This window comes from Asterias rubens, chromosome 1, assembly GCF_902459465.1.
Source record: "Asterias rubens chromosome 1, eAstRub1.3, whole genome shotgun sequence".
Classification (NCBI taxonomy): Eukaryota; Metazoa; Echinodermata; class Asteroidea; order Forcipulatida; family Asteriidae; genus Asterias; species Asterias rubens.
Genome location: NC_047062.1, coordinates 30672067 through 30808133, shown reverse-complemented (window position 1 = coordinate 30808133; position 136067 = coordinate 30672067). Strand labels below are relative to the sequence as shown.

Genomic DNA, 136067 nt, shown 5'->3' with positions numbered 1-136067 from the left:
GAAATTTCTACCTCCATGAGTTGACTAAGTTGTGTTAACAGAGCTATTGGTCTGCGTTCAGACCACCACATATATTTAACAGAACTTTGTCACACCCTGCAATCTCTGTAACCGCAAAACCACAACAAACATTTACCGCCAATACGATCGCGCGCGCGTTTCCATGCATTTTTCATGTTATAGTCCACATAGGGCCTACTGATATATGAATAAAAGTTTTCCTTTTTACGGCAGCATTTTATGCAGCCTTAAACGATTTATATATTAGGCCTATAAGAATATACTTTTCTCTGATTTCATATGGGGGGGGGCAAGAGGGGGGGGGCAAGGGTTCTGAGCGGGGGGGGGGGGGGGGGGGCGCCGGCCCCCCTGCCTCCCCTCTGGTTACGCCACTGCTTGGTGCCCTTGTAGAAATTTACAATTTCCTCATAGGGTGCCTTTCACCAAGGAGAAAATATGCCTTGGTGCCCTTGCCCTTTCAAAAACGAAGCACACAGGCCTGCTCAATTTTGTACTTTTTGAAATGATGTAGTGATAAGATTCAAAATCACTGCATTGAAAATTTTTAAACTCTAAACACATTGTCTTTAAACAAACAAAACCACAAAAAAGATGGTTTTAACTCTAAAATGCTGAAAGGGAACCTAATATCAATTCTTGTTTGTGTTTTATAGTAAACTTGCTTTTGTAAAAGCAGTAATTGTTGTTTTTAAATAATAGCTTGCCCTTTAGATTTATGTAATTGGTTAGTGTTTTTTCTTTCCTTGTTACCTCGCAACTCCGATAACCGATTGAGCTCAAATTTTCACAGCTTTGTTATTTCGATACAGCTAGTGAGAAGACTGGTCTTTGACAATTACCAATAGTGTCCACTGTCTTTAAAACCCCTAAAATGATGCAGACAGAAGAACGCTGGTATACCAGCATTTAGTCTATCTGTTTCACACTGGAGAAAGAACATTGATCGTATAGATATGGGTATGGGTTGAAATGAATACGCTTTTATACTGATATATGCTCAACTCTGTGTCAAGGGTCAGCTTCTCACACTGATAATGGAAACGTAGATTAGCAAAAGAATGTTTGATAACCTTGTTGGCAGTATTTGAACCTCTGGTGGATTGTTCTCTGTGTACTATTAATGATAATTTCCCTTTGATGCATGTAAACATATATTTCTATATAATATAACTATTGGATTGAATGTATAAGAGTTACATTTAAAATTGCAGGAATAAATATTCTATTTAAGCTATGTACATAACTTGTTGATGTTTACAGTATTTGAACCTCTGTCTTATGGACCCTACCGAGTATCCAAGTAGAAGTAGAAGTACAATTATGTACTGTCTTCTATGTATCACCAATTCACGGAGAGTGGATTAACAACTCCTTCAACATCTTGCCCCCCCCCCCTCCGACAAATTTAAAGAGATCCAAGAAGTTCTCAAATGAATGGTTAGGAGATGTGAAGTAGCCCCTTAATTTGAATTTTATTAAGTCATAAGCTGCCCTTACCAACCTTGGCAGCTGCCAATTCAGACATGTCATAGCAAATCGTTTACTCAGCCAGCACGGAAATTAATAACAAGTCTTAAAATGTTTGTCACGGTTGTTCTGATCAGCATGCGATCGACTCTTTCCAGACACTCTTACTCATGACTTGTTAAACCAGTTGGGGAGCAAGCAGATTCACAAGCGCGGCACAGTTATACGAAAGCTGTTAACGCATTTTTTTTTTTTTATTAAAACAACTTTATACCTGCCGACACTGATCCTCAAATTGTGCAAGTAATGCTTATTACATGTTATACAGACAAATTATTTCAGTAAAACAAAATCATTGTATCCCGCAACAAAAACATATCTACTGCCGCCTTTTCTGCCAGAATTAATTTTTTCATATTTTTCCAATTAAATTCCAATTCAATTTGATTAGTTGGCAGGCATCTGACTAGTCTACAAGACCTGCAGTAACCCACGTAATGGATGACTTTGCGGGTTCAATTTTTATGAATCTTGGAAGCACCACAACTTGCTTAACAACAACATTTTTTCCAGCCGAAATGCCGTTGAAATGTTTGCATTGTCACGACTTTTTTGCTTAAATGAGAAAGTTACTGAGCAGTATTTTCTGCTAAACAGCTTTATAAAATTGGACCAAAGTAAAGAACCAGGTTCACCCTGCTCCACTGATTATTCAGACATCATTGGGAAGAAAAGGAAATTATATTTTAAAGTTTTAAGATCTTCAAAAAACGGATAAACAACATTTATTCAAAAAGGAGTAGGCCCTATAGTTTGAAAAATATCCCTAGAAAAGAAACCTAGTATGAATCCAGAAGAATTGCCATTTTTACGAAAGACCTTTTGCAATTACAGCATCCTTAAAATATGTAAGTCAATTGATAAACTTCTAAATCTCCTTACACTTTTCCAAAACAATGCTCTCTATTTCTCAGTCGCGCGGAAGATATATTAACCATTGGATGGGTGTATAAATAACCTTCTAAATTCTCAATACCCTTCAGACGCACTTCTTTGATCTGTCCTTTTGAGTTTTCTATTCAATTATACACTTTATTCGGGAAAAGAAAACACTATATTTATTTGAAACCAAAGCGCCAGAATCATTTTAGGAGCAGAAATCTTTGACCTACCCTCGAATACAAATAACTATTCATATCTTGAGAATCAGTCCATTTTATTTTCAAATATGGATTAGGGAGGCAAAATTAGCCTAACACATGCGAAAGTTGCTTTGATATGCAAATGAACGAAGCTTGATAGCACATCCGTAACGACCCTGGACAAAGCACTTAGCATGCCTGTGTGGGGCCCGGGGGCGCACTGTCGAGCTCCTCTGAAGAAAATGGTTGCCTGCTGTGTCCGTTGAGCTGTGTCCTGCTCCAACAAAACGGAATTTTTCACCGGAGTTGCGAGGAAAATCTACATGAAAAGTGCAAATGGTGAGTGGAGAACATCCTCGTCATGAGAATTGAAGTGTTGGAATGGATTTATTGCCCATGTTTTGAAGGAATTTCGAGTGTTTTTCGGTGCATGCAAGGCGCGGGTTTTAAAATGAATTGCCTATCCAAACGTGTTGCCTTGCTTTTGATGTTCAGTCGATGCCATTGTTGATCATTGGGTCGGAGATTTGTTGCTAAACAAATTTCTCTCAATAACTTGAGTGCCTCTGGAAGTTACTGAAATTGTATTAAAGCATAGCCAAGAAGAGATTGCTGCAAGTTGTAGTATGCAAACCATTGCGTGCGTGCTGCCACACCAATGAATTTGTTCTTCCAACTTTGGGGTCATCATTTGATGTTGTCAACGTAATGCTCTTCTTTAGGAATAATTTATCAAGATTAAGATAAAAGTGTCCACAAAACATATTGTCACTTAGGTTTTTTATTTAATACTTTCGGACAATCCATGTTTAGCAAGATGACAGCGCCGGGGTATCCAACCGTCTATTGAATAGACACAAACCGCCTGAGGTCTGAAACAAGATTCTTGTATAATTTAATTTATTTTTTAGCTTTAATAATAATAACAATAACATAAAATTTATAAGGCGCGCAGTATCTGGAATAGATCCATTCAAAGGCGCCGGAAGCTAGTCAGCTGACTAATTAAACAGATGAGACTTGAGGTTGTGTTTGAAAGTAGAAAGATTAGGTGTGTCCCTCAGCTCGTCTGGCAAGGGATTCCAGAGACGCGGTGCGCATCTGGAAAAGGCACGGTCTCCGTAACTTGCCAGACGAGTTTTGGGAACATAGAGTATGTGTGATGTTGATGATGATCTGAGGCCTGGTCTGATGTTACGTTGTTGTAAAAGATGTGTAATGTAGCAAGGTGCTACTCCATGGAGGGCCTTGAATGTGAGAAGCAAGATTTTGAATTGGATTCTATGTTAGCTTTACCGTCGACTGTTAAAGTTAATATAACAGAATTTATTTGACAAATCCTTAAAGTGTAGTTTTCTTATTGTTATTTCTACTCTTTGTTTCCACCTGAATCTCCATAGCGTTTTTATAAGTTTTGTTTCTTATTTAAGTCTTAAACAATTAAATTATTAAAATGGAATTGAAGCTTAATACTTGAGCTTAAAAACGTGAAATTCTCAAGTTATAAATCACAGCATGGCTAGCTTGCTAATTATGCCATGAACTTGGTTTAAATTCTTAGTTTGTTAATTAAAATCACGTGATCTTCATTTGAATATCAATATTTGCAGCACCATATCTCAAGAACTACACAACCGATTTGTAATTTCTTTTCAGTTATATAGATCCTTTGAGCATTGGAAAGTGAACTTAGGTTACCGTGACCCCATCTTGACCCCTACTTTAAGGCCAACCGGAAGTGGGACCAAAATCAAAACCATCACTGATTTGCAATTTTGTTTTCAGTTATATACCTTGTGAGCAATGAAGATTGAACTTGGCTTGACCTCATACCTGAAATTCTGATTCAACCGGAAGTAGGACCATTTCTGAGGGATTGCACAACATTTCTTGAAGACCCTTTGAGCACTTAGGGTTAAACCTTATTAACTGTGAACTCATGTTAATGTTAACTTGAAGTCTCAAACGTTTTATTGAGAAATCACTGAATAGACCTAATCATCACCATTCCTCAACATTCCTCACAATTTTTTAAATAACTCTTGCTTATTTTGATTGCAACAATCAAAATAAATCTTATTTGAATGTGACTTCCTCTGAAGTGAGGTGGTTTTGGTTTGTGCACTTTTTGCAAGCAATCTACTGGATTGGTTTCATTGTGAGAGCTCAGTGATAACTAGCTCACATCGGCACCAATCCTTGAAAGCTTCTAGGCATCTAATGTCATAGAAATTCACTGTTGTGTGGTGTGTTTTTTGGGGTGTTTTTTTGCAATCATGCTATGCACATGTGTACCCAACACTTTTTTCTTTACGTCTTTTGTGTTGAAAGTAAACAAAATCCTTTTGTATGAGTTTAGTTAAAAATGTCTGTCTTATGAATGGTTAACTACCAAATTATGCGCACTGTTTATGTTGCAGTAAGAGCTGTTATATTTATCTTTCACAGCACGAGGGAGCCGATGACGTACAACCCAAGTGTGCAAGTAACAATGTTGAAGGCTTAGAGCATTTCTTCAAGACGTTCTACACATCAAAGAATCAATGATGAACAACCAAGCAACTTGACTGTAACCTGCTGTTGGTAAGTTCCTACAATCAGTCTGGTAAATAAACTGCTCACTCCTTCATAAAAGTGAAACGAAACTCCTGAACATTGAGACGTTTGTTCATTCATTGATCTAGTGCAGTTTCCTTTAATATAAAAATGTTTCATCACTTTCTCTTAGTTGTTCAAGTTGTTGACAGCGGAGAAGCCAAACTTAAAATGGATTAGGCAATTTCATTGTTACAAAAACATTTACAGTAGAGGATTTTTGTCCAGTAAACTTCATTCTAGTTTAGTGCCCTTTTTTTTGAGGGGGGGGGGGGTATGTGAAGCATAGTTGTAAGTTCTTTTGTGGAAAAAAATGTATCTTACAGTTCGACACACTAACCTCAAGTTTATGCAGAATGACATTGGTTAATATGTTTACATGTAATTGTAATGTTTCATTTGAACACTTAGTAAAAGGAAACATTTCAAATATCATATTCTTATAGCAAAAGGAACGTTACAGAATTGGTAAGAAACAAAAATTGTGAAGATCACAGATTTACATAAAACTTACACAGTCTAATGATGATGATAGTGGAAAACATCCCTTGAAATATTTCTGTCTGAAATTTCATATTTGATGAGAAATAAATAATCTAGTTTAGATGCAATGCAACATTTGTTATCGGTTTGTCACTATTCTCTCGTGACCCAAATGGCCGATCGATCTCAAACTTCTACAGGTTTGTCAGTTTATGTATATATGGTGGATTACATAAAGTGCTACACTGCCAGCAAAACAAATTCTGCAATGTTCCTTTAAAAAAAAATTTGCTTTTCCTGAATAGAATTGATTATAGATTGTTTGTAACTTTGAGGGCGTGTAATCTAGCCGTAGATAATATCTACCTGTAGCTTAAATTCTGAAGACTACATGCGGTCGCTAGCCTAACTCAGATGTGTGGTTTTTCCCTTCAGATTGATTACAGGTAATAACAAATTAAAACAACCGATATTCAATTTGTTTTCAGTTATAGATTGATTAAACATAAGGAATATTGAACTTGGGTAACTGTGACCCCATGTTGACTTGAACTTGACCATAACTCAAGACCTACACAGCCAACTCCACAATTTATTTCCGTTATATACCCTATGCCCCAATTTGCCGTTACTTTCGGGTCAAGAACTGGTTGGAAAACGATGAACAAAATAATTTATATGAAAGGCCTACTGTTTTCTAATAAAACTTTACTCTTTTTACAGCAGGATTCCCATCAAAAGCTGTTCCTCTAAAATGTAACTGTATCTTAGCTTCATTTAAATTCAACTAACTTTTTTATTCTGCAGACAAAAAGGTGAGCCAACCTCCAAAGATGTTGGTACATAAACATCATCCAAGTGACTGTCACGGGGCACTGAGATGCACACCTTCATCCCATGTCAACCCAATGAACATGTACACCCAGATAGAAAGAGTAAGTAGTTAACAGATTTTCCCCAGGTCTTTTTGTACATTCGGCTGTTTTTACAGCACAGTGTCATCATATATTTATGCCACCACATCTTGGAACTGCATTCAGCCCATGTTGTTAAGAAGGGCAGTTGGTGCCCAGATGACTGGCAATGGTTGCTCAGATGTAAGGTATTAGTTGCCCTGATGGCAGTTGCCCAGATTTAAGGCAATGGTTGCCCAGACCATTGGCATAGGTGCTCGGGTGTTTGGCAATGGTTGCCCAGATGTACAATAATGGTTGCCCAAATGACTGGCAATGGTTGCCCGGTCTGTTGGGCAACGATTGCTAAGATAAATGGCAATGGTTGCCCAGTTGTAGGGCAACCGTTGGGTGCCCCGCTGTATAATGCTTACCCCAGATGTAGGGGGTGGTTGTAAAAAGATGGGCAATGGTTGCCCTGATGAATGAGCAATGGTTTCCCAGTAAAGCGACAATGGCTGCATATATGACTGGCAATGATTGCCCAGTCTATGGGGCAATGGTTGCCCAGTTGTAGGGCAATCAATGCACTGGCTTTGGTTGAACCATTGTATGGCAACGGTTGCCCAGATGACTTGCATTTGTTGCCCAGATGATTTGTTATGGTTGCCCAAATGACTGGCAATGGTTGCCCAGGTATCAAAACTGGTTGCCTAGATCTTTTTCATCGGTTGTTCGTTTTGCAATGAATGCCTAGAAGATGGCATTGGTTGCCAAGAGAAGCTAGCTAAAGTTTCAAAACTGAATTAAATGTTAAACCAAGTTATACATGATTTAGACATTTTTGTTTGTGCACTTTCTAGAAATGTGTGCCATTCTTCGATGAGTACCCATCCAAAGTGTTGTGTCAGAGACCTGCAAGTGCCTACCATCTACCCAATCATCCATCGTCCATCTACACAACTTAGGTATGTAAACTCCCTTGTATGGCTTAGTTGCCCAGATAATTAGCAAAGGTTGCCTTGATGAATGACAATGGTTGCCTTCATAAATGGCAATTAGTTGCCCAGATGACTAGCAAAAATTACCAAGATGTTTGGCAATTGGTGCCCAGATGTATGGTAATGGGTGCCCAGATGACGTACATTGGTTGCCTAGATGTATGGCAATAGTTGCCCAGATGGCAGTTTATGCCTAGATGTAGGGTAATGGTTGCGCAGATAATGCAAAATATATGGTTATTACTGTCATTGGTTGCCCAGATAAATGGGAAGGTTGCCCAGATGACTAGAAATGGATGCCAAGATGTAGGCCTATGGCAAAAGTTGCCCAGATAAATTGCAATGGTTGTCCATGGGAAGGACAGTGATTGCCCAAATGACTGACAATGGTTGCCCAGATGTTCCGCAATTGCTGCCAGGATGTATAGATGGGAGCCCAGTGTACGGCAAGGTTGCCCGATGGCAGTTTTTGCCCAGATGGCAGTTTTTGCCCAGATGTAGAGCAATGGTTGCCCAGATTATTTGTCAATGGGTGCTCAGTTGTTTTTGTAATGTTTGCCCAGATCTATGATAAGGGTTGGCCAGATGACTGGCAAGGGTTGCCCAAATCAATGGCAATGGTTGCCCAGATGTATGGCAATGGTCGAACAGATTACTGGCATATGTACTACCCATATGTAGGGAAATTATGGTTGACTAGATGACTGGCATTGGTTGCCCAGATGTTGGGCAGTTGATGCCAGAATGTATAGTATCGGTTGCCCAGATGATAGACAATGGTTGCCCAGTTTTATGGCAATCGTTGCCCAGATGTTTTGCACATGTTGCCCAGATCATTGTCAATGGTTGCTCTGTTGTATGGCTATTGATGCCTAGATAATGGTAATGGTTGCCAAGGGGACAAGCTATAGTTACCCAGATGAATTAAATCTCAACCTTGATTTCATTTCTCCCCTTTCTAGAAATGCGTGCCACACAAAGTAATGGTATCAAATCCCTGCAAGTGCCTACCATCTACCCAGTCATCCATCAACCATCTACACAACATAGGTAATGTGCCCAGGTGTATGGCAATTATTGACCAGATAAATGGCCATGGTTGCAAGATCAATTCAATTGCAATGGTTGCCCTGATAACTAGCAATTGTGCCCAGATGTATGGCAATTGATGCCCAGATGAATGACATTGGTCGCCCAGATGAATTACAGTGATTGCCCAGCTGACATGCATTGGTTGTCCATACTATTTACAATGGTTGCCTACTTGTATGCCCATTGTTGCCCAGATGCATGGCATTGTTGCCCGGATTGAAAGGGTGTCCCAAATGAATGGCAATATGGTTGCCCAGATGGCTAGCATTGGTTGCCCCAATGATGGCATTGGATGTACAGATTTATGGCAATGGTTGCCCAGATCATTGTTAATGGTTGCGATGTTGTATTGCTATTGTTGCCTAGATAATGGTAATGGTTGCCAAGAGGACAAGCTATAGTTGCCCAAAAGAATTAAATCTCAACCTTGATTTAATTTTCTCCTTTCTAGAAATGCGTGCCCTTCCTGGATGAATACACAAAGTAATGGTGTCAGAGACCTGCAAGTGCCTACCATCTACCCAGTCATCCCTGTAGCATCTACACAACATAGGTATGTAAAATCCCATTTTTGATTAATTCATTTGCCCAGATCATTGGCAATGGTTGCCTTGATGTATGGCAATGGTTGCCCGATCAATTGCAACGGTTGCCCAGATACAAGGCCTTGGTTGCCAATATCAATTGCAAAGGTTGCCCTGATAACTAGCAATTGTGCCCAGATGTTTGGCAATGGTTGCCATAATGAATGACATTGGTTGCCCTGATGATTGACATATGGTTGCCCTGATGATTGACATATGGTTGCCCTGATGATTGACATGGTTACCCAGATGAATTACAGTGATTGCCCAGGTGACATGCAATGGTTGCCCAGATGTACGGCAATGGTCGCCCAGATGTTGTTTTGCCCAGCTGTAGTGAGATGGGGCTGTTCCCAGACGACTCGCACTGGTTGCCCATATCATTGGCAATGGTTGCCTTGATGTATGGCAATGGTTGCTTGATCAATTGCAATGGTTGCCCAGGTGTATGGCAATGATTGCCCAGATTGCCCATGGTTGCCAAGATCAATTGCAATGGTTGCCCAAATAGCTAGCAATTCTTGCCCAGATGTATGGCAATGGTTGCCTTGATGAATGACATTGGTTGCCCAAATGAATTACAGTGTTTGCTAAAGTGACATGCATTGGTTGCCCATATTATTGACAAGATAGATAAATGTCAACATGGTTGCCCAGAAGTAGGGCAGTGATGGTCAGATGACTGACAATGGTTGCCCAGATGTAGGGCAGTGATGGTCAGATGACTGTCAATGGTTGCCCAGATGTAGGGCAGTGATGGTCAGATGACTGACAATGGTTGCCCAGATGTAGGGCAGTGATGGTCAGATGACTGACAATGGTTGCCCAGATGTAGGGCAGTGATGGTCAGATGACTGACAATGGTTGCCCAGATGTAGGGCAGTGATGGTCAGATGACTGACAATGGTTGCCCAGATGTAGGGCAGTGATGGTCAGATGACTGTCAATGGTTGCCCAGATGTAGGGCAGTGATGGTCAGATGACTGACAATGGTTGCCCAGATGTAGGGCAGTGATGGTCAGATGACTGTCAATGGTTGCCCAGATGTAGGGCAGTGATGGTCAGATGACTGTCAATGGTTGCCCAGATGTAGGGCAGTGATGGTCAGATGACTGTCAATGGTTGCCCAGATGTAGGGCAGTGATGGTCAGATGACTGTCAATGGTTGCCCAGATGTAGGGCAGTGATGGTCAGATGACTGTCAATGATTGCCCAGATGTAGGGCAGTGATGGTCTGATGACTGTCAATGGTTGCACAGATGTAGGGCAGTGATGGTCAGATGACTGGCAATGGTTGCACAGATGTAGGGCAGTGATGGTCAGATGACTGACAATGGTTGCCCAGATGTAGGGCAGTGATGGTCAGATGACTGACAATGGTTGCACAGATGTAGGGCAGTGATGGTCAGATGACTGACAATGGTTGCACAGATGTAGGGCAGTGCTGGTCAGATGACTGACAATGGTTGCCCAGATGTAGGGCAGTGATGGTCAGATGACTGACAATGGTTGCACAGATGTAGGGCAGTGATGGTCAGATGACTGACAATGGTTGCCCAGATGTAGGGCAGTGATGGTCAGATGACTGACAATGGTTGCACAGATGTAGAGCAGTGATGGTCAGATGACTGACAATGGTTGCCCAGATGTAGGGCAGTGATGGTCAGATGACTGACAATGGTTGCACAGATGTAGAGCAGTGATGGTCAGATGACTGTCAATGGTTGCACAGATGTAGAGCAGTGATGGTCAGATGACTGACAATGGTTGCACAGATGACTTGCATTGATTGCCCTGTTTATGGGTCAATGGTTGTCCAGTACACAATAGTTGCCCTTTTGACTGGCAGTAATTGCTCAGATGAATGGCAATTGTGTCCCAGCTCTAGTGCAATCGTTGCATAAATGACTGATTATTACTGCCCAGATAAATGGTAATGATTGCCATATAAATGGCAGAGGCTCACCTGATTGTATTGCAATGGTTTCCCCATGGAATGGCAGTGGTTGTCCAGTTGAATGGCAAGGGTTACCCATATTGTTAACACTGGTTGCCTACTTGTATGCCCTTTGTTCCCAAGATGCATGGCATTGTTGCCCAGACGGCAATGGTGACCCAGATGAAATGCAAAATGCTTGCCCAGATGGCTAGCATTGGATGCCCCAATGTATGGCAATTGATGCCCAGATTTATGGCAATGGTTTCACAGGTGACTGGCAATGGTTGCCCAGATGAAAGGTAATGGTTGCCAAGATGACTGACATTGGTTGCCCAGATGTTTTGCACATGTTGCCCAGATCATTGTCAATGGTTGCTCTGTTGTATGGCTATTGTTGGCTAGATAACAGTAATGGTTGCCAAGAGACTAGCTATAGTTGCCCAGTTGAATTAAATCTCAACCTTGATTTCATTTTCCCTTTTTCAGAAATGCTTGCCTTTCTTGGATGAATACACAAAGTAATGGTGTCAGAGACCTGCAAGTGCCTGCCCTATCATCCATTAACCATCTACACAACATAGGTATGTAAAACCCCATTTTGGATTGGTTCATTTGCCCAGATCGATCATTGGCAATGGTTGCCTTGATGATGGCAATGGTTGCCCAATCAATTGCAATGGTTGCCCAGGTGTATGGCAATGATTGCCCAGATAAATGGCCATGGTTGCCAAGATCAATTGCAATGGTCGCCCTGATATTAAACTAGCAATAGTTGCCCAGATGTATGGCAATTGATGCCCAGATGAATGACAATGGTTGCCCAGATGATTGACATAAATGGTTGCCCAGATGAATTACAATAATGCCCAGGTGACATGCATTGGTTGTCCATACTATTTACAATGGTTGCCTACTTGTATGCCCTTTGTTGCCCAGATGCATGGCATTGTTGCCCAGATTGCAATGGTTGCCCAGGTGTACGGCAATGATTGCCCAGATAAATGGCTATGGTTGCCAAGATCAAATGTAATGGTTGCCCTAATAACTAGCAATTGCTGCCTAGATGTATGGCAATGGTTGCCCAGCTAGATGAGTAGCAATTGTTGCCTAGATGGTAGTGGTTTCCCAGATGATTGACATATGGTTGCCCAGACCAATTACAGTGATTGCCAAGGTGACATGCAATGGTGTTTTTACCCAGATGTAGGGCACCGGTTGTACCTGGTACATGGCAATGGTAATGGTTTCCCAGAAGACTGGCATTGGTTGCCCATATCATTGGCAATAGCTGTCTAATCGTATGCCCTTGGTTGCCCAGTTGCATGCGATTGTTGCCCAGATTGCACTGGCTGCCTAGATGAATTGACATTGGTTGCCCAGATGACTAGCATTTCTTGACAATGATTTTCATTTCTCCTCTCTCTAGAAATGCGTGCCATTCTCCAATGAATGCTCATCCAAAGTGTTTGTGTCTGAGACCTACAAGTGCTTACCATCTACACGCTGTCTTCCCATCCTGCACCTGTTTAGATGTTTGAGGGTTACAATAGAGGTATTTAACATCCCGGTGGTTACACTAACATTAAAAAAGTGGGCTGTGTTTGCAGCACTTTTACAGACGGCACCCCTATACGCCACATGCCACAACATTTTGGGGACTTCATGCTGGCATCAGCCTAACCCAAATGAATGGTTTTCCCTACAGATTGATAACAGACTTAAAAAATATAAACAAGTTTTGATTAACAATACCCCTTTTTAAAACTATTCAACTCATTAATTAAAGACGCTGGACACTATTGCTAGTTGTCAAAGACCAGTCTTCTCACTTGGTGTATCTCATGAATTAACAAAACTGTGAAAATTTGAGCTTAATTGGTTATCGAAGTAACGAGATAACAATGAAAGGAAAAAACCCTTGTCACACTAAGTTGTTTGCTAAAAGATGCTTGATTTAAAAACCTCAAAATCTAATTCTGAGATCTCGAAAGGTCTTTCTCAAAAACTAAGTTAATTCAGAGGGAGCTGTTTCTCACAATGTATTATACTATCAACAGCTCTAAACTGCTTGTTACCAAGTAAGGTTTTAGGCTAATAATTTTTTTGAGTAATTACCAATAGTGTATGTTACCTTTAATAAGGTTTTACAGATGTAGGATATGTATATAGAAGATCAAAGATTGGAATGCGTTACTGTTTAAAATGAATTATTTGATACGACAGAGCTAAACAGTTTTATGTGATGTCATGGGTCACATCGTCTATAGCCAATTACTGTCACTGTTATCTGTTTTTGAGTTTGAAAAGTGCAGTGCATATAAATGGAAACATCAAATGGCTTTAAGGCACTGGACACATTTATTATCTCACTTGGTGTATCCCAAATTATAAAACCTGTTGGGCTCAATTGGTCATCGAAGTTTCAAGAGAATAATGTTAGAAAAAACACCCTTGTTGATTTCAGATGCATAATAAAAGTTTTCAGACCTGACGTCTTTTATTATTTGAGTGATATTACCTCTTTCTAAAAAAAACTACGTTACTTCAGAGAGAGCCATTTTACCATATTAAAACATCTCTCCAGTGCTCATGGCCTAGAAAGTTTTAATACTAACAATTATTATAAGTAGTTACCAAAAGTGTCCAGTGCCTTTACATCTGTACATCTTACACATCAATGAATCATGGTTTACCCATGTCAGTATTTAGAATAATTGTTTTTAATAAAAAAACTCACATTTTGTAAAACAATGCCCTGCAAAAGTTTTGGCTCTGTGGTTCTTGTAAACCATTTACGTTGAATTTGTTTAAAGCAGTAGGTCATCCTTTTGTGTTTTTATTAGGAATTTTAATAATTTTGTTTAAATATTATAATTTTTCATCAAAAACATGACAAAGTTCTGTTACTGTTGACATAAAAGTCTCACAAACTCATCCATAGGTCATTGTTGACCTTTTGTTGTCAAACATTTATCGTGTAAAGAAAGTAGTTCTGTTTTGGGGCAAGTTTAATTTAATTAATCAAAGTGAACATGGTGTATACAGAATGTTTTGTAAGTCTGACAATTTGTGTTAAAGCCTTTTAATGGGAACATTTAATAGACCGATCCATTAAGCTCTGCCCCGTTGCGTATTGACCAATCACAACGAAACGAAGGTCCGAAAATCAAGTCCGACATGCGTGCGCGTATGCTTTGCAATTGCGCGCGCGGCAGAGTTGTGCAGAAAGGCATTGGAGAGGCTCACGTGTTCTTGCACATACGTGCGTTGTGGGCGGAGCCTAATGGATCGGTCTATTAGATGACAATTGTACTAATTGAGATTACTTTTCTCAATTACCTTAAACAAAAGTACCAGAAAAGTAAAACATTACCATGTGGACAGAAACCAACCTTCCACAAACTACGTGAAATCAGCATAAATTAATGCACAAAATTAGTTGTAACAGCTTATGCAGTGTTGTTTATTTATTGATAAATGAGATAACTAAAAAATAGTATATCAAAGGTATTGTGTCCAGTAGATAAAATATCACTTTTCACAAGATTCTGTTTTTCAGGCTAGTTCATTTACAAAGTACAGTAAAACTGTTGGTTTTATAATAACCTTAAAATTGTATTGTTTATAGTATATTATTTGGAGTTGTCAAATAAAATAACTATTTAAATGAAGCAAAACATCTATTTATTCTCTTATTTTGTTGTGATATACTTGTACTTATGTTTATTGTTGAATTAATTAGGGAAGACATAGAACTTAATTAAAGCACAAGATGTATTCTATTGAGCAAAGTTTGAGCAATAGATTTGTTCTCCTCTAATCCCAAAGTACAATACCTTTAAAAACTTAAACCACTCCTTATACCATCATTACATTTAAATAAAACAAGTTCCTTTAATATAAAATGAGTTCCTTTAATCCTGAAAATACCACACCTTTAAAATCTTCTTACCACTTTACCATCATTACAATAAAATAAAATAAGTTCCTTTAACATAATATGAACCCCTTTAATCCAGAAAGTACCACACCTTTAAAACCCTAACTACCACTTATACCATTATTACAATTAAATAAAACAAGTTCCTTTAATATAAAATGAACCCATTTACTCCAGAAAGTACCACACCTTTAAAACCCTGACTACCACTTGTACCATCATTACAATTAAATAAAACAAGTTCCTTTAATATAAAATGAACCCATTTACTCCAGAAAGTACCACACCTTTAAAACCCTAACTACCACTTATACCATTATTACAATTAAATAAAACAAGTTCCTTTAATATAAAATGAACCCATTTACTCCAGAAAGTACCACACCTTTAAAACCCTAACTACCACTTGTACCATCATTACAATTAAATAAAACAAGTTCCTTTAATATAAAATGAACCCATTTAATCCAGAAAGTACCACACCGTTAAAAACTTAAACCACTCCTTATACAATCATTACAATTAAAAGAAACAAATTCCCTAACACTTAAATAATACCTGTACACCTTTAAACCAATATTGCGAGATATTTGTTACATGTAGTTGTATCCCTTTAATGCAATTCGAACTGTTCCGTTAAAACAATACCACACTACAGTGAAGTCCCAAGAACCTATATGCCCATAAACAATACTTAAATCTACCCAGCATCTCCCCTTTAGACCACACCCAATCCCAATGATGTATATCTCCATACAGTCATTCCCCATCAATGGTCCTGCTCATCAGCACACTCAGCAACCTCCATGTCCCTAGTCCCAACCCTAACCCATCACTCCTACCATCACCCAAGCCCTCATCCCAATCCTCTCAGCCCATCACTCCTACCATCACCCAATCCCTTACCCTAACCCATCACTCCCACCATCACCCAAGCCCTCATCCCAATCCTCCCAGCCCATCACTCCTACCATCACCCAATCCCTTACCCTAACCCATCACTCCCACCATCACCCAAGCCCTCATCCCAATCCTCCCAGCCCATCACTCCTACCATCACCCAATCCCTTACCCTAACCCATCACTTCAACCATCACCCAAGCCCTCATCCCAATCCTCCCATCACCCAATCCCTTACCCTAACCCATCACTTCAACCATCACCTCAGCCCCAACCCTAACTCATCATCTGTTCCATCACCCAGCCCCTCATCCAAGCCAGTCCAGCTCATCCTCACAAGTCCTAACCCACCACCCAAACTCTCATCCCAACCAGCCCATCACTCCTCTCCTCACCCCAATCAGCCTAGCCCACTGACTGACTGCCCGGCATCCTCCCAGCCCATCACCCCAAGCCCCAACTCTAAGTCTCAAACAGCCAAGCCCACTCAGCAACCTCCTTGGCCCCTTAGCACTTAGAAATTTTACTCCTCCAGCCAAGCTCCAAGGCCCTTGTAGGCCCTTGGTCAGCCTTCAGATCAGCTAGAAATCCAAGGGTTGAGCCAGGGAAAGTAAATTCTGAAATATTTTCTAAGTCAGCCATTTTTAACTTCATCACTCCAAAAACCGTTAGATTTTTATAACAGCTCAGTAGCACAGCGGTGAGAGAGAGTGCTTACAGAGTGGAAGGTCCCCGGTTCAAGCCCTGCACATTTTTGTTAGAATTATAAAAAATTCTTTATTTAATGGTAAAAAGGGTCCCCGGAGGGATTTGAACCCACCCTGCTCACAGCTCCAGGATTCCTGGAGCTGTGAGCTAGCCCGCTGCGCTACGGCGGCTCTTGAAAAAATTTGCTCGGAACTAATATTTAAACCTTAGAATGGATGGGTAAAATAAAAAAAAGGGAAATGAACCCAGTGAACTTTGACCTTAGCAAGCACCACAAGAAGAAAGATAGAATAAAGACATGTCAGTTGGTGTACGTTAAATAAAGGTTTATTTCCAGAACAAAAATAAACAATACAAATATTACCAACTGTGTTTAACGAGTAAAGCTAAATGCCATTAATACTAAATACATGTACCATTTAAATAGTTTCACATCAGAAAGTTACAAAGTAAAATATAAAAACTATTTCACTTAAATTTAGGTGTTTTTTGTTCAAGTATAATTATTAATGTAATTTTTACCAAACGGGTGCTTTAAGCATCAAATTTGAGTGCGTAAGAATTATACCAAATTGCTTAAGAATAAGTTACTTGTTTTCTTTATAAAGACTAAAATAAAGGCCATTAAGACTAAATACATGTAACATTTAAGTAGTTTAACATCAGAAAGTTACAAAGTAAATTTAACTCAAATTTAGGTCCTTTATTTGAAGTATAACTAAATTAGTAAGCAAAGAATTATAGATTTATCTTAATTTTAACATAAGTTACAAATTTTTCTTCATTAAGACCAAAATAAGATCAAAGTTGTCTTATAAAAGTTATTATAAAATATCAAAGTTTACTCAAATTTTAACATAAATTCACCATTGCTACAATTCAAGTATTAAACATTACGTACTATCTAAAGCAAGGCTGCCATATAACGCGGTTTAATAGACGCATCGATCGTGTACCAGTTGTGAATTAACGTTCAATTTCTGCAGCCCTTGTTTATACGAACGACACCGCCGACGTTACTCGAGATTTTATAAACTTGTGACTTGACATTTTATTAACGTCACCTCCTACACATGCCTCATTAAGAGAACATATCTTAAAGTACAATACACAAATTTTTTTTACAATATCAAAGATAACTCAAACTTTATTTTTTGTTTAAGTCAAAAGAGGATCGTTCGCTGACCTTTAAACACACTGATTAAATATTCACAGAAAATCATGTGTTTCTTTTCTTAACACAGTTCTTGTATTAACATCACCTCCTACACATGTCTCATTAAGAGAACATTTCTTAAAGTACAATACAATAAAAGTTGTTTAACAATATTAAAGATAACTCAAACTTTATTTTTAAAGTCAAACAGGATCGTTCACTGTCCTTTATACGCACTGATTAAATATTCACAGATAATCATGTCTTTATTTGCTTAACACAGTTCTTGTATTACAAGATACCTTCTAGAAATGAGGCTGTCTTTTCGCACGGCTTAATCAATCGATGCATCGACTCGTATAAATGTATAATCGTATTATTCGTATAAACATATTTTCCTTTAAACACACTGATTAAGTAGTCACAGAAAAACAAGTCTTTATTTTCTTAACACAGTTATTGTATTACAAGATTACTTTCTAGAAACGAGGCTGTCTTTTCGCACGACTTTATTTAACTGATGCTTCGACCCGTATAAATGTATAACCGTATTAATCGTACAAACATATTGTCAATTTTTAAACACACTGATATAAGCGTATAATCGTATAAACATGTTGTACTTTTAAAACACTGATTAAATATTCACAGAAAATCATCTATTTTCTTAACACAGTTCTTGTATACCAAGATACCTTTCCAGAAACGAGGCTTTCTTTTCGCACGTCTTAATCAATCGATGCATCGACCCGTATAAACGTCTCTTCGATCTCGCCAGCGCTTATTCGTAAAAAAATATTTCCTTTGACATCGTTACTCAAAATTTTATGAACTTGTAGTGCCTAGTGATTGCCTATTACGTGTTTGTGTAACTCTTTCAATTTCATTTTGTTTTTATTACACTTAATGAATTATGATTACAGAAGTAATACAACATATAACAGTTAACATTTCTAAGCATTATAACGCACATGTTAGGTTTCTATTTCATTCAAATAACATTATTAATTTATTTTTATTCAAAACCTAATTTAATTTATGAAAAGTTAGTAGAAGACAATACAGAACCTTCATCAATTACATGTTTTAAAATTACTATAAATTATAAATTGTAATTTTCTTTTACTCGTTAAAAAACAAAATGTTACTTTGTCATGTGGTTACTTGTTAGTATATTTATTTGAATCATGGAATTTATTTCATTTATTTTTGTGTATGTTAGTGGTTAGTTTAACATGTTACTTTGTCATGTGGTTACTTGGTAGTATATTTATTTGAATCATGGAATTTATTTCATTTATTTTTGTGTATGTTAGTGGTTAGTTTAACATGTTACTTTGTCATGTGGTTATTTAGTAGTATATTTATTTGAATTATGGAATTTATTTCATTTATTTTTGTGTATGTTAGTGGTTAGTTTAACATGTTGCTTTGTCATGTGGTTACTTGTTAGTATATTTATTTGAATCATGGAATTTATTTCATTTATTTTTGTGTATGTTAGTGGTTAGATTTATTTTAACAGAAACAAATAACAGTTAACACTTTTAAGCATATAACGCATCATAGAATCTGTTATGTTTCTATTTCATTCAAATAACATTTACAATTTATTTTTATTCAAAACATAATTTAATTTATGGAAAGTTAGTGGAAGACACTACAGAACCTTCATCAAGTGTGTCGAATTTAGTTCTTAATAACTACAAACTACAAATTGTAAATATCTTTTACTCATTAAAAAAACAACATGTTACTTTGTCATGTGGTTACTTTTTAATATATTTATTTGAATCGCGGAATTTATTTCATTTATTTTTGTGTATGTTAGTGGTTAGTTTAACATATTACTTTGTCATGTGGTTACTTGTTAGTATATTTATTGGAATCGTGGAATTTATTTCATTTATTTTTTGTATGTTAGTGGTTAGATTCATTTTAATGTAACAAAATTCAGTCAATTCAAAGCCCTAACTACAAATCATTTATAATTTTATATTATTTTAATAAATGCCATGGCTAATTATTTATTCCTTATGTTATTGCCCAACTCTGAAGTTTGTTGTTACACCCTTGTTATTATGTCCATTTGTCTTGTCTTTCGATACAATATAAAAACGTTGATATTGGTCGCAATATCTTCAACGCGCGATGACTTTATGTCCGCCCGACTCACACTCTGACACAACCTTTTTAACAATCATCTTGTAAGTAATGCTTTAAAAAAAAGTTCTCCCTACAAAAGATTTAAAAGTTGTGACATAAAAATTAACTGTTTGATTAAACTTAATCATTATAATTGTTAACGTTATTATGTTTAAGTTAGTTCTTAAATCAACCCTTTTTTTAAGTTAAATTTATGTTGGGTGTTAGTTTTTTTGTATACTGAATTTTGTCATATAAATATTCATAAACTTTTTGAATTTGAACAATGTGATCAGTTGCAACATGCAGTAAAACAATTGTATGATTTTTGTTAAACATTAACAATGATTAATATAGAGCATTTTCTTATTTAAAGAATAAAAAAAAACATCATTGTAAGATATGTTAAAGGCCAAATACATTTAAACACATTAATTAATTTTGATGTATTTATTATTTGTAATTTTGTCTGTGCTGTCAGTATTTTTTGTTTAAAACTCATAATTTGTGACTATATAAATATAGTAAATACATACAGATTTGGGGATAACATTTTGTGTATTAAATACATTCAATTTTGGGGATTAATTTGTGTTAGATTATACTATTGCTATTTGTAAAATTTTGTAATATTTACATCTTTCTCTTAATGATGAAAAAATACGATAAGGCGTTCCGGTGCATATAAGTCTTTTATACAAACAAGACCCGTATATGACGAAATAAATGTGATATTTCAACGCGCGACTCACGCTCAAACCTATCAGCAGCAACCTCGTTTCTTTACCAACAAATTTAACCAGTGAATGCTTATTGGTGGTCTACAAACAACCAGCCAAATGTATTGTAAACACCCATGATAAAGTTTAACATCACAATTCACAAATAGTAATGCATATAGTTAAACATAAATAAGTACACCACTCCAAGCATTTTATTTCAGTTTCAAACTTGGCCTATCTTTTGGGGGGAATTCTTCAACATAGTAAATTGATGTGCATCTTTGTCTGAGCCTATGGGAGTTTGACCGTGAAGAAGCAGCACACACCTCCGCACAAGGCAGAAGCGGCACACACCTCAGCATCACTGCAGAAGTGGCACGCACCTTCGCATGATAAGTGCAATCTCACAATGTCACCATTATAGGAGCTGATACTCCCATGATAAGAGACAGACTATAATGGGATACACTGCAAGACATCATACTGGGGTGAGATGCCTTCAAAACGCTGTCGTCTCCCAAAGCTGATGTATTTTTTGTTGCAAGATTAGGGTAAGGGTTATTTTGTTCTATTCTATTTTATATTTAACATTTCTTTTTGGGGGGATTTCTTTGACATGGTTTATTGATGGGTTATCTTTGCCTGAGCCTAAGGGAGATTGACCGTGAAGAAGCAGCACACACCTCCGCACAAGGCAGAAGTGGCACACACCTCCGCATCAATGCAGAAGTGGCACGCACCTTCGCACGATAAGTGCAATCTCACAATGTCACCATTATAGGAGCTGATACTCCCATGATAAGAGACAGACTATAATGGGATACACTGCAAGACATCATACTGGGGTGACACGCCTTCAACGCGATGGATTCTCCCATAGTTGCTGTATTTTTTGTTGCTAAGATTAGGGTAAGGGTTGTTCTATTATATTCTGGGGGATTTCTCCAACAAAACTAATTGATTGGCTATCTTTGCCTGAGCCTAGGGGAATTTGAGCGTGAAGAAGCAGCACGCACCTCCGCACAAAGCAGAAGCGGCACACACCTCTGCATCAATGCAGAAGTGGCACGCACCTTCGCATGATAAGTGCAATCTCACAATGTCACCATTATAGGAGCTGATACTCCCATGATAAGAGACAGACTATAATGGGATACACTGCAAGACATCATACTGGGGTGACATGCCTTCAAAACGCTGTATAGTCTCCCACATTTTTTGTTTCAAATCCTTGTTTGTGATGCACAACATACAATGCAGATATATTCCAGAACTAAACTTGTTTCACATAAAAGCTTATAATTATAAAACTATTTAAGTACAACATTATACATAAGTTCACCATCGCAAGTATTTTTTGTCATCAGATTTTGCTGATTGTCATCCTGGTTAGCTTAGTTCAATTAGCAGGGCTACCAACGAGCAGGTTCCAGGATACCAGCCCCACACGCTTTCTGAGATCGTAAGAGCCAATTGCACCGTCCCTTAAGGGGACGGGTCCGGTCCACTGTCCCAACTTCGGCGCCAGGACAGCCTCCCTACTCTTAGTAACGCGGTCCCTAGTTGAAAGGACTAGGGACTACTTCCGTTGGTCAACCATGCTTATGATAACACCGGCACCATCCTGACAGATGAGGAGCCCAAATGCACCTTTAAGATCAACCACCCAGTGGCCCGAGCCGGAAGTAGGACCCCACATGCCACGTGCATGTGTCCAGGTCCCTTTAATCTAACCGCCGCACCACAAAGATCGCTAAATTTGCTTACAAGCGCATTATGCAATTTCACAATTTATCGCAATTTCAAAGCGCATCAAAATCGCATTTGTGCTTGCTTGCAATGGTGTACTTATTTACAAGATGTTAATTACAATCATATTAACAATAATGAAAGATACTTTTAAAGGCACTGGACACGTTTGGTAATTGTCAAAGACCAGTAATCTCACTTGGTTTATCCCAACATATGCATAAAATAACAAATTTGGGCAAAATTGGTCATCAAAGTTGCAAGAGAATAATAAAAGAAAATTACTTTGTGTGCTTTCAGATGCATAATAAAAGGCTTCAGCTGAAATCTTTTATTATCTGACTGAGAATTTACTTCATTCACAAAAACTACATTACTTCAGTAGGAGCCGTTTCTCACATTGTTTTATACTATCAATAGCTCTCCATTGCAAGTTATAAGTAAGTTTTTAAGCTAAAAATTATTTTGAGTAATTACCAATAGTGTCCAGTGCCTTCACACCTCTACACAAAAGTTACGATACCAATAAAAGAAAACATATTTAAAAAGGGGAGAGGTTACCAGCACTTACACCCTTAGCCAAGATCCTCAGCATCTGGCCATAAAAACACAGAACTGATCAGCTAAAACAAGAACTAAAAGCACAAAAAGTGCAACATTAAATCAAAAACCTATTTTGAAAAGGGGAGAGGTTACCAGCACTTACACCCTTAGCCAAGATCCTCAGCATCTGGCCATAAAACAACATAGAAATGATCAGTTAAAACAAGAACTAAAAGCACAAAAAGTGCATCACTATTTCAAAAACAGATGAGTTTTCAGACGACTCTTGAAGGAAGTGACCGAAGTAGCTTGGCGAACAATAAGAGGAAGACTGTTCCTTAAGATGGAAGGAGCATCAACCCCTTATAATGCGAAGTAGAGACTCTGTGGGGAGCTTGCAGTAGACACTGTGATGAGGAGCGAAGACAACGCGGAGGTGTATACGATTTTAAAAGTTCAGAGATACATGCAGGAGCGAGATCATGTTGAGATTTGTAAGTGAGCAACCATGGCTTGAACACAATGCAGTCCATGATTGGCAGCCAGTGGAGACAGCGAGGAATAGGGATGATGTGCTCATTTCTTGAAGACCGTGCGAAAAGTGTTCTAAACAGAGTGCAGCTTTCAGTTCATAAAAACACACTTAAAGTACCTTGAAGACAACCAACTGATTAGCTTAGATGTCTTGAGGGTTGTGATGTTTTAACATAAGTTGCTCTCCTTTATACCCAGTATCCTTGATGACATCAGTAGTGGTGATTCCATTCTGCACTTCTTTTCAGGAAACTATTCCCTTTATCTCTGTCTCTGAAAGGTCAAGTTTGAAGACCAGAAATTAAAAACAGCCAGTCATTTCAAATGCACAATTTAAACTATCAACAGCTACAAATTTGGCTTGATATTAGGGTTTAAAATGAAGCTTGCCAAGGTATTTTTCCAAAATCTTTCTAACCCAAAAGAAAGTAACTAAAACAAAACAAGACTTCTAACTCTGAAATGACTGTCAAGTAAGTATTTACTGATATTAAACTAATGTTTAAACCACAGCAACAGTAGAAATTAAGCACAAACATTTCATAAAGCTTTATTTGGGACTAGGTTAAGACATTTAATCGACAGCAACATTGGCAAGCAGTGGCATGCAACCAAAGGTCTGTTGCTCAAGTAAGTAAAGTTAAGCAACATTGCAGCCAGTGGCATACAACCAAAGGTCTGTCGCTCAAGTAAGTAAAGTTAAGCAATATTGCAGCCAGTGGCATACCACCATAGGTCTGTCGCTCAAAAAAGTAAAGTTAAGCAACATTGCAGCCAGTGGCATACCACCAAAGGTCTGTTGCTCAAGTAAGTAAAGTTAGACAACATTGGCAACCAGTGGCATTCAACCAAAGGTCTGCTGCTCAAGAAAGTAAAGTAAAGCAACATTGGCAACCAATGGCATACAACCAAAGGTCTGTCGCTCAAGAAAGTAAAGTTAAGCAACATTGGCAACCAATGGCATCAACCAAAGGTCTGTCGCTCAAGCAAGTAAAGTTAAGCAACATTGGCAACCAGTGGCATACCACCATAGGTCTGTTGCTAAAAAACGTAAAGTTAAGCAACAGTGGCATACAACCAAATGTCTGTCGCTTAAGTTAATAAAGTTAAGCACCATTGGCAACTAGTCGCACAGCACCAAAGGTCTGTCGCTCAAGTAAGTAAAGTTAAGCAACATTGGCAACCAGTGGCATACAACCAAAGGTCTGTTGCTCAAGTAAGTAAAGTTAAGCAACATTGACAACCAGTGGCATTTAACCAAAAGTCTGCTGCTCAAGAGAGTAAAGTAAAGCAACATTGGCAACCAGTAGCATTTAACCAAAGGTCTGTCACTCAAGAAAGTTAAGTTAAGCAACATTGGCAACCTGTGGACTCCAACCAAAGGTCCGTCGTTCAAGAAAGTAAAGTTGAGCAACATTGGCAACCAGTGGCATACAACCAAAGGTATGTTGCTCCAGAAAATAAAGTAAAGCAACGTTGACAATCATTGACTCCAACCAAAGGTCTGTCGCTCAAGAAAGTAAAGTAAAGCAACATTGGCAACCAGTGGCTTACAACCAAAGGTCTGTTGCTCAAGAAAGTAAAGTTAAGCAACATTGGCAACCAGTGGCATACAACCAAAGGTCTGTCACTCAAGAAAGTAAAGTAAAGCAACATTGGCAACCAGTGGCATACAACCAAAGGTCTGTCACTCAAGAAAGTAAAGTTAAGCAACATTGGCAACCAGTGGCATACCACCAAAGGCCTGCTGCTCAAGTAAGTAAAGTAAAGCAACATTGGCAACCAGTGGCATACCACCAAAGGCCTGCTGCTCAAGTAAGTAAAGTAAAGCAACATTGGCAACCAGTGGACTACCACCAAAGGTCTGTCGCTCAAGAAAGTAAAGTTAAGCTGTATTGGCAACCAGTGGACTACAACCACAGGTCTGCTGCTCAAGTCAGTAAAGTAAAGCAACATTGGCAACCAGTGGCATACAACAAAAGGCCTGCTGCTAAAGAAAGTAAAGTAAAGCAACATTGGCAACCAGTGGACTCCAACCAAAGGCCTGCTGCTCAAGTAAGTAAAGTAAAGCAACATTGGCAACCAGTGGCTTAGAACCAAAGGTCTGCTGCTCAAGAAAGTAAAGTTAAGCAACATTGGCAACCAGTGGCATTCAACCAAAGGTCTGCTGCTCAAGAAAGTAAAGTTAAGCAACATTGGCAACCAGTGGCATACAACCAAAGGTCTGTTGCTCAAGTAAATAAAGTAAAGCAACATTGGCAACCAGTGGCATTTAACCAATGGTCTGCTGCTCAAGAAAGTAAAGTTAAGCAACATTGGCAACCAGTGGCATACAACCAAAGGTCTGTTGCTCAAGTAAATAAAGTAAAGCAACATTGGCAACCAGTGGCATTTAACCAATGGTCTGTCGCTCAAGAAAGTAAAGTTAGGCAACATTGGCAACCAGTGGCATTCAACCAAAGGTCTGCTGCTCAAGAAAGTAAAGTTAAGCAACATTGGCAACCAGTGGCATACAACCAAAGGTCTGTTGCTCAAGTAAATAAAGTAAAGCAACATTGGCAACCAGTGGCATTTAACCAATGGTCTGTCGCTCAAGAAAGTAAAGTTAGGCAACATTGGCAACCAGTGGCATTCAACCAAAGGTCTGCTGCTCAAGAAAGTAAAGGAAAGCAACATTGGCAACAGCGGCATTTAACCAAAGGTTTGTCGCTCAATAAAGTAAAGTAAAGCAACATTGGCAACAAGTGGCATACCACCAAAGGTCTGTCGCTCAAGAAAGTAAAGTTAAGCAACATTGGCAACCAATGGCATACAACCAAATGTCTGTCGCTCAAGCAAGTAAAGTTAAGCAACATTGGCAACCAGTGGCATACCACCATAGGTCTGGTGCTCAAGAAAGTAAAGTTAAGCAACAGTGGCATACAACCAAAGGTCTGTCGCTCAAGTAAGTAAAGTTAAGCAACATTGGCAACCAGTGGCACACCACCAAAGGTCTGTCGCTCAAGTAAATAAAGTTAAGCACCATTGGCAACCAGTCGCAGAGCACTAAAGGTCTGTCGCTCAAGAAACAACACTGAACCAATGGCATACCAGCATCTGTCGCTCAAGTAAGGAAAGTAAAGTTATGGGACATTGGCAACCAGTGGCATTTAACCAAAGGCCTGCTGGTCAAGAAAGTAAAGTAAAGCAACATTGGCAACCAGTGGCATACAACCAAAGGCCTGCTGGTCAAGAAAGTCAAGTTAAGCAACATTGGCAACCAGTGGCATACAACCAAAGGTCTATTGCTAAAGAAAGTAAATAAATATCTGCTGCTCAAGTAAGTAAAGTAAAGCAACATTGGCAACCAGTGGCTTACAACCAAAGGTCTGTTGCTCAAGAAAGTAAAGTTAAGCGACATTGGCAACCAGTGGCATTTTACCAAAGGCCTGCTGCTCAAGAAAGTAAAGTAAAGCGACATTGGCAACCAGTGGCATTTAACCAAAGGCCTGCTGCTCAAGTAAGTAAAGTAAGGCAACATTGGCAACCAGTGGCATTCAACCAAAGGTCTGTGGCTCAAGAAAGTAAAGTAAAGCAACATTGGCAACCAGTGGCATACAACCAAAGGTCTGCTGCTCAAGTAAGTAAAGTTAAGCGACATTGACAACCAGTGGCATTTAACCAAAGGCCTGCTGCTCAAGAAAGTTAAGTTAAGCAACATTGGCAACCAGTGGCATACAACAAAAGGTCTGTCCCTCAAGAAAGTTAAGTTAAGCAACATTGGCAACCAGTAGCATACAACCAAAGGTCTGGCATACCACCAAAGGTCTGTCCCTCAAGAAAGTAAAGTAAAGCAACATTGGCAACCAGTGGACTCCAACCAAAGGCCTGCTGCTCAAGTAAGTAAAGTAAAGCAACATTGGCAACCAGTGGCTTAGAACCAAAGGTCTGTCGCTCAAGAAAGTAAAGTACAGCAACATTGGCAACCAGTGGCATACCACCAAAGGTCTGTTGCTCAAGAAAGTAAAGTTAAGCAACATTGGCAACCTGTGGACTCCAACCAAAGGTCCGTCGTTCAAGAAAGTAAAGTTGAGCAACATTGGCAACCAGTGGCATACAACCAAAGGTATGTTGCTCCAGAAAATAAAGTAAAGCAACGTTGGCAATCATGGACTCCAACCAAAGGTCTGTCGCTCAAGAAAGTAAAGTAAAGCAACATTGGCAACCAGTGGCTTACAACCAAAGATCTGTTGCTCAAGAAAGTAAAGTTAAGCGACATTGGCAACCAGTGGCATACCACCAAAGTGCTGTCGCTCAAGAAAGTAAAGTTAAGCAACATTGGCAACCAGTGGCATACCACCAAAGGTCTGTCGCTCAAGAAAGTAAAGTTAAGCAACATTGGCAACCAGTGGCATACAACCAAAGGTCTGTCGCTTAAGTTAATAAAGTAAAGCAACATTGGCAACCAGTGGCATACAACCAAAGGTCTGTCACTCAAGAAAGTAAAGTTAAGCAACATTGGCAACCAGTGGCATACCACCAAAGGCCTGCTGCTCAAGTAAGTAAAGTAAAGCAACATTGGCAACCAGTGGCATACCACCAAAGGCCTGCTGCTCAAGTAAGTAAAGTAAAGCAACATTGGCAACCAGTGGCATACCACCAAAGGTCTGTCGCTCAAGAAAGTAAAGTTAAGCAGTATTGGCAACCAGTGGACTACAACCACAGGTCTGCTGCTCAAGTCAGTAAAGTAAAGCAACATTGGCAACCAGTGGCATACAACAAAAGGCCTGCTGCTAAAGAAAGTAAAGTAAAGCAACATTGGCAACCAGTGGACTCCAACCAAAGGCCTGCTGCTCAAGTAAGTAAAGTAAAGCAACATTGGCAACCAGTGGCTTAGAACCAAAGGTCTGTCGCTCAAGAAAGTAAAGTTAAGCAACATTGGCAACCAGTGGACTCCAACCAAAGGCCTGCTGCTCAAGTAAGTAAAGTAAAGCAACATTGGCAACCAGTGGCTTAGAACCAAAGGTCTGTCGCTCAAGAAACAACACTGAACCAATGGCATACCAGCATCTGTCGCTCAAGTAAGGAAAGTAAAGTTAAGGGACATTGGCAACCAGTGGCATTTAACCAAAGGCCTGCTGGTCAAGAAAGTAAAGTAAAGCAACATTGGCAACCAGTTGCATACAACCAAAGGCCTGCTGGTCAAGAAAGTCAAGTTAAGCAACATTGGCAACCAGTGGCATACAACCAAAGGTCTATTGCTAAAGAAAGTAAATAAATATCTGCTGCTCAAGTAAGTAAAGTAAAGCAACATTGGCAACCAGTGGCTTACAACCAAAGGTCTGTTGCTCAAGAAAGTAAAGTTAAGCGACATTGGCAACCAGTGGCATTTTACCAAAGGCCTGCTGCTCAAGAAAGTAAAGTAAAGCGACATTGGCAACCAGTGGCATTTAACCAAAGGCCTGCTGCTCAAGTAAGTAAAGTAAAGCAACATTGGCAACAAGTGGCATACAACCAAAGAACTGTCGTCCAAGATATGTAAAGTAAAGCAATATTGGCAACCAGTGGCATACAACCAAAGGTATGTTGCTCAAGTAAGTAAAGTTAAGCATCATTGGCAACCAGTGGCATTTAACCAAAGGTCTGCTGCTCAAGAAAGTAAAGTAAGGCAACATTGGCAACCAGTGGCATTCAACCAAAGGTCTGTGGCTCAAGAAAGTAAAGTAAAGCAACATTGGCAACCAGTGGCATACAACCAAAGGTCTGCTGCTCAAGTAAGTAAAGTTAAGCGACATTGACAACCAGTGGCATTTAACCAAAGGCCTGCTGCTCAAGAAAGTAAAGTACAGCAACATTGGCAACCAGTGGCATACCACCAAAGGTCTGTTGCTCAAGAAAGTAAAGTTAAGCAACATTGGCAACCTGTGGACTCCAACCAAAGGTCCGTCGTTCAAGAAAGTAAAGTTGAGCAACATTGGCAACCAGTGGCATACAACCAAAGGTATGTTGCTCCAGAAAATAAAGTAAAGCAACGTTGGCAATCATGGACTCCAACCAAAGGTCTGTCGCTCAAGAAAGTAAAGTAAAGCAACATTGGCAACCAGTGGCTTACAACCAAAGATCTGTTGCTCAAGAAAGTAAAGTTAAGCGACATTGGCAACCAGTGGCATACCACCAAAGTGCTGTCGCTCAAGAAAGTAAAGTTAAGCAACATTGGCAACCAGTGGCATACCACCAAAGGTCTGTCGCTCAAGAAAGTAAAGTTAAGCAACATTGGCAACCAGTGGCATACAACCAAAGGTCTGTCGCTTAAGTTAATAAAGTAAAGCAACATTGGCAACCAGTGGCATACAACCAAAGGTCTGTCACTCAAGAAAGTAAAGTTAAGCAACATTGGCAACCAGTGGCATACCACCAAAGGCCTGCTGCTCAAGTAAGTAAAGTAAAGCAACATTGGCAACCAGTGGCATACCACCAAAGGCCTGCTGCTCAAGTAAGTAAAGTAAAGCAACATTGGCAACCAGTGGACTACCACCAAAGGTCTGTCGCTCAAGAAAGTAAAGTTAAGCAGTATTGGCAACCAGTGGACTACAACCACAGGTCTGCTGCTCAAGTCAGTAAAGTAAAGCAACATTGGCAACCAGTGGCATACAACAAAAGGCCTGCTGCTAAAGAAAGTAAAGTAAAGCAACATTGGCAACCAGTGGACTCCAACCAAAGGCCTGCTGCTCAAGTAAGTAAAGTAAAGCAACATTGGCAACCAGTGGCTTAGAACCAAAGGTCTGTCGCTCAAGAAAGTAAAGTTAAGCAACATTGGCAACCAGTGGACTCCAACCAAAGGCCTGCTGCTCAAGTAAGTAAAGTAAAGCAACATTGGCAACCAGTGGCTTAGAACCAAAGGTCTGTCGCTCAAGAAACAACACTGAACCAATGGCATACCAGCATCTGTCGCTCAAGTAAGGAAAGTAAAGTTAAGGGACATTGGCAACCAGTGGCATTTAACCAAAGGCCTGCTGGTCAAGAAAGTAAAGTAAAGCAACATTGGCAACCAGTTGCATACAACCAAAGGCCTGCTGGTCAAGAAAGTCAAGTTAAGCAACATTGGCAACCAGTGGCATACAACCAAAGGTCTATTGCTAAAGAAAGTAAATAAATATCTGCTGCTCAAGTAAGTAAAGTAAAGCAACATTGGCAACCAGTGGCTTACAACCAAAGGTCTGTTGCTCAAGAAAGTAAAGTTAAGCGACATTGGCAACCAGTGGCATTTTACCAAAGGCCTGCTGCTCAAGAAAGTAAAGTAAAGCGACATTGGCAACCAGTGGCATTTAACCAAAGGCCTGCTGCTCAAGTAAGTAAAGTAAAGCAACATTGGCAACAAGTGGCATACAACCAAAGAACTGTCGTCCAAGATATGTAAAGTAAAGCAATATTGGCAACCAGTGGCATACAACCAAAGGTATGTTGCTCAAGTAAGTAAAGTTAAGCATCATTGGCAACCAGTGGCATTTAACCAAAGGTCTGCTGCTCAAGAAAGTAAAGTAAGGCAACATTGGCAACCAGTGGCATTCAACCAAAGGTCTGTGGCTCAAGAAAGTAAAGTAAAGCAACATTGGCAACCAGTGGCATACAACCAAAGGTCTGCTGCTCAAGTAAGTAAAGTTAAGCGACATTGACAACCAGTGGCATTTAACCAAAGGCCTGCTGCTCAAGAAAGTTAAGTTAAGCAACATTGGCAACCAGTGGCATACAACAAAAGGTCTGTCCCTCAAGAAAGTTAAGTTAAGCAACATTGGCAACCAGTAGCATACAACCAAAGGTCTGGCATACCACCAAAGGTCTGTCCCTCAAGAAAGTTAAGTTAAGCAACATTGGCAACCAGTAGCATACAACCAAAGGTCTGGCATACCACCAAAGGTCTGTCCCTCAAGAAAGTAAAGTAAAGCAACATTGGCAACCAGTGGACTCCAACCAAAGGCCTGCTGCTCAAGTAAGTAAAGTAAAGCAACATTGGCAACCAGTGGCTTAAAGACTTGAACGACGCGGTCGATGTCTTCGCTGTCTTGGACTAATGGAGCTGGGAAGAGACCACATATCCTTTGGATGTAGAATCCTCTGGGTTTAACGCCTTCACCGATGTCAACCTGTTGATGATGAATGAGACCATTGAGGACCAAATTAAACATTTGGAGGAGGGATTTCCAGTCTAGCATCTTGTTTTGGTTTTAAATAATCTAAATAGGCACAATGTTTGGCTTGTGGAAAAAAGTAGGAATATTTTATTGAGTTCATGAGTTGACCTACATATTGCAGGCTTTTAAAAAACTGTAAAGGCTATTGAATAACATTTTGCTGGTTTCTCTAAACAAATCGGAAATCAGACTTAAGTAGGGAGAATATCATTCCTGTCTAAACAAACTGACAACAAACCAACTAACCTCTCTAGCCATATCATCAGGAAACTCGTCATCACACAGCCACATGCCGAGACTCTTACGTTGGAGTTCTGCGGCTACCAAGGCATAGAACTCTAGGGTTGGCCCTAGACCTGTGCCTTCCTCACCCATGAACTCAACCTGAAATCAAAAGCAGAAAAGAATACTTTAATATTCTGACAGCGTCTAAAAACATCTTACAGAGAAACACTGAAGAAAATCATTTAAATAGCTCCATTCATAAATGACTCTTGCAAATATGTAGGAATCTCAAATTAAGTACAAAGGCTGTCATGGCCGAAGGGTTTAGAGCACCAGATTCAAGTTCTGGTGGTTAAGTTATCGGTGAAATCAGATTAAGGCAGAAGTAATAGAATGCATGTTACATAGCTTAATGAGTTATTTTTGCAAAAAGCTGGATGCCTGTAGTTATCTTTTATTCCAGGCATACCCTTTTCGAAATGAAAAAAAACGAAATTGACAAATCACACCAAGGGGGGTCATAACAGTTAATGGACAAGGTAGTATGGCAAACATCCTCTACAGATCAAAGCAAAAACACTACTCAAGAAACTTTGTGAGTCTCTCGACGAATGAACTGACCTCCAGAATGGACTTGCGTCTGCTGTGGAGTCTCATGACGTTGATGGCCCACTCCAATAGTTGCTGCTCGCTGCGTGGTACCTTGACTCTCTCGTGCTTTAACCTGCCAACTCTGAACTCATGCTGGTCATCCCTGCGAGTGCTTGGTGTACGGACTCTCTCAGAGCTAGCATCGCGCTTTTCTTGAAGCCAGGCAATGGCTCTATGTAAAATCAATTGATAAAATGGATTTGAAACTTTGCATGGTCCAGAAACAATCTTGTAAGGTTTGGTGTAGCACCGTGTACATTTGTAACTTTGCATGGTCAACACAACTAATTACAAGGGAACCAGCCATAAACATCAGCATTACATGGTATTTTAACTGGTACCCCTAAGAGACACAATTTTTTTATGCTAAGCAAGTTTGTGTGCCTAGCAAGCTTTATGAATGGTTAGACTTCATGGGATGCTAGCTGGCGGTAGACTTACCAGGTAAATTCATTGCTGTTGAAAATGTGCTAGGTATCCAATAAAAGTTTACCTGGCAAGTCTGCTGCCCCCTAGTGTTCGAAAGTCTCCAGTTGGGCCCTGATCTTACCTTGATACGCCAAACGCTGTACATGAGAAGAACAGGTGTCTAGTCTCAAACGGGAATAGCATGGGGCATCTTCTGGTGAGTTTCTCACACCAAGTAGGCAATGCTAGACTCGCTAGCACCAGAGGGTCCTAAAGGAAGATAAGGGAAGTATGTCGTCATATACAGGTTCAGGGACATGTGAAGAAACCTTGCAATAATCTCAACTTGAACATCTAATTCAAGGGTTTTGTAGATCAAGTTTTTGGCCATGACATTAATCCCTACTCAATGTGAATGAAGTTGTATGTGATTTAATTTACCTGTAGAAGTTTCAGCTTCAATAGTTGTCAAGTTTTTGAGAAAAAAAGAGAAAGGAACAGAGTAGTGGTTTCAGGAGAGTCGTGTAAACCCCTTGACATGCTGAAATATTTTTCGTCTCACTGAGACGAAAAAAGTTTTTGTTAATTTTTTTGTATTCATTTCTCAAACACTACAGCACTTCAACATGTAATATTTAAGGGAAGCACACTACCATCAATATCTTCAAACCAAGTAAGTTTAATATAAATCTGTGTACACTAATGTTTTGTGTCATACATTTACAAAACTACCCACACCCTTTAACAAGCTGTACTAACCTGAACTTGCTGTACCAGCTTGTTGGTGATCTTTTTACTGCAGAATTCCTCTGGTGACACATTATAGTAGTGGTAGTCTCCACCTGTGACAGATAACAAGACAGTTAACTCTTGGGGGATTCACCTTGAACTTTATCAGTGACTAGGGAGCAGGATCGCTAAGCATAGCAAAATATTGCTCAGCAGAAACAGGTTACCAGCCAAAATTCCATAAAATTACATTGTTGTAACTAGAGCCCCGTTCAATATTTGCTCAGCAAAGAAATTTGCTACGCAGTATTTTCTGCTAAACAGGTTTATGAAATTGGGCCCAGTTGTTGGTGTGGGTTGACTCTTTACACAGCAATAACAGATTAATCCAACTAACAACCAGGGCCCAATTTCAAAGAGCTGCTTTAAGCAGAAAGTTTGTTTGCTAAGCGAAAAAAAGCAGGACACCAGTGACAAATTGTACATACATGTGGCATGGTATTTTGGCTGGTTACTTTATTCTAGTAAGCATTATTTTGATGTGCTTAGCTACTTTTGCTTAAGATGTTAAAAATATTAAATATAGGATTCAAACTGCCTCTAGGTACCGGGCAATCTCGGTGGTCTAGTTGGTAAGACACTGCTCTAGATGCAAAGGTTGTGGGTTCGAATCCCACCCGAGTAATATACCAGTGATTGTTTTCACAGAACTTAAGAACTCGGGTAAGTATTGAGTATAAAGGTCTAACACACATCGGTGTATATGGGTAAAAACCCAAATGAATACTACTTGTTGTTGTTGGTGTGGGTTTGACTGACCTCTTAGACTGATGCTGCTGACGTCACTAGCGATTGCATATAGGATCCTAACAAGCTGTAGTACATCGCTGACTGTAGATGCAGAAGGGTCATACGGGTAGACCGAGGGTCCGCCACAGTCTAGATCACCCAGGAAGTGATTGGAACCATGTCTGCTTCGCTTGTGAGCTGGCTTGGCTAGACCAAGGTGTACAAACTCCTGAAATCAGACAAGGGGGTTGGATTAGTGAAGGATATTGGATTGAAACATTGACGAGGACCAAAAGCATGGAAACCTGATATGGAAACCACAAGATTGGCAATATAATATTAAATAATACACTGTCTTATATAACGACGTATCTACTGACAGAAATTGTCCAAGACAGGTTTTTGATTTTGTTTAATTATGAGACCATATTTATGTAGCACCTTATAAGGGTGGACAAGATGCTGTGGGCGCATTCAGCACCCACTGCCGGAACACCAGGGCAAACCCCTTCTCTTAGCAATAAGTGTAACTGGGTTCTTTTATGTGCATTACACAACACACAGGAACTATGACTTTACATCCCATCCGAAGGACGCAGCAATATTGGTTATTAGTTGTCTTACTCAAGGACACAAGTGTCATGACCGAGATTCTAACCCACACTCGATGATTCAACCACCAGAACTTGAATTCAAAGCTCTAAAACCACTCGAGTCATGACAGCCCGATGATAAACATGACTTCCCAACACTAACCTTGTAAGCAGCAATGAGCTGAGAGCAGTTCCGGGTCTTGCGTATATTCTTCGCTGCCCCCGTCAGCTTCCAGCGTCTTAGGAAGTGCACATCCCCATTGTGTTGCAGATACGATACTAACTCAGTCTTAGGTAGGGTGTCTGAACCCAGATGGCGGTCCACAAATGGGATTGACCAACGACCCTGAATGACAAGATCAGAAAAACAGTTAGTTCTCTGTTTTCATATCAAACCATCTTGATATTTCAAACAAGAAGCCTTGATTTTTAATCTTAGGAGTAATTAATATGGAAATACTAACTGCTATGGGGGGACAGTTAAAATTATAGGCCTAAGGTGATGTCAAAACCATTACTATGCCCTAAGCAAAGCTGAGGACATAGCCATGGTTTTGACATCATCGAGGGCCTATAATTTTAACTGTGCCCCGATTAATAAGCAGTCAATATTTCTTTTATATATCGAATAAAGATTCTTCTTCAACAAAACTGACAACGGTAAAAGGTTGTCTGTGAAGAAAGGTCGCGACACGGAACGCTAGTTGCACATGCACATATCATTATCAGTACACACAAATGACCTATTTGCGACTGTTATTTTCAGGGCGGGCATTGTCGATTGACTATGCCACGATCATAGTCAACTATGACGTCATCTAAATAAAAAAAGCGGGCATAGCACTTCCATGACTCCGTTTTAACCAATCAGATTAGAGGACTCTATACATGAGGTATAATAAGGGAATCAATGTGTGGTGAAGAGGTTTTCAACTAGTGGTTTAATCCCAACAAGGCCTGGTTCTTGATAATTTTACCGAGACTAAGTCGAGGTAAATTATCAAGAACCAGGCCTCAGCGGGTTTAAACCACTAGTTGAAAACCGATTTAACACACTTTGATTCCCATTCATAAACACCTTTTTCATTATCAACGGTTTAAACACCCCCACGTGACGCGCTCTCCACCAATAGGAATAGCGAAACTGTCTGAGGTACTTATGAATTGTCAGTAATAACAAATTCAGATTGGTTTTCTCGTCATTGTGGGTTGTTGGGTCCAAAAAAAAAACCTGATAATCAAAAGTACATTATTACCTCAGTGTTTTCTGTGAGTGACATGGATCCATCTTCAGGTCTCAACTCTCTGTACACAACGCTGTATAAAACAAGACAAGAAAAGAATCTACATTTACTGATGATGTGTTCAGTTTATAGATTCTAGCAAAAGGAGAAGAATAAAGGACTGAGAATATTTCTATTTCCTGGGACAGGAAGCCAGGTTACACTTTGTAGCCCTGGGTAAAGAGAAGCAATTATTATAACATGCATTCCTTAAAGACGTGGACACTATAGGTAATTGTCTAAGACTAGTCTTCACACTTGGTGTATCTCAACTTATACATAAAATTAAAAACCTGTGAAAATTCTTGTTACACGAAGTTGTGTGCTTTCAGATGCTTGATTTCAAGACCTCAAATTCTAAATCTGAGGTCTCGAAATCAAATTCGTGGAAAATTACTTCTTTCTCGAAAACTACGTTACTCCAGAGGGAGCCGTTTCTCACAGTGTATTATACCATCAACAGCTCCCTATTACATGTACTTGTTACCAAGTATGGTTTTATGCTAATAACTATTTTGAGTAATTACCAATAGTGTCCACTGCCTTTAATGACACAAGTGTCATGGCAGACCATGCCAGGATTTGAAACGACACTCAATTACAGAACTTGAGTAACCGCCTCGAGTTTTCTGGGTATTGACATCTACTGTACATTTATATAGGACTAAAACAATCAAACGGTTCCAAAAAACAAAGGTATAGATTGTAATTATTTCTTACGTGTAAGTAGGTTCCCATATACGACGTAGTTTGTCCTGTTTAGTTCCGGCTGGTGTGTTTTGATACAGCATCTGGATGTATTTAAACACTGTGGAATTGGGATCCTCACAAAACACTTCCGTCTCTGGAATCTGCAAAATGGAATCAAGAAATCAGGAAAATCCAACTAAAAACATGGTGTAAAAAAGCCAATAAAAATAATATTCATTAAACCCTGATGCAAAATTATTATCTATTCAATCATTGCGGTGCCCTCTGCTTAAAAAAAGGGATTTCAACTGCCTCTAGAAGTAAGACATCTAATTGTAGTATGCCAAAGGTCGCGGGTTCGTATCCCACTGGAATAATATGCCTGTGGATTTGTTTTTACAGGGACATAAAAGTTGGACGTGTCTTATCTTGAGTTAGGACAAGTAACTCGTCCTAACTTAGGATCAGTCTTAAAGTTTCCTAGGACTAGTCCTGTGTTACGACTAGTCCTATAACTCTTTGTGAAATCGACCCCGGGACTTTGCAAAGTACCGCGTATAACGTGCTTAAAGGAAGGGTTGTTGCTTGGTAATGACCACCCCCCCCCCTAAAAATCTAATTGCAATCTGTAAGCTTTCTTATTATTAAGACGGTAGCGGTTGCAAGCGTCCTGTAAATCATTTTATCTGGAATTCTCTTGTCAATAAGTGCACTGGGTTCTTTTACATGCATTTCACAACGCCGGACATCAACTTTACGACACATCTGAAGGATGTAGCAATAGTGGTTAAGTGTCTTGCTAAAGGACACAAGAACCACGATCAGGACTTGAACCCACACTCTGTCGATCAGAAACACCAGAGCTTTCAGTCCAGTGTTCTTATCCACTCGTCCACGACACACCAATCTGAACAATTAAACCTACCCCTGGGATTCCTGGTCCTCTGATGAAGAGAGCAAGATGAGGGCACGGAGTGGAGTCACCATCCTCCCTGAAGGATGTATCTGGAGATCCTACAAAGGCAACGAGTACACATTAAAAAAAAGGTCAACAATTATTATTGGGTCAGTGCTAAAAGGTCCCTAGACCATGCCAGGCCTCAAAATAATCCACGGCACCCACAGCATTTGCAGTGGTGCCCTTAAAAAAAATTAAAAATTTACTCATAGAAGTGCCCCCAACTAGATAGAGGACAATTGCTGTGCCACTTCTAGAACAAAAATTAAGGCCTGCCATGCCCAATATAGGAGTTGAGGAACATAAAGCGTATTGCTGGTAGATCTCAGGCCTGGTCTAGTAGTACGCGGTGTCAACAGATTGTGTATATAGGGTAGAGCTGAACCATGTAGTGCCTTGAACTTGAGTAGGATTATTTTCAATGGAATTCACCAATTGACAGGTAGCCAGTGTAGTTTTTAGTATGTGGTCGAATGCTCTAGCTGACTGCACTGCTTTCTAAAGCCCAGCTCATACTTCCAGCTAATGTGAATGTGAAGCGAATTTTGATCACACATGGCTGCTTTTGCAACGAATGTTTAGTCAACTGACGTGAATTAATTGTTTTGAATTTGTGACATCAAAATTCGTATCGCATTTCCATTCGCAGGAGGTATGAACCAAGCTTTAGGGGTAGAATTAGACCTACCTGGTGGTGGGATCTCTAGGTCCGTTGTCTGCTGTACATTGGTTCTACCTGGACGTGGATCAAAGGCCGGTACGAGGGCTGAGAATTGTCTCTTCAGGACGTGCTCATCATCCCAGGTCCTTCTTCGACTGCCTCTCGGATCGTAATCCTCTTCCTCCTAGGGCACAAACATTGAGGTGCTTTCATCTTTTCTAATATAAAACCACGTCTGAATCAACTTCATTATCAATATCACTCTCTACCCTTGCAGGTACCATTTTTACACCTGGGTAAAGAGAAGCAGTTAAAGTAAAGACACAAGTGCTCAAACACACAAGTGCTCCAAGACACAAGTACTCAAAGCCACAAGTGTAATAACTGGGATTCGAACCCACACACTGATGACTTAACCACCAGAACTTGAATTTAATGCTCTAAACCAGTTGGCAATGATATATGAAGAATATCAGTTACCTTTAGCTCCCCTGAGTTACTTTCTTCTTAAACGTTTTTCTCTTTTAACCCCTTATTAAGAGTTATTGTTTGAGGAGAACTTGCATAAAATAAAAAATAAAAAACCCAAACTGGATGTCAGGCAACGGGTACAGTAGCCAGAACATCTGACGTCACACTTCGAGGCTTGTGAACTACACCAGAGATCTGCCGTTGAGCCCATGTACATAATTACCTTTGACCTCCCATCATGTCACATGGCTTTTATGGTTCTGGAGATTCGCAGTTAAATCTGATTTACATGTGTATACATATAGAGCCAATACCTGTCCTTAACTTTGCAGATACTTACCGTACAGTCTTCATAATCGTCTCCTTCGCTGTCGTCTTCATTCTCATCGTCCAGCTCTTCAGGCTCCGGACAGAACTCATCGTCCTCCAACTCGGCGAGGAGCGAGCTGGCGCGGCAATTCTCAAGGAACTCGTTGTCGCTCTCACTGGAGTTGGACGTCATGCTGGTGGCCAGGACAGAGCTGAGGGTAGACGCGACGGTCGCTGTGGCGCTGGTGGTGTTGGCTAAGGATGTGGTGGCCGCTGGTAGGTTGGGGGCGCTTTGCGCACTGCTGAGGAAGTTACCTGTAAGAACGCAAGAACATTAAGTTAATAATACCATAACATTTATAAGGCGCACGATATCTGGAAACCATTCAAAGGCACCAGTTGCTAGCAAGATCCTGTGGTGGTTGATAAAACCACAGATTGAACAGATTAGTCTTAAGGCTGCGCTTGAATGCTGACAAATAAAAATTAACTATTAAAAGACTATCCTTAGGTGCAGTTTGCGGTAACAATATCTGTAAATCTCACTTGCGTAGTATTGGTTCTAAAAAGAACCGGTGGTTGACAACTCAACTTTTCGATCAGTATGATCTGATCAACTTCAGGAGAAAGTTGAGTTATCAACAACCTGTTCTTTTCAGAACCAACACTAGTCACATGGTGTTTACCAATTTCACAATACCTCACCTAATTATACTTCAACCATGCAAAGTTTCAAATCCTTAAAGACTATCCATCGACTCAAGGATGAACTTCCAATATGGAGGTCTTAGCAAAACAGCATGCACATGCAATAGTGCATGTCAATGGACCAGTCATGCGGGTAAGTACCGGGGCAAACTTCATAAAGCTTAAGGGAAGCTTTCTATCATCATTAAATGTAAGTTAAATGTAAATCTACGGACTTTTGTTTTTTGCGCGGTGCAAAAAGTACCATAACCCTTTAAGCTATTGCAAAGAGCAGCAGGACTATTGCAACTATGCTAAGCAGGATAAGGATAGTTCCACCATAAACAGTTGAGTGTGATTTTAGTTCGGTGTGCACATTGTTAAAAAAAACTATCTCGGCCCAATTTCATAAAGCCTGTCAGCACAAAAACTTGCTAAGCACAGAATAGTATTGCTTAGCAGAAACAGGTTACCGGCCAAATTACATTAAGTTTGCTTTGTTGTGAAGCAGGGTTTTCTGCTAAACAGCTTTGTGAAAATGGATCCTGTGCCCAATTTCATAGAGCTGCTTAATTTAACAGTTTTCTGCTAAGCCAAAGTAAGCGGGATACCAGCCAGAAATGGTACATGGTGGAATGCTTTTTTGGCTGGTTAACTTATTTTGATTGTGCTAAGCTAGTTTCTGTGCTTTAGCAGCTCTATGAAAACTGGCCCCCCTGAAAGTCAGATCCCCTGCCCTCTACTCACTGCTAGATAGTCCAGACGACAGCGGGAACCTGACAAAGCTGGAGGCGAAGTTGGTCCCGCGGCCGGAGAGCACGGTGTTCCCGCTGCCCCCGCTGCCGCTGCGGCGCATGAGGGCCGGGAACGATTCCATCAGGCCCGCCACGACGTCCCGGGTGCTGGATAGATTGGGCACGCTCACGCTCATACTGCTTGTGGTACTGGTGGTGGTTGTGGTGGGTGTTGTGGAGGCTGGGACACCTAAGGAAGGGGACGGCACGGGGGGAAGGAACACTTTTAGTGCATTGCAAAATCAAATGTTAGGATGTGTCATTGGGACATTATTGTCAGTTTATTTTAAGTGCCAATCGATCTTTATCACAAGTTGGCTTGACTTTGTGCATTAACCCTCCTACTTTTGGTTCCATTTTCCAGCACGTTGACCAATAAAAATGGTGTTGGGGTACACAATGCAGGCAATCTACTGGAGCCACATAAAACCATTCAAATGCAAGGTATGATGATACCACAGTGCACATAACACCACTGTGCAAAGAACTAACTGCAAATGTGTGTACTGTGTAGATCATGCATATATTCACATGATATCATACTGCATCATGGCATAGTTCATCTGTCATTCAAAACCAATCTATTAAACGGCCAAACAGTAGGAGGGCTAAGAATATATCTTACATGTACTACAGCGGTTTTCTTTCTACTTGAAAAAACCCCTATATACATGCACAATAGCATTGACAGCCTTCTTGTCTGGTTCCTTATACATGTAGTAGAGTTAGTGAGGCGCCAGACTATTTCACCTACATAAAGCATCATTTGTATTTGTAAGCGACAACAAATTGTGATAAAGATCTACACAGACTGTGTGGAGTAAACATATGTTGTACATGCACAAAATGACATGCACCACTTAATGTCACTCAGTTAGATCAAGGCATAGGCAAACTCTGATTAATGCAAAAAAAAGAAACCAACCCAACCCTTGGATTTATTTCACTCATCAAGGGATGTGGGCAAGATTTAATGGAGCTGCTTAAGCATACATGTCACAAAAATAAGAATAAGGTTACCAGCCAAACTAGTATGTCATAATTACTTCTTGTGACTGGTACCCTGGTTAAGCAGAAATAACTGCTTGAAAAGGTTTCTTTGCTAAGCAAAAATTTAGTTGGGCACCAGTCACAACAATGTTTACCCTGTTAACCTGTTTCTGTTAGGTAATCATTGTCTGTGCTGAGCTCGATTGTGTGCTTACGCGCTTTATAGAATTGGGCCCTGCTCATCTGCGCTAAGCAAATTAATCAATTGCCTGGTAACCTGTTTCTGTTGAGTAATACTTTCCTCAAGCACGTTTGTGTGCTCACATGCTGTATAAAATTGGCCCCTGCTCATTTGCGCTTAGCAGAAAATTGTAAAGCAATATTTTCTGCTTAAGCAATGAAACCAGGCCCTGGGGCCAATTTCACAAATAGCTAAGATTGATCTTAACTTCAAATCAATCGTAGTTGCTAAGTAAGTGTGATGTGACATTACAAATCACTACAGTGATACTGACATATTTGTCTTACGATGGATTCTACTGCTTTGTGAAATCGAGCCCTGATCTTCTTAGTATTGATATCAAGGTTCACGCCACTTACCAGTAATAGGTGGAGGCTGTTTATTGGCTGCGTTGCACTCATTCATGGCGGTCGCGGCTTGCTCCATCTCAGCTGCTAGCTCTGGACTCTCAGCGATGTCCTCCGATCCACTGAGCAAACCCCCTCGGCTGGCCGACATAAGGGCAGTCTCAACCATTGAGGTTGCCATGTTGATGCTCGCAGTCAGGTCAGAGGTCGAGGCATGATCACGATCTGAAAGCAATATTGATACTCTCTATAAGGATTTGCTACACTATTACAAGAGTTTTCAGAGTTCTTTATCTGCATGGAAAATGACAGGTATTGGTTTTACAGAACCAGTGATTTCATTTGATACAATGGATTCATTGGACAAACGTGCAGTGACGTGAGCTTTCTATATCTGTGTTTTGAGGTGATGTTTGGCAGCTGCACTTTCTGTCCTTTGCATGCAGCAGCGTGCATTTGTTGTACCATTCGCCTGCGAATCTCCATGTAAAATTAATGCGAGGTCAAAGGTGCTTATTAACGGGGATTGACGTAGGCTCAAGGCAGATTTCTAGCGTAATTCACAAGCCTCAAAGTGTGACGTCAGATGTTCAGGGTAGGGAAAGCGGGGCTTCTGGTTTTGTTGGCTTAGTGAGGCCTTGATTCCTAGCATAAATAATCCCAGCAAACATCTACTAGAGTACTAGAGTGCAGGCTTTGCAATAAGCCACGGCACCCACAGTGAAATGCTGTGGTGCCCTGTGTTTTTGCAAAGTTCCAATTCTTCTTCTTGTGTATAAAGCTGTTAATAATTTGGCTCCGGTATATCTCCAAGACCTCATAGCCCTTCGTTCTTCTTCACTTTCATCAGCTACCCGACGCCTTCGCTATTCTTCAATCGCTCATTTCCAGCTTTCCCCGGGACCCCGCACCATGACACGCTTTGGCGATCGGGTCTTTTCAGTCTTAGCTCCAACACTTTGGAACAAGGTACATGTACCCACCCACATTCAAGCAGCTCCTTCATTGGACACTTTCAAATCTCAACTTAAAACCCATCTGTTCTGTCAATCTGGTTATAGCGCTTAAAAACATCCGTATTTAGCGCTCTATAAATGTTGTAATTTTTATTATTATTATTAATCAGACATTTTCCTCATAGATGTGCCCCTTACCAAAGGAAAAATGGCTGTGTCCCTTCTTGAGCGAAGTTCAAGGTCTAAGACTGTATGGAGTAATGTGCAGCTTACCTTTAGGTGCCGGTCTGTGTGACCCTACAGCGGACTCATTTAAGCTTGGGGTAGAGCTGCTCTTCCTGTTTACTAGGCATGTCCCTGATCCTCCTGTAGCGCCTACTGCCGGGCCTTTATCTGTTGGGGTTTTATCTCCAGAGGTCTGGTCACTGCTTGACGTTGTGTGTTTACTGCTAGATGCTACCACAGCTATAAGGTATAAATCCAGTCAGACAGGATCGTTAAGAAATTACTTATGAGAAAATAGAATTAGCTGCTGGAAACTGCTTACCAACCAAAAGGACCTATGGTATAAATGCAAACATTTGTTAAAGGGAAGGTACACGTTTGGTAATTACTCAAAACAAATATTAACTTAAAAATTGACTTGGTAACACACATTGGAGAGCTGTTGACATTATAAAACATTGTGAGAAATGGCTCCCTCTGACGTAGCATAGATTTTGAGAAAGAGGTAATTTCTCACTAAAATAATAAAAGACTTCTAGCAAAAAGTATTTTATTCCTATCTGAAAGCACAAAAATTCAAACAACTAGGGTGTTTTTTCTCTCATCATTTTCTCGCAACTTCGATGACCAATTGAGCTCAAATTTTCACAGGCTTGTTATTTTATGCTTATATTGGGATACAGCAAGTGAGAAGACTGGTCTTTGACAATTACCAAACATGCACCTTCCCTTTAATGGCCTGACATTTTGACTCTAGCAGAGTCTTCAAGCCTTTGTGAAAGACTCCCAGAGAAACCTCAGGCCATTTACTATTTATTGAAATTACTAATGCATAGAATGATGCCATCTGCATATTTTGTTTTCAAACCGGTAATATTCAAGCTACATTGACTGAATTCAACTTGCATGAACTACTTCAGTCACAACCTTGGGTCTCTTCTCTGCACCTGATAATCTGTGAAATCAGACTTGCTTTTGTGGCCCAAAATGCTTTGAGTGTTATTTGGTAATACTTTTATGTTTTTGAGGGTTGGGCCTCTCTAAGGTTTCCGTCAATAGACCCTTCAGATGAAATATGTAAATTGCACATAGCGCGTGCGCACTAACGTTTTGGTTGGCAAAATGAGGGAACATCGCGCTGTTTTGTACATGGCTAATGGGTGCGTGACGCAGACGCGATTGCGCGTCTCCTTAGTGCACAACTCTATGGCGTTTGCCAACCAACAGGGTATGTACGCATGCGTGAATGTGATAAGCATATTTCATGGGAAGGGTCCATTTAATTCAATTCAATTCAATTCAGTTCAATTCAAAGCAACGGTTATTTCCACATATCATTATCAAGAAAGGAAAAAGTAAAGTCAATATATATGAATTACGGAAGCACTATTCCAAAAAGTGGGGCTTGCAAGGAACAGCCTAAAAAGTGAAACAGCTTTATAATAGACAAATAAAAAACCAAAATAACACCTACAACAAGTAGCAATACAGTGTGTTTATGTACATTGTCAACTTGATGTACATGGAGTAACAGTAGTAAGATGAGATATAATCCTTAAAGACACTGGACACTATTGGTAATTGTCAAAGACCAGTCTTCTCACTTGGTGTATCTCAACATATGCATAAAACAACAAACCTGTAAAAATTTTAGCTCAATTGGTGGTCGAAGTTGTGAGATATTAATGAAAGAAAAAAAACACCCTGGTCACACGAAGTTGTGTGCTTTCACATGCTTGATTTCGAGACCTCAAATTCTAAATCTGAGGTCTCGAAATCAAATTCGTAGAAAAATTACTTCTTTCTCGCAAACTACTTCACTTTAGAGGGAGCCGTTTCTCACAATGTTGTATACTATCCACCTCTCCCCATTACTCGTTACCAATTAAGGTTTTATGATAATAGTTATTTTGAGTAGTTACCGATAGTGTCCACTGCCTTGAAAGCAATCTGCTTCAGAACCGTAGTTCCCAAAAAATGTTTGATTACAAAATGAAGAATTGTCTCTTACCCTCTCTGTGTTCAGCTAAAACTACACCCTCCAGTAGTTGCGTTTCTTGCTCGCGCCATTTCCAGTCCATTCCTCGTCCACGGCCGATGCCTGTTACCATCTGTCTCAATACCTGTGACCTGATCAAGCGGCGTTGCTTACGTGCACTCGCCTCGGTGTCTTTAGCTGCCTTGCCTGTCAAATCAATGAGGAACACAAATATCAATAGGATTGCAAAGACAATTAAAGTTTTTTATATTGGTTGTATTTATCATGATTGTTTGTGATATTATCCCAGAGCTTGCAAAAGACCAGCCTCACTACCATGGGCAGCGCGTCGTATTGATGCCTCTTGCATTTACCTCCCGTCACTAACTTTGCATGCACGCTTGTTAAAACTTTTGAGCGCTCGTATGCGGGCACTTGCAAGAAAATTTAAGTATTTTGCCGTGATTCCATTTCAAATGAATCATGTTTTTACACAGTCACACTGAACTGTGCACAGTTAGAAAATATCACAAGATCAAAGAAGAATGAGAGGGGACCAGTTTCTCTTTGACTTGATGCCTCTTTTGTGCGTTACCATACTTGAGTGTGTGCATATAGACGATGTGACCTATGTTTACTTTCAAACCGCCTTCTGTTGACAAAACACTGTACATGTCATGTTTCGCCGGGCAAAAAGACGCAAAGTCATGGTAATATTGCATGTACTTTATAGCTGGCTGCCAAAACACAATGGTTTTGCCCGGCGGTATGCGCACGAATCATGTTATGGTTTTCGAGTAACGTCAGAGGTCACATCGTCTTTAGCGGATCTGCCACAGGCCTAATTAAAATGTGTTAGATTGCAAAACAACAAAATCCAACCCCTTTCTTTTAATTGGGGGGGGGGATAACGGGTAATGACTCATCATGTATTTCTCTTAAAAGGATGACTTACTAGTGCCGAGTGATTCCTCTATAGCGCCAGTGACAGTTCCATATAGTTCAAAACCAGAGAGTGACAGGTAGTGTGTCTGTCCGCTAGCATTCTTGCCGGTCTGTTGCAGTCGGATGTAGCGCCATCCTTGCTTCTCATCCTTAGAAGGCTCCAGGGGCCAGGTGGCTGTTGAACTGCAAGGTTAACAAAAACACACAAGTAGGGTTTGAAACTTTGAGAGGTAAGAAGAGAACTGGGCAGAATTATGAGAAAGAGGAGGTCAGAGTTCAGTTGACCAAAGTTACAAAGGGTTGAAGTATAAGCAGAGTGTGGGTTTGAGTCTCAGTTGAGACATCTGTGTCCTTAAAGGTCCAAACAACCAGACTTCATTTGCTACTTAAGACAATTACTGACACCAACTTTGCCACATAAACAGTCTCAGTTTTTAAGCAAGACAATTAACCTTGATGCTTCGTCCTTCGGATGGGACGTAGAACGATTGGTCCTGTGTTTTGTAACACACGTAAAAGAACCAGGTGCACTTTTCTTAAAGAGAAGGGGTTTCGCCCCGGTGTTCATGGTCTGAACGATAGCATATGGCGCCACAGCATCTTGTAAACCATTAAATGGTGCTATGTACATGTACATAAAAGGAGTAAGTTCTATAGTTCAAATGTAGTCCCACATACCTTACGTAAAATACTAAATGTTGAAGCACCTTGAGTGTCACTGAGTGACGGATATGAGTGCCACAATATGAGAAGCCACTAATATTAAGTAAGTAGATGATTATAACTGGGCCCTACATGTAGTCTTTATCTGTCTGCCTAATTGTTATTCTTACCCCGGTTCATTGAGTGAGCTATCATCAGAGTGAGTAATCAACGTCAGCCAGTTCTGGCCGTCCTTGGATACTTGGAATAACCAATTCCTCAAGGCTGATCGCCCGTAGCCTCTGGCGTGACGCAAAGTGTAGGCGGACGGGACAAACCAAAGGCCAAGATCAATGGAGAACCATGCTTTCCTGTCGGATAAAAAGATGTATAAAAAGTAAATAAACATGTATTAAATCTGCATTGTATAGTCAGCAAATCATCCTAATGGAAACATCTCACTAATTTTTTGTAGAGAAGACAATGACGAAATATCAGTTTAGGCGTGGGAGGAAAACCTCTGTAGGGAAAAACTCAAGCAGTCAGGTAGGAACTGAAAAACCCAGGCCACATGCAAGGCTCTAGGCCGGGAATCAAACCGGGGTCCACGGAGGTGAAAGGCAGGGACAGAAACCACTGAGCCAACCTGACTGCCCCTGCAACCCGACTGCCCCATATTATCTGTGGTGTTGTGTGTGCTGAAAACGACAATCTTCCATCACATGGCTTTAGTACGACATTTAAGCCTAGCTTTACATGTATGAAGTGCTTGAATCTTAAGTTAGGTAATCCTAAAGGAAAACTACCCTGGACTGGTGCATCTCCCACCGTCAATAGATATTTCAGTGCAGGCGATGTTAAAACAAGAGGAATGTTCAAGTAGATAACAGAACACTAGAACCGGTGTGGCAAAAGATTCTGACCCCCTACATGTACATGTACGGCGAACTGCGCACAAACTTCTTCTGATAGCGCCCTCTTATGAACCCTCCTCCAGCCCTGGTTAATTTCCCGTATGGGGGACAGAATCTCCGGGGGCACAGATTTCCCTATGACACTGGCACCAGGCATACAAGCACCTAGGGGTGGCACAGACCTTTTTGAAAATACCCATTGCCCAAGCGCTAACTGTTGAATGAAATGCATGCTGGTCTAGCTAGTGATCAAACTTGGCTAGCTAGACCAGCATGCACCTCATTCCACGCCTGATGTGCGAGTACCGAGTATTTGTGATAAGGTCTATGGCTGTAATAGGCCTACAAAAATTGTTGATAAATGTTGCAGGGTCTTACATACATCTCCGATCCAACTTACTTGTCATCATTGGTGTGGCAGTTCAAAGCTGATGTGTCTCTGCTTAGGATGTCTTCCAGTCGGCCGTAAGGAAGGGTGCGTCCCTCTGAGCAATTGACCACTACCAGGCCATACTGGGCTGGATTCACCCACTCATATCCAGTCCTAGGGATTAAGGGCAGTTAGCATTTTAGTACTATGAAATACTTGGGTTACAAAATACACATTGTTTAATATGACAATGGCATTAGAGACGATATTGCTTAAAGTTTCAACACATTGTTTTCAAGTTCACATCTGAAGCCACCTATAGACTGTGCAAGTCGGGTGCATATCGGAATGAGGAAACATTCAAACACAAAAACATGTTTTTTTTCTGACATAAATTATATCTTAATGACAAAATCTGGACAACAAAAATACTCACTCAATTTGTATCAAATTTGTTTCAGCTTTTATAATAAATACACAAATAATGTGCTTATTATTAGTGAAACAAAATTAAAAGTCTTGGAAAAGGATGTTTATTTGATCTCAACTTTTTTTATATTTCTTGAGCGGATCGTGATAGTCACACGAGTGTAAAAATGACATGTGACGCAGTTCAAAGAAGACGGCGACACCTCAACAACAACAAATTGCAATGACAAAGCTTCCAGTGCAATTACGACATACTTACTTTGCATTAGTTCCGATCCAGTAGATAATTCCATTCTCATCAAAGTCGTGAGTATGTCTGAAGGTGGTTGCAGAACCTTCCTTCATTCTCTTGATGAAGGCAAAGCTAGAACGTTCGTAGTCGTACCACTGCTTGGCAACCTGACAAAAAGAACACAGTCACAAACATTGTAAGTAACAGTCCAATTTCAAATAGTTCAGTAGCTCTGCATATCCGGCAGGAAACAATGCTTAGCACTTTGAGATGCCCATCGGATATGATAAAAGTGCTACATCAGAACAGTCTCCTGATGATGACTAGAGCAAGCTGGTTGAAACATTGAGACCAAGTAAGAACTCACTTCGTGTCAGTCAAGTTGATATGGATCCACTAAAAGCTAAAAGGTTTCCTACTTCGCCCAAGGACATGTAGTACCTTAGTTAAAAAGCAGGACAATTCTTTTCAGAACCAACAAGCCTCCCAAATTCTGAAAATCTACTCCCCGATAGTAGAGTATATAGCAAGACAGTTCTCTACAGAACACAACCAAATATATATTGATACCTCACCATGCAATGCCTCAAATTCCATAAATTATATCAGAACTACATATTGTTGCTAATCAAACGGTTCTAACACTTAAACTTTTATTGAGACGATTGAAATCTTGGATGAGGTGTCCGTTCTCTTCTTACCATTTTCAGCAGGTATCTTTCCAGGCTAGCTACGGTGGTCAGTGGCTCCATCTTGAGTGTCCGCCCGGTGCGGTCAATCAGAGACGCTTCTCCAGATGCCCTCTCTAGACGAAACCTCAACCGCCTCGTCAAGACCTAAACAAAAATATATATAAATAAATATATATAAATCATGATGAGCATTTTCCGTCTAGGATTTGTGGACCACCTACATGTAATGTCTTCTTTATAAGATCCATCCCCTGGAGTACATACCCTAAAAAATTATTTTTTTTAATTAATTTGTTTTCATTTGTTCTGGTTGTGAACCAAAGTACTCTCAAAAAAGGCAACTTAATCAGCATACTAGCCAAGGACCCAATGGAAGGAAGTTTCAGTTTGGGAAGGAAGTTTGGTTTTAGATGTGGGAGTGAACCCCAGAGAACTATTCCAGGGAAACCTGCTATAAGGTCGGGACTGAAAACCCAGTTCAATCGTGCCCTGGTGTGATCCGAATCAAGGTCCTAGAGGTGGAAGGCGAGGAAAGATACCACTTATCAACCCGCCACTGCATCCAATGATATCAGTGCCTGTCTTTATCCTTGTGAATAAAGACAACTGCAAGTGTAGCTAAATGGTTCCAAAAGCTGTCCCCAACAGAGGGCATGCTCATAGTAGCGATGACATTCTTACCTGTAGCCCATAGCTTGATCCTGGTGTATCATACAAGAACATCGGTAATCTCTCTATTGACTCCAAGACTGCAACAAGCTTCCTGATGAGCATTACTGCTGGAGTCACCGCACTACAAACAAAATCCAGTCAAACAAAAACAACTCTAATACATTTAATATTTAGTATGGACTAGTGAACAAGCTGGGGGACTACCGAAAGGACGAGCTTACTGGTCCTGCTGCCCAGTCTATGAAAAAGTTAAGGGCAAACCTAGCCTAAACATCTGTTGTCCCACTTACAGGCTCCTGAATTACGCCAGAGAATGGCCTTGAGCCTGACTCAATAATCAATATTCTGACAGTCAAGTGGTACGGATGTACCGTAAATCTCACATTCTACGACACGTTTACATATAAAACATCATTACATACATGTATACGTTGTATCCAATGATATCGCTGGTTCTGTAAAACCTGTTCTCACAGGGGACCAGTCTAGGGTGAACTCTGCTTACCCTTGCTCATCCATGGTGTCTCTGAATGCCGCCTTGAACAGGCTGATCCTCTCTCTAAGATGTCTGTCATGAGATGCAACATGATCAAAACCCTGAAACGAAAGAACCATCAATTAGAGACATCAGTAGGGTTTCAAACTTTGATAGATAAACTGTCAGCCTGCCCTAATATATTATGTGGTGAATGCATCCAAACAGTACACAGTCAACCCTTCTACTGTCTGACCATTCATTATCATCTATGTTGGTTCTGAATGATAAACTATGCCAGCCTGCAATATTATATTATGTGGTGAATGCATCCAAACAGTACACAGTCAACCCTCCTACTGTCTGACCATTCATTATCATCTACGTTGGTTCTGAATGATAAACTATTATATTACGTGGTGAATGCAAACATACAGTACACAGTCAACCCTCTTACTGTCTGACCATTCAATACCTTCCACTGTGGTTCTGAACGATAAATAAACTATGCCAACCTGCATTATGATATCATGCGGTAAATGCATAATCTACACAGAACACAGATAGCTATGTGCACATTTGTGCCACAAACACAATGCTGCAGTTTAAAATAGTTGTTGAACTCCCTGAACAAAATGGTCCCAAGAGTAGGAGGGTTAAGTCAAATAAATGTTTTTCAATCCAGACTTACATTGTTGAGACAGTACAGCAGAGCTTGAACCAGACCACTGCTATGAAGCTCATATGCTGAGATGTTATTCTCATCTTTGAGTAGGAGTGTCAGGGACTCTAGAGCAGTCTTTAGTAACTCAGACCAACTCTGCTCTCCTTCTGAAGGCTGAAATAATAATAATAATAATAATAACAATTCCATCAAGATCATGTCGCTGAAAAACAGACCACAAGTGTTTATCATACAGCATTGTTATACCTCTGTACAAATTGCGAAGTTTGATTGGTGGAGAACCAATCAAGTGCCGTGCAACAAATACGCATGTATCATGGCTAAAGATGCGCGCTACGCGTAATGCACAGCGCGCCGGGTAACATGAAAAGTGATGTACACCGGTGTACATCACCTTGAACGTTCCCACCGTTGGTCGATTTCCAGCGCTGTACGAAACACACGCGGGTTCGAGGGAACAGGTGTAGAATTGTTTTTTATTTGGACTGTTCGTCTGCTTATTAAACCATGATTAATAATGTTTGAAGATGACAACAGAACTTCGAGAAGAGGAATAACAATGTTACCAAGGTGTAACAAAACAATTGTTGCACGCTGTGACTGGGGTCCATGGGTTTTGTACACCCTCGGTGGCAAATGGCACCCTCGGCTCCGCCTTGGGTGCCATGTTCCCCCTCGGGTGTACAAAACGCCATGGATCCCGTCACAGCGTGCAACAATTGTATACTGTGTACCAGACAGTCTTTTAAAGGCAATGTAAACCTTTGGTTTTTGGAACCACTCAGTGTTTTATCCTATATAAATGAAGAAAAATTAACCTGTGAAAATCTAAATTCAAAAGGTGGCTGTGGTTTTGAAATATCTCCCAAACTTGGAGTGAATTTGTCCGAGCATGGAGAATAATCTCTATAGGAATACATAATCTGAGAAGCAATATCACGGTACAATATCACAGTACATGTAGTACTTCTTATGTTCAAATTTTGGGTGATAAAAAGTGATACCTTTTTCCATACCCGTAGTTCTAAGTGAAATGTTTCTCAAAGTGCATTATACTATCCAAAGGTACTGTACTTTTTACCATGTAAGTTGTAATTGTCATTTATTTTAAGAGCCATTACCAAATGTACACAGACCCTTTCATAAAAATAATAGTAATGACCATTTTTAGTGCGCCATGTCTGTCAGAAGGACACTCTTAGCACATAGAAAAAGAACTCTGTGAATGATGACACTTAGGCCTAAAGCCGAGACTGAACAAGTTAGATTTAAAGATAGTTTTGAAGTTAGAGAGAGAGTGTCTAAAAGAAACCACACGGGATGATTTATATGCTATTTGTTTCTTACCTTGGAGAGCTCACTGTGCATCTCACATGCCTGTTCAATGTGCTGTACGATGCTATGGAGCTTAGCCACAATATCCCGAGGGTGTGACTCCGCCGCTTTAAAGTGGCAGTCGTACAACTCACGCGCAAGATTCTTCACCTGAAACAAACAAATAAACATGTTTGAGTACATTATTCTAAAAGGATCTTTGGGGAGATTCATTAAGTATTGAGAGTATAAGGCTGAACAGGTACGAACATGTTCATAGCCCAGTTCATACTTCCTGAGAATGCGAATGCGATACAAATGTTGACGTCACATATGCATTCACAACGAATAATTCGCAGGGGGTTGAGTTGTGCTCAACTCTCTTACGAATATCGCTGCAAAAACAGAGTTGTGGCATCACATTCGCATTCGCAGGAAGTATGAATCGGGCTTTATTCAGAGTAACGGCCCGGTCACACGGGCCCCGGTAACGGGAACAAAAAACGACAACGATAAAAATGCACGCCCTCTATGGTTGAATGAGCGTATTCTGCATGGAGCGTTTATCGGGGCCTGTGTGACCGGGCCTTAACTCCGCAACGTTGTAGCCTCGGTTAAAATTAAAATTTTCCAAACAAGAATTCTGAGCTGACCACATTTGCAATCGAGGAGTTTTTTTAGAATAACATTTAACAGAAGCGGAACAAAGTTTCTATAATCAGGGAGATTTTCATATTTCATAGAAAGATTGGTTTATGGTTTATTTATTTTAAAAAAGTCATCACGTACTGCTGAGCTGCGACATAATTCACACTCGTTAAAAATATTTGTTAAAAGCTCGACAATAGAAAATACATAGTGGTTTATTTTCAGGGAACATTCTGCAGAATCAGGAAAGGGTTGCGATTCTGTATCTGCAATCTACCTTCTGTTTGACTTGCTCCACTTTGGAGCGTAGCCTCTTGCCTCTCTTCCCTGTCCAGCTGGTGGAGAATTCAGGGCCTAGGGACGTCTCCGCTGTGAAGGTGTGCTTGGTGCCGCGGTTGGATTCGAACACAAACCCAGCCAGATCCTCACGTAGGATAGTTGCCTGTCAACATCATATGTATAAACAAAGTTGGGTTATGTTTCAGAAATGATTGGGTGATGTGGACCCAATTTCTTTGAAATGTCAGGCAGATAGTACTGCTTGACAAACTTCTTGGCTAATCAAAAATTGAGCAGGGCACCTATTCTACATAAATGAAGATGTACACAAAAAAACTAATATCTGAAAATTTAGTTTTCAAAAGATGGTCACAGTTTTGAGATAAAGCCAAAAGTCCTGAGCGTATATGTCTACACAGAAAAGGGTAATCACTGAATACCCACGCAATAATGCTTGTCATTTTCAAACTGTTATCTTTTTACATATCCGAATTATTTCAAAGTGAAAATGTTTCTCAAAATGCTTTGTACTATCAAACGCAGCTGTAGGCTTTTAACCAAAGGTTTTTATTGCCATTTATAGTTTAAGAGTGATTACCAAACGTATACCTTCCCTTTAATGTGCAAAAGAATACATACAAATGAAAATGTTGGTTCTCCCACATGTCGATTACAAACAACTCAGACACCCCTAGTTCCATCCACTCACCTGTTGCCCATCAGAGTTATTGACAATGACCTCCCCATCCTTCTTGCTCTGAAGGGACCAGTTACCGACTACCAGCTTAGTGGGTCCAACACAGCTTAGGATGGGATGGCTGCATGATCCTGCTTGCACTTGGCTTCTAGCACGCTGGAGCTTCTCAAGGAACTCTCCACGGCTCTCTGTAAATCAGACAGAACAGTGAGATCAGTAATAAGTTGATCTATACACCTTTGTCATAACACCACCATCTTGGTCATATTCCCTTTCTGGGATAGCTTTAATGAATACAGTTTTGTAATAAAACCAACAGTGACCAGACTATTTTGCCTTTTCAGATTTTGTGTTTTCTTTTTTTCTTTCTTTTTCTTTCTTTCTATTTATTTATTTATTTATTATTTTATTGTCACACAAGGCAACTTTTACAGGCAGCTTGGAGGCAACCAACTGGTAGCACATGAGTGAATTTTGGAACATTATCCTAAGATCCACAAGAAATGTGAACTGGCTTTACTTCTTGAAAGACTTTACTTCTTGGAGATTGCCTGGTGTGCTTGCCTGTAAATTGCCTCTCGTGACATGGCATTTTGGTTATACACTTTTCCACGTTCCCAAAGGGAAACTTAATTCATATGGCAGCTGTGCATTTTCAAGTTTGCTAACAATCATAATGTTATGGAATGACCTCCCTATAGACATCAAAACTTGATTGATTGATTGATTGATTGACCGATTGATTGCACCTACCTGAGCTGTCACATCCACCCTCCGGGCTCCCACTAGAGTACATGGTAGCCAGTTTACCATCCAGTATGAATCTAAACCATCCATTACTGCCATTTGATAGCTCTAATGCCGCAGCATCACTCCAGATATACAAGCAATCTCTGCCTCTTGCCATACACCAGTCCTTCCAGTGGTAGGGACGACCGGCTACTATCTCCTTAGCATCCTCCATCTCCTGATCGCCAGTTTCCTAAAACACACGCAAACAAATGATATTATATACGGTGTCATGGGTGAGTGGTTTAGAGAATCATAATCGGTGCAAAGCTCCAATGTATTTGCAACTTCAGTAATCATTTTTCATGTTTGTACAACCTGTTGCATCACATGTTCACCCAAAAACAACATAGAGTCTGGACTTTCTGCAGGCCGGTTTGTATACGGCTCAATTCTATCTGAAAACCTCTGGAATTTAGGTTTCAATTATGACACAAAATGCAAATTTGTCAATATGACTAGCATAGTATCTTGCGTGCAGTGAGGCCCTGGAAGTTACTAGGTTACTAATTAGTAAACAAAGGTTACATGGTCTACAAGTTCCTTGTTTAGACGTTTTTTGCAAGTAAAAATTTAACATTAGTTCCAAAACTCCTCACCCATTTCTTGAAACTAAAATGAAATGTTACACGAGCCATTGGGTTTCCTCTTAATATTATTACCAATGGTATGAACAGAAGAAATTTGTGCACCAAATGCTAGCCTAGAGGCCATGCTATTCTGTGGCAGTCTGTGGTACCTATGTAGGTCACGAAATAACTCACAGCACCCACATCGATTGCCATGGTGCCCTGTGCTTTTGCTGTAATGCCTTGTTCTTACACAAATTTAATAATTCCTTATACAGGTGCCCCGTACCAGAGTAGAAATATCACATAGATGCATCCGTCCTTACCTGTTTCTTGTCGTGGACCATCGGTCCTTCCTCTTCAATGACTTCAGGAGGACCAGCTAGTGAGGAGACTTTACTGAAGATGCCCAGCCGTGCAAAGTGATCCAAGAAGAGCTCCTGTCCCTTACGCATGATGTCTTGGATGATCTGTAGAGCTGTCAGGTGACCATCGTCATCATCCTGTATCAAATATCAGAAGGCATGACTTTAACATTGGCATTAATAAAAATAATACCAACACTTATATAGTGCCTTAATCATGTTGACATGGTCTAGGGCGCTGAACATGGCATCAGTAATGGACAAATACAAAAATAAAGAAACAGAATTATAACATTAGGAGTAAAACAACCATTCAACCTGTAATAGCAAACATGTAGCTCCATAAATAGAAGTATTAAACATGCAAATGCATCTTAACAGGCATGATATTTGGTTCTTGGAAAAAAGAAGGAACATTTCATTGAGTATGAGGGCTGAACTACATGTACACAAGGTGTAGGCCTTAATAGACCTTTTGGGCTATTTAATCATGATTTACCCTGAAATTTCCAACTGCGAATAACAATTGGAAATCAGACTAAAGTAGAAAGAATTCAGCTTGCATTAACAAGATTTCTTGTGACCCTTAATAATACCAATAAACAGTTGCTACATAGTGTTTACAATGGCACAGTTTCATAAAACTGCTAAGCAGACAATACTAGTTAGCGCTTTTTTTCACTCAGTGAAAAATGAGTTGGGAACCATTGGTAACAATGTTAACGGTATGAAATTTAAGCAGTAAAACTGTTTTTTAGCTAAGTAAGATTTATTCTATGCCTAGAAGGTTTTTTGTGCTAACTTTAAATGCAATTGGATGTGAGCAGAGAATGGTGACTGTATGCGCATAATTCCAGGGTAAACAGGCCTGGGGCCTTTCTGAAACATTGGCTTAGGCTTCGGACTCTGTCTGCTGATGTTCAAACCATCGCATACAAAATACACACTGCTGAAGGCCGAAATGTGTTTCCACTGAGTATGTAGCAAGCAGAGCCTAAGACGTGGACGGAGCCCAAGCAAAATTTAAGAAAGGCCCCTAGATGGCACTTAGGAAGAGCTTACCTCATGGTCCAGCACAGCAGCCAAGACTTCAACTAGTACCTGAGTGAAGCAGCCTAACTCCCCAACACACACCTCGCTCAGTAGCGGGCACGGTGTATAGTGAAGCATCTTACGTATCAAAGCAAGGCTAGCTTTCCTGTAGAATGAAAACAATAAGATTAAGACATCAGGGGTCGATTTCACAAAGAGTTAGGACTAGTCCTAACTTAGGACTAGTCCTAGGAGATATACAAATTGCATGGATGGTCCTAAGTTAGGACGAGTAACTGGTCCTAACTCGAGATAAGACTAGTCCCAACTCTTTGTGAAATCCACCCCTGGAGTCATTTCATAGAGCTGCTTAAGCAAAATATGTTGCTTAACAGTTTTCTGCTAAGCAAAAATAAGCAGGGTACCTGACCCAGATGATACATGTGACAAGATATTTTGGTTGGTAATCTTATTCTGGTAAGCATAATTTCGTTGTGCTTCGTTAATGTTTGTGCTTTTGAGCAGCTCTATAATTGGGCCCTGGAGTCCATTTTGTAAAACATTTAAGCAGGCATATTCTGCTACAGGAGAGAAATTATTCCAGGGAAACCAACGAAATCAGGTAGGGACTGAAAACCCAATCGACATAGTGCCCCCAGTGGGATTCGAACCAGGGTCCTAGAGGTGGAAGGCGAGGAAAGATACCACTTGCCAACCCGAACACTCTAACAGTTGTGAATTTTGTGTAAGTAATTTCAATCTCTCATAAAAAATGCTTTGATAGTTGGGTTGAAGCTAAGGACAGTACATTTACCTTATAGAAGGCATCATGGTGTTGTTGTAGACCTGAGCGAAGATTGGCAGAAGTTTGCGGAGGTAGACGGGGGCCATTTCTGGGTCACCCTTTGGTTCGGCAAAGTCAGACTCCCCCTCTGGCTTAGTGGCTTCTTCCGGGCTTGAGACTGCTGCATCAGATGTGGGTGTTACCGGGACCATCCATTCACCTATGGGGGAGAGACCTTCTAATTAGTGTGGTGCTTATAATTAGGCAACGTCAAATCTGAAACTATTGTGATGCTCTAAAACAAAACTAGGCACTCCATGCTGAAATTCAAAATGGAATTGTTTGCTCATAAAATAAATAAGAACGGCGCTTGCAAAAAGCACCTAAATGAGTTCTTTAAAATGATTTTTTTATTTTTATTTTAAATCACCTACCATCACAAGGCTCAACGGCCAATTCAAGGTGAGGGCTACACTTAACTAATTTGGGCTATCGACCTAAATCAACTGTTGTCACCTACTTCTGGGGCTGAAACAGGGTTACCCCCTTCACAGTCGATAAAGATTCAATTCAATTCAATTCAGTAACATTTATTTCAATGCTGCAATTCATTACAAAAAAAGCATATTAAGTTGAAATTACCCAAGTAACACAGTAACATGAGATAATAAATATATTTGGTGCACAATGAATCAATAATAATCGGCAGAATGACAACATGTAGGTGTAAGGTGAAGCAGAATGCTTTTGTACCATAACAAACATAAAACCACGGAACCATGACAGGACAAAGGAATAAGGAAGCGGACAAGACAATATAAGACAAGTCCAACACAGCTTACAAGTTACACCTTTTGAGACTATAAGAGTCAAGGAACTGAGCTCTTAGGTTTTTAACGAACCTAGATAAAGACGGTGAAGATTTAAGAGAATCATTTAAACTATTCCAATATGAGATGCCTCGATTGACAACACTGTTTTTAGACTTTGATGTTCTATTAAATTGGACGAATAAATTACCCTTAGCACTACAACGAGTGTTATATGCATGAATACTTGAAGTTAATGTAAAACAAGTATTAAGACAGTGAGGAAGTAGGTTATGCATACATTTATACATGAATTTACTTAAATTAAGGTGGTATAAGTCATTACATTTAAGTATGTTTAATTCTGCAAATAATGGTCCTGAATGCTCACAGTAGCAAGCATTCGAAATGACACGAACCACTCGCTTTTGTAAGAAAAGTAATTTATTACATTTAAAAAAACTGCCCCAGGTCAAGATTGAGTAATTAAGGTTTGGCAGAACTAGTGAATTATACAATGTTAATAAAATACTGTTCAGCAGGTAATTTTTTTGGCGATTCATTATGCCAATATTCTTGGATATTTAAGTAGCTACTTCGTCAATATGATTTTTCCAAGAAAGTTTTTCATCAATAGTTATACCCAGAAATCTTGTTTTTATTACCTGACTGAGCCTTGCATTATTCAATATCAGCGGAACAGATTGTGTGTACTTGAATTGGTAGGCACAAAAAATAATACAATTTGATTTAAGTACATTAATACATACTTTGTTTGCTAGGAGCCATGTACTGAGTTTTACAAGTTCCATATTAAGGTTTCGAATAGCCTCATCATCATTATTGTGAAGGCATGAGTATCATTCGCTAGGAGTCTGGCTGGTAGAGCAGAATGCACTACCTTCCCAACTGAGTGCAAGTAATTGTCCAAAAGAAAATGTTTGCTGTGCCACACTTGTGCCACTCTCACCTAGATGTTTCTCTAATGCCTTCAAAATGGTGCCTAGTTTTCCAACCATACTATTAACATTACTTTACCAGAGCTTAAAAAAAGTGATTAAAATTATTTATCAATTATCATAATTTGTTGCTCACCGGGTGATTGAAGTATCTGCATGACCTCTCGGTGACCTTCATCGTTCCTCTCTCTAGCTTTGTCTAGTGGAGTTTTACCGTCCTCATCTCGCAGATCTGGGTTGGCACCGTGTCGTAGAAGAGTCTGATAACAAATATTAAAATTTTGAAAAAACAGTCAGTTTCCCTGGCTGATGCTTTCCAGGCTGTATTAAAACTTGGGTATGATCCCTGGCTACATGGTTGTATGGCTTCCGACTGGGGGGTTAGATAGCTCAGTTGGTAGAGCGCTGGCACGTTTATCCAGAAGTTGTCAGTTCAAATCCCACTCTTAGTCAATTTTTATCCTTTAATAGTTTAGACATTTATTCTAATATTGGCAACAACAAACAAATGTATAACATTTATTTTAACCATTACATACAAACTATAACATCAATTGACACACCATTATTACATGTACATGTAAGATACTGTTAATGTTATTACCAATATGCAAGGAAAATGTGAACCATAGTGCTTTTCATAGTGCTTTTCCCTGAGACAGACAAGACTTGGACTGGACAAGGACAGACTGAAAGATGAGACAGGACAGATACATACATAGATACTATTGGCTTTGTAAATACATATTTAAGAAGTACGTTTTAAGTGTTTCTGAGAAACTTTCAAGCAGGAGGGATTGCTTTATGCCGGTTTGAAGGATAGTGCAGTGAAGATGACCTCTGACTTCTCTATGATTAAACCCAAATCACAAAGAAACTTTCAAACATTTTCATTCTAACAATCATTTGAATGTCTGTTATCAGCGGTTGTAAGAAAATGAAACATCCTGAGACAGGAATTTTCTGTTGGTCTGTAGATGAAGCGTCCTGATTTTACAGGACGTTAGATATAAGAGGTTTAAAAAAAACAGAATGAAGGATGGGAGAGACTTTGAAGGAAACTACCTTAGCTACTTGGGGTCGCCCAAAGCAGGCTGCATAGTGCAGTGAAGATGACCTCTGACCTCGATTGACATCAGCTCCTCGTTCACATAAAAACTCAACCTTTGATATTAAACAGAGCATGAAATCAATCAGTTAACATGAACTACATGCAGAAAACTCTCAATTATTATGCAAAACATTTCACTTCCAAGAAATGTGGTTATGAAAACAAGTTTTCGAGCTCAAATTTGAATCCCAGAAGCTTCGCTTCTCAGATTGTGTGCTTCTTCCTGCATGGACATGTTCGCTCTTGATTTTCGGCGATATCTCAAAAAGTAGACCAGCTTTTAAAACGAAATTGTTTATGTCTTAGTTTTATTGTATACATTATACAGGTTTTAAAACAATCGAACAGCTCCAAAAACCAAATGTATAATTTGCCTTTAAACAAACAGTGGACAGAAATTGAAACATGTTCTTACCATTTCCTGAGTTCCAAAAGCAGACGCCCAGTTTAGAAGCGTCTGGCCAACGTCATCCATGTAGTTAACTTCCACTGTCAAAATAAAGAAGCGGGAAAAAGTTCCGGAAGATAAATTACATTAGAAAAAAAAGAAGAAAAAAAAATTGTTTAAATTTTGATCAAAAGTTCTTGGATAAGATAGTTCAAAGCAGTCCCAAGCAAACAGAGAAATGGTTTCATCTTAAGTAAAGTCTGTCCCGAGCCGATATGGCTCATCAGACTTGGTGTTGATATATCCGGTTTCCTTGGCATTAAATGACTAAGAATTTCTTTTTCCCCTGGACAGGGCGCAATTTCATGGCTCTGCTTACCGTAAGCACAGAATCGGCGCTTACGAAAGCAGGGAATTCTGTGCTTACGGCAAGCAGATTACAAGGGTAACCGGCGAATTTTGGCTTCTGTGCGTGTGTACTTCACATTATTAGGCATTCTACGCTTACAAGGTTAGCGCAGAAATTCAGTGCTTGCACGTCACGCGGAGAATTGTGATCTTAAGTGCAGAATTCGGAGGTAAGCAGAGCCATCAAAATTGGGCCCTGGTTGCCAGGTACCCATTTGTACTCCTGGGTGGAGAGAACCAAGTATGGTAAAGTGTCTTGCTCAAAAGACCCAAGTCTCGCAACTGAGCAGGCCAGGATTCGAACCCATATTCTGTAAATTACAGAACCTTAGTCCTTGCCCTAGCACGCTTGGCTATGACACCCCATGGTGTGATTTGGGCAGTGAACAGTTTTTCTTGTATAGCAGAGTAAAATGCTATGCAAGATGTATCAGTTGCTGTTCAAAAATCTTCATTTGCTACCCAATATTACAATTCAGTGTGCAAAAACTTGTTCAGTCGAAACATTTTGCTATGCAAAAATGCTGGATGAAATCGTACCCTAGATTTGGGTAAATCAAAAGGTTTCTGTGCAGTGACACCATCACTGGTTCCCTTACCGCCAGTATCTATAGCATCTATGAGAGCGTCGGTATCCTTGCTTCGTATACAATCAATGAGATGACGATGTGAGCGTTCTCCAGCACTATCAAGACGTCGTATGCCACTCATGGTGCGCGTCGTGGTGCCGATGTTGGACTTGGGTAAGGCTGTCCGACCCTCAAACAGTAATACAAGAAGAAGGTCTACCAATCGCATGGTGTCTAAAACACACCTGGACAGAAGGACAAATAAATAAACAAACAATTGTCAGTCGAAGTCTACTGTATACTCCCCAGGGAGCTGAGATGGTTTAAGGAATGATTTAAGGCCCAGTGACCAGGGGTAATAATGTGTAAGCGCTTTGAGAAGCCCTTCAGATGTGAAAAGCGCAATAAAAACTGGTTGCTATTATTATTAATTCAATAGAAATACTTGTTAAACCATTCTTTTTTCAGTATTGTTTGAAGCTTTACATGCTGTGGATAAATAGGAAGAAACTATTTGTTTATAGTTTCTTCCTACTTTTTATTTATAGTTTCTTCCAACATTCTCTTTTCAATTGTGCTTTTTAAACTATTGACCGTGTATTTAGCTTTTTACTTGCTGTTGACACTGTGCAAATCAGCCTCCTGTCTGCAAGGGGCCCAAGTTAATGTCCATTGTAAAAAGGAAATAATAAATACACATCATTAGTATTAATACTATTACATCGTTTGTTCTCAGGTCCAAAATTTGTATGTAATGTTTTCTTGAAAACCAATGAAACCATACTATGTAGGTCTTCAGTAACTCAGTACAAGCAATCTGAGTTGAAACCAATCAAGTAATATAAAACTTCTCTCAGAACATCACTTGAAGGCACTGGACACCTTTGACAATTGTCAAAGACAACTTTTCTCACTTGGTGTATCTCAACGATGCATAACGTAACAAACCTGTGAAAATTTGAACTCAATTGGTCGTCGAAGTTGCGAGGGAATAATGGAAGAAAAAACACCCTTGTCGCACAAGTTGTGTGCTTTCAGATGCTTGAATTCGAGACCTCAGCTGAAGGCTCAAAATCAATTCAAATATTTTAGTGAGAAATTACTTCTTTTTCAAAAACTACATGTACAGTGTACGTTACTTCAGAGGGAGCCGTTTCTCACAATGTAATTACCAATAGTGTGTGCCTTTAAATAAAAACTTATTTGCACCATAAAACAATCTTTGAATTACATCCAAGCTATAAACACTTTTCATCTCTCAAAATATTTTTACAATAATAATTTTCTATGCATTGAATTTAAAAATTGATTTCCAGGAATTAAAGACCCCGCCTGACCCTAGGAAATTGAATTACTTTGCAAGCAATTCAGAAAGCTTCGAAGGACTTCAAGTGTTAACGTTATTCATGGGAGAAGCTGCATCAATGAATCTAACTCAATAATCTCCAATGCCGATTGAATACCCTGGGAGTATTAATCTACTCATGAATATAAGTAAAAGAGGAGGTGTTTTTTTTTCTCCCAAAGACGATCAGGGCCCTATTTCATAGAGCTGCTTTTAAAAGTAACAAATCTTGCTTAACCATTTACTGCTTAGCATAAATGAGCAGGATAACAGTCACAATTCAAACATGTGGAATGGTAATTTGGCTGGTTCTCTTATTCTGGTAAGACAAATTTGGTTATGCTTAGCTACTTTGTGTGCTTAAGCAGCTCTATGAACATTGAGTCTTTAACCACCGGTTCTTTACAGAACCAAAACTACTCAAAAGAGATTGCCACATGGTGTTACCACAAACCTCTCTTAGTTTTAACCTTGCCAAAACTCTCACTCAGCAGGGCTTAATTTCATAGAGCTGCTTAGAGCACAAAAAGTAGCTTAGCGCAGCAAAATAATGCATACCAGACCAGGGTAACCAGCCAAGGTACCATCTCACATGAAATTGTTTTCAATGGTATCCTGCTTATTTCTGCTAAGCAGACATTTGATCAACAATGTTTTCTGCTTAAAAATAAGCAGGGAACCAGTCACCAAGCGAAGACATGATACAGAGTACATTTTGGATCCTAACCTTTTCCTGCTTAGTCAAAATTGTTTTGTGCTAAGCTGAAGGTGATCTCTAAAGTACATACAAAGCCATCATCAATTAGTAAAACAAACCAAAGGCCTTGATTTTCACTTTTGAAGGGGCAAGGCAATTTTCTCTGGTAAGGAGCACTCTATGAGGAAAATGTGAACTTGCATTTGAGCTTTGCAAATGTAGTCTGATGAATTCAAATTTACGTGGTAACTAACGATCAAGGACGTCATTGTACCAGACAATTTTCAAATCTAACACCCAAATGACTTTGGCCTTGACCTTCCACTTATGAAGAGGCACAGCAATGTTTTCTCTTATAAGGGGCACTCTGTGAGGAAAATGTGAATTTGTAATTTTGAGCTTTTGCAAAGGGCACTACAGCACAGGGTACCACGGCAATTGATGTGGTAGCCATGGGTTAATTCAAGGCCTGAACCCGTACCCGCTTCTTAAGATGCAAGTACATAATTGAAATTCTAATCAATACTTCCTCAGACAAGAGTCTTTCCAAGGAGGATCATCCGCAAAATGAAAAAGAGAAAAATGTTTATTTTAAAAAGCATGAGTTAATGGGGAAAAATCAATGTGCAGGATTGAGGAAGTGGATAAATTGCCAGTAGGTTTAAGTCTAATGAGGCGCACTAATGTAGAGCTTGGGGACTGGAAGGGAGCCGAGGAAGTGAACCCAATTTAATACATGTACTTGAACTACACTTTTAAGTGCACTTGTCATGAAATAACATTCAAGAGGTGCACATCTGGTAATGATAGCTCTTATCAGATATTTTTTCATAGAGATATTCAAGTCAATAAATTAGCTGTGTAGAGAAAAAAAATTGAAGCAGAAAACCAGCCTAAATGGCAATTTTTATGACTAGTCCTTACATTACATGTTCTTAAGACTAGTCCTAGGAGATATTAAAAGCTTCTATAGGCTAGTCCAAAGTTACTCGTCTTAACTCGAGTTAAGACTAGCCTTAACTCTTTGTGAAATCCACCCCAGCAGCTAATTTCAGAAAACGCTAGGATTAACCCTATCTCGAGTTAGTACGAGTAACTCAAGTTAGTACGAGTAACTCGAGTTAGTACGAGTAACTCGAGTTAGTACGAGTAACTCGAGTTAGTATGAGTAACTCGAGTTAGTACGAGTAACTTGTCCTAACTTAGGACAGGTTCAATGCATCCAAACATCTTCAGATACGGAACTGAACTCGTCCTAAGATTAATACTAAGTCAGAGAAGAGTTCGGTGAAATTGGCGGCTACTCCCATACTGAATTTTACACACCCCCACCAAAAGTCTTCACAAAAGTCTTCTGCCTGCTCTGGATGAAGGAGTTTTTAATGAAATCACTGTTGGAAACTAAAGGCCTTATTTATAATTCCCTTAACCATTGTGAAGGTGACTTGTACACGGTGTGATTTTAGAGAAATCCTTTTCCGCGTAACTGGCTTAGCCTATGCAGGAAATACAACTTACCTGTAAACACATTATTGTAGGTTGGCCTTAACCCAGGCCACACAATACAGGACATTAAAACCCTAATGTACCTCCATAGAATGATTTCCTCACGCTAACAAAATCCCAGGCAATACAGTAATTCAACACCAGATTTTCAATTTCTTGGTACACTGGATGTTTCAAGTGTCATGGTATACAAATGTATAGTAATGTAGGTTTCATTTACTATAATTGGCACATGTATGTAAACTTAACAGGCTTTCATGTAATGTTTCATTCAAAAAGAGATTTAGAATTTTTACATCGTTAGGGGATTACATGTATATTGCATGGTTCCACTCTGATGTAATTGGTTGACACTCTTTATTGTTTTTGTTTATTATTTTAATTTCATAATTGCCCCCAAATGATCAGACTACACTGGATGGGCTATGGTCTGCAATAAATAAACAAATAAATGAAGATACTGAACAAGAGCAGAGCACAATGTTTCTATGTTTTGACAAAAGTGATTTGACTGCATCCTCGAAAGGGCAAGGCACTTCTTTTTATTAGTGAAGGGAACCTCTATTAGGCCATACTTGTTAAAATGTACAGTCTCATCTTATTCCAACCCCCGAGGGTCTAAGAGAACTTGGCGGTTTTAACAGAGTGATTGCTGGAGATTCAGATTCCAAATGTTCTCAGCAAGAACGCCAGTCGAACTTGAGTAATTAGCAAACAAACAATGTACTGTTGGGCACATGACCTTTCTACAAAAAAAAAAGGTTCATGTAGCAAACTATGTTTCATTGCACAATTTTAAAATTTGCCCAGGATAGCTCAGGCACAAATTTTGAACATCGCGCAATCTTTGTCGTTCAACCACAATTATCAACACTTGTTCTGAAATATGCTGTACGAAGAGGTTTCATCCAGAGAATAAAAGTTCAAAGTAGCGTTCTGCTAGATCTTAACTTCTGTCTGAAGTGAAACTTCCAAAACTTGGGGAAGAAAGTCAAAAATTGTAAGATCAGAATTTCTTGTGACAAAGCCAGAAAATGCTATAAGCTTTGTCACAACTTAAAGGCAGTGGACACTAATTTTGGTAATTACTCAAAATAATTATCAGCATAAAACATTACTTGAAAACGAGTAATGGGGAGAGGTTGATAGTTTAAAACATTGTGAAAAAAGGGCACCCTCTGAAGTGGCGTAGTTTTCGAGAAAGAAGTAATTTTTAATGAATTTGATTTCAAGACCTCAGAATTAGATTTTGAGGTCTAGAAATCAAGCATCTGAAAGCACACAACTTCATGTGACAAGGGTATTTTTTCTTCCGTTATTATCAAAGGAGTCCAGTGTCTTTAAACAAATTCTTCTTTCTGCTAACAACCGGCAGTGCGGTTGCTCATATGTAGGTTCATGGAAATTGTGACATTTAAAATAAGAAACTGAACGGAAGTTAGTCTTACCTCTCATCTCCCTGCAAAGCTTTCTCAATTGCATCTGGAAGCTCAGATCTGAGTAAGTCCTGTTGGTAGGAAAACAAAGCAAAAACAATGCGTCACATCTCTTTATCTGCAACTTCAATGGAAGGTATAAGTCTGGTAATCACTCTTAAAGGCACTGGACACTAATTGGTAAATACTAAAAATAATTGTTAGCATAAAAACTTGGTAACAAGCAATGGAGACATGTAGCTGTTGTTAGTATAAAACATTGTGAGAAACGGCTCCCTCTAAAGTAACGTAGTTTTTCAGAAAGAGGTAATTTCTCACTCAAATAATAAGAGACTACAGCTGAAGCCTTTTATTATGCATCTGAAACCACACCACACGCGCCTATTGCAACCAAGGTGTTTCCTTTCATTATTCTGTTGACCAATTGAGCCAAAAAATTTACAGGTTTGTTATTTTATGCATATGTTGGGATACACCAAGTGAGAATACTGGTCTTTGACAATAAAAACCTTTCGTTAAAAGCATCAGTGTTTCAAAGTACATGTATAAAGGATTTTGAGAAACATTTCACTTCTCAGTATAATCTCAGAAAATCACTCACATGCGTGACGCTCGGGGATCCTCTGCACAAGGTCGACAAGAGACTGATGACGGTGGAGATGTTAGGGTTACCCTTTGCATCCGGGGTGGTCCCTGCCGCCCCGGCTGTCTTTGTTCCCGTTGCCATGGCGGCAGTCATGCCACAATTGGCCAATCGTTCTAAGAGCTCCTCGGGCAGGCCGTGCTTGGCTAATGGAAGGGGGTCCACTCCACGGCGGGTGAAGCGATCGGCTAATGAGGCAAAACAGCGTAGTGAGCCGTCGGCAACCTGGTAAACAAACATACAGGAGATGATGTCGTCATAAAGACAAGTAACCACAGGGGAATCAAGCTTACCCATTAGATCCATCCATTATGTGATCCAACTCTTTTGTTTATATCAAAATAAAAGGAGAATTTACGCACTTAAGTCTGTTTTTCTGTAAATGTGTTGGATAAACAGAAGCACTCGGCAAGTTCACTGCAATCTGACAACTTATCTTCTGTATAGCGAGAGAAGAAATTATATCATTGACCTTTCATGTTGTATGATGAATGTTACAAAACAAAAGTGCAAAATATAAAGTGGTGGTATTAGTGTTAAGTTTCCTGAATGAAAACACCAGCAATCCAACTGATTTTTAATTTTGTTTGACATTGCACATGTATGTAGCTGTACACAAATTCCTATTTACAGACAATGTCTCTAATTGGGTTTAATTTAACTACAAGTATTTTATAGTCCTATTCTTCATTTTCAATTGTATAATGTTTTCTTTTTAAATAGACGCCTTGATCCGTTTGCTGGAGACGAGTGCGTTATAAATCCATATCATTATTACTTATTTGGTCGATTATTCCACCTTAACAGAGTGGGCCAACCGGTGGCAGTGAACCTTACGGGTTGGAGTGACTTACACCTATGACATTTACAAAAAAGATATCAAACTTGACTCACATGTGAATCTTCATGCTTGAGCAGTGTAGATAAGGACTCCACGCAGGTCTCTAGAGACAGGTCACTGGGTTCCATCTTGCCACACAGCCTGGACACCACGGCCATGGCGGAGTGAAGAGTATCCTTATGTACCTGACTGCCATTATCACGTATGAACGACAACACACAGTGGAGTCCACCTGCCTCAAAGATTGAGCCTGATTCACGAGTACACATCAACTCAAGGACCTAGGAAAAACACAAGGGGAGGAAATCAAACGAATTAAGTTCCACTATGTCAGAAAATCTGCCTAAAATATAAAATTATAATATTAATAATAGCTTTTATTTATGTGCTTACATGCAAGTTGTAACACAGGGTTTCTAAGCGCTGAATTGGGCCAGTATACTGAAAGGACAAGGGCACCAAGGCATTTTCTCTTAGGTAAAGGACACCCTATGAGGAAGTTTTATTATTAATGACCAAAAGCAGTGTACACAATATACACACAGCTCTGTTGCAGTCACTCTTGTGGATGAACATTCCTTTTTTTCTGTACACTTAAATTTAATTCTACAACATGTACAACACTGTAAAAAATCACTGTGTGGACATAGTGTGTTAAGTCCAGAGAGTGTTTCAGGTCCCTGCATTATGTGTACCTCTTTTGTTCTCAGGTCCATACTTCGTATAGCATTAAAACATTTGTATAAAACACAATTACAAGTGATGTATAGTATTCACCTAATGATCAATACATTTCCTTGCTTGCCAAAATATGCATACAAGTACATGGGCGAGCAATGTATGTTATAATTTTGGGGACAAATTGAAACTACATTTAAGTTCTATGAATTTAATTTCAATAACTTGTAACACATTTCCACTTGACATGCTTCAACACATTTATCATACAGTACTTCCTGTTAAAAGAATTATTTACAATTGCAATGTAAATCAAAATGAGGGTACGAAACAGGGAAGCTTTTTTGTTTACGCCTGTACTCACAAAATTCAAGAGGAATTCCCCCTGGAGTTTGTGTAGTTTTGCATGATGAGAATAATAATTTAGTTTTGTTGGGTTGGATAGGAGCATGAAAAGTTAACAGCATTATACAGGCACATGTGTATTGAGGTACATGTTGTAGCTTCCTGAAGTAACACTGTTGAAACACCCAAGGTCAATGTGTACATTTAACTGTACCAGCAGCTCCTGTTTTAATAGAAGAATAAGTGGCTTCTTATATAGGCTCACATCCGCCACCCAGTGGCACTTGTGGTGCTCTGACAACATTTTACACGTATGCTATTGTCAGCCCAGACGCAGTCTACATGTATGTAGTGCCAGTTAGTTTTAATTAAAATTTCTACACCCGAACATGTACACCAAATAAAATAAAATACTGGTGTTGTATTTTATTCCTTCAGCAATTTTATTCATTCATCAATGGTTGTGTTCTGCTTGATCAGCAGAGTGTGGGTTCAAGTCACAGTCGCGACACTTGTGCCCTTACAGCAAGACACTTAACCATTGCTTCGTCCTTCAGATGGGACGTACAGCCGTTGGTCCTGTGTGTTGTGTAGTGCACATAAAATTACCCACAGCACTGATGGAAAAGAGAGGGGTTTGCCCCAGTGTTCCTGGTTTGATTGGCGCAGCACATTGTGCCACAGCACCTTGTACACCCTTACATGGTACTGTGTAAAACAAAGTAGATCTCATAGTTCAAAACGTAGTCCCACATACCTTGCAGGAAAAGTTAAAACACCAAGAGCGTCATTGAGTGACGGATAGCGCACTGTAAATAGCCACCATTATTGTAATCATTATCATTATAAATGAGCCTAAACCCTCACCTTAATACACTGTTCTGCTAGGTCTTTACTGGTTCTAGACGACAGCTCCACCACAACCAGGCGGTTGCATAGAGCCTTAATAGCGCCATCGACTGCGACGATGCGTCTCGTGCACTCTGCCGATACATCCAGGTAGTAGGTGATGGCCCTGGCAGTCACTTCTAAGACATTATCAGGGGCATGCTCATCAAGGAAGATACGACAGAGGGCAGGCAAGAAGGTTCTTGGCGGGCAACTAGAAGGGGAGGAACGAAAAAATACATAAATTAATCCATCAAACATGGGATGAGAGAAAAAACAAATTGTCCTCATTGGGATGTGAACCCAAGACCCCGACACTCCAGGCAGATGCTCTACGAACTGAGCACAAAGGCACAAAGGTAAATTAATCAATGAATTCTTTACAGATGTACAAGATGGTGTGACAAGTTGAAATATACAAACTGCTATTGAAATCAAAATGCTCTTGACAAAGTCAGAATCAGCATAAAAGAAACAGCTTTCCAACTTTTAAAAGAAATAAGATACCCATAACCATATCAGCATTTAAAGAATACCCTGCACAATAAGGTCATTAAATTTATAATCAGAGTCCAACAGTTTGGGTGTTGAGTTGCCATTGGGGATAGATGTTGTTAGCGTGAGGAAGGCTTTCCAAGTGTTAACTAACTGAAAATTATGAAACTCTGGATAAAGGTGTCAGTTTTTCAAAGACAAGTATGTCTGTAATTTGTCTGTAATTTGTTATTATTCACCCATTTCATTACAAATTAAAAAAAAAGGAGCAATATTTTAACTTATTGCTCCTTTGTGTCGAATTTGTAAAGAAATGTATGAATGAGAATGTTGCAGGCCTGATGATACTTCACTGAGGCAACGGACGTGATTGCCTCCATGTCCCCTGGTCATTGCCTTGGTGCCCTCCAGTTTAGAAATTTACAATTTCTTCATAGGCTGCCCTTTAACAAGGAGAAAATGTCTTGGTGCCCTTGCCCTTTCAAAAACGAAGCATACAGGCCTACAGGTGTTGACTTTTATTCACTGTCTGTTCACATCTCATCAAAAAGTGGCAAATGACTAATGACGTCTGGCAATACAATAGTGCTGGTTACTCAAGGACTGGAGCCTGGCCTTGGGTAACAAGCCAGTAGTAATGTCATTAGTCATGTATGATCTCAAGACAGTCAAGGGTTTAACAGAATCAACTAAGGACAACAACACAGCTTATTCTGAAGGCTTAAACAGAAATAGCTTTTCGCTTGAATCGTTGTTGGGTTTATGCATATTTGTTTGTTCGGTTTTTAAACGAAGGAATTTAAAAACAACCACATTCACTGTACAAGAAACTATAACGATCTGGCCAAACGTGCTACCTTTCTTGACTCTTGTCTACATCGACACTAGTCACTATTGGTATAATTGTCAAAGACCAATCTTCTCACTTGGTGTACATGTGTATCTCAACATATTTATGCAAAAAATAACAAACCTGTGAAAATTTGAACTCAATTGGTCTTCAAAATTGCGAGATAATAATGTGAAAGAAAGAACACCCTTGTCACACAAAATTGTGTGCTTTCAGATGCTTGATTTCGAGACCTCAAAATCTTCTGAGGTCTCGAAATCAAATTTGTGGAAAATTACTTCTTTCTCGAAAAACTACATTAATTCAGAGGGAGCCGTTTCTCACAATGTTTTATACCATCAACCTCTCCACATTACTCGTTACCAAGTAAGGTTTTATGCTATAATGATTATATTGAGTAATTACCAATAGTGTCCAACTGCCTTTAAACCCAAAAAAGTCTATAAGAGACAGAACTTTATCTTCTGCTAACGATTATTTTGTAGCCAAGGTATTGGAGAAAAGTGGCAAATTTTAAAAAAGAAATTATATGAACAGTCCTGTAATTCTTAATCACAATTTTGTTTTATATCAGAGTGCATAAAACGATAAAGATGAGCCTGATTACATGGACATTGTTGTGTAAGTGCATGGCTACACAGGTTGGGTAGTCAAATGTCATCTGTGCCCCTCGGCACAGCCACGATTCTGCAAGGTTTTTTAAAATGGCTGTTTTTTGAGACGGCATTTTGTTGAGTTGAGTACGTGTAGTTTGAAGCGTGTCATTTGATCTGGTGTACACCTTCACAATGCCTGTGTTTTTCATTGTGCTAATGTTATTACAGTTTTAACTGTACCAACTACATGTAGGTATGAATCACTGATTGGAAACACAGGTGCACTGAGTGTACTGTTACATGTACTACTGATGTACAATTTACATACGGAGTCATTCTATCATTGGTGGTGAATAATTGTGAAAGAACTGTGCCACAGTACTCAGTACATTGCCAAGATACGTCGTAATAACCTCCAATGATTTTAGCAGTACACTATTGTACATAAAGTGAAGCCAAACTGTAATGGGACCCTGGTGAACTCTGGAAAAAATATGCAATGCTAATGTAAAATTTAATTTAATAAATTGTAGAACAGGCCTCCATTTTACATAAACATGTAAATTGTTTTACTGCGTACAAAATACAAATTTGTTAAAGAGTTTTATTGAATTTATTCACAGAATGTACATATTGCATGACTTACTTGTACCTAATCATGCAGACTATTTTACAGGCAAAGACCATGTCCTTCTACATTGTTTGGTTTGGAAAACCACCTAATGATATCGCACCATTTATATCTAGGCTAAATACTTACACAGAACAAACATAATTAAGTACGCTTAGTTTTGTACCCAAAATAAGGAATGCCACACTCTCAAGAGGGATTTCCTACTATACTCGTATGATTTCAAATAAGTTTATGGATGGCTCAGACCGTTGAAAAAATTGTTCATAAAAACACTATCACTGGAACATCGTGTGACTGCAAAAATGTTGTATCTCCTTAAATAACAAACATTATGCGTGAATTGTCAAAGCATCGACCATCTCGCTTTAAATAGCCTGGATTTAGGCACAAAATTGAGATTTGTGCATTTTCGAGCGAGACAGAACGTACTGCTATTTAATCAAGAATATTATTAATGCTGAGTATTGCAATGTTACAAGGTATGAGTTACTGTGCACTGGATGCAGTGTACAAAATGAAGGCCAACATCTTAGGAGTATAGGATGATGTTTTTCATGGAACCCTGCCAATCCGTGCTGCTGCCAAACGAAAATGATTTATAAGCAGGCCTGGGATTACACGACGATGCCCCCGGTCTTGACCTTACATTGTAGAACCCCTTCTAGAGTGTCCCATAGACTTTTAAATTTTATAATGGAAGTGCCCTTTGCAAAATGAAAATCGCCTTGCCCTTTCAAAGATGAAATTCCAGGCCTGTCAGGGAGCCCTGCCAATCAGTGTTGCTGCCTAAATGAAAATGATTTCAGCATCCACCACATGAAACAAACATCCCATCACAGACGGGCCTGATACATGGGGATGTAAGAAAGCATGTACAGTGCTTGTAGGCGGTATTGTCTCCATGCCCCCTGGTCAGTGCCTTGGTGCCCTTGAATTGCTAAGTACAGTAGAAATTTACAGTTTCCTCATTGGGTTCCCTTTACCAAAGAGAAAATGCCTTGGTGCCCTTGCCCTTTCAAAAATGAAGCGTACTAGGCCTGCCATCAGATATTTGACCCAACACTGCCAATATTCTACAGCACTACAACCCTCACATTCTGTAATTAGTTTCAATGTGTACGCAGGCATATGAAACATCTGCTCCTAGCATTGGATAGACACTAAAATGTATTCTACTCACACAGTGTGCACATGAAATGAGCAATCTGTATAGTTGTTTGTTTAGGGTAAAGGTCAGGTCAAATCCCTCAGACTCTGTAATCTGGGAGATTTAAAGGTCTGAAGACATAATGTGTGCCATGTACAATGTATGCACTCAGAGGTATGTAGAAAGGTACATGTAGCCTACAGATTTTTACAGTACTGTACACAGGCCTGTAGGACAAATGCTTCATTTTTTAAAAGGGCAAATTGCACCGCATTTTCATCCTATGACTGGAGGAAATTGTAAATTTCTACTGTACATGATGTAACTGGAGCATTTAAAGGGCACCAAGGCAAAGACCAGGGGCATGGAGGCAACCGCCTTCATTGCCTCAGTGGCGTATCAGGCCTGTGTAGAACCACCTACAAAATGAATGATTTGTCCTGTCAGTGCTCACATATTGAAATGCAAATTACCATTTGTAGACCACTGCAATGCCGAGTGAAAATAAAACTCATATTGGGGAATGTTACATAAACCCTGATAAAGAATACCATCAAATTTGTTTGTTTTACTTATCATAAAGACATGTGCTTTGAAGCAGTAATGAGTGCTTTCCCCTTAGTTCTGCAGAAGAAAAAAAATACAGGCTACTGTACTTGGGTGCAAAAACACTCAGATTAATCCCATCTTGAGTTAGGACGAGCATTAAGTTGTCCTACATATTGTAACTTACATGTAGGATGGGTTCAATGCGTTCTAAATGTAACTCCCATGGTTACAAAACTAAACTCGTCCTTAGTCCCAAGATTAATCCTAACTTGAAGGAAGAGTCATGGTGAGATCGACGACAGCATTCTTGAGCAGGTGTCTCAACCAGTAGACCAATGAGCATGCTCAGTGACGAGGGCTCAGTGATGAGGGGCCAGTTTATGTAAGCTCTTTGTTTGTATCTACATGTAGGCCCTAAAAAACAAGGCACTTTGTTCCAAAATTCAATTATTTGCCTGTAAAGAAGAGGTTTTATTTTAAAGGAAAATAATGTCGGCCTGGAATTTCAGGCCTTTTTTCATTTTAAAAAGGGCATTTCCAGGCCTGACCCTGATACTTCATGGAGGCAATTACCTCCATGCCCCCTGGTGCCCTTGAATACAAAACAATTTCCTTGTAGGGTGCCCTTTGCAAAGGAGAAAATGCCTTGGTGCTGTTGCCCTTTCAGAAACAAAGCAAACAGGCCTGCACTTCCAGTTGGAAAATCTTTAAGTCTTTTTGAAGGGGCAGAGACCAAGGCCAAGAGGAGGACCCAATTTCATGGCTCTGCTTATAGCCAAATTCTGCACTTACGATCACGATTCCCCGCTTACGTGCAAGCGCAGAATTTCTGCGCTTGCCTTGTAAGCGTAGAATGCCTAGTAAAATGGAGTGCGCACGCGCAGAAGCCAAATTCGCCGCTAACCCGTGAACCAGGCTTGCCGTAAGCACAAAATTACCTGCTTTCGTAAGCACCGATTCTGTGCTTACAGTAAGCAGAGCCATGAAATTGGGCCCAGGGCAAAAGAGGCCATGGCCTCCGTCAGTCCATGGCCTCCATGTAATTCCAGACCTGATAATGTGTAGCCCCTATTTCTTAATAGAATGTTGAACACATCATATCACATTCATATCAATAATTGATGCTTCAGTTGTCATTTCATTTAAATTTGCCAGGATTATGTATAATTTCCCAGAAGAGCTTGGCGTGGGATGATGTTGAACATAATAATGAATGTCACGACGAATGTCTAATCAATCAATTTTTGTTGTGCACGATCTTAGTTCCCAACAAAACAGGGGGACTCAGAATACTAATTTATTCTTCGAGGCCAAGTAGGGAACTGTCATTCGTGTTTCCCAGGTACTGAGGTCAACAAATCCAATGACAACTCTGGCCAGGAACAGGCTTCAAAATCTATGAGCAAAATATCACACCTTTGGATAATTGGGTGCAGGCAATACTCTCAGCCTGAAAAGCTTTAATTGACGGGTTACCCATTCTGGCAGTTCTTAACAAAAAGGGTACAGATTTTTGCTATAAGGGGTCAACTCAATCTAGATAAATATATTCAGGCCTAATAGAAAAAATTAGATATTTTCACTTTCTTAAAGCTTGATAACATTCAGCTGAACTACGTGTGACCAAGATCAATTAAGTATTTGAAAATATTTTTTTTGCATTTAAAACGTGCAAAGAAACCACATAAAATTACACATTGTGTAGCACCGTTATTTTATGACATGTACTGTACATGATTGAGAAGTAGAAAAAAATGCAGAATCAAAGATCTAACATTTAAGCACACAATTTTGCTGAATACTTTGGCTACACGTTTACATGTACCATGTGACATGAACACATGATGACTTGCTACTGATCAGTCTTACATGATTTCTAAATAAACTACAAATTTGTATTGTTTTATGATACTTAATTAAATCATACTGTGCTAAACAGTAGCCTGAAACTATGTGCGCATGCAATGCCTTGATGAAACGACTACCGGTACATGACTTTGTTTTATAAAATTAACGATTTGTACATGATCTGCCTGAATCAACATTTACAACAAATCGATGATGAATTCATTGAGATGATATTTTGATTCGTAGAATCGATGCACTGTGACAGAGTGCAAAGAGCTCTTGACCTTAATAATCTCTATGGTGTACTGCCTGATATTTTTACACATGAGTCATCCTCAAATCAATGACAATGTATTGTCAACATGCATGAGACGTGTGGACATGGTGTCCTGTTGATACCAGTCTAAGGTATTCCTATGGTATGTGTATTTATTTCTTGAATGTGCGCTCACTCTACATTCATTAAATGTAGAGTGAAGTGCACATTATTGAATGATGTTTTCAAAGGTCAGAGACTGGTACTGTTGGTACTTAGACGACTCTGTACCAAATGAACAATTCAATTGTATTTGATGAGTAATTAATTAATTTATATTTACAAACATGTGTACATTGTATACCATGTATCAATGTACAATGTGTCTGTATGTAAGTCTTGTCACTGTCAAAGTATGCCCCATACTGGGACGCAATACACACACTCACATAGACTTTTACACAAAAACCACACCTGGGTGACCTGGCACTTGTGTATTTTGCTGTAAAATACAAACATCATTGCCTACCCACTAATGAATGGCAGTACCACCTGATTTCATTGATTGGTCTGTCTGTGCAGTGAATAATTTCCTTTAAAGCATACTGTGAAATTCAGATCTCTTCTCAAAACTTAACTTATGTCAGGTTTTCAAGGACTAATTTTATTGTGTGTGTCTTTCTTTCGTTTGTTTTTGGTTTTTACCATGGAGATGGTTTTACACTAAGCCTTAGAACACCAAGCAGGGTGAATATTGCGCACTACAAGTCTTTATTATTATTATTCATTTGCTATAAAGCAAAAGCTCAATCACAAAGAATTTCAGAGGCAAAAATAATTACAGGACAAAATCATTCCCGAATGATGCGATTAAGAACTATAATCTGCACCCAAGCTATTGTTACTATAATTAGCAGTTTCCTTTGTTCTATTTCACTATTTCAAATATTTCCTGAATCATCAGATTAAAATGTATTGTTTGGATGACTACAAAACTGTGTATTCATTGTTTTGGGTGCACCTCTATCGAGTGGCTCATTTATCAATGGTGGTAAATGTATCACGTATGAACACTCCTGTTTGTGAATCATAACCTTCATGCTCTTAGTTATGAATCTAACCCTTTATGTGATGTGGTATGGGGAAGGACACACAGTCACATGAATGGTACATCACGACATCAGCACTTTTGTATGCGCTGTACGTGAATGCTGTTCATGTAGGTGAATGCTATAACATGTACTCAAATGGTGTACTGGTCCTCAGTCTAAAAAACGATGAAACACATGTACATAAATGATGTTAAATTTACATGTACCTGTAGGTAATGAGGTCATTATTGTTTTCATGAAAAGTTCTATGTACGTACATACGTACATTATGTTGTACATTCACCACACACAAGCATAATGGGTTTTTTTAGTCTAAATAAGTTTGATTTCTTTTTTCATTAATTTTCATACAAACTGGTATCAATCCATCAGACCATAGAACAAGTGGTCCTTGCTCTACATTTTCAACACGTTCATTGGCATTGTTGAACAATCCCATGCCCAAAACCAGACAGGTAATTCAAAAGTCATGACCTTTGACCCTCTTTATAAGTGAAAAATAAATAATGAGCTCGGCAAACAAATTAGTCATGTGTTCCCCAATCTAATAATGTACTGAGTGCACGGAACCTTCTGGCCCTGTGATAAAGGTCTGAGCGGAGAGTCCGTTATCACTTGGCCATGACCCGGTTTTAAATGGAAATTTTTAAGACTTACAAACTACATGGAGGCCTTTTATTCCCATTTACGCCCTTTTTGTTGAAAAGCGCAAATCATGTTGAAAAGTCTGTAAAACATTTTAAAGGATTTTTCAGTGAATGTTAGGAGCAAAAAAACCTGATTGCTCACTGGCAGAGAAGTTTGTTTGCGCTCTGACTACACGTGTACATAACAAACCACAATCGTAACAATACCAATTTCAAAGTTTAAAATAAAGTGGTGTCCCACTATATTTTTGTACCAATGATGACCAGTTACAGCTGTTCACTAAATATACAACTCAATAGATAAATCATTCATGGCGACAACACCACAAAGTTTCTGAATTTAAAGTTTCAAAATTACTCTGTCATAACCTCAAAAGAACCACAACGACTCCAACCCAAGATAAACAGAAAGCATACAAGCATCCATCCATGAGCCAGTTTGAGATGGTGTAATGCTATGACACAATACATACACTTTGTGTAGGTTTGGGTAAATTCCTCTGTTTACACCCATAACAAACACTGCACTCCTATGTCCACCATAGATCTAAAAGGCTAATTAATTTGGAATTTTTCCCATTTCAAAAGTACACATGCTCACTCATCTAGCACGCATGCATGCATCGACATCCTCTGCAACAATATTCTCTGCAGAAAAACAACTTGTTTGTTTAAAATGGCAAGAGTGACTATTTAAAAGTTTTGCTTTACATGTAAATCTTTTATCAACCAATCACACAAGTACACATGACTGGAAATTATATATTGTAGGAGTCAAACCAATACACCATGACTTGGCAAAATGTTTCTAAACCCTTATGGTGTTATGACCATGCTTTCAGTCCACCGGACTCAACTAAAAAGTTCCAGCCATTTAGACATGATTCCTCGTCAAGTAATACACATAAAGGGCACTGATGAGAAATTTGTAAATTTCTACGGTCAGGGCATTTCAAGGGCACAAAGGCAATGACCAGGGGGCGTGGAGGCAATCGACTTTTTTGCCTCCATGCCCCCTCGTCATTGCCTTGACCCCTTGAAATGCCCCAGTGACAGTATAATTTTACAATTTTCTCATCGGGTGCCCTTTAACAAGGAGGAAATGCCTTGGTGCCCTTGCCCTTTCAAAAACATAGCATGCAGGCCTGTGCAGGACTGAGAATCCACTGACAATGACCTGGTGACCATTTGTCGCTGGATAGTAATAACATTTCATTGAGTTGAGGCAGGGGGAGTGTGTAAACAACAACTACTCACCTTTCAAAACAGCGGTCTACATTGTCTGACATGAGAAGCAGCATGCAGAGTTGTTCTAGAGCAATTAGCTGCATGTCTCGTTCCTCCCCCTGGCCCATCTGGAGCCATTCCAATAGCGTCTCTGGATCTACGTCAGCCATCTTCAGGGTCACAACCTGATTTCAAACAAAGAATACAATTTTGTTAACAACATTTTAAAGGCAAAGTATATAGGTTTGAAGAACCATTCACACACCAACATTTGATATTAGTTAAATGGTAATTATACACAAGTACACATGTACGTACGCTTACTTCAGCCAGTGCAGTTGTACATGTACATGTTGGCCTATCAATCTACATGTAAACCTTTTTCTAACAAAATTTGCACACAAAAAATCTACCTTGCCCAACTCTTCACCCTCAAATCCCCTAAAACAGTAAGATAACTTTCCATGTGGCACCACCACTTTTTCACTAATTTTTATAAAAAGGGATAATTGAAAGTAGTGGCGAGATACAAAAAACTTTTCCAAACAGTTACTTTTAAGCCCGGTTCAAACTTCCTGTGTATACTTCATGCAAAGCGAATTTCACTGCTTCACAAAGGGAACTAGGGAGTGTGACCGATTTTTGCTTCACCAAACTTCGCTTTGCATTTCAAATGCGCAGGAAGTATAAAAACCTGGTTTACACCCTGCTAAATTCATTGAAGTAAACGTTACATTGAAGTTTGCTGGGGAATTTGTTTATAAAACTTACACTCATTACAGGATCTAATTTAAAAAGACGTAGTCCTACAATAAAAATTAAAATGTTGGGAAAGATGCAAATTCTTTTCACTCATGCATGTTCTGCCAAAAAAGAAATGAAACTTTGTTTGTAATTTCAGAAAATTATTGGGTTTTTGGATGGAAGAAGGGAAAACAATTGATTAATTCTTGGACGGTTTGTCACGCTCTGGTCATAGATAGGCCTACTCATAATTACTGAAATTGAATTTGTAAAAACGATAATTAACAAATTAATGAGGAATTGCTGATAGTCAACAATAGTTATGCAACCCCCCCCCCCCCCAAACAACCATCATGGCGAATTATGTAGAAATACACAACAAACAAATTGAGTTAACCCAACAAAAAAGGAAAAGAAAAACCCCTTCAAAAAATGTATATCATCCGGACAAGATACACAAAGGAAAGCAATAAAATAAACACGAGGAAGTTCCCGACATGAGACAAAGAACTTGTTTCCAAATCACCTTGTGAAGTTTGCACCGAAGACTTTGTTGTTCATTCAGTCATGCAGCACAACAAACAACGTGGATGAACGGACGAACGCCAAGCCAAGCTGAGCAGACGAGAACGTACGGTCAAAAATTTCAGAATTTCCGGCGAAGAATTTCCAGTCAAAATGTCGCCTCTGTGACCATTAGACTCCAATATTCACCAGAAAACTGGCGATAGAAGCAAACTTATATCATAGGAATGTTTAACTCTTACTTTTTGGGTCGGGTAAGAACAACCATTTACCAGCAAATATTCGTCTCAGATTTCCGCGAGTTCGTTGTTATGTTGTCTGCACATTTCGTACACGACGGACGTATGGATAATTTTTTGCATTTAATTATTAGACTTGTGCAAGTCGCTTGGTTTTACAGAGGAGTTGGAAATCGTGCCACCCTATAGGGCGCCCTCAAACGGAATAAATAAGAAAGTATTGTGTGCATTTTTTTTTTTAGATCCTGCAAAATAATATGTATTGTCCAGTTACATAATCAAATGACTTACTAACATGATAATTTTTCTGAAAGCACGTTTTATCTAATCGAAAACACAGATTTTCTTTTATATTAAGCAATGACTCGCTTAATGCTAAGTTCTAGTTTTGAAAGTGGCACTTCTTTTAGACTTTAAGAATTTCATGAAGCTTTCGTTTGAAGAGTTTGCAAGAAGAAATCTGCCAATGATAAGTGTTGTTTAATTGAAAACTTCAAGTGAAATCCATTCACCATAATTTTTTATATTTTTGCATGTGTTGTGTATTTTGTGCATCCTTTGAAACGTGTTTGTATCATTATTGTTTGAACGGCAAATCTGTTAATGTGCGAGTATACTCCAGAGGAGGTTTCTGCACAGTATAGGAAGATGATGATGAACTATAAATAAATGAAAATCTAAAAAAAAAAAAAAAAAAAAAAACGATTTCGGCCAAAATGCGCTTAACAATAACATCCCACAGTTTTTTAACTGTACGAGTTGGCTTGCAAACCACGACTTTCCAATGCGGACACTAAACTGAACTATATCGCTTGAAGAAGCAGCGACTGATCATCTCAATCCAAAAGGAAACAAACCACATCACCCTCCCATCCCATCTTAAGTGGTTTTGAAGCTTTGCTTTGCATGGTGTTTAAAATAGTTGAATATCTAGTAAATTTTCGGATATATCCATAAATCTCCTGGGAGGATTGTTGGCTCTGAGAAGAGCCGGTTTGGTCTCTATTCAACAATTATACTCTACTCTTTCTCCTGAAGACGAGCAGTCGAGAAGGTTCGAAACGTTGAGTCCAAAGCGGCTCTTCTCGGAGCTAACACCTCATCTCAAAAGAGATTTTACCCTACCATCTTGTTTCATTCCTTAAGATGGGGATGACGAGAGGGTTACTCAACTCAGGATGCAGATGCTCAGAGCATGCTCATCGCTGTACCCTAACACAAGCCTAGAAACCAGCCCTGTGGGTGCCCATCACTAATTAGTGTCTGGATCAATGCACAGATCGAGTCTTCTAACAGAAGGGAAACTTTACCGAGAACAGAGTTGAACAATTTCTTTCCCCGTGGTTACATGAGGGTCACTCAACCCAGAGCAAGGACACCATGCTCACTCAACCCTAAAGCAGACCCACCTAAAAACCCGCCCAGTGCCCCCCCCTTCCTTTTATATATAGGGTCCGGTTCGATGCACAGAGTCTCTGATCAACAAAAGAGAAACTTTACTGAACAGAGTTGTGTACAATAGCACTTTTAATAGCTGTTTATTGCCGGGATTTAATATAATTATTCATGAGACTTCTGTCAACGCAAACTCCCGTCCTCTTGTTATGCAAATACAAGGCAAAGATAGGCCAACCAAATCTGCCATTCACACAGCCGTGACAAAACCACAAAGACTCACAAGGCAAGTGAGCAAACAAAATCTCAAGCTGGATGATCCCCATGCATTATTGTAGCTACCAACAAACATGATAGCAACTAAATAAACGTCACACCACGCATGTAAACGATCATTCCAGGAGGATGACAAAGTTCTACCGTCCAGCGATTGTAACAGAATGCATTCAGAACTCATTGATTGTTGATACACAGTTCATCGATTGGCGACTATTTACTGAGAAGGCGAATAACAAAGCATTATCCGGCTCATTCAAAGTCGAAAGCCGACTCATCGAAAATCTGTGGTGAGGTATCTAATGGGTATTTCAATAGGAAAGGCATAACAGCACCGCGTGAAACCAGGGGAACATCTACATACACCAAAGGAACACAAATGACACCAAAGGGACATCAGTGACACAAGAGGAACATCAGTGACACCAGGAATATCAGTGACACAAGAGGAACATCAGTGACACAAGAGGAACAGCAGTGACACCAGTGGAGCATCAGTGACACCAGAGGAACAGCAGTGACACCAGTGGAGCATCGTGACACCATGAATATCAGCCGCGACACAACAATGAATTACCAATGACACTAAAGGAACATCAGTAACACAGGAGGTACATCAGTTACGCCAGAGGAACATCAGTGACACCAGCGGAATATCAATGACACAAGAGAGAAAAGGGAATTGAACTTTGAGGATTGCCGAAAAAGGTCTTCTAAAAGTACACATTCCGTTTCGGACACATTAGGAAAAGTCGATTGGAACCGGTTTAGAGAAACTCCTACGAAACCGGACTACATTGTATTCGGTGACCACCAGAGCTCAGGATGGCTGATACCGGGGGAAATGGCACCGAAGCCCCGGAGGGTGGGGACCAAACACGCACACAGAAAACCTCGGAGTTCGTTCTTTTACTAAGAGACAAGGAAGCGTTGAAAACTGCATTGGATGAGAAAGAAAAGGCCCTAAATAGTGCCATGAGTACATCTTTCGAACTTTACCAGAAAATTGACAAATTGGAGACGGAGGTATAACAATTTATTATTGTTTTATATTGATATTGATACAATCGCGGGCGCCGGTAGGGACATCTAATAACATAAATCCTCTTCAAAATGTCGAAAAGCCCACTTATGATAAAATCACATTGTATAATTTGTTTTAATTTTTTTTGATGGAGGCGTTTTTAAAAACCTTTCCCATTATGTTATTAGACGTACGTGCAGTCAATGTAAATAAATAGGGACTAGTTTTTTTGCGTACAAACCCATAGCAACACAGAACCTGTCACCGTTATACAAATATTACTATCGCACTGGTCATCTGATATGTATTTACATTTGATAACTAATCAATGGCAATACGATTTTGCTGTAATTTCTGCATATAAAAATAATGAATAGTTTCTCATCGAATGATTTCATCAGCACTTTTGCATAGCAGATTTTGTGCACACAGAATGCTAATTGAGTAGCAAAAATAAATGGTGATTTTTGAGTAGCAACTGATACATACTATGTTGCACAACACTTTGCTCTGTTATATACACGGGAAAATGTAGCTATTATTATTGGATTAAACTTCGTGACTCAATTTTGTGTAAAGGCCTTTTGAAAATCGTCAAGTTTCTTGTTCAAACCACGATTGAGTCAAATACAACTGACTGACTGAGAATGCACTACAAAATCACACCGTTGTAGAAACTTGTATTGCATTTGAAAACTTCCCAAAAGATATACCTTTATGAATACAACTGCAAACAAATGTCTTTGCTTCATGAACTTCAATTCAAGATTAATTCAAGAAATTCTGTCTCAAACCTATTGCACGCCCCCCCCCTCCAAAAATTACGCGTATTGAAATTAATGTAATGCAATGCAATGCTTCGAACGTGTTTTTGATCTTGTGAGAAAAACACATAAAACATTTATATGCGTTTGTTGTTGATTTTAACATTCATGTAAGTTTCAATAAAAATCAATTTGCATGCATATTAACACAGTTTTAAATGCTTATAAGTTATAGTATATAATTACCATTATAATTATGTGATTTCTTTATTAATTACATTTTCAGCTGAAAGCGTTGAAGGGGAAGGGTTCAAAATCAGAAACCAAAGATAAGATACAAGCTCCATCCGCTAGCCCAGCAGCAGGCAACACGCCAGTCTCAACACCTAAAGTAAGAAAACAAAATGGCTGGTTCGAAATGAATAATCTATTGTTATCACTTCATCATTGTCTTTCAAGTAATACATAAGTGGTCAGGGGTGGATTTCACAAAGAGATAAGACGAGTAACTCATCCTAACCATGGAGCAATAATATACAGAATATTTGCTCCCTATCCAAACTTAGGATTACCCTTAGGTTTTGAATAGCTCCTTAGACTAGTCCAAAGTTTAGTACAGTGTACTATCTTTTGTGAAATCGACCCCGGGTGGATTTCATAAAGAGTTATGACTATAAGTCTTATCTCGAGTAAGGACGAATTAATCGTACTACATGTACTTAAGGACTAGCCTTAAGTTTTAATATCTCTCAGGACTATAGTCCTAAAGGACTAGTCCTAACTCTTCGTGAAATCGACACACGGGTACGAAATGTTAGAAGTGGCCTGACACCAAAACCTGTGCAGTTCTAAATGTCTTACAGCTATTTTGTCCTATCTTTACTTGGTAAACAGAACGGCCGCAAAGTTCGTCCCAAGACAGCCAAGCATGCCAACCCAAGACAGAAGCCGAGAAAGGGTCTCAAACCTCCTGTGGAAATTAAGGTCGAAGTGGCAAAGGAAGCGGAAAAGAAAGATACGTACAAGTACTATGAGGTATGAGCGCCCTCTAAGGAATATTATTATAGAGTGAAGAAGTGGTGAATATTTTTACGTAACGTAGACTTGACTCAAGTCCCAAATGAGAGTCATTTTGTTTTCAGTCACATCGCCTTACGTCAGAAAACATTTGCGCAGCCGGCATCCAAAACCTTAACCCTGTCGGCCTTACACTTGGGAATACACCATACACCAAGTGATAATAGAATATTGGACTTTGACAAGTGACCAAACATATCCAGTGCCTTTGAGGTAGTGGACTATTGGGGGATACCCTATGCCACATTGGCCATGTTTAATACAGATTTTAACTGACTATTCCTTGGTGTGTATGAAATCCATAGGAGATCGCCCAGACCTATCCCGACCTGAAGCTGTCTGTCCTGCTTGTCGCTGAGAAGAAGTTTGTACAAGCTGACTCCAATAAAGATGGGGTAAGTTAAAACATAAGATGCACTGTAATTATTTCCGACGGTAAACTTGATTGTCCAAAGCACAAAGTGCACTTTTAATTATAAAGAGGAATTTGAAGTGACTGTGTGGCGAGTTGAGGTAAGCGAGTTAGGAACTTGGGGTAAAAAAGTGATGATGAACTTGAAGTAAAATAGTGAGAAACATGACTCGATGTAATAATGAGTGAGGAATTTCCGGTAAACGACTGAGAAACTTGCGGTAAATTGGTAAATGTTCTTATAGTCTTCAGGGAATTCTCATTTTCAAAACAAATATATTGTCATTGAGTTGTTGGTCCAAATCCCATTATAATCATTTTTCCCTTTTAAATAATTATTTTCTATAAATAGACAATCGATGCAGATGAGCTGGACCGAATCTTGGAGAGTAGCAGTTTACTGTTCACCAAGCAGCAGGTTAGAGATATCGTCAAACAAATAGACGCTGATGGATCCAGTGACCTGGACTTCATGGAGTGCCTTGCGGTATGTAAAACATAACATGATTTGGGGGTTGAGCAAAGAATTGACTAGAGTGGGATTCGAACCAACGACCTCCGGATTATCGTGCCGGCGCTTTACCAACTGAGGAATATCTCGTTGGGCCCCCTGCCCCCTTTCAATGCTGGTAGGGATTGCACGGTCTTCTGCGTTCCAGTCAACGTTGAGCGGGGAGGGAGTTTTCTTGTCATGGGAAGAGGACATGGAGTGGTTTTATGTAACGTTGGAAATGGGTGGCCCATGCATTTTGGCGGGGATTGTAGCCCTAATACAACATGGCAGATATGTGGTAGAGGGTGTTCAAAAAGATTGTACACACTCTTCCCCTCTTGTACATAAGTTCTGTAACCCTGACCCCTGAAAGTCTTCACCCTCGAACAGACTGGTCCTGGAGAGAAATATAAATTACTATTTATTATTATTTCTACATGGCTTTGGACGCTTGTTTTCTTGTGCTTTTTTATGAATTTTTGCTTTAAAATATGTGGGGAAATCAAAGTCTTGTTCGTTTCTTTTATTACAGGTGATCGACCGACTACATCGAAACAAGAAATCCAACCTTCCTACAGCCCTGGAACAGAATAAAAGCACAGTTTGTTCAATTCAGTAAAACATGCATGCAGGTCCAAGAGATGGTATTGACTCATTTTGCAATCAGAAACTTAAAAACGATCATGGGCGTAACCAGCCGTTTCCATTGGGGGGGGGGGGTCAAGTGGGGCGGGGACAAGCAGAGTAAAAGACATAACACTGCACTTAACGGCATTTAACTTTTTGCATGTGACTGCCTGGCCAGCAGGACCAGTTAGCTTTTCAATTCACTGGCCCGTCCGTCATGGAAGATATCCATCACTGACTAGTTCCGATCAGGTGCTTTGAGCTGGCATATGTTATGGGAGAACAATGCATTTGGGTGTTTGTTTGTTTGTTTGTTTGTTTGTTTGTTTGTTTGTTTGTTTGTTGGGGTGTTTGTTGCGGGGTTTTTTTGAGGGGTGCTATTTAATGAAGGCTTATCGAACCATTTGTTTATTTTCTTGAAGGGGGAGGATACTAAACCCCACTCACGTGTACAGTACTGTAGTGTTGTATCACGGAGGAATAAATTTCCTCCATGGTTGTATATAGGTCAGTTTTGTTGTATAAATTATGTCCGAGCATCAGTAATGTTACAATAACTGTGGCGATAAAATTAATTAGTATTTGTATGTATAGAGCAAGTGGTGTACGTATGTCCCTTGTATTTTAAATGCACTGAACACTATGGTAACGAGCAATGGAAAGCAAACGGCTCCCTCGGAAGTACCTAGTTTTTGAGAAAGAGGCAACTTCTCACTTAAGTAAATATACTTCAGCTGAAGTCTTTTATTATTTTCTTGCAACTTCGATGAGCAATTGAGCTCAAATTTTCACAGGGTTGTTATTTGATGCGTATGTAGAGATACACCAAGTGAGAAGACTGGCCTTTGACAATTACCAAAGGTGCCCAGCGCCTTTAAACGTACACGTCGTGTAGATACGGGTTATGATGCAACAACATACGGGTAATGAATGCCAATATCACATGTTCGATAAAAAAACAAACGAGAGAAGTTTAATTTATCAGATACAAAATGGCTGTAATTAAGGCACGGCTACATGTATAAGAAATGGTTAATATCCATTGATTGGCAGATGCCAAAAATATCTTAAAGGTAGTGGACACTATTGGTAATTACTCAAAATAATTATTAGCATAAAACCTTTCTTGGTGACAAGTAATGGGAAGAGGTCGATGGTATAAAACATTGTGAGAAACGGCTCCCTCTGAAGTGCCATAGTTTTGGAGAAAGAAGTAATTTTCCACGAATTTGATTTCGAGACCTCAAGTTTAGAACTTGAGGTCTCGAAATCAACCATCTAAACGCACACAACTTCGAGTGACAAGGGTGTTTTCTTCTTTCATTATTATCTCGCAACTTTGATGACCGATTGAGCTCAAATTTTCACAGGTTTGTTATTTTATGCATATGTTGAGATACACCAACTGTGAAGGCTAGTCTTTGACAATTACCAATAGTGTCCACTGCCTTTAACTGTGACCTGAGCTGCTTGTTTATTACCGTGTAACAATAAATACAGCAATAATAATTACATGTACATAAAAAAACAGTAGCATAATAGTGTTGATATAAACTGTGAGATTTAGATCTTACTAACAGAATTTCTGGTGTTGTGTTCTTTGATTTCACCGAATCCAAAGGTTCTGTCTGATGCCTACAATCTATAAATATAGAGAAGTCATTATACATCATTGGTCTTTAGTCTACGTAGTGACCTACCTGTTTATTTAAAGCATACATGTACATTTGTACATTGTTTTTTGTTGAAAAAAAAGTGAACAAAGTTTGTTTAGGCCTATAGAAAGTGTGACGACCCTATTTAAAATACGTATGGAAAACAATCGTCAAAGAGCAAAGTCCAGCCCTAGATTCGGCCCTATCCGAGTACAGTGAATGTACATTTTATAAATGTACATGTGTACCCTATTTGCACATGACGTCATAAGACCCAAACAGTGCCCTCACTCACTGAGGTCAATGAAGACCTATAGCCTGAACACCTGACGTCACACTTCGAGGCTTGAGAGTAACGCCATAGAGTGGCCTCTAGCTTAAGTCAATCCCCGTCCATACTCACCTTTCACCTCCATTCATATGCAGACGACCTAAAGTGCAGCAGCTAAACGTCACCTCGGACCAATCAAAACACAGATATACATTAGGAAGCTTACGTCTTTGACAAGAAAAGGTATCCAATGCCTTACAGTAATTTAGCCATACTACTTATGAGTGGTGGACTACAATTTCAAAAAGAAGGTGTTTATGATATCTTTGCAACAATCCTATACACGTGGAGCTTAATATGTGCAAACATGATTACAGATGCAAGGGGAATACATATATTTTCTTGGCGAAGATTACTAGATCTTATGCTCAATATGGTCCAATTCTCGTGACATCTGAGCTAAGGCACAGCAGGGGCAGAAGCTAACTTTAAGACAGTCATCACAGATGGAACCCTGCAGACAGGAGAAAGGAGGAAAGCATCATCAGAAGGCAACATTTCACTGTGAGAGTAGCCTTGCTCAAGGCAGTCGAATTATTCACTCCGAAAAACGACTGCCGCTGTATAAAAACCCACCCGTATACACTGTGCGTATAACCACACCGCACGACAAGATGCCCCCGTACACTATCCGCATGCGTCGGCCCTCCGCATGCGGGTTAGTGGACCGAGTGCGGATGACTTGTGCACAGGATGCCCCCGTACACTATCCGCATGCGTCGGCCCTCCGCATGCGGGTTAGTGGTACGAGTGCGGATGACTTGTACACAATAGTCGTATGTACGGTGTGCGTTTAGCGATGTGAGGGTGTACATGTACAATGTATACGGTTGGGTGGTGGTGGGGTGTGAATACACAGTAAGCACAGTGTATAAGGGTGGGTTTACAGCGGCGTCTTTTCGGAGTGAATAATGCGACTGCTGCCTTGAGCAAGGCTACTGTGAGAGATCCGTTCGGCCTCTACATGACAAAACATTCATGAAACTTGCAGTAGAGAAGAAACTGCCCCAAAACGTATCCACACCATTATAACTATCTAATAATAATAATCAAGCAACACTGAATACAGCGTTCTAACACAGAAAAGGCACCACTCGACGCTTTACAACGATAAGTATTACAGCAATCAACAATTGAAAACACAAATGAATGAAATAAATAGCATTGTGTAGTAAGCAACTAAGTCGAGTTTCAAAGGAACATACAGAATTGGTAAGCAACAAAATCGTGTAGATTTACATAAAACTTACACGGTCTAATGATGATGATAGTGTAGAAAACATCCCTTTAAATATTTATGTCTGAAATGTAATTTTATTTGGTGAGAAATCTCGCGTTTGGAGTTTTACGCTGGTGCCTTATGGTGCCTTAATCACAGTAAAAGTGAAATAGCCACTTATGGAATGAGACGAATCAAAATGGTCCTCATCGGGATGTGAACCCAAGACTTACGTAAATGTTTTCCTGTGTTCGAAGCTTTGTGCGCATGGCAGTCTCACCGCCGGGTACCATGATTGGTATACAACAGGCTTCCCTCATTCTAGTAGCAAGGTAACAGTCGAAACACGGCAGACAAATGAAGGCAAACAAACCTAAAAAAATATAAAAACAAATCTGACGTCAATATTATAAACTGTCCAGAAATTTCAGCACGCTTTCCTTCGACATTTATTTCCATACTTCCATGAAAAATATCGACAATTTGCATGTAACTATTTGGAGTAAAGCAAAACTAACATTAAGTAGTAGTAAGCAGGATATTGTAATAAATAGAGTATGTGGCTGTTTTGATAAGCAGAAGCTTGTAAATAAAAACAGCCAAACAGACAAAGAAACAAAACAAACAGACAGACATGCATACAATAGGACAGACGAACATAAGACAGTTCTTTTGGTGCACATTGGTGTAAATGTAATGTACATAAATAAATGATAAAACTAAGAATGTTATAGTAGCAATATTATGAATACATTTCTTATTGAGGATGATACAAATATGTCAACTGCTTGGAAACGTAAGAAACCTTCCAAAGGACACTTTAAATTCATACAAACTTTGGATATTATTTGTTTTTCTTCATAAAGTTATCGAAGTCTTACACAGCGCACGTATCTACCAACAAGGTACTCCACGGTGCTTAGTACATACATTTTACAGAAAGAGAGGTTATTGAAGTTATGAATTCTGATTATGTAGCAAGGTGCTACGGCGCATTCAGCAGCTAGCCACAGCCAGGAACACTAGGGCGAACCCCTTCTATTTTCGATAAGTGCACTCGGTTCTTTTACGTGCGTTACACAACACACTGGACCAATGGCTTTACGTCCCATCCGAAGGACGAGGGAATGGTTACGTGTCTTGCTGAGGGATGCAGGTGTCACGACATGCTTAGCATTCTATACTCACATGACTTTGGATCTTTCATACAGTCACACAGACCTGTAGACCAGCCGTGTTCTGTATTGGGCCCCTGCAATAAAAATATCATATAGTACTTAATTATTCTGTATTTGTTGTATTCTTTGTATTTTCAATCTTTTACTCTTTTACATCTTTCACTCTTTTACATTAATAAGAGAGTAAGGTCTCTCATAGAGTGAGCCCTAGTCTTTTCGTCCATTTTAATTGTGTGTGTTGTATGTTCATGTATGTACATATATTGTTATCCTTTTGTTAATTAACGAAACAATATATCCATTCCTTTCTGGATAATGTATGAGTAAATCATTACAAAATAAATACATAGATACAAAAAAAACTCTTACCCGGATGACGACAGATCGGCTCTGTCCCTCCCGTGGCTGCTCACTTATTACTGTTGTCCTTGTGACTGTTGTGGAAGTAGTCTCCATCGTAACGTAGTTCTGAAAATAAACTTCAAACAAAACAAGCAAAAAATTCACTACAGTGTTGTGCTTAAAGACACTGGTAACTATTGGTAATTGTCAAAGACCAGTCTTCTAACTTGGTGTATCTCAACAGATGCATAAAATAACAAACCTGTGAAAATTTGAGCTCAATTGGTTGTCGAAGTTGCGAGATAATAATGAAAGAAAAAACACCCTTGTCACATGAAGTTGTGTGCTTTCAGATTGTTGATTTCGAGACCTCAAATTCTAAATCTGAGGTCTCGAAATCAAATTCGTGGAAAATTACTTCTTTCTCGAAAACTACATTACTTCAGAGGGAGCCGTTTCTCACAATGTCTTATACCATCAACAGCTCCCCATCACTCGTTACCCAGTAAGGTTTTGTGCTAATAATTATTTTGAGTTATTACCAATCGTGTCCACTGCCTTTAACAGAATACGATATTGATTTTTTAAGGCCACCCCCTTTTTACTTTTCACATAACACATCATTCCAATTGAAGCTTTCGTTCCAACTGACCGCACAGATTATCCATAATGGTTTACTTTTTCGCGTGAATGCTTGCACTTTTCCGAAAATAATATAGTATAAAGGGGAAAAGCGAAATCATACGTGTAGCCCTGTGCAAATGAGATGAGAATAATGTGACCACAAAAACATGTTGAATAATATACATTATGGATATCATAGAGATTTATTTTCGAGGACAAGCACACCAAATAGTAGGACCGGAATACACTCAAAGTGTTCACAAAGCTTTAGGTTTAATACAAATAATATTCTTCCCTTGTACATGGAGAATCATGCTTTGGAAACTATAAGGCTTTAAAAAAACGTATTTGGGTAACTTGGAGAAAACCAACCGAAGTGCTTGCTACAGGACCACTTTGGTAGAACAGTAGTCATTCTTTCAACCAATGTTTTACGATCCATAAAAAAATAATATGTGAACATTGAAATGTAAATGCCTCATCCGAATGGGCGGCTCACAGCTACGTCTACGGCTGTTGCTAAGGGTTCTGCTAAAGGACATCATACTTCCAAACTAAATGCGGACATCTAGCCGTATCAGAAGCTATAGCCACCATTGGACATGAAGATGGATGTATCCGAATTGGCGGCTACAAATACGGCTACGACTGTTGCTAAGGGTGTTGCTATAGGACGGCCTATACCTCGACGCTTGATGACGCAGACATCTAACCATAGCCGAAGCTGTAGCCACCATTTTACACGAAGATTGTTGACACCCCCTGTTAGGAAAAGCTGGCGTTTTGGTGTAAAATGTAATTACCCAAAAGAGCGCTGTGGTGTCCTGAAGGTCAGTCTACGTGTGAGACTCATTCATAGACTTGACTCAAGTCCTTATCCCCTCAGAGTCCTTTTATTTTCAGTCCCATTGGCTATAGCGTAAAAAAAAAATGCGCGACCTGGACGACATTATGCATTGTGTTTGCTAGTTGGCACGATACGCTTAGGGACATCTCGCACGAGAACAGGGCTTGAATCAAGTCTAGGCTCATTCGAATTCAACCACGACTGAGTATTAAAAGGCATGCTGATTACGTTTGGTAATTACTCAAAAAGCAAACGAGAGCTGTTGACGACAGTGATGTAGTGATGTAGTTTTTGAGAGAGAGGTAAATTCTCACTGCACTATTTGAACCTGAAAGACTTTAGGCCTGAAGAAAACTCAAAAAATGTTCCCAAAGTTCGTGAATAAACCTTAAACGTCAATGTTGTTGTCGCATGACATTGAGCCTAATTGACCCACAAGAAACGTGACACCAATACACCCAAGTATATATGCCTGTAATTTTTTTATTCACAGGAATCGGAAAGTACTTAGTACACAGTCCTTATACACATATCTGTAAGTGTAACAACAAAATGAATATCCTTTATCCCCGATGCAAATTTAACATCTACTATACTAATAAATGTAGTACTCGACCTTGCATGGTTTATTCGTTACTACAATGAGCTCATGAAATGTAATTGTGGTTTAGCCCCTAAACGTACAAGGACAACACATGGGGTTGAAAGGCCAAGGGTGCGGGTCTGGTGTACACGACAACTTCATTTTAAAGAAGGCCTACCGTGTACAGAGCAATGCACAAAAAACCCTGATGTGCACAAAATGAAGCGCATGACGCCTTTAAGTTGTACCCGCAACTGAAGAGTTTTTTTTTAAGAGGGTCCATTGGTTTTTGAACACGTAATGCTCATGTATAGGCAACAATTGAACGAAATACAAACACGTCACATGAGAAAAGTTTACCCAGGGGAATAATTGTTCGACCATGATTTAACACCTCTACTGAACCTTGGGGGCAATGACAAACGAAGAGAAAATAATTTACACGCAATCTTAAAGAGGAGGAAAGTCGCAATTGGCATCTCAACTTACACCGATAGCAAGATCAAGACATTGCACATGCCCATGGTGCTACCAAAATATTCGTTTTGAGTACACTTGTTTAACATCGCAGTTGGTTGCCTCCAAGCTGCCTATAGGCTTTTCTTGATGTTTTTGGTAAAACATACAAGAGCTTAAAGCTGCTACCTAACCAACAGCCGATTTCACGAACCGAGTAAGGACTAACTAGTAACTAGTCTTAACTTAGGATGGGTTCAATGCGTCCTACGTCTTCAGATACGGAACTGAACTCGTCCCAAGTCCTAAGATTAATCCTAAGTTATAGCATGGAGGTAGAAATAGAGAAGAGTTTGGTGAAATCGACGGCTGTAACCTTCATGCTGTGCTCGTTTTACCTCCATGCACTTATTGGCAGTGGCCTAACTATACGTACACATGTACGTACATGATTGTACACAATACTGCTGTGCGTTATGAACCAAACAAACAAACGTCCAACACTTTCACTTTATAAGATGATTTGACAACGATCACACACAACTGAAACATACACTATCGATCTGCCTATTGATCCCTCTGTGTTAAAGACAATTGACAACACAAGCAGTAAAGCTATTCTTACCGATACTCGAACTCCTATCCTTCGATACTGAATCCCCGTATAGCCTATACCGGTTGTGGTAATGGCACGCCCATGTAAAGTAGCAATGCTTCTGGCTGTCAAACCATTAGCGCAAGGACCCGTTGAGCCATAGTACCGTGCATTGTTAGCTCAGCCCTATGGTGCGGCATACCATAGGACAGTTGCGAGAAGCAGTGAACCCTACTCTGAAGACATTAATATGGTAATGAGGTACCCTGCGTGCTGCAGCTATGGGGTGCCTTCTCAGCCTTGCAGTACATTTTAAAGTGTACGTACATCTACACGCCATGCCATTCCCTTCAAATGCTAGGCAATCCTCGGCCGGGAAATGCTAGCCAATTCTCGGCCGGAAAATGCTAGCCAATTCTCGGCCGGGAAATGCTAGCCAATTCTCGGCCGGGAAAATGCAAGCACAACTTTTGTTGAAATTTTTACGCCGTCAGTTTTTTTTACTTCCCTGGAAATTTATCTCCCAAGTAGGGGTGAACTATTTGTATAGGTACAATGGATATTTCTCAAGTCGGAGGGTTGGCTAGTTTTTGAGAGGCAAGTTTTCTCAGGAGTTTCCCAGTCCTTCGTCCGGTAGGCTGTATGTGCGGGGGTTGGGGTGGGTGTTTTGGGGTTGGGGTTGGGGTCAAAGTTGAGGTATGGGTTGGAGTTGGGATGTGGGGGGTTGGGGTGGGGTGGGGTGAGGTGGGGCTGGGTGGGTCGGGGTATGGGTTGTGGTGTGGTGGGACTGGGTGGATTGGGGTTTGGGTTTGGGTGTGGTGTGGTGGGGCTGGGTGGGCTTGGGGTGGGTGGGGTGTGGTGGGTTGGTTTGGGTGGGGTGTGGTGGGGCTGGGTGGGTCGTTGGGGTCGGGGCACGGTGGGGTGTGGTGGATTGGGGTTGGGGTGTGGTGGGTTGGTTTGGGGTGAGGTGTGGTGGGGCTGGGTGGGTCGTCGGGGCTGGGGCAGGGTGGGGGTGTGGTGGATTGGGGTTGGGGTTGTTGAGTGTCCAACAAGTGGCATTGTGTCACTTCCCTCCCTCAATTCCCTGGATCGCCCCTTGATGGCCAACGCTTAAAAAAAATCCACATATTATAAGGAATTGATGTTGATAATAAAACCATACCATTAAAACACTTTCACAAGTTAGTTTTGATTGCTTTTTTTTATTATCCCAAAGCGTGGATTAAAAGAAAAAACTTTACAATTATTTGGCTTCTTGTCCTTTCGGGATAAATTTCCTGAACAAAAGTACCAGGCACCAAATGCACTTGACACTATTGGTAATTACTCAAAAATAATTGCGCAAGTTCACAGGTTTGTTATTTGATGCATATGTTGGGTTACACCAAGTGAGAATACTGGTCTTTAACAATTACCAAAGGTATCCAGTGCCTTTAATGTATAGCGAAAAATACGGTACCGTGTAAAACAAGAGTCTATTGTGAGCTTCCATCTCAATGGCTAATCAATGCAATGCATTTATTAATAATAATAATTGAAAAACAAATATGTTGGCCTCAACATAAGCTGCGTAAAGACCTCGTAACCTTTGTTTGTACAAAAACAGTGACCTTGAACATCCCAAGGCCTTTTTGGCAGGCATATATAGTACTACATTGGGTCATATATTAATGTGTCAGTATGTCCACAAAAACTCGCGTTATATTTATGCATGGATTTTAACCGGACTGTCCCATACACTGCAGTTTCATTCATATATCAACAGTAAATACCATATATACTGTATATAGATATGTTGCTCGGGGGTGTGCTATAGGGATAACACACGTTGAGGCAGCGATCGAGTCGAAGTTGTAACCGCCAATTCGAACATGTCCTTAAAAACACCGGACACTATTGTTAATTGTCCAAGACTAGCCTTCACAGTTGGTGTATCTCAACATATTTGCATAAACGATCAAATCTGTGAAAATTTGAGCTCAATTGGTCGTCAAAGTGGCGAGATAACAATGAAAGAAAAACACCCTTGTCACACGAAGTTGTGTGCTTTCAGATGCTTGATTTCGAGACCTCAAATTCTAAATCTGAGGTCTCGAAATCAAATTCGTGGAAAATTACTTCTTTCTCAAAAACTACATTACTTCAGCTCCCGTAAGAGGGAGCCGTTCCTCACAATGGTTTATACTATCAACCTCTCCCCATTACTCATTATCAAGTAAGGTTTTGGGCTTATAATTATTTTGAGTGATTACCAATAGTGTCCACTGCCTTTAAAGTCACCCAGATCATGACGGTGGCACAGTATGTCATTTTCATGTTCAAATTGCAATCGATTCAGTATGATGCATTCTTGATCTCGCATAAAATATAATCAGAAAAACAAGCACTAGAAAGACCACTCGACATACCTCCCCAAAACCACACTTAGTTCAGCATTGTCCTTGCTCTATGGTTACAGGTAGTCTTCCTTCTAAACGCAGCAAAAGTTTAAGGTGCCGCTAAATTAGCACTAAGTCACAAGCCTTCTTAAAACACATTTTCAACGCCGAAACGAAGACTTGTTGACAGCGATTGCAAACACATAACCTAATAGCACTTACATTTAGTGTACTCTACACGTTAAAGCATTTAACAAAATAGTTATAATTAAACTACTTTTAGCAAATTGTATATTTTGTTCAGCTAAAGTTAAGCGAGTATTGCGGCAAGAAAGGTCTGTAATTATAAGAGGCATACATTGGATATAACATTCGATTAGTCACACGAGAGGTACATTTTTTTGAAAAACCATGCTATAATTTAGCAAGGGACGCTTGCTAATTTGCTCTCGTGTGAAGACGACTGGTGGACACTGTCTTTAGATCCTGTGGTCGACGTGGTCCAACTCGCGAGACATCTGGGCTAGAGTGCAACACGGGCAGAAGTAGCAGGTCAAGCAATCATTGCAGATGGAGCCCTGTGTGATTTTGATGGAATAAGACAAAATCAATCAGTGAAGATTCGACAATGTTCATTCAGATTTCACTGAAACTATGCCTAAATGACGTGCTATTTGAAAAAGGAACCGATTAGAAGATGTGTCATTGAAAAAGTACCTGGCAAGTGTGTTTTTTGAAAAAGATAACTACCAGATAAACAAGTGGTGTTTAAAAAAGTAACAGGTTAAAATATGTGTTGTTTGTTTGCAAAAGAAATATGTGTTGTTTGAAAAAAAAGTAACCGGTTAAAAAATGTTAAAACAAGTACTGTTAAAACAAGTTTTGTTTGAAAACAGGCCGATTTTAAATGTGTTCGCAAACATAGTTGGTGGTTTCCAAGGAAACCACTTCAAACTGTCAAACAAATCTGAGTGTCCTGAACAAAATAACACTGACCAAAATGACCGAACACCGCCCCCATGGGGTCACAAGAAGGCAAAAGGCTCTTGTCCAACTCAACTGTTGTCGATGGGAGGGCAGGGCGGTCTGTACATAAAACACAATTATGTACATCAAAATTGCCACTGTCCACGGTGCTTTTCAGTGGGGAATTTTGTGTTCTTCTAAATCGATTTATTAGGAATTTTTTTGAGGATGGCCGGGGGTTGGGTGGGATCTTACTTTAATATTTTCCGAGGTGCGAAGCTTGGTGCGCATGGCAACCTCAGCACCGGGGGCGCAGGTTATCAAGAAGTTCTCATTGAGTCGCCTGGCCAGCATGCAATCAAAACACCATGTGCACAGGAATGACATCAAACCTAAGAATAAACATGTTATCAGGGTTCAATTTCAGCACGAAAATAGCATTCTTATTGTACACAAATTACTGCCAAAAAATTGATGCCATATACATTGCTTGTGACTGGTATTTAGCTGCTGTTTACAATAGCATAACAATTGAGGTGAGTCTTGGCAGGTAATCTGATTTTACTTAGAGTTTTTTTTAGTTTAAGCAAATTTTGTGCTTAAGCAGCCTTATGAAATTGGGTCCTGTATTAAAGCTTTTAGGCACAACAAACTTGCTAAGCACAAAAAAATATTGCCTAACAGAACAGGTTTCCAGCTAGAATTACACTAATTGGTTCCCCAGTCAATGTTTGCTTAAATATGTTGGCCAAGCGGTGTTTTCTGCGTAACTAGTAGACTTGATGACAAGTCGTTAGGCGCTGCGTCTTTGCTACAAACACACATTCTGCCGTCCATGCAACAGTCACAGTGCGATTATACTTTCATGCAACGGTCGAAGGATGAGTGGTCCGTCCCCGTGACCACACCGCGCTTAACATTTACCGACTTGATTTCAAGACTACTTAACTAGAGGAAATGCAGAAACAAAGATAAGCATCTTTGAATTAAGTAGATACTATATTTATTTTCTTCAGTTGTGTCTTTTCTGTTTTCTTACTCATGTGCTCTTAAAGGTTGTACCATTAGAATAGTACTGGACCTGTCCAAAGTAAAAGCTTGTGCACTTTGAAAACTTCTTCGCTATGAACGAAAGTATCATCATCTAAAAGAACTAGGAACATTTCGCAAAAGATTATGAATTTTACAAACTGACATGATTTCTTATCTTTGGTGCATTCAAATAGTCCAGATGACCAATCATGCTCGTGCTGAGGGCCCTGTGTGGAAATCACAACAAATATTGACATTTTATTTCTTTTATGTAACATTAATCATTTCAAAGTTTAAATGCACTGGACACTGTTTGTAATTCCTCAAAATAATTGTTATCATAACAACTTACTTGGTACCTAGCAGTGGAGAGCCGTATAAAACCTTGTGAGAAACGGCTCCTTCCGAAGTAACGTAATTTTGGAGAAAGAAGTAATTTCTCACTGAATTTCAGGGCATATGGAAGCACACAACTTGTGCGACGGGGGTGCTTTTTCTTCCATTATTCTCTCGCAACTTCAACAAACAATTGAATCAAAATTTGTACAGGTTTGTTATTTGATGCATATTTTGAGATACACCAAGTGAGAATACTGGTCGTGGACAGTGCCTTTAATCATTTCAAAGTTTAACTGGAACAACTTGTCGTCAGTTCTTTGGTATGGAAGACTCTAATGCAACAAATCAGAAGTCATCCATAAACAAATCTTTTTTACTGCCTGCCCTCCTTTTTTATATCTTTATGTATACCCCTTTTTACTGTTTTTCAATCCAGATGTAAATATTTATTTAATTAATGTTTTTAAGAGCTTTATCCTTTTCGTATAAAAATTATTTGTAATTTTGTATTTTTCTGTGAATTGCCAAATAAATAATATTATATATATGTGGGTCCAGACACCCAGACACACCTCTGGCTAACACTCTGGCCCTTTTCGGTTCCACGGCTTTGGCTTTGGATTCGGCTTCAGGCTCCGTCCTCTCGTCTAAAGCCCTGCGCACGTACGCAAAGCACGTGCAAAATTGTCAAAACAACCGCGGGCCCAAGCTAGTCTGAGCCGAAACTGGAGCCGAAGCCGTGGTTTCAAAAGGGACACACCCCTCTACGGCTAACACTATTTGGCCCTTTTCGAAACCATAGCTTCGGCTTTGGATCGGCTCAGGCTAGCTTAGCCCCGTGTTTCGACACTCCTACGAGTGCTTTGCGTACGCGCTCATGGCTTCAGACGAGAGGACGGAGCCTGGAGCCGAATCCAAAGCCGAAGCCGTGGTTTCGAAAAAGGGTTTCCGAAGGCTATTCTTCTTACGCGGATTATGACAGTACGGCTCTCTCCTACGCCAGGCTGGTCCTTGATGACGGTAGTCTCAGTGACTGTGGTTGTGGTCTGCTGTTGCATGGTGTCCTATACAAACATCATACAATACAGAATACAATATAATAATAAAATCGAAGTCTTATAATATAGCACACGTAGCCTATCTAATCTACCAACAAGGTACTATCAAGGCGCTTATACACGTTTTTACAGAAAGATAATAATAAATAATAATAATAAGACCTGTAATGCACACGTATCCACCCTGCTGGGTGTTCAAGGCGCAGTAAAACCAACAACAAACCAAACAAGACAAAACAAAAACAAAAACAAAGAAAAACAGACACAACAAAAATTAGTCCTTGAAAACCTGTGACATAAGATAAGTTTTGAGAAGAGATTTGAATGTTGTGGTACAAAGACAAGTTCTAAGATTAAGTGGTAGAATGTTCCAGATGCGTGGCGCAGCTGAATAAAAGACCTGTCTTTTGAAGTTATTGAAGTTATGAATTCTGAGACCCAATTATGTAGCACCTTATAAGGATGTTTCGACTTGCAACCAGAAGTTTGTTTTGCATTTCATTTTAAGAGTTATTATCAAACATTTGTTTATAACACAAATATTATGATCTTTGCTAGATTGATTGATTATGCCTACTTAATAACAATAATAATCGTTTTTTATATAATAAGGCCTTATCCACCGAAGGGCGTCTCAAAGCTTGATATCGAAAACAAAAATGAAGAACCGTGTAATGTGATTGCCAAGCGTTTCCCACGTAGACGCCACTTTTGTCAATTTATTTACAAGTCTTGTTCAAGACCCTGCATGCACACAAAACTTCAATTTCTTTGGATAAACTATCACACAAAAAACATAAATATGGCATGAATCCAAAACCATAGCTTGATATGAAAACACACAGTTGACATTCTCTGTATACCTACCAAGTTGTTGAGGAGAGCTTCCGAATAACAGATGAAACAGCTTTCTGTCGAATGGAATAAGCAACAAGTCCAAATGTTCACCAAGTATAATATGACACACCCACACCAAGCTCTATGCCAAAAACCAATAGGGTGGTTTTTTTTAAGCCAGTAGTGCCAGCAGTCAGAAAGAATTCTTTTATTGAAAATTTGAAGACCATGAACATGAAGCTATTTATATGGTAATGCCAACCGACTTCTATTGTTACCACAATGGCCCTTTTGGTCTGTTGAATTGTATGTAGAGGGTACTATTTTTTTTCTACCAAGGGTTTACGTAAACAACTAGAAATTGCATTATTGCAGTCTGATGAACACCTACGCAAAGAGTGTTTATTCACTAGAAGGTTTTTACCATAAGGCCAAATACAAAGAAATACCAGTTGGTCGTCAATCCCTCATCTTTTGTTAAGACCACATCTTTTTTTCTTTTTCTTCTTTACATTTTGTTTTCAAAAAGGCAAATTGTCTGTGCACAACTTGCAAATCTTTTAAGAACTTACATAACTACATAAATTAAGTGGTGGATTTTAAACTGAAGAATTGGTGGTCATAGTTCGAATTAAAAGGCTTGGTGGCCACCCGTAAAGAGAAATAAAACAAAACATCCTCCTCTTTTGTGTACAAACCTGGACGATCAACTGTTATTTTGTTTACTTGGCCTGCAGCAGTGGGGATTGAATGAAGGTGCAGTCTCAACAACATAGTTCAACAAGTCGCTTTCGAGGGTTGATTTTAGGTGATGAAACTTGGGTGTCTCGAAAAGGCCTGCACTAAAAGCCTTTCACACCAGAGATTCCCAGGGAATTCCCATGACAAAAAAATGTAGCTAACCCTTTCACAATTGCTGACCCGGTAAACTCCTGGGTAATAGCCATTTCCCGGGCAAAAAATACCACTTGCTTGTGTTTTTTCTTCACAGTAAAAAAAATGCATCAAGGTGAAACAAACTTAAGGTAAGGCAAGCCGTAGGGTTAAAACACCCCGGGGATTTCCAGGGGTCTCATCATCCCGGGAATTGGCTTTGTAATGTGAAAAGGGTTTATACCGTTATAATTCCTATCTTTGTTTTGAAGATTTCATGACTATAGTGTGCTGAGACAGTCAAGCTGCTGTGATTTCACATGGGGATTTGTAATTTGCCCCACCCTAAAAAAATGCTAATTACATTCGCGCACGCGCACAGCCACTTGGCTGGCAAACACACGTAGGCAGAGCCCGTGTCCGAATATTTGGTTTATGGTTTATTTAAAAACATATAGGCGGCTGAAGCTCCGGCTACGGCTAGATTTCCGCGTCATCATGCGTTGAAGTATAGGACGTCCTTAGCAACACCCTTAGCAACAGCCGTAGCCGTAGCTGTAGCCACCAATTCGGATGGCACGGTATAATGTCCACTTATGAAGCAGCACTTGTAAGGAAGAAGAAGAAAAAACTGTTCCCTCCCTTTGCAAACCAGGGCCCAGTTTCATAGAGCTGCACAAAATTTTGCTTAAGCAAACAAATCCTTGCTTAGTAAAATCAGATTACCGGCCAAGACATCACTCAATTGTTATGCCAAGTAAACAACAGCTAAATACTAGTCACAAGCAATGGGTATGGCATGAAATTTTAGTCAGTAACATGTTTAAAATAAGCGATTGTTTGCTCTATGAAATTGGCCCCCGGCATTGTTGGTGCGCAAGCGCAATGTGCGGTTTACATAATTTCATGGGAAGGGTTCTATTATACGCCTCTCTTAAGATTTATGCATGGAGTACTTCACAATTCTAACAGAAACGAGGCCATAGGTGCAGCCACTGCAAGTAAAGTGGTGGCAGACGTGCGCCGTTAGCCTCCCTGGGTAAGAGTTATGACGTCATGCATGAATATTAAGAGAGGCGTATTGAAACCACTGCTATAGCATATTGACGACGGCTTTACAGCTATTTATGTATATGGCGTTCTTCACCGTACTCAACATTTAAACCCCAACCCATATAAATTAGTCACACATCCTTGACTCATAACAATAAAACATTCTAATAACTCTAGAATATTGTTATTTGTTGTTTTCTGATGACCAAGGCCCAGTTTCATAGAGCTGCTTAGCGGCCTAAGTTGTGCTTACTGCGCGATTGCCATTTCATAGCGCTGGTACGTTTGCGCTGGTACGTAACATGGAACTCCGAATCGCCCCCCCCCCCCCCCCACATAATGTGAAAAATAGGATACACAACTACATTTACAAAAGAAATAATCAGAATTCCTGGCTAAGGTGCACATACACTGAAACATATTCTTTATTTATAAAACTGTACAAGTTGAAATTAATATACATCATTGCAGTGTGATATGTTTCAGTCACAACTGCGTTTCAAAATTTACAAATATTATTTTACAAAAACAAAATGTGAAGATTTATGTTCATGGGTCAATGTGGAGGTCATCTAGACTAGGGTTGGGTACGGGAGGGCTGCAGCCACACGTCTGCTGATGGGAGGACAGGATTGCCACAAGTTCCTGGCGCTCCGTTTCTAATTGTTGTATCTCTCGGATTAATTCCTGATTGCTGGTTTCAAGTTGGTCGGTCTCCTGCAATGATAAGAGCGAGGCATAAAGACTGTAAGAAAAAACTATAAATAAATAGTAAACTTGCGGGTATAACTATGTGTAAATCTCTTATAGGGTGAGTGTTGGCTCTGAAAAGAGCCGGTTTGGTCTCGACGTTTCGAACAGTATACTCTGCTCGTCTTTACCAGGAGGCTCTGCTCTCCTTCAGGAGAAGGAGAAGACTGTAGTTTATATTATTTTCACAACCCACTTTGTCGATATAATTTGTATACAACCCACACAAAACAGTCACTTCTAAAGTGTCCTCGTATCTCCAAAAGGCTACATGTATAGTATGTAGTAATCGTCATGTGTTCGCGGTTTCTCACGGTTTCTCGTGGTAACCCGCAACGAAGGGTACTCATAAAACCAACCATGAGTGTATGTCCTTCGATGCACCAGGCATCCTGAAAAAAAAACACGGCCATTTCGTAGCGCTTTACCAAGCATTTTGAGTGCACTTACGATTACAATTTTATATATTGGAAATAAAGTGAAGAAGTTTGTCCTTGAAGTGGCGAATTGTGTCAATGTGCTGCTGAAACCACTGCTAATTCTCAGGCTAGGTGAGCCTTTTCTCAACGTCTTCGTGCCTTTGAGGCCCGCGATCCCAAGCGAATGGCTTCGCTACTCGCGTGCGTGGTCTCCCGTCCCAGATACCCCCACGAAAGCCTTGACAAACTTAACATAACATTTACATTGGCTCTATTCATGACATGATTGACGTCTAAAACGAAGTCGCTCCAGAGTCGTTGCGACCGACTGCTAGCGCGTCCAGTCGCTCCTAAAACTGTTTCAGAGGACGTCAAACTTTTCATGTAATTAATTCAGATTTTGGTTCGGCGCGACTCCTGGAGCGCCTGTCTGAATTGGGTGTTATAGGCTCACCTTGACAAGAACATACGTCCTCTCTCGTCGTTTCTCCCTGCATCTTGAGGCAGCAACTCTGTTCCTCTCTCGGCGAAGTTTTCTTCGATCTTCCTCTTCTGGTGTCAGCTGAAAAAGACAAATTCCGGAAAAGAATATCAAATTATGATTTCCCCTGTAAATTCAACTTCTATCAATAGTGTAACCAGGTAAAGTTTAAGGAAAGGTCTCTGGAACAATTTGATGCATGTCCGATCAAAGAATTTGTTTATTTCTTGCAAAAATAACAAACAGCCTTTACACTTATTTGACATAGACCAATGCCATTTCCCAACATATATTAGGGGCAGTGGGACATCAAAACAGACATTCAGCAAGTTCACGTAACATGGTGTTTTAACATAATAGATTGTAGCTCTTGGAAACAAAAAAAATCCTCACGTCGAAAAAATTCAGAAAACAAACATATTAAACTTTCGGGTACATCCATATGTAAGTTTTCTTTGTGGGAGTGTTGGTTCTGTTTTAGTTTCTTCCTTTTTAAAAATGCAGTGCGGTTTAGATTCTAAATAAATTAATAATACGTCCACCGCTTTTTGAAATAATACTTCAAGAGGGAACATTAGTCATGAGTTTTGGCGGTAGACGCAAAACAAGACCAAAACAACATGTGCTTAGGTGTGTGGTTTTTTTTTATATGTTGCGGCACTTTTCCTTACATTTTCAGGCTTGGTGAACCTCCAGTCAAGCTGGACCGCCCCGAGACCTTTTTGCAATCTCCTCTGTAGTATATTAACCCTCAACTCCTCCCGTAGCATTGTACGATGCATGAACTCCGCATCGGTCTCAGTGTTATTTTGCTGGGGTGGCGGGCTCACGGGGTCGAAGCCATTATTGAGGGTGGTCAAGCCGTTGGCGGTCAAGTCAAAGCCGCCAGCCGGATCCCAAAGCTCGTCGCCAGGCATGACAATTCGCTCCATGTTAGTTTCAATGCTATCTCCTGAAAGAAAATTAAACATGATTTGTTTGACGTCACTTTGTTGATGAAAGTGTACACTCATTATTTTTTACGAATCTTTTTTTAACAAATAATAGATGTTTAACATGAATTACTGGAGCAGAGATATCTGTATCACACAAACATCTAGATCAAAATGATCGAGCTAAGTTCATAGACTTGACAGTCCCTCCGAGTCAGTCTCCAAAACAGTTGATGCCGCGCCCTCTATCGAGGACTAGTATACAAAAAAACAGTGTCGGCAATGAAGACTACACAAACCTTTAAGTGACCTCCCGGGGCCATGTTAAACAAATCACGTCTGCAAAACATATTAAGGGTTTTTGGATTCCGGAAATAGACAATAGCATGTAGAGGGCATCATTATAAAGGTACATTGACATTATAGACAGAACATCTGACGCTTCAAAACTCGTGCATAACGCCAGAGAGTGGCCTCTAGCGTAGGTCATCTTCACTTTTCACTTAGATTCATCATGAGCAGACGACCCCAAGTGTTGCTGTCAAACGTCACCTCGGCGGACCAATCAAAACACAGATACAAAATGCTTACGTCACTGCCAATTATCCAATTAAATGATCATATTATTCAATTTGATCACTGATTCTGAAAAGCAAGTACCTGTCCAAGGGACCGATCTACGTTGACATCAGTGAATGAGATCAACTTGGACCAATCAAAACGCAGATATGGACAACTTCTACGTCACTGCACGTTTATTCATCCAATAAATCATTGGGATTGATAAGACCAGTACCTGCCTCCATCCTTGCGGGTAAAGACAAGGTCTACATTGACATCAGTGTGCGAGTTCACGTTTGCCGAACTTTGTGTAACCCGCTACCTGGCCCTGAATGCAACCTGCATAATCGATCTGTTGTTCTTTCTAATGCAATAACTTCCCAAACCAATACGTTTTGTTTGTACATGACACATCTGAAATTGCTTATTAAAGCCTTCACTGCAAAAAAACATGGGGTGTTAGAATTCGACAGCATTGGTGTTGTCACATAAACCGGAGAGATTCAACACCACACGGTGTTATCACCAATGTAATTGTATTGGAAGGATTTGATGGCATTTTAACATCATAACATGTTGTAAATTTTGATTCTATTTTTGGTATCTTTTTGAAGGCACTGGACACGTTTGGCAATTGTCAAGACCAGTATTCTCAATTGATTTATCCCATCATATGCAAAAAAAAAAAAAATGTGAACATTTTTGCTCAATGGTCATCAGAGTTGCAAGAGAAATGAAAGAAAAAAAACACCTTGTTGCCCAACTTTGTGAGCTTTCAGATGCATAATAAAAGGCTTCAGCTGAAATATTTTATTATTTGTGTGAGAAATAACCTGTTTCTCAAAAACCGCACTACTCTTCAGAGGGAGCCTTTCTCACCAAGTAGTTTTGTATGCTAACAATTGTTTTGAGCAATTAAGAATAGTGTCCATAACTGTATAACATGTCGCCAAGTTTTAGCTAGACTAGCGGTCAGAAAGTTATGCATAATACGAACATGGAGGAAGGCAATTGGGTACGAAGTTCGAAAACTTTTGACAAGTAGTCACTATTAAACACAAGTGCATGGTATCCCGAAGTGACTTAAAGAATTAATGTTGCAATTATAAGCCTATACCTATTCCTTTACCATAATAACAATCAACTTACCAATTTAATTGACAAGTAGTCACTATTAAACACAAGTGCATGGTATCCTGAAGTAACTTAAAGAATTAATGTTGCAAGTATAAGCCTATACCGATTCCTTTACCATAATAACAATCAACTTACCAATTTAAAAAAGTGCAGCTGGAAGTTCCGCTCAAGTTGATCTCTTCACCAAACCGAAGCGTCGCACTGTCCGAGTTCTAAAGTTCTGCCAGGGTTCAGGATTTGCCTCCTGTTTATATTTGCTTGGAATCTGTGGTACAGTGACTCAGTTCTGCGGTTTGGGGATTGTCCTCTGATAGATGTGACTAACGCATCCTTCCGGGATTCCCTCGCAGTTTTTTTTCTTCAAAATTGGTGTCCCCCCAAAAAAATAAACCGCAATGAATTTTAAACAGCAACAACAGCCGGGGTTGTCTTTTGTTTTTGCGATGACAAAGCCTCACATGACTTGGCACGTTGATGAGTGTTGCTTGAAGTGAAATTTTAATATTGGCAGAGTGTTCAAGCCAGTAAAGTTCGTTGTCTCTAAACTCAACAGTGGCTGACTGTATCCGGGGTTCATATAGACTTGACTCAAGTCCCGATTTCGCACCATAGCCAGAAAACTTATGATGATCTGCATTTCCAACTTATTCTCGGGACCATGATTTTGACGGCGAGCTCGCACTATACGGGTTGTTTGCTATATAGGCGCGATATGCTTATGACGGACCTCTCACACGAGAACGGGACTTGAACCAAGTCTAGGGTTCATACAGGTCAAACAATATCTTTCCCATCTCTACGTCTATAACTTCATGCATTTTGACTTGGATACCAGTTAAAAGGCACTGGGATGGATTTCACAAAGTGGTATCTCGAGTCAGGACGAGTGACTCCTCCTAACTTTGGACCAGCCTTAAGCTTTGATTAACTCCTAGGACATAGGCCTAAGTTAGGACTATCTTTGTGAAAAACGAGCACCGAAGAGCTGTTGATAAGACATTGTGAGACACGACTCCCTCTGACGTATAGTTTTTGAGAAAGAGATAATTTCTCACTGACATAACAATCTCAGAAAGACTTCAGGCCTGAAGCCTTTCCCAGGCGTCTGAAAGCACACAAGGGTGTTTTTGCATTCATTATTTTCTTGCAACTTTGAAGACCAGTTGAGCCAATGCTCACATGTTAGTTATTTCATGCATTTATGAAGGGGTACTCCGAGTGAGAAGACTGGTCTTTGCCAAACGTGTCCAGTGCCTTTAAGATAGTTTTTTCTTCGCTTTGTGTTTTGAATAATCGGCTGGATTGAAGTGAAGTAACTTTCTTTCTTGAACTTAACGTACGAAGAGCGAAAATGATAATTTGGTTTGTGTTAACACACAGGAGCACATGCTCAAACCATTTGAATCATGGTTGAGGGTTTCGCTCAGATGATTGAAGAAAAAAACATCTCAGCAAATGTTTCATACGAAATGTATGCACGTTTTTAAAAACAACTTCTGTGGTCATACACAATTACAAGTCAACGAGTGTCAGTTATTAAAACTCCACAATAACGTTACAAAACAAACACATCCGACGAAATACTGATTGAGAAAATAGAACTACCTGTCGCAAACAACTACCAAAAGGGAACTATTGTATAAACGCAAAACAAAAAGTTAAAGGCATGACGTTTCGTTTGTGAGGTTTAATGCAATCATAACAAAAATGCGGAATTGGTGGAACGTCATATTTTCATACCCGGAAAAAAACAAAATGGCTTCCAGGAAAATTTAATTAGGCCTAACATCCGCAATCGTGCGCGTATCAGCTCTTCGCGGCGTAACCAGATTCCAAATTGTGGGATATTTCTTTCCTCCAAAGTAAACATTAAACAGAAATCCAAATAAATAAACAAGTGAGTAACAGTGAACCAAATGACAGCTTGTTTTGTAAACATTTGTTGATGTCTAAGGCAGAAAAAACACGATCGGGTGGATTTCACAAAGGTAGTCCTAACTTAGGACTAGTCCTAGGCAATACTAAGAGATAGGACCAGTCCTAAGTTAGGACCAGTAACTCATCCTAACTTAGGACTGGTCCTATCTCTTAGCCTTGCCTAGGACTAGTCCTAAGTTAGGACTACCTTTGTGAAATCCACCCAAGGTGTATATTCAAACACGAACATTTCGGCCTTTTTAAATAGATATCAATATAAACCACAATAGATGTTAAATTTGCATCGCGGATAAAGATATTTATTTTGTTTTGTTCACCCTTACACAAAATTCATGTGTGTTAGCACTGTATACATGTACTCAGTACTTTCCCGAGTTGTGAAAAAAAATAACAGGCATATTACTCGGGTGGGATTCGAACCAACGACCTTTGCAATTCTATTTCTAGAGCAGTGTCATACGAACTTGACCACCGAGATTGGACGCTAGCTTAGAGGCAGTTCGAATCCTAGGTTTTAGCAGCGGGTACAACAATGGTTTAATAGATTTTAAATTTGCATCGAGAATAAAAAATTATATATATATTTTTGTTTAAACACTTACACCGATGTGTGTTTAGCATCAGTACTTTCGGCCTTCAATGTAGGCCTATCGGTCTAAATGATGTAACAATTGCATCGGATTGTGGGTTAAGTTCGAGTCCCAGTCGTGGCACTTGTGTCCTCATAAGCAAGACACTAAAACATTAATGCTTCGTCCACAGAGTGCACTTTATCGAAAAGAGAAGGGGTTTGCCCCGGTGTTTCTGGATGTGTCTGCTGTATGCGCCTTATAGCACCTAAGTGCTACATAATTAGGTCTCAGAAATCATAACTTCAATAACCTCTCTTTCTGTAAAAATGTATATTATATACTAAGCGCCTTGAGTACCTTGCTGGTAGATATAAGACTTAATATTATTATATTATATCACGTATCTTTGCTCTCTAAATGTAAAAGAGTGAAAAACCACTCGTTTCCGCCATACCACTATTGCAAAGAGCCATATGGCGTACAACTCTTTAAAGAGTGAAAGACGGGTACTTTCAACTCGATTTAGTGTGAAGTTTGTTCAAATTTCACTCAAAAAGAGCGACACAGATTGACTTTCACTCCCAAAAATAACGAAACTGACACCACTCGGACATTAAGAGAGTGGGATAAAACAAGAGAACTTGAACAAATGGACTGACGGTGTACACACATCATCGTTAACCAAGCTGAGACTCCCTCAGGAGAGACACACTAAAAGAAATGTCAACACCGTGACTCCAGTTACATAACAACAATAATGTGGTATCTCTAATAAGCAAAGGGTTGTGCAGTGTTAGGACAATGAACCTGGCTAAAATGGAGGTGGGCTGGACACACTGCCCGAAGAAATGGCAACAGATGGACAACGGGAATTATGGATTGACAACCACCGGGACAGGGAAAAGAAAAGATGTAGACAGAGAAGAAGATTGAGATGGAGATGACATCAGGGTTTATACAGGGACATCAGGGTTTACAGGAACAACATGGACCAGAACTGCAAGAAATATACACGAATGGTGTCTACACGACGGGGGTGAACACAGCCTAAAAGTAGTGCAATGTAATTCTTGCCTGAGTGTGCAACGGCGCACCTCAGCCAAACAGAGTTGGGCTAGTACGGTCTATTTTTGGGGTGAATCATAACAAGCTCATCAATTGACGCATTTCCCAACATCTTTCATTTATATTTTTAGTAAAAACTTTGTAGTAAACAACCGTTTTCTTTTACAGGATACCAGTAGACCGGAAAAGGGTACATCCCTCCATAACCGCGCTATCGAAAGTATATCAGCATATTAGGCGTTCCCTAATTGGACGAAAGACACGTGACCGGATGATATCCGCCTATGGGAGGGCTCAACCTTGGGAGGGTTGTGCAAACAATGGCGCCTACACTTAATGTGAAGTAATGGGGATGGGTTAAGTGTTATGGCAACGAGATGTTTTAGTTTGGAAGGCGGGGAAAACTTTTCTGTTTGTGTGTGTCATCGTTTACAGCAGACGTTTTTCATATAACAACTAAAAGTAAGTGATTAATTTCTTGGCACCGAGTGGCATAAACTGGTAGCCAAACACACACCGTTGGTATAACCATCGAGTGGTCCTGACTCTATGGTATAACTGCATCATGATTCGTACTCCTCTTCGTTTATACTTTCGCAAACAGGTTTCCTCAGGCTTGTGGCTATTGTGATTGACTTTACTTATGAGGCATCCTTGGTTTCATTACACTATATCTAATGATACAAAAACTAGTCAAGAGCCGAACTAGACAGTGCAATAACCGTCAGGACCGTAGCCTGAACATCTGACGTCACACTTCGAGGCTCGTGAATTACGCCACAGATCTGCCGTTGAGCCCACGTACATAATCGCCTTTGCCCTCGCATCATTTCACATGGCTTTCATCTGGAGATTCGCAGTTAAAACAGACGTACATGCACATGTGTATACACTGTACATGTGTACATATAAAGCAAACACATGTCTTTATCCTAAGGACAGGGGACCAGTCTATCAGGGCGATAGCATTTTTTGTATGCATACCTACATAATAAAAAACGCCAGAGATCTGCCGTTGAGCCCACTACATAATCACCTTTGCCCTCGCATCATTTTACATGGTTCATGGTTCTTGATATTCGCAGTTAAATTTGACGTACATGTGTATACATACAAAGCCAATACATGTCCTTATCCTAAGGACAGGGGACCAGTCTATTAGTACGATGAGCGGCATTTCTTTTATGATTACATACATCAAAGAAGGGCAACAAATCTTACACATTTCTACTGTGGGGAAAAAAATATTGATGGTCTGGTAACAAAATTTGTGACAATTATTCACGGACTATGACAATTTTCTTGATCCGTTTTAACTTTTCGTTACATTCAACATAAGTTTAGGCTAAGACCTAACTTTTGTTGATTTCTAAGAGACTGTTGGTACACTTTTCAAAGTTGCAATGCTAAATTTTTTGGTGAAAGACCAAAGTTATTCTCATTTTTATTAGAACGAGTTTAAAAAACAACAAAAAACCAACTACTTTTGCTTACTGCCCACGCAAAATGCCAGAAATATTTGTAAATACAAATTGTATTTACATCTGTACCTAATGTTTAGTATGGGTCCCAACAATAAGTCTTTGTATCTTTCAGGGACCCTATGTGACCTTTACAATGACCCTTTGTGACCTTTACTACCACCCTTTTTGACCTCTTGTATGGCTCTTTTTATTTTGACGGGACTGCGATATCTCAAAAAAGATATACATACATATATCATCTTTTTGAAAAGAAATGTTCACAGGTTACTTTTATTGTAAATATCTACTTGATTACAAAAATTCAACGGAGTATCCTTTTCCTTTTAAGATGCTAGATCCATTTCTTTGTGGGTTTTATGCGAACATTTAGATTTAAATTTCAAATTCATATTTTCATAGATTCAATCAAGTTACAAGTTTTCGTTTACGGTATTGCAAGAAACAATCTGCCAAAGCCAAGTGGCAGATAATTAAAAATCTAAATAATGAAGTAGTGTCGAGATCCCGACTTAATCAAAACACCCCCCACACATGTGTTGGTTCGAATCCCCAGCTGTGACACTAGTGTCCTTTAAAAGCAAGCCATTTACCCATTGCTTTATCCTTCCGACGGGACGTAGAGCCTTTGGTCCCATGTGTTGTGTAACGCATGTAAAAGAACCCAGTGCACTTATCGAAAAGAGAAGGGGTTCGCCCCGGTGTTCCTGGCTGTGGCTGCTGTATGCGTCGTCTACATAATTGGGTCTCAGAATGTATCACTGCAATAACCTATCTTTCTGAAAGTTTGTATATACTCAGCGCCTTGAGTACCTTGTTTATACGTGCGCTATATAAGACTTCGGTATAATTGCTATATTTATTACATTTATGTTTACTGTTACCAGACGCCATGTTGTGGGCAGATATGTGAGTATTTGGAACTATAATAATACTGATAAAAAATATGTTCTTCCCTTTGCTCCTTTTCAAATCAGATTTAACCCACTCCTTCGGGGCTGGACCTACACAAATATTGTACATTTCACAGGTCAATAAAAATTGCATCAAAGTCTTATCATACCAGTATTCTCTCATTCCAAACAGGCAAATATGTCGTCAATATCCGAGGTCCGACTTGTTAGCGACTTGGTTTCACTTATCTTGTCAAGTTCACACACCAGGGCGGATGCTTTCACTTTCTTTGACCTGCATCCTTTCTCCAAAACATCACTGCCTCCGGGAGATGCATCTTGGCTGATCCCGCCCCACTGTGCATTAACTGTCCTTGATGGTGACGAGTCTAGTTCCTGCACTTCTTTACTGATCAATCCTTTACTCTTCTTCTTTAGTTTTTTAAGAACCAGCTTCTGATGGTTCTGTTGCTTTACAGATTCTTTGGTTGCTTGACTTTCTGTTTGTTTAACATCTTGACTAAGACCTTCTCTATCCTTCTTCTTTTTCTTTGTCAATCGGAATTTGTCCCTCAGGTTTTCAAATCTTTTCCTCTTTTTCTTAGAATGAGCATCTCCCATGTCTTCAGATTCACAATGTACCATCTGCTCTGTCACAGCAGTTTCTCCTTTATTCTTGCGTATCGTTTCTTTCAATTTCTTCTTGATGCCATGCTTCAGGAGTTTCTTAAGTCTCTTCCTGACCGGTACAGATGTTTCATCCTCCTCAACAATGGTCGTTTCATTTTCACGCTTTTCAAATCCTTTTCTCTTTTTCTTAGGATGAGCATCTCTTGTGTCTTCAGATTTGTTATTTAACGTATGTTCTTTCTCTGCAGCTCTCTCATCATCATCATCCTCTAACTGAACACGTGGTGCATTTATTCCATTGGCGTCCACAGCAATCGTGTCTTTCTCAAACCGAGATAGCTTTGTCGCAAGCTCTCCTTTGATAAAACTCTCTGAGCGCTTCCTCTTCAATTTGACCTTTGACCTCTTCAGAGCAACCTCATCTAAAGTCACTGGCTCTGCAGTTCAATAAACAAAATTATTTTTAATATGACGACTCGTTTTCAAATTGATAGAACGTAAATTTGTATCCTTCTTCTCTTCTCTCCTCAGTCAACTTCCCTCAAATGAAGTTGAAATGAAATTTACTTCAAGTAATAAACCAAAGGAAACTCACTGGGGTAATTTTAAGAAACAACTTTGGGTTGAACAAAAGAAACAATTCTTACAGCAGGACATGAACCTGTGACATATTAATAATAGTAGTGGCTTCTTATATAGCGCTCAGGTCCATCACTCAGTGATACTCAAGGCCCTTCAACATTATTACCCCTGAGGTGGATTTCACAAAGAGCTAGAACTTGTCTTATCTCGAGTTAGACTTAGGATTAATCTTAAGGTCTGCATGCTACAGTGCAGGGTTGAGACGCGTCCTAAGTCCTAAGATTAGTCTTAAGTTAGGAAGAGTTTTGTGAAATCGACGGCTGGTCACTGGGCCATTTTATTTAATTCCATAAACTATCTCTTTGGAGTATACAGCCTGTGCTGCCAAATATGTAGCACACTAAGCTAAATCAATCACAAAAACCATCTCTGCCCTCACAGTTACCCATTTATCCCTGGGTGGAGAGAAGCAACTATGGTTTAGTGTCATGCTCAAGGACACAAGTGTCATGACCAGGATTCGAACACACACCCTGAAGACTCAGACACAAGAATTTGATGCTCTTAACACCTTGGCCATGGCACCTATACATATGACATGCTGGCCTGCAACCATAAAGTTGTATACAAGAACTAGAGGGTCTACTGCCCTATATACGCGGCCCGGCATGCGGGTATTTTGTAAGTTGACAAAACAGCATCGCATAGCGTGTGTTTATCAACACACACAACATGTATTTCACAGTCAACGCGCATACAAATTTCATTGTACAAAATGGCGCACATGTCTCCTTGCGGTCCCGTCGCGTTTGTGGGCCCTCTAGTTCTTATATATAACTCTATGCACGCTACCAACCGAGCCCTTTGTTGCTGGTCTCTATTTGATAATGCCTTTTTACTGTTTTTCTGAGGGCATCCAAAACAGATTTAAACATAAAGCCTGGTTTTCCTTACCTCCTAGGTCCAATACAGGTTCCTTGGTTGTCAGAGACTCCTCCAGGCTATGTTCTTTTTCCTCAGCCTCAGTCTTCAATGCCTTGCCATCAGCTTGATCAGCAAACATGCTGTCCAACAAAGTGGAGGGTTTTCTCTTCGAAGGTTGCTTTCTGAGAATGTGGATAATCATGCAAAATGTGTTACTTTTATGAATCATAAAGTTGGTACTGGTTGGGTCAGGTTGGTGAAGTGGTGTCTTACCTCGCCTTCCACCTCTGGGACCCCGGTTCAATTCCCACTAGGGGCACTATGTGGATTGGGTTTCAGTCCCTACCCGACTCCAGGGTTTTTCCCTGGAATTATACTTCCTCCCACATTTAAAACTGAAACTTCTTCCTTGTCTCCATTAAAAATAATAAGATCAAAGTCTTAGAGAGCGCACGTATCTACCAAACAAGGTACTCAAGGCGCTGAGTTTATATAAACTTTCAGAAAGACAGGTTATTGCAGCGATGAATTTTGAGACCCAATTGGGTTCTTGGCTATGTACATGCCAATGGATCAAGTTCGCTTTTCTGCACTCAGAATAAAAAAATACAAATGAAATACAAAAAAATCAGAAATACTTACATATCGTATCTCGCAGGGTCATAGTCCGGCTTTAACCATGACAGTAAACTTGGTGGAAACCCTTCTTCTGTTGTCATCTATCGATAGCAGGAAAAAAAACATGAAGAGGGATAAGTTGCTGGTTTTAGTTAATGGCACTGGACACTATTGGTAATTACTCAAAATATATGTTAGCATAAAATCTTACTTGGAAACAAGCAATGGAGAGCTGTTGATAGTTTCAAACATTGTGTGAAACGGCTCCCTCTGAAGTAACATAGTAATTTTCCACTAAAATATTTCAGTTTGATTTCCAGACTTCAGAATTAGATTTTGAGGTCCCGAAATCAAGCATCTGAAAGCACACAACTTTGTGTGACTAGGGTGTTTTTTCTTCCATTATAATCTCGCAATTTTGACTACCAATTGAGTTCAAATCTTCACAGGTTCGTTATTTTGTGCATTTACCCCTGAGTGGAGAGAAACAATAATAGTATAGTGTCTTGTTCATGGACACAGGTGTCACGACCGGGATTCCACCCCACACTCTGCTGATCAGAAACACCAGAGCTTAAGTTCGGTGCTCTTATCCGCTCGGCCACGACACCCCAGAATCATAAATATCATTAGGCTTGAAGATTTCAACAACAACAAAATCTTCAAACAGAAAATACTACTTCAAAATCATCTTGTGCTTGGCAAAAGAAAGCAAGATACCAGTCACCAGTCACAGAAATGTGGACAACTTATTTTGGCTGGTATCTTTATTCTAGTAAGCATCATTTTTTATGCTTAGCTACTTTTTTGTGCTGAAGCAACTCTACAAAATTGGGCCCTGGTCTGAGGGTACAATATTTTAAATTTGAATTGGTGTCAAGTGGAGGTTAACTTTATATATAACAACACAGAAGTAAGCCTGCCAGTGCAGGAAATACCCAGGTTCTATTTGGGGTGCAGGAAATATCCAGGTTTAGTTTCTAGGTCTATTTGAGGTCAGCCTAGTATAGTCTAGGCACCATGACATCATCCGCAGACCGTGAGAACATTTTTACGAAGACAATGCACTGTGCTTGAAACGACTCAAGTTGTGAGCAATCATTCTAGTCACTGCTTACCAATTGAGTAATTTTGAGTCATTTTGAGTCACACTCAAACTTGACTTGAGTCACCTAACGACAGGTGACTCACCCTGACCTCCGGTCACTTGACCTGTCAGGTCAACCCGACCTGACCTTGGGTCACTGTTGTAAACGAGTTAGCTCTCTCGTCAACTTAACAAGCAGAAGAGTTATTATTGCACAATTAGTGAACAAAAATATCATTAGCTTGATTATTTTGTAAGCTAAGTGGATTTAAGTGCTTAACAACACTTTAGCAAGCAGACAATAGAGCCTTCCCACTGATGACACATTTCATTAGTAGCGCAGGACATTCGCCAAGTTGGCATACTATACCCATGTGGAATATGTTCATGTAGTACCATCCAATGTTGCGTTTCGTAGCCCATGTTGGTGCAGTTCTAATAATGGGCGTGCGTGGTATGCACTACTGGCTTGGTTAGTTTAACCAAATTAAGTCCATTCCGAACAGGGCTTACATGTAAGTATTACAATGAAATTAGGGCCCTTGTTTCCTATTTCTGATATATACTTTATACTGACCCATTGCATTAGTGTAGCCTTGAGTTTGTCCATCCAGGGTAGGAGGTGTGGGTACCAGGAGGTCATGTCCCTCAGCATGGAGCGCATCATTACCCTACAGGAAGGAACCACTTCTACTATTAAGGTCATCCAGCCACCAACACTCCAGCTGGTTACTCCATTCTCGAGTATAATTAAAGGCAGTAGACACTATGGGTAATTACTCAAAATAGTTATTAACATAAAACCTCACTTGGTGACGAGTAATGGGAAGAGGTTGATGGTATAAAACATTGTGAGAAACGGCTCCCTCTGAAGTGACATAGTTTTCGAGAAAGAAGTAATTTTCCACAAATTTGATTTCGAGACCTCCGGTTTAGAATTTGAGGTCTCGAAATCAACCATCTAAACGCACACAACATCGTGTGACAAGGGTGTTATTTCTATCACTATTATCTCGCAACTTCGACGATTGAGCTCAAATTTTCACAGGTTTGTTATTTTATGCATATGTTGAGTTATTCTAAGTGAAAAGACTGGTCTTAGACAATTACCAATAGTGTCCACTGTCTTTAAAGGCACTGCAGATAATTTGTTTACGAAATGCTACGATAAATCCTGTTTCCAATTAGGATGAGTAACTTGTCTTAACTTAGGATGGGTTCAATGCATCCTAACGTCTAAGGATACAAAACTTAACTCGTCCCAAGTCCTAAGATTAATCCTAAGTTAGGAAGAGTTTGGTGAAATCCACGGCTGGACACGTTTAGTAATTGTCAAAGACCAGTATTCTCACTTGGTGTATCCTAACTTATGTACATGAAAAAAAATGAAAAACCTGTGAAAATTTGGACTCAATTGGTAATCAAAGTTGCAATGAAAGAAAGTGTACGTGTACTTAGTGTACTTGTAAGCTTGTCTGCTCAGATGCCTGAAAAAGGCTTCAGGCCTCAAGTCTTTCTCAGATTCAACAGTGAAAAACTACCTCTGTCTCAAAAACTATGTTACTTTCTCACAATGTTTTATACTATCAACAGCTCTCCATTGCTAGTTATCAAAGAGGTTTTTAAGCTAAATTTTTTTTTGAGTAACTACCAGTAGTGTCCAGTGCCTTTAATCTCGTAGCAGGGGTGCTATAATATCAAAAAAGTGCAGGGTACTTTGGTGAAGAAGTTTTTGGCGCTTGCCAATGTCTAGTGTCTAGACAACAATGTCGCGCACTGAGGTTGGGAACCAGACAATCTGGCGGGGTACCAAGATATGAACGTCTGAAACAAGAGACCTGGAAGTGCAACACTGAGATAGACCCCCCCCCTCCCAGATAAACTAGCTAGAGACCTTGAAGTCAACAACCTCAGTAGGACCCTGGAAAACTGAAGCCGAGGTAGAACCTTGTGAGTTCAAAAGCTCGCTGGAGATCTGGGGCCCAATTTAATAAATGCTTAGCAAATTTCTATGCTATGCAAAAAAATGGGTCTGACACCAGTTGGATCAATGTAAACCATATGAAATTATGACTGGTAACCAGTTTCTGTTAAGCACAATTTGTCTGTTATTAGCAAGTTTTTATGCTTAAGGCTATGAAATTTGGCCATGGATATCCAAAACTAAGACAGCAACTTTGAGGGATGACAACTAATCCAGTGGCCTGAAAGTCTGCTTATCCAATAATAATAACAAAGTCTTATATAGCGCATGTATCTACCAAACAAGGTACTCAAGGCGCTGAGTTTATACAAACTTTCAGAAAGATAGGTTATTGCAGTGATGAATTTTGAGACCCAATTAGTTAGCACCTTATAATGGTTTACAAGGTGCTACGGCGCATACAGCAGCCACAGCCAGGAACACCGGGGCAGACCCCTTCTCTTTTCGATAAGTGCACTGGGTTCTTTTACATGCGTTACACAACACATGGGACCAACGGCTTTACGTCCCATCCGAAGGATGAAGCAATGGTTAAGTGTCTTGCTTAAGGACACAAGTGTCACGGCTTGGGATTCGAACCCACACTCTGCTGATCAGAAACACCAGAGTTTGAATTGGGTGATCTTAACCGCTCTTCCACGACACTTCCAAGACTTTCGGATGCTTTCAAATCTACTCTACTAAGTAATTCAAGCTTTCTGCTCTTGTATTTTGAAGCAGACCCAACATTCAAAGGGGCACATTGCATACGGCGCTATGGGCTATAAAAGGTATATGATTCACATAAATAAACCTTCAAAAGTGTATTTTTTTTATAAAGTAATTTTTGACTCCACATATGGTGGACAGTATGTTCTGCTGATTGTACTTCCAGATGCAAATTTATCACCACTCAATATCACCAATTAACAAGCAAACTGTTCATTTTTATTTTTTATTGAACGAACAACTGTTCAAAATCATAAGGAGTAATTCCAAACAGCAACAATGTTGAAAGATTTAAAGGCAATGTGCCCATTTAAAGCCATTATACACTTTCAGAACAGAAAAAAAAAAAAAAAAAGTCCACAGATTTACAAATAACTTACAGGGTTTACAGAAGGTAGTGGTGAAGGACTTCTCTTGAAATATTATTCCATGAAATGCTTTACTTTTTGAGACAACATTAAAACAATTATCAATTCTCATTATCGAGAATTACGGATTTTTTTAAACACATGTCATGACACGGCGAAACATGCGGAAACAAGGGTGGGTTTTCCCGTTATTTTCTCCCTCTTCCGATGACCGATTGAGCCTAAATGTTCACAGGTTTGTTATTTTATATATTATAAGTTGTGATACACGAAGTGTGGGCCTTTGGACAACACTGTTTACCGAAAGTGTCCAATAGCTTTAAATGTTAAAATTAGAAGCCAATGCTGGTATTGATCAGAACTTACCATACTCTGCTCACTATGGACGAGTAGATCATGTTTTGTCCCAGGAATTGCCCACATGTGATATTCTGAACAGCAAATCTACATGGTATGGTTAAGGGTAGTAGTACATTTGATACTAAACTTGAAGAATTTTACACTGGACCATCGGCCTGATGCCAATGATTTCAGTGTCGGGCTAGTATAACTCAAGACAGGACAAGTCCAGTGGTAGCCTTGATCAAGGCACTACAGCCGGCCGCGATCGGCATAAATCCTGCTACTCTTCCCACGTTGAATTCTGCCAGTGCACCCCGGCCCCACAATAGCACACAACGCGTGCATATAGTACGTGTATCATATGTGTACCATCCGTACGTGTGTACCATCTGCACGTTTCAAATTACTTTGTATGTGAGTGCTTTCACGTGCGATGTTGAGACACGACCGTACTCATGACTACGCTATACTGTTCTCGCTGTACAATGTATGGTAATGTACATTTTGTGTATGCACTGCATGCGTGTGCCGCGAACCGGGCCGGGGAACAGTATGTCAACAGCCTTGATCAAGGCTAGTCCAGTGGTTGTGGTTTTTACCTCAATTCAACATCCATCATCCTGGTATAATATAACATTGGTATTGCTTTAATCACAACAACTGGACTTACCATTAACTGAATGATGTTCAAATGTTGAGTTTTAGACTCACAAATATCTTTCAATTGTGCAAATAACAGAATAGATTCATCTTCTCTTAGTGTTTTGTTCAAATGAAACATTTTAGATGACAATACTGTGTTCTCATTTTTTTCTGCTATAGTTAAAGGCAGTGGACACTATTGGTAATAACTCAAAATAATTATTAGCATAAAACCTTACTTGGTAACGAGTAATGGGGAGAGGTTGGTGGTATAAAACTGTGTGAGAAACAGCTCCCTCTGAAGTGGAGTAGTTTTTGAGAAAGAAGTAGTATTCCACGAATTTGACTTCGAGACCTCAAGTTTAGAATTTGAGGTCTCGAAATCAAGCATCTGAAAGCACACAACTTCGTGTGACAAGGGTGTTTTTTTTCTTTCATAGTTATCTCGCAACTCCGACGACTAATCAAGCTCAAATTTTCACAGGTTTGTTATTTTATGCATATGTTGAGATACAGCAAGTGAGAAGTCTGGTCTTTGACATTTACCAATAGTGTCCACTGGCTTTAAGAAGTGCTATGGAATTGGCCTGCTGCAATATGTTGAATAAGGATACACATAGACAGACTCTGCCATATTGAGGATGTATACACAGAGTTTAGCCTGGCCCATTAACTTGATGAGAATGTACTCCAGCATCTGACGAGATGGGAGCCGGATGGTAGAACTGCTCTCATCATGAGTACTAAAGGGGAGGTCAAACAAAACAGACATTTATTTCAAATTTTGCTGCACAACTTTAAGACTCAAATGGTTATTGGTCAAGTCCATATGTGATTAAACCCGAGAGTTTTATACCAAGTTGAATCAATAGATTGTTTTCTCAAAGACACTGGACACGATTGGTATTGTCAAGGACTAGTATTCTCACTTGATGTTCAACTAGCATTTATAAAATAAAAAAAGCTGTGAACATTTTGGCTCAATTGGTCATCGAATTTGCAAGAGAATATTGAAAGAAAAACCACCCTTGTTGCATTACTTTGTGTGCTTTCAGATGCCTAAATAAAAGGCTTCAGCTGAAGTCATTTATTACTAGAGTGAGCAATTATCTCTCTCTCAAAAGGTGCCATTTCTCACAATGTTTTACACTTTCGACAGCTCTCTATTGCTTGTTACCAAGTAACTTTTTATGCTAATAATTATTTTCAGTCATTACCAATAGTGTCCACTGCCTTTAAAGTGATCCTCGGGGCATTCCATTTCCCCTCAACTTCGCCTTGGGAAAATGGAATGTGCCAGGGAACTCCTCGGGCATTTCAGGTTAAACCATAGCAACCATAGTAGTAAATACAGTATAAAAAATATTCATAAAAGTCAGAAACTGTTTTCATCACTTACATTTGACAACAGCAGACAGCATCTTCTATAAATTTGACAGGAAGTGTGGATTGGAGTTTGATCAAACACTTTTGGATCTATCGGGTAAAAATGATAAAAATCAGAGCTGAAGATCATAATCGACATTATGGATAACTTTAATTTTGTTTTAATAACATCTACAAGAATCACAGTGATCTTACTTGAGATGTTGCTCTGGGTCCATGGCTCTGCTACCTGCAAGCAAAGAGTCAGTACTTAGCGAAAGCAGGGAAACATGAAGTGTATTTCTCAGGTTAGCAGGGAACTTCTGCTTACGTGTGTGTACTCCAGTTTTACTAGGCATCATTTACTTACACAGCTAGCACAAAAAATTTGGCGGTTGCACAGTGAGCGGAATGTGGTGGTCATAAGCAGAGCCATGAAATTAGGCCCTTGTTTACCAACATTAACAAACATTATGAGCTCATTCACAACCAAAGAGCCTGACTGTATGTTCAGATTCTTACAAATGTACCTTTGACCTTTGACCATTCATTTCAAAAGTGCTAGCTGACCCTACATCACCTGAACCAATCATAACACAGATATAAGAAAGCTTACGTCACAGCACGTTATCCAATAAAATCATTGTACCCAATGAAATAGTTTGGCCTGTAAGACCAGTACCTGTCTTTAGATTTGGGAATACAGCCAGGAGACCAGCATCCAATTTCATGAAACGCAAGGATTAATCCTAACTCGAGTTAGGATGAGTAGCCCATCCTTACTTAGGATGGGGTTCAATGCCTCATATACTTGGATACGGAACTGAACCCGTCCTAAGTCCTAAGATGAATCCTAAGTTATGAAGAGTTTGGTGAAATCGACGGCAGGGCCCTTTTTCATAAAGATGTAACAAGCAGAAAATACTGCTTGGCAATTTTGTTTTTCCTAAGCAAGAAATTAGTAGGGTACCAGTGGTCACAGCAATGGTAACTGTTTGGTATTCTGGCTTGTATGCTTGTTCTGCTAAGCAAGAATATTTTGTGCTCAGCAAGTTTTTGTGCTAACAGGCTTTATGAAATTGGGCCCTATCTAATACAACAGGAGTTTTTTTTAACCAAAGGCTACAGAAGCTGTGGCTGTTTTACTCACCTTTTTCATCATCTGATGCCACCTCCATTGTCTTTGTTGATTATTGACTTTGTACAACAATCTGTTCAAGGTGTATTGCTCACTAGAGAGACGTATTCCAACAGAATAAGACACTTGTAATGCCTGCAAAGCTGTCTTCAGTCTACCCACATCATCTGTGAACAAAAATCATATTTAGTATTAAAGGCAGTGGACACTATTGGTAATTACTCAAAATAATTATCATCATAAAACCTCACTTGGTAATGAGTAATCGGGAGAGGTTGATAGTATAAAACGTTGTGAGAAACGGCTTCCTCTGAAGAGACGTAGTTTTTGAGAAAGAAGTTATTTTCAACGAATTTGATTTTGAGGTATCGAAATCAAGCATAAAAGCTCACAACTTCGTGTGACAAGGGTGTTATTTATTTCATAGTTACCTTGCAACTTTGACAACCAATTGAGCTCAAATTTTCACAGGTTTGCTATTTTGTGCATATATGTTGAGATACACCAAGTGAAAAGACTTGTATTTGCCAATTAACAATTAGTGTCTAGTACTAGTGTCATTAACTCTGAATACCCAAATAGCTAAACATAAGGATTTTGAAGGAATGGGGCTGGAAATTGTGTACAATACCGTACCATAACTACTAGTTTACTACTAAGACTAATCTTAATTTTAATTAAAACCATTTTTTTTAAATCAATGTGTTAGTTGGATGGAGGATAGCCCCACTTGTGGTGTGGCCAAGGATAGCTGAAAGGATTCAGCTATCCTTGGCCACACAAGTGGGGCTAGGATGGAGGAAGGAAAAGGAAATTATTTTCCAAACTATAAATAAAAAAATTAAAATCTTGGCTGGGGCGACTCACTTTGCTAGGGGCGACTTTATAAAAAATATATATAAGGGGGTCACTTTGTCAAGGGGTGACTTTTGCTTTGCTAGCTATAGGGCTACTTTGTACTTAAGTCCCAGGGCAAGGCGGTCAGGGGGCGTCGCTGCAGGGGGAGGGGGTGGGCGACATTGTTGGGCGAGCTTGCTAGGGGGCGAGATGACAAACCCACGTCGTCGTCGTACGTCCGTGACCAAATTTCGAACACGCAATAACGCATGCAAATTTAGCAGTAAGGCGTCATAATTCATACTTCTACTACACTATATGAAATAGTTATCTTATTGAGATTCAAAATAGCTTTACAAACCTTCTTCAACTTCGTAGCAATCGTAGGAACAGCTTGCAATAGGTGGCGGAGACACTTCACATCGGTTCCACAAGGAGGCTGACATCTTGTTTTTACTTGTAGATTGGTCGCGATCGTTGTGCACGTTTAATCAACAGACGATAACGTCTGGGTGTAGCACAGGGCCGAATTTTACGTTTTAAACGTAGCGCCCTCTATAGGCGAGACATAGAAGGGGTGGGCGTGTCTGGTCGGTGCAAATTGGGGGGGGAGGTTTGCCAAACAATCTCTAGAAGGAAAATATACAGGTCTTGTTTGGGAATCATTACCCATCACAAAATGTTGTTTTTATGGTGCTCTAATATCAAATCTATTATACAATTCAGAATTATGGAAAAAAATCAACTTTTGAAAAGATGATTCATCAAACAATTTAAACAAAGTGTAGTTTTTGGAAAGTTTGGTACATTTTGTTATGCAAGGTCTACCTAAAAAAGGCTACATAGCCACTTATAAGGGGATACAAGAAGAGAAAACATTTACAATATAAACATCTTAGGGGATCTGCAGCCAATTTCACGAAACGCTAGGATCAATCCTATCTTGAGTTTTACTCGTCCTAACTTAGAATTAATCTTAAGGTATGCATGCTACAATGCTGGGTTGGGACTCATCCTAAGTCCCAAGATTAATCTTAAGTCAGGAAGAGTTTGGTGAAATCGACGGCTGAAGATATACAGCCCTCTCCAAATTTTCTTATCCCCCCCCCCAACATAAGACCAGACCAAGCAAGAGTGAATCCAGCTATTTCCCATCTTCTATGGCAGAAGCACTGGGAAGAAACCTTGCTTTTCCAATGAACATTGGGCTGTCTTGGTTTGTTTCCATTGTATACCCACTCTAGCGGACTCAGAGCGAAGTTGCTTACCAACCATTTCGGAAGAAATTGCTTGCCCCTGTGACTTGGGACAAAGGGTTACTCGATGGCTGCTCGCGCCACTTGGTATGTGCAGATCCAGTAATTTGTTGAGGGTGACACGAGCCTTCATTGTGCTTGTTTTCAGACCAGTCAACACAGTCCGACATCACTGGGTCAAACAATGAGAATGTGGGTGCATTCGTTTAGCTTCCCCGGGTCGGCCCCGGTGTGTGGCGTTTTCTTTTTCCAGGACGAACGTGTGCAGATAATTACCCACGTTCGTCCTAGAAAAAAAAAATGCCACACACCGGGGTCGACCCAGGGAAGCTAAATGAACACACCCTGTGAATGTGTGTACGCGCCAATGAGGGGTCACTCTCCTTTTGACCTCAGGCAAGGACACTGTTTGCGCTTTTGACGTCATATAGCAAGGGGTCTTTTTAAACAGAAATAACAAACAAGAAATAGCATCATTTCATACAGCATTAATTTATCTTTATTTCACATTGAAATAATTATAGTTATGTAAAATTACCCATGGCTCACACAAACGTCCACCAATCTTTGGTCGAGCTGTTTCATTTGAAGCAAGACAACGTGAACAGAATAGATCCTTATCACGGCACAGTCGTCTTTCTTTTTCTCAAATTCATCCCAATGTTACTGAAGTGAGGGTAAGATGTCGAAACAGTCTGGTACCTTTGTGTGAAATGAGAAAGATAACTATCTTTTCCAATGTGTGAAAAGGGAACCCAACAGTCTGGTCCCTTTGTATGAAACAAGATAGATAACTATCTTGGCCAATGTGTGAACAGGGAACCCAACAGTCTGGTCCCTTTTTATGAGACAAGATTTGTAACTGTCTTTGTCAGTTTGTAAACAGGATAACCAACAGTCTGGTCCCATAGCCGTCAATGCCAGTGTGTACTCGAGAGATCCAAAAAAGATGGCCACACCATGATAAGAATCTACTGGATCCAACTTCATAAAGTTGTTAAGCAGAAATTCTGATAAGCAAATTCCTTGGCTAAGCAAGAATTGACCTGGGTACCAGCACAGCTTTTATAACTGGCTGGTGACCTATAAAGCAAACGTTTTTGTGCTAAGCAAGTTTTTGTGCTTACAGGCTTCACGAAACTGGGCCCTGGTTAATAGGATCCTCTAACAAGCAGCAGCAATTTGAGGACAGTATATCTACGGATCATTTCTAACCTATACAATTTCTATGAAGCAACTATTAGCGATTGTTGAGTCCACATAATATTCCAATATCTTGAATGATATTCCTAGATAATTTTACTCTGAGCGAGCCACCGATGATAATTTGACAGCCATCAGCAGACCATGAACACACTCAGTGAAAATGCTTTAGCAATTCTTTGTTATTTCCAACACAGGGCTCAAACTTTACACTGGACCACTGGCCCAAAGGCCAATGATTCAGTGTCGGGCCAGTAAACTCAAGACAGGACAAGTCAAGTGGTCTTTCCCAATTCAACATCTTTCTCTAAAAAAAAAAGGTGTTCGAATGTCTCACAAACGTCTTTCAATTTTGCTGAGTATCACCCATCAAAGGCAGTGGACACTATCGTCCTGAAAGCACACAACTTTGTGTGACGAGGGTGTTTTTTCTTTCATAATTATCTTGAAACTTCGATGACCAATTCAGCTAAAATTTTCACAGGTTTGTTATTTTATGCATACGTTGAGATACACCGAGTGAGAAGACTGGTCTTTGACAATTGCCAAAAGTGTCCACTGCCTTTAAACAGAAGAGATCAATCTTCTCTTATTGTTTTGTTTAAATATGAAACAAATTAGATGATAAAACCGTATTCTCATTCTGATTCCAGTCTCTTCTCATTTTTATTCTGGACTCGTAAATGAAAATCCCGGCCCAGTGAAGATTCTAAGCAACAAGTCATGCGGTCTTATGGATTTCCCCAAAAATTGTTGTTTAGCCCTAATGAGATAATGCCCTGTACCGTGTTGTATTTAGCTTATTTAAGGAGACAAATAGAAACAATCATAAATATCTATAAATTAATAAAATCATAAAAAACCCTCACACATCTGAATAATAAGTTAATTTGGGAAGATGTATGTGCAGCCCTGCCATTGCGAACAGCAAAAATGGGTAAAATTCATTTGAACAGTGACACAACATGTAATTATGTCCAGTGCTTAACACTACCTACAAACAAATTTACAATTAATTTAAATGGGTAACTTTTGTCCCGGGCAAAATATCATTCGAAATGCTGGCTGTATGCTAGACTTGATTCAAGTCCCTTTATAGTGTGAGGTCCCAAACATGTAACACGCCAGCAGTCACATAAGACAAGCGCATCACCATCGTCAAAATGTAGTTATTGCAGCAGCGATCAAGCGGAACAGGTTGGTGCCTGGAAAACAATTATTTTCTGTGGCGCTGGCACGGGATTTGGACTTGAGTCAAGTCTAGCTGTATGCCAGTGCTTAACAATTTCCTGCTCAGCGAAAACAAGCAGGATACCAGGTGCATGCCACATGGTTGTTCTGGTAAGCATAGTTGTTTGTGCTTAGTTACCTTTGTGCTTAAGCAGCTCTATGTGACTGTAAGCGCATAGAATCTGAATTTAAAGCAGCCATGAAAACTGCCCAAGTTTACCATTTCTTTACATTTAAAATTGATACATAATTTCCCAGCTGTAGATGTACATTTATCTTTTAGCTTGAATGTTCTAGGTATGAACATTTGACAACTATATAGGTTTGTACAAGGTGCTATGTTAACTGGGAAATTCTGAACATTTGGAATGTAATGTATTACATTAGGAGCTTATAAGATGCAAAGTCCATACACTTATAATATCTAGTCTTATACTAAGAGTACATGTATATGTTTGAGCTTCAAAATCTGTTACTTCTTTTACAAACACACACACAAATCGTAGGATATAAAATTCCTAAAACGAGAAGGGGACACAAATTACATAAATAAAAGTCCAAACTGGTTTCCAACTCGTATTTTTAAGTATTAGCTTCATAATACATGTTGCCAGTCTGTGGTAATCCTAGTCTTGCGACGTTTGTTTTGTAAACGTGGTTTCCAATATCGCAACATGAATTACTGGAGAAGAGATATCTGTATCACACAAACATCTGGCTCAATTTCAATTTAGATTCATAGACTTGCCCAGTCCCTCCGCGCCAGCCTAGTGACTAAATGCAAAAAACAGCATCACTAATTAATACCAAATTCCCTCACAAATCAAAAAACAAAAAGGACAAACACAATTGAACCAACCTTGCTTATGAAATTATTGCTTGACAAAAATATGATCTAGTATAAAACTTCAAAAGAAGCAGGGTTTAGATCCATCAAAACATGTTTTTCCCCCTTTCTTCATAATCAATATCTTCAGTATAAAGGCAGGGTATACTTAATGGACAAAACAAACTACTTGGTAAAGAGCACTGAAGAGCTGTCAATATTAGAAAGTATTGTTAGAAATTACACCCTGAAGTACAAAAAAAGTGGCATCTGAAAAAGGTTTCAGCTCAGGCAAGCTCACAGTTCCTTGTAACTTTTTAGGTGTGTTATTTTATGCACAAAGTGCGCATAATGGTTTTTGGCAGATACTTAAAAAACACCCTGCCTTTAAAGACGGATAGATATTAAACCCTGCTTCTTCTGAGAGGGATGTATCATGCAAGTATTACCACTACAGTCAACCTACAACTCATAAATTGATGTCTATCTGTCTAGTTATGTCATCTACCAGGATTATATTGCATTTGATACACGTAGGGTACACGAGTATGAAGGAGTTATCTTCAACTCAAAAAACACACAGGTAGTTAATCAAAATAAACAAATAAAGTCCATATACACTTTTGGTAACGACTCAATTTTAGACTCCATAATAGGTATAAAAAAAAAGAGGACAGAAGAATCTCAAACTCTGAAATCTAGTCTGCAACAGTGGAGAAGTATTCCAAACTCTGAAAATCTATTCCGCGGTAGAGAAGTTTCCCGAATTCCCCAAAAACCTACTCCCGGGTAGTATAATATACTCAGCAAGACAAGTTCTCAAATGAACATAATCTACCAAGCAATTAGAAATACACATGGTGTTACCGCAAACCAAATACACAAGAAAAAAAAACAAAAAACACATCAAGTTTTTACACCAGTTTGTAAGAGTATGTTGGTACAATAAATTCATCATCCCAGAAGATTTGAGGAGCATCATTTCATTTTACGAAGTGCTTCAAAAGGAACTTAAAGCAAGATTTAAAATTTTTATTTTTATTTTGTTCAGTTTGTTTATCCTTGGAGACGGTTAAATAAAACCAACCAATTATTTGTAAATCAATTATTTATGAAGAAATTGTTACACAACTCACCAAAGAGAACAAGAAAACCCCCTAATTGTTTTGATGTTTCTTTTTCTAAGGAAATCTGAGATAGTCAGAGGTGTTACCAATAGTGTATAGAGACTTGATTTCTTCATCTATTATAAAAAACTGAACAGTCTTACACTGTACATTTATGTATTGCTTAAGGTTTGTTTAAAAAATGAGCAAGGATGGTTTTCTAATCCTAATTAGACAGCTATTATCTTTATTAGTATGCTATTCATTGTGACCCCAAAACTGCTACAAAATTTCAGTATTCTAATATCCGAATACAGAGTCCAACAACTCAGTACCAAATACATGGATCTCCAAGTACAAGTACTTTTCAGTCATGTATCAAGTATTGGCAAGCACCAGTACAAGTATCCAAGTACTAAGTATTCTGATATCTGAAAACAGATTCCAACAAATGAATACCAAATACATGGATCTCCAAGTACAAGTACTTTTCAGTCATGTATCAAGTATTGCCAAGTACTATGTTTGCAGAGTAGTACTTAAGTACAAGTACTTAAGACCATCGAGTACCATCGAGTACCAGTGCAAGTACCCAAGTACTAAGTATTCTGATACCCGAGTACAGAGTCCAACAAATGAGTACCAAGTACATGGATCCTTTTAAGTACAAGTACTTCATACTTCAAAATACTTCAAAATGAGGTATCAAAACATTGATAGTTTTTTGCTTTCCAAGTACAAATACAACACTCCCAAAATTCCAGCTTGTCTGTATCACCTTCCAAATCAGGACCAGAAGACAATTCAAAGGAAAACCATGATATACACTAAAAGGTATTTCAGTTTACTACTTTGAAATCGTCAACTATATTTGGCTGGTTGATTTAGTTAATGTGGATGTTAATTACCACTTGGCTGGTAGCCTTTTTCCCGGTAAGCACAATTGTTTGGTGCTTAGCTACTTTTTGTGCTTCTAAGCAGCTCTATGAAATTGGTTCCTACTGGTCCAGTGCATCAAAGGTTCACTGATCTAGCAGGGAGTAAGCATTTTGATAATCAATTGATTTAAAATGTGTAATTACTGAAACATTTATTGTCCGTATTGCTTTTGAGTTATTTCTTCAGCTTTTAACAACATTTTCTATCATACAGAAGCAACATGCTTTGGAGCACATTTCGGCATACACTGATTGGAAGTTCTAATAAAAAAAAAAACCACCACAAACGGCAAAATGTTGCCTCAGTGATTTTGAATGCTAACAAAAACATGAGAACAAATTCTACTTCAACGGCGACACTGACAGATACCAAACGCTATCCCAAGATTTTCCTCAAACATATACTTGTACTCTTTTACCTAATCCTGCCATCCAGATTTACAAGAATGGGGTGACAAATGCCATAACTATCAATTTATACCCAATTTAAAAGGCACAGCTTTATGTACAATTTGTAAAGCATCAACACTGACTGTTTCTTTAATGCTCATATTTTAAAGTTATAAAAAAAAAATCCCCAAAAGCATCTACTGAAGATATACATATGTCGATCCTGATGTCTATAGAAAAAAGATTTGAGCAAGACTATGGCCTTTTTTAGAATGCTGCATTTTGGAGTGAAAATGTATAGATCTGCTTCATCAATGAATGACAATAACCATCCAAAAGTTTTCCAGCTTTTGTGCTGGACTTTTTAAATGATGCCAAGTTGCACAATTTCAGACCATAGTTTGTTACAAATCAATGTAGAGAATTGTCTACTTCCGAAGTCCACATAATGTAGCAGGCGTGATTGCCTTCATGCCCCCTGGTCATTGCCTTGATGCCCTTGAAATGCTCCAGTAGAAATTTACAATTTCCTCATAGGGTGCCCTTTACCAAGGAGAAAATGCCTTGGTGCCCTTGCCCTGTCTATAACGAATGCCAGATGAAGCTCTGAGCCTGTTTAAACTGCTTACATTGAGAACAATCTCTCATGCCTTCCTTTTAGAAATAACACTTTTCATTCACTCATCCACAACAAATTCTTCCCTAAATTCTGTATTCAAAAAGCAAAAAATGGGTAAAAATGCCCCAAACGGAGCAGATCTTCCTATACACATTTTCACTGCAAAAAATACTGGTAGCGAATCGCTTAATGTACGTATGCATGTGTTTACCGGCATACATTAATTACACATTTACACTGAACACTATAGTGTACATATATATTTTTATATACTGTCAAACTATGGTTACAATAATACAAGAAATACACCAGTCGGGTTGTGATGAACCAGTCTAATTGGAATACATGGCCTTTTTCTGTTGCTGCCTTCTGGGTACCAGACATAGAGTCAACATTCAGCTCTCAGCAGAATTTGAACAAGAAAAAATTGGTGCGAGAAAAAGAATTAACACACCAACTTAAATCTTGTTTTTGAGGTAAGGCTGTATCTGAATTGGTGGCTTCAGCTACGGCTACAACTGTTACTAAGTGTTTTGCTAGGACGCTCTATAGACGATGTGACCTGTGACATCACATGTTTAAAAAAAGCCAAAGAACCTGCAGGCACGATTTGTAAACAGCTCAATGGAAGAAAACATAATCTTCTATTTTATGGAAATTGCACTGTCCTAATTCTTATCAACTTTTGATATGATGAAAGGGGGGGCACATCTCAAAACCTGTCCAGCTTTTACTTTCATAACTCCTGGATTTATGTGGAAATTATGACACAAAATGCCACGTTTCCCATAGGACCAGTGTAGTAATTTGCCTGCCAGAATCAATACCCAACGAATGCACAAGGTCACACAGTATTGTAAACAAAGTTCACATTGGCTATACTTCAACGCATGATGATGCGGAAATCTAGCCATAGCCGTACAATGTAGCTGCTATTTCAGACACGGCCTTAGACTTTCCATCTTTAAAAACAGCAAGAAAGGACGGAGTGGGACAATGCTTTTTAAGGATTTGTTAGTAATTCTTTTGAATACAGCTATTGTGAGAAAAGGGCCACGTATTCTCCATTAGCCCCCACTCAAGAACATAGAGGAATGACATTTGGTTAACTGGACTTTGAGATTAAAACTTTAATTTTTCCCTTTTTCCTCATTGAAAAAAATCACTGATTAAAGCATTTTATTGTCTCAACCTCATACCCAAAACCGAGAACCATTTAATTTACAGTCACCGGGCCTGGAATAACACGGAGGCCACGGCCTGCGATGCCCCTGGTCTTTGCCTTCGTGCCCGCTCAAGAGTGTGCCATAGACATTCAGTTTCTCAAATGGAAGTGCCCTTTGCAAAGTGAAAATGGCCTTGCCCTTTTAAACATGAGGGTTACAATCTCAAAGTCCAGTCCAAAATGGATGCCAATTTAAGCAGTACCAAGCATTTATAATTATTTCATTACCAGATAAGACAAGATTTAATATATACAATAATAATGATAGCGGTCACCAGGACAATGCACTGGCATCCATGTTATGAAGTGAATACGGTGATAGCTTATGCAAGATGACAGTTTGTGCGATAGTTTTTTTGTAAGTATGTACATGTACCCGAAGAACCCACTGCAAGCAATGTTTTCAAGGACAGTCAAGATGATTTTGTTTATACTCTAGCCTCGACTGCACTTTGTATGATGTGCGCATTGAACACCCAGCAGGGTGCATATGTGCGCATTAAAAGTCTTTGTAATTATTATGACAGTCCAGTTGGTTTTTGTATATGCTCCAGACTTCACCATGAATGATAACATTGGGGGGGGGGGGAGGAAATAGGGGGATCTGACTATTGACTAATAGTCCAACAATAAAAAAAAACATTGCAGTGATGTCACAAGAGGGCACTGTCTGCCCCTTAGTTTACCACTTTAGGAGTCAAATTGTATGTAATTTATAGTTGAGTATTCTTGCTTCATATATTTCATAGGACTATAGTTTAACATCAAAAGCAATTCTAAGTAGCCAAAGATTCTGACTTGTACCTCAATTTCAACAAACTTTTGAAAAAAGGTTTCCGTAAAAAAAAAAGCCAGGGAAGTTAAAAGAAGACAAATTTGTTGATCCAGGATTTATAAAACATACCGAAGAGTCGGTTATATGAATATTTGATCTGGTTAAATAACAATGTGATGAGGAATGATATTTCAAGTGCAAGTGGAAGGAGTTTTTGTTAGTAGAACTTTCCCCGATGTGAGTTTGTTTTTTGTCAAAGACTGATGGCAGGTAACTCTGACAACTTTCCAAAACATCTGCAAGTTTTGGAGTAATCGGGAATGATACAAAATGAGACCAAATGGGTTTAGTATCATTGGCTCCATGATAGGAAATACCAAAGCCATACATGGGGATGAAAGGCGTAAGGTTTTCTGTGGTTTTATTTTAGTACGTGAGTGGCATTTCTGTTGATGAAAACATGACCCAATAAATTTAACCTTTTTTTTAAGCTATTGGAAGTTCTTCAACATGCTCCTGTGATCCTTCTATTTCAACACTAAGGACATCTAGAAAACAAAAAATGTGAAAAAAACAACAAGTTTCAAATTGTAGCCCAAACCCGTTGAAGGATTTGGGTACTTTTTCAAAATGTCCATAGATTTACATTTAACTTACAGGGTTTGAAGATAATGATAGTGGAAAGCTTCCCTTCAAATATTACTTACTGAGGTGCTGTAGTTTTTGAGAAACGAGTAAAACAATGTCGTGAAAATACGTTTGTATGCTTAAAATAATTTTCATCTCATGTGACGAAAATTATTTTCATAACATTGTTTT

General features: G+C 39.5%; 8 protein-coding genes and 1 long non-coding RNA gene across 9 annotated transcripts; 3 read left to right on the top strand and 6 right to left on the bottom strand.

The window, feature by feature from the left end:
* Nucleotides 1–5086: 5086 nt before the first annotated feature.
* On the top strand, nucleotides 5087–11797 carry LOC117300154. Its single transcript, XR_004520146.1, has 6 exons — nucleotides 5087–5213; nucleotides 6516–6643; nucleotides 7465–7569; nucleotides 8565–8652; nucleotides 9146–9247; nucleotides 11704–11797. It is a non-coding gene; the product is annotated as an uncharacterized LOC117300154 (long non-coding RNA).
* Nucleotides 11798–12153: 356 nt separating this feature from the next.
* Nucleotides 12154–16575, top strand: LOC117293430 (early nodulin-20-like). The gene is made up of 2 exons (XM_033775801.1): nucleotides 12154–12243; nucleotides 16198–16575. The coding sequence occupies exons 1-2, from the start codon at nucleotides 12154–12156 to the stop codon at nucleotides 16573–16575; spliced, it is 468 nt and encodes a 155-aa protein (XP_033631692.1).
* A 13927-nt stretch (nucleotides 16576–30502) lies between these two features.
* LOC117293349 (E3 ubiquitin-protein ligase HECTD1-like) lies at nucleotides 30503–81876 on the bottom strand. Its single transcript, XM_033775678.1, has 42 exons — nucleotides 81555–81876; nucleotides 80315–80469; nucleotides 70903–71137; nucleotides 69066–69293; nucleotides 68130–68396; nucleotides 67541–67599; nucleotides 62575–62789; nucleotides 61595–61668; nucleotides 61134–61232; nucleotides 60205–60328; nucleotides 58331–58520; nucleotides 57547–57682; nucleotides 56446–56622; nucleotides 55515–55743; nucleotides 54774–54949; nucleotides 54063–54227; nucleotides 53171–53308; nucleotides 51830–51976; nucleotides 51169–51260; nucleotides 50673–50784; nucleotides 50001–50135; nucleotides 49327–49466; nucleotides 48669–48812; nucleotides 47546–47725; nucleotides 46723–46895; nucleotides 45801–45974; nucleotides 43838–44029; nucleotides 42621–42833; nucleotides 40984–41220; nucleotides 39581–39864; nucleotides 38797–38953; nucleotides 38076–38164; nucleotides 37181–37311; nucleotides 36434–36494; nucleotides 35341–35523; nucleotides 34615–34813; nucleotides 33826–33908; nucleotides 33209–33336; nucleotides 32629–32830; nucleotides 32029–32166; nucleotides 31563–31734; nucleotides 30503–30603 (listed from the first exon to the last, which is right to left on the bottom strand). The coding sequence occupies exons 2-42, from the start codon at nucleotides 80452–80454 to the stop codon at nucleotides 30503–30505; spliced, it is 6519 nt and encodes a 2172-aa protein (XP_033631569.1). The 5' UTR covers nucleotides 80455–80469; nucleotides 81555–81876.
* Nucleotides 81877–83559: 1683 nt separating this feature from the next.
* Nucleotides 83560–87924, top strand: LOC117298627. Its single transcript, XM_033781949.1, has 6 exons — nucleotides 83560–84489; nucleotides 85538–85642; nucleotides 86146–86286; nucleotides 86634–86723; nucleotides 87093–87227; nucleotides 87766–87924. Exons 1-6 carry the CDS (start codon nucleotides 84289–84291, stop codon nucleotides 87850–87852), a joined length of 759 nt encoding a protein of 252 aa, XP_033637840.1. The 5' UTR covers nucleotides 83560–84288; the 3' UTR covers nucleotides 87853–87924.
* Nucleotides 87925–89243: 1319 nt separating this feature from the next.
* LOC117293203 (placenta-specific gene 8 protein-like) lies at nucleotides 89244–95895 on the bottom strand. The gene is made up of 5 exons (XM_033775427.1): nucleotides 95721–95895; nucleotides 92613–92722; nucleotides 92254–92317; nucleotides 91299–91438; nucleotides 89244–90300 (listed from the first exon to the last, which is right to left on the bottom strand). The coding sequence occupies exons 2-5, from the start codon at nucleotides 92697–92699 to the stop codon at nucleotides 90202–90204; spliced, it is 390 nt and encodes a 129-aa protein (XP_033631318.1). The 5' UTR covers nucleotides 92700–92722; nucleotides 95721–95895; the 3' UTR covers nucleotides 89244–90201.
* A 311-nt stretch (nucleotides 95896–96206) lies between these two features.
* Nucleotides 96207–96749, bottom strand: LOC117293282 (extensin-like). The gene has a single exon (XM_033775559.1). It carries the CDS (start codon nucleotides 96747–96749, stop codon nucleotides 96207–96209), a length of 543 nt encoding a protein of 180 aa, XP_033631450.1.
* Nucleotides 96750–98005: 1256 nt separating this feature from the next.
* Nucleotides 98006–102475, bottom strand: LOC117298602 (placenta-specific gene 8 protein-like). The gene is made up of 5 exons (XM_033781955.1): nucleotides 102331–102475; nucleotides 101374–101469; nucleotides 100230–100293; nucleotides 99290–99426; nucleotides 98006–98646 (listed from the first exon to the last, which is right to left on the bottom strand). Exons 2-5 carry the CDS (start codon nucleotides 101461–101463, stop codon nucleotides 98548–98550), a joined length of 390 nt encoding a protein of 129 aa, XP_033637846.1. The 5' UTR covers nucleotides 101464–101469; nucleotides 102331–102475; the 3' UTR covers nucleotides 98006–98547.
* Nucleotides 102476–104719: 2244 nt separating this feature from the next.
* On the bottom strand, nucleotides 104720–108977 carry LOC117299898 (jun dimerization protein 2-like). The gene is made up of 4 exons (XM_033783491.1): nucleotides 108642–108977; nucleotides 106548–106828; nucleotides 105850–105957; nucleotides 104720–104943 (listed from the first exon to the last, which is right to left on the bottom strand). Exons 2-4 carry the CDS (start codon nucleotides 106806–106808, stop codon nucleotides 104776–104778), a joined length of 537 nt encoding a protein of 178 aa, XP_033639382.1. The 5' UTR covers nucleotides 106809–106828; nucleotides 108642–108977; the 3' UTR covers nucleotides 104720–104775.
* Nucleotides 108978–114395: 5418 nt separating this feature from the next.
* Nucleotides 114396–126126, bottom strand: LOC117293102 (titin-like). Its single transcript, XM_033775357.1, has 9 exons — nucleotides 126042–126126; nucleotides 124856–125010; nucleotides 123740–123816; nucleotides 122955–123083; nucleotides 121723–121800; nucleotides 118874–118967; nucleotides 117234–117310; nucleotides 116622–116773; nucleotides 114396–115522 (listed from the first exon to the last, which is right to left on the bottom strand). The coding sequence occupies exons 1-9, from the start codon at nucleotides 126124–126126 to the stop codon at nucleotides 114636–114638; spliced, it is 1734 nt and encodes a 577-aa protein (XP_033631248.1). The 3' UTR covers nucleotides 114396–114635.
* Between the last annotated feature and the right edge of the window lie 9941 nt (nucleotides 126127–136067).

What these genes read in the sequence shown, in the direction of transcription:
- LOC117298602 (XM_033781955.1), bottom strand. Translation starts at nt 101,463, where the DNA reads ATGCAACAGCAGACCACAACCACAGTCACTGAGACTACCGTCATCAAG. An exon ending in CACCAAAGATAAGAAATCAT is followed by an intron (nt 99,427 to 100,229) that starts GTCAGTTTGTAA and finishes GTTTATTCTTAG; the next exon opens with GTTTGATGTCATTCCTGTGC. An exon ending in GCACCTCGGAAAATATTAAA is followed by an intron (nt 98,647 to 99,289) that starts GTAAGATCCCAC and finishes AAAATCACACAG; the next exon opens with GGCTCCATCTGCAATGATTG.
- LOC117293282 (XM_033775559.1), bottom strand. Translation starts at nt 96,749, where the DNA reads ATGCCACTTGTTGGACACTCAACAACCCCAACCCCAATCCACCACACC.
- LOC117293349 (XM_033775678.1), bottom strand. Translation starts at nt 80,454, where the DNA reads ATGGCTGACGTAGATCCAGAGACGCTATTGGAATGGCTCCAGATGGGC. An exon ending in GATCCCCGAGCGTCACGCAT is followed by an intron (nt 67,600 to 68,129) that starts GTGAGTGATTTT and finishes TCCTACCAACAG; the next exon opens with GACTTACTCAGATCTGAGCT. An exon ending in GAGGACCAGGAATCCCAGGG is followed by an intron (nt 37,312 to 38,075) that starts GTAGGTTTAATT and finishes TCCATTTTGCAG; the next exon opens with ATTCCAGAGACGGAAGTGTT.
- LOC117298627 (XM_033781949.1), top strand. Translation starts at nt 84,289, where the DNA reads ATGGCTGATACCGGGGGAAATGGCACCGAAGCCCCGGAGGGTGGGGAC. An exon ending in CGCCAGTCTCAACACCTAAA is followed by an intron (nt 85,643 to 86,145) that starts GTAAGAAAACAA and finishes CTTGGTAAACAG; the next exon opens with AACGGCCGCAAAGTTCGTCC. An exon ending in ATACGTACAAGTACTATGAG is followed by an intron (nt 86,287 to 86,633) that starts GTATGAGCGCCC and finishes TGAAATCCATAG; the next exon opens with GAGATCGCCCAGACCTATCC.
- LOC117293203 (XM_033775427.1), bottom strand. Translation starts at nt 92,699, where the DNA reads ATGGAGACTACTTCCACAACAGTCACAAGGACAACAGTAATAAGTGAG. An exon ending in GCCGATCTGTCGTCATCCGG is followed by an intron (nt 92,318 to 92,612) that starts GTAAGAGTTTTT and finishes TTTTTATTGCAG; the next exon opens with GGGCCCAATACAGAACACGG. An exon ending in TATGAAAGATCCAAAGTCAT is followed by an intron (nt 91,439 to 92,253) that starts GTGAGTATAGAA and finishes ATATTTTTTTAG; the next exon opens with GTTTGTTTGCCTTCATTTGT.
- LOC117299898 (XM_033783491.1), bottom strand. Translation starts at nt 106,808, where the DNA reads ATGGAGCGAATTGTCATGCCTGGCGACGAGCTTTGGGATCCGGCTGGC. An exon ending in GGTTCACCAAGCCTGAAAAT is followed by an intron (nt 105,958 to 106,547) that starts GTAAGGAAAAGT and finishes TGTCTTTTTCAG; the next exon opens with CTGACACCAGAAGAGGAAGA. An exon ending in GGACGTATGTTCTTGTCAAG is followed by an intron (nt 104,944 to 105,849) that starts GTGAGCCTATAA and finishes TTATCATTGCAG; the next exon opens with GAGACCGACCAACTTGAAAC.
- LOC117293430 (XM_033775801.1), top strand. Translation starts at nt 12,154, where the DNA reads ATGCATGGCATTGTTGCCCAGATTGCAATGGTTGCCCAGGTGTACGGC. An exon ending in TATGGTTGCCAAGATCAAAT is followed by an intron (nt 12,244 to 16,197) that starts GTAATGGTTGCC and finishes CAATCCTCCCAG; the next exon opens with CCCATCACTCCTACCATCAC.
- LOC117293102 (XM_033775357.1), bottom strand. Translation starts at nt 126,126, where the DNA reads ATGTCAGCCTCCTTGTGGAACCGATGTGAAGTGTCTCCGCCACCTATT. An exon ending in ATGGCAGAGTCTGTCTATGT is followed by an intron (nt 121,801 to 122,954) that starts GTATCCTTATTC and finishes CATACCATGTAG; the next exon opens with ATTTGCTGTTCAGAATATCA. An exon ending in ACCTGTATTGGACCTAGGAG is followed by an intron (nt 115,523 to 116,621) that starts GTAAGGAAAACC and finishes ATTGAACTGCAG; the next exon opens with AGCCAGTGACTTTAGATGAG.